Genomic DNA, 136,563 nt, shown 5'->3' with positions numbered 1-136,563 from the left:
AGGCTGCATGGATAGGCAGCACTGATGGGCACTGGTGGGCACAGGTGGGTGGCACTGCTGGGCACTGATAATCAGTGCCTGGATTATCGGTGCCGATCCGTACTCTGACAATTGTCAGTATTTTCCTCATGCTGCGATAACCGGCAACTGCATTTACCAGTGATCTGTGTATTGGACTGATTTGCCTTTTACCACATGTGATCAGCTGTGTTTGTAGGAGAGGGCGCTTTGGGAAGTGGTTGGCATGGGAGGGTGCATTCTGGGAGGACATCATGTGACTCCCTCCCAGAACTGGACAACCGTGCTGTAGCCGTCATGCGGCTATAGTGTGGTTGGTGAGTGGTTAAGGGAATCCTATGGGGGCCCCCAGGTCACAAGAACTAGTGTTTCCATTGGAAGATTTTTTTTTTTCAATTTACTTTCACTTTGATAATGTAAACAGGACAGGATTTTTTTTTTTTTTTTTTCTTCTGCTCACATATGTTTATGCATTGTTGCAATTGGGTTGGGAGGTATGATGGTTATAAGCTGACCTTGCTGTTTAGTGCAAGGTCTGCTTAAGGGTCCTTTCACACAGGGTGCACCTGTTTAGCAGATCTGCTTGTTCAGCAGGGGATCTCTCTGCTGATCTTTGCTGAGAAAACTGATGATAGCTGTGTGTTTGCTCCCCTGCTGCAGAACAGACACAGCTGCTTGCTCTCCTCAATGGATGGTTGGATGAAAATGGACATGTCCATTTACTCCCACTACTTAATAGATAAGAGAGGCAGTTCCAATCTGGTCCTCATGGAAAAATGGGCAAGGAAGTCCCGATTGGATCATCCGTGTGAAAACCCTTAAAGAGAACCTGTTTTTGTCCAAGCAGGACTTATGACAAAGCAATAGTATTTAAGATCAAAACCGCACATGGACATTTTTTCTTTTGTTATCAAGCAAGATCCAAACTTGAGATTGTTTTGCTATTCATAGGCAGAGCCAATTATCCCGATGCCCGCACATGCTGTGCTACAGCTGGAAGAAGAAACCTGCCACTAAACAAGACTTAATTCCTAAAACTGAAAGCCCGACTCAAGCTTTACCAGTTCCCAATTTTTTCTAATTCTATTTAGTTCTAGAAACTGCACACCACTCACTGGTATGGAGCTGTGCTCCACACCCTTAGCACCACTTCCTGAGTGGATAATCTCAAATGTGGTCAAACTATTTCCTTCTTCAAAGACAAGCATGGCTGCATTGGTTGTATTCCTCAAATGCAAGAAGCTGCAAAGTATTTTGGGGGGAAATCAGTAAAGCTGCTGTGGCCCTTTTTCTGTCTGTAATCTTTCTTGTTAATAGGTTGTGCCAAATGCATGAAGGATCTGTGATACTTTTGGTTCTGATATTTTTATGCACCAAATTCAGGTAGTTCTAAAATGTACCACCTTTATATTGTGACACAACCCTTCAAGCATGTCAAAATAAAATTTCAACAATTTGTAGCTTACAAAAGTAGAGGAAGAGAGAGAGAGAGGAAGAGGGGAAGAGAGAGAGGGGAAGAGAGAGAGGGGAAGGGAGAGAGGGGAAGGGAGAGAGGGGAAGGGAGAGAGGGGAAGGGAGAGAGGGGAAGGGAGAGAGGGGAAGGGAGAGAGGGGAAGGGAGAGAGGGGAAGGGAGAGAGGGGAAGGGAGAGAGGGGAAGGGAGAGAGGGGAAGGGAGAGAGGGGAAGGGAGAGAGGGGAAGGGAGAGAGGGGAAGGGAGAGAGGGGAAGGGAGAGAGGGGAAGGGAGAGAGGGGAAGGGAGAGAGGGGAAGGGAGAGAGGGGAAGGGAGAGGGGGGAAGGGAGAGGGGGGAAGGGAGAGGGGGGAAGGGAGAGAGGGGGGGGGGAAGGGAGAGAGGGGGGGGGGAAGGGAGAGAGGGGGGGGAAGAGAGAGGGGGGGGGGGGAAGAGAGAGGGGGGGGGGGGAAGAGAGAGGGGGGGGGGGGGGGAAGAGAGAGGGGGGGGGGGGGGGAAGAGGGGGGGGGGGGAAGAGAGAGGGGGGGGGGGGGGGGGAAGAGAGAGGGGGGGGGGGGGGGAAGAGAGAGGGGGGGGGGGGGGGAAGAGAGAGAGAGAGATCATGTTCATTCTAAAAGGGATTAGCAGGCATCAAGTTCTGGATGGCTGATGAGTTTCCCAGTAATGGCCACATCCTAAGAGTGATACTGGTCTCCTACCACCATATACGCAAAATGAATTCACCAACAATTTGGATTGGGACTTTAGGGGAACCCAGAACAAACAATGTGAAAGAACATCATGGTGTAACACACAACATTCATATAAAAACCTACAACCACCATCAAAAATGACTGGTGTATGTGTATATATATATATGTTTATTTTCTCGCCTTAAGCTGAGCTATAATGTTGCTGCTTCTCTTACAACTCAGGACAGTAAGGGGAGAGTAAGTGTCAGCACTGAAACTGACACATTTCAGAACATAACCATTTCTTCAAAGGTATGCTGAAGGAGAATATGGCCAGCAAAAACATTCTACAAAATGTACTGGATATACAGTGGATCAAAATCACAAACCATGACAATAAAATATATATAAACATTTACAGCCTACATCCCATCTAATGTTCTTCTGGAATGATCCAGTTGTCCAAAGAAGTGCAATAAACACTTTTGTTCCAAAATGCTCACTGGTGGTGCACCCAAGAATAGATGACAACAGAGGCTCACACGGGAGCAGAAAGGGGGAGAGACCAATAAATCCCCAAGAGGGGCACAATCCTCTCATACAGGGATCGCCTGGCACAAAGCAGACAGTAAAACGCAGGAGGTCAGTGCAAGCCTATTAAAAGTACAATATGACACCATTACCTTGTCTGCCCTTTAAGGACAACAGACAAAAAGAAGAAGGAAGTTGGAGTAGTCAACACTAACATTGTAACAGTATGTCAAATTAATCTGCTATACTCTGGGGGCCTGTTGTCATAGGAAAGCATGTGTGTCACATGCGATATATAGGGTAACGTGTCCTAGAACTATCTCTACTACTCAAATGAGCCAACAAGGTCCTAACAGAAGATTAAGAACAAGGACAAACACAGGACCTCTGTGAAAGACTACCATTATACATATATACAGCACACTAGCTGTGGATACTTTATAGTATGTGTTGTATAAGTAGTATAGATTCAATAGGAGTCCATATAATTAACTATGGAGACTGCATGTCACTTGACAGGTAACTGGGGAAATAAATCCTATCCCCACTATTGGGGATTTGTCCATAAGAATATATAATATAGGAAAATACAAAACCTAAAAAGTAAATAGCAAAGGTTTACCTGCACTCCCAGTATTTTTAGACAAGTGAGCACCTCCAATACATGGTTGTGTGGCTTTCAGAAGATCTCATAAAGATTGCAATGAATGGAATTTTAAAATGGTGCCGAGACGCCTGCGCATGCAAAGTACTAGAAGCAAACCGCGCAAGTCCACTGTCATGGCAACCCCCCAGGGCGCCTGCGATGGGGCGGGATGACGTCAGCCTGGCAGGAGCTCTGCCAACGCATTGATCCAGCGACTGGCAAGAAAGTGACAGGGCATGGAGGAAAAAGCCCAAGTGGAGGGAGAGAAGGGCCAGACAGCCCTAGCTTCCCTCCACATTGCTGGATAGTCAACCCAGGGCCGGCTGGATTGACTGGCCGGCCCTGGTGCGCTGGGTGGAAAGGAAAAACCCCACTCCTGGGATGCCGCCTCCCCCTCCACCTTAACACTAGTCATACATATAAAATAGGATGATCAATAGGTCACACCGGGGTGCCATCTAATGCTGAGAACACAGACAACGTATAAAGTGAACCAAGATATTGTATGTGGTACCACTAAATCTCAGCAAAATGGGTATGAATGGGAAGTAAAACAAAAAGCAACAATAATCGCTGGTATAGGAAACAATACTGGCAAACATGACCCCAGAACCACAAAATGTGGTAATAGACCCGGGATCTTAGATAATGATTGATATACAGTCTGACATGTCACAAGGAGGGCCAGATTACAATGGTCTAAAAAGCAGGGGAGGGGGAGGACAGAGAAGAGGGAGGAATTCTCCCCCCAAAAATTATCTTTCCCAACCACCCGAGACGAAACCATCCAAAAAGGGCTTAAAGCTATGTGTGTCATTTAGTCCTGGGGGGGTGGTCGCATCAAGCTACACAATCCACCTGGTTTCATTTTGGAGTAAGAGTTTGTTCCAGTCCTCCCTTCTACCCCATTTTGCTGAGATTTAGTTGCACCATGTACAATATTTTGGTTCACTTTATATGTTGTCTGTGTTCTCACCATTAGATGGCACCCCAGTGTGACCTATTGATCATCCTATTTAATATGTATAACTTGTGTTAAGGTGGAGGTGGAGGTGGAGGCGGAATCCCAGGGGTGGGGTTTTTCCTCTCGCGGCTGGCCCTGGATTGACTATCCAGCAAATGTGGATTGTAAGCTGCAAGGAGCAGGGCCCTCAAATCCCTCTTGAATTTAACTGTATTGTTAGTGTATTGTCTCCCGTTATATTGTAAAGCGCTGAGCAAACTGTTGGCGCTATATAAATCCTGTATAATAATAATAATAATGTGGAGGGATGCTAGGGTCATCTGGCCCTTCTCTCCCTCAACTTAGCCTTTTTCTTCCTTGCCCTGTCACTGGCTCACCAGTCGTTGGATCAATGCGCCGGCGGGGAGCCTAATTTTTCTATTGCTTGTTCTGGGTTGCCCTTAAAATCCCAATCCAAATTGTTGGGGAATTCATCTTTGAGTATATCACTTCTGGGCTGCTGGCAACCATGGAATGAATTCAGTGCTGGGCCCATCTGTCATTCCTACCAGCATATAGACACTGCTGGTCATCTAATCTTGTGCTTTACATCCTACTTGGCTTGGACTACAAGGTTCACTTCTGGGAAAAATAATCAGAACACTGGGGAAAAAAAATAGAAGCCTTCAGTAGTTTGGGAAGTGTACCTGCTTCAAAAGCTGAGGCTTGATATTCAACTTGACTGTACCTTGAAACCAACTCAATGGATTGGGCTCCTCTCAGGACTTTAAAAGAAAAGTTTGCAAACATTACGACCCTCTCCATGCTCCAGTGCTGTCCTCTTCCATTGTAAAGCGGAACTTCATGCTCTCAACATGAACTATTTTTAATCTTTACGCTGCTCGTATTAGTAAGTAGAAATATATATCATTTTACTTTTTTTTTTTTTTACATTTCCTCAGTTATTTCTTGGTTTCTGGCCTAGAAAAGTGCTGTGGGAGGGGAATGTTAGATATACTAGCAGATTTAAATACACTTAGCCCTGGTTCATACCGAATGTGACTTTAAAATCGCACAACTTCACTTGAAGCAGCACTATTTTTAAAGCCGCAGGTCAGTGCAGTTTCATGTGTGGCATCATGCACAGATGTCTATGCAAGTCGCACATGAGATCACCAAACTTAGTGCAGGAATCTTTTTTCAAAATCGGTGAGGCACCGCAAAGTTGGAGCCGCAACGATTTGAATGGTTCCATAGGCACAAATAGGGTGTGCATGACAAGTTGCACCAGTCTGAACCAGGGCTAAGACATTAAAGCCAAACTCCCAACTAACACTTTTTTAAACAATACAGCAAGCAGTTTTGTTCCTTTTGGAATAAAGGTTTTACATAAATAAATGCTGATCATTGTAAGCACCCTGTCAGTGGTAATTTTTTTTTCATACCTGTAACTGATATATCTGCAGGACAGCTTGTTGTTTTGGAAAACAACAGGCTTACTGGCCTGATCACCAGATGAAAATAAAGGAAATAGAGCCTAAAAACTAAAATGAATGCAGCCATCACATTTAAGAATTGGTAAGCTGTAATATAATAAATATTTGCTTTTGGGTTTAGTACTGCTTCAACATGTATTCCTATTTTTATGAAATTTAAGGAAAACAGGTACCACTTGAAAACATTAACATGAACAGTTACTGTAACCAGAATCTCTGTTATTGGACTATGCAGATTCCATAATGTATCATTTTTGTTAAAATTGCCTGAATGCTGTACTGTTCTCCTCATATTTGTTATTTAACTGTGCATTGTATCACCAATTCTTATTTCACCATGTTTGTTTCTGTTGCTGCCATCTGCTGGCCAGAATTTGCATGCTGCATGCCTCTGTTCTTTCTAGTAAAGTTTTTCCTCTGCTGGGCGTGGTTTTAGGCAAGCCTTGGTTCTGGTCACTTCCTGCAGCCATTTTATTTCCTTTATAGCTGTGTGACAGGACATTCAATACCCTGGGCTTGTGAAGGCATCCGTTTTTGACCAGCAGTTAGCCTCAGGAAAGATATCACAGGACAGCATCAATACCTCTACTACCTTACAGTATTGTATCACTGTTTGTCGCTGTATTTGGATCAAATAAACCCACGCTGATTTCATTCCCGTGTATACGTTTGGATCCATCTAACCTGAGCATCTGCCGTTCCGGTCTGCTCCACTGCTTGGATACGAAGGTAGGAAGTTACACAGCCATTATCAGTTATACCTTTATTTGCCTTCATGTGGGGACAGAACAAATGCAGTTCCTTTTTTGTGTCATAAGATGGCGTTTCAATGGACTTTGAGCTCCTGTCTTTTCAAACATGGAACGCTGAATGCTGGAAGATGTAGTTTGAGCTATGAGCAGTGCCATTACTATTGCAGGCAATAAAACTACAGGACCAAGTGTGCCTGGAGGCAGGAGAAGCCTAGCAGGAGTCATATAAATAGAAAAGTGCAGGAAAAGAGTGGGAACAGTTGGAAGATTGCCACCAGTGAGTGTGGAAGGGTAGGACCTGCTGCAGACAGAAAAAGAACTTAGGAAGCTGGTTAGTGATTCTATGCCATGTCAGCGGCAAGGCCTGTAACTTCCCTAGAGCCATTCGCTTAGCTTCAGATCACTGGACTAAGGCAGAGAGAGTGCACAGCTGGCTGCTGTCATCAAATTCTGCACAGAGGCCTGTCATTCATGCCACTACGGACCCAGAGCACAGAATCCAGATTAGCTGCTTGACACAGCTGTCACACAGGACTGGACCTGAAACATTGAAAGACAACTGTTGTGCCTCAGTGTTCACCATTCATCAGATCGTCACAGGAAGCCATCTGGAATCAACTCCACTTTAACAGGGGCCCTCTCCATCAGAAGAAGTTTGCTGCTGCAGATCAGTAGGAGTGGATGAGTGGGTCATTGAACCATTATTGACCTCTGTGATTTTGTGCATACTCCTTAGGAAGACTTATCCTTTGCCTTTACTGTTACTTCACAATTGTCCACTATTGAGCACTGCTGCTCCTGTTTGGCTAGAGTCTATACCACAGAACCTCAACTTTGGATGCCCTTCCCACTTCAGTGTTCCAGGGAACCAATTGCTTCCTAAGACTATTTCACTGAGTGCAGAAATATCCTACGCCATTCATTAGGAGCACCAACATCTTCAGGGGCACAAACATAGCTGGCAGAAGACTAATTTTCAGAACTGTACACGGTTCACTAACTGTTGAGCAAAATTCTCAGTATATCGCCCACTTTCTTTACAAAGACCTAGGCTTAGCTTTCTCGTTCCAAAAGCCCATTGGCAACTAGCTGTGATGGCACCTCTTTGGTTGCCTTTTTTCGGCTCACATAGTGAGCAGAGTTACAGTTTATGCTGCTCTAGTTTGAGTTTGCTGTGGTGTTTTAAAGTGAATCCTCAGCATTTTATTAATTTTGCCACATTTTCCACTATTATATCTTGTTTACCTGATAATTACTTGACAATATACTTTATTTGCTACAAGGTCCCGAATTTCATTTCAGGGTGACCCTAAAGTACGAAAAAAAAATCAATAGTTTATCTCTACTAATGTGTATACCCATGGTGTCAGTGGTGCTGAGGCACTTGCCAAGGTCAAGGTAAGAACAAAGGACCCAACATAAACAGTGGTTCCTTACACAAAAACCTCTTAAAGTGTACAACTCTTTTTAACATAAGAAAAAGACAATCCTAGGTAATCTTTTTCTCTGCTAGCTTCTATTTAGCCTGCCATGTCATTCATTTTTTTATTAATTGTGTGTACAAACTTCCTCCTCTCAATAGTTATTCTTCATATCTAGCATAATTATGAGGATTTCCTACCAAATGGAGCTTACATATGCAATTTTTTGGAAAGTAAAACAAACCGCAATTAAAACTGAATGTTCTTTCATTTTTTTCACTATATAAAGTAGACAAGTCTAAACACTTTCTATTAATAGGGGATGATTTGCCTTCTATCAACCACTCAGACCCTTAGAAACGTCTACTGGATTTTGATTGGCTAATTTTTTTGATGGGCAACTCAGTTATTAAGCCTTGTACCTATTAGCTGTCAAATGCCAGAGCCTCTACTGCCTATTAAAATTCTGGAATTTGTAGGCTGAATGACAGATTTGAGCCTTGGCAGCAGAAAGGGGAAGGTGTATGTGTATGTAAAGTGTATGTCAGGGCAAAATTAAAAAAAAAAAATAGTGCACTACATCTCTGTGACACATGTACCTTGAATGTTTTATCCCCTTAAAGACCTTCTAAGTACAGAAAAATACCAGTTAACATCAGATTAAATGGTGTCAGCCCTACCCAGCTGTCTTTTGATAAACTACTAAATCCCTTCCACTGTCCTTAGCTCCCCATCATAGGCAGCAGTCTGAAATAAGAACTGGGAGGGCTAATTAGGTGCTTTGAAATAACACAGGAGAACTCTGAATTTCTGACATGAGTAACACCGGGCAGTTGCAGCATGGCCCCCACTCACTTGAATGAGTCTACCTGCCCAATGCAAAATGCTGCAGTCCCAAAGTATTGTGGCTGTTGCATATGTACAGCCCTGAGTGGCTGCATTTCTGTGTTTGCTTTCAATGGTATAAATAACAGACCAAAAAGAAGTTTATTAATATGGCTTACATACACTTAACATACCATACACTAATCTTAACTTGGGAAGAAGTAGGGTTGTACTTTAACATTCATTCCATATTGCCCCCATGCGCTCCCTACTCTCCACTAATTACATCTCAGCACCTCACAACAACTGGTAAAATAGTGACCATGGGCTTGGCTTTTAGTAATGATTTGGACATTACTAATTGCAAAAAAAACATTCAGTCCCTTTTTTAAATTCCATTATTGCTTTCCCCATTATTACCTCATGTTGTAAAATGTTCCACAACTTACTGCTCTTACGGCAAAGAATCTACGCCTCTACCAAATCTGATGCAACTCATGTCACATTGTCCATTGTGCTTTGTGCCTTTCAGCTTATAGCAGCAGAGGCATAACTAGAACCTTGGTGCAAGAAACCATAAAAAGCCCCCCTGACCCTCAGCCAGGACCCCCCCCCCATGTTGGGCGAATTCCAGGATCCAGTTGCAAGTGCAACCTTTGCGACCCTGGTAATTCCACCACTGGTGTCATTATTTTTATATTTTTGTTATTTACATTTATTTATTATTGTTTACCATTTTTTTTACAACTTTTTCTTTTTATTATATTTTTACAATTTTTTTAGGAGCCCCGTTGGGGGGCTTTGGTGAGATATCAAGGGATTAAACAGACCTCTGATGTTTTACCTTTGAGACAGAGAAAGCAGATTAAGGAAACAGTCCTCAATCTCCTTCTCTGAAGCCTCAGCTGCACAGAATGAATGGACAGGAAAAGCTCTGTACAGAGCTTCCTGTTCTTTCATAAACTGAAGCATAGTAGATGAAGGTTACTACACCTCAGTTATGAATGAACAGAGTCAGTGATCAGTACGGATCACTGACTCTTCATTAAGACAAGGAAGGGGCTGGTAAATTACACATTCACCAGCCCCTTCCCTTCTCTCAATCCTGACAGATACCCTGCAGCAGCTGGCAGAAGAGGGGAACCCGGAAGCACTGTGGGGGGTGGAAGAGGAGTACACAGGAGCCCAGGGCAGCAGGATAGGAGGGGCATGTAGGGGAACCGATCTGCTCCCCTTCTTGCAGACACTGAAAGGCTGCAGGAGAAAAATGGAGGGCATCATTTCCTCTATATGCTTCCTCCACCACCCCTCCTATCCAACTGTACAGGGGACTGCAAGGGCACCCTGGAGCATGGGGCCGGGTCACAATTACGACCCCTGTACATATTACGCACATGTATAGCAGCATATAATGAACCCTACTAAGTGAAGTGACATTTGTCATGTATATTCAGACCCCATGCCTGTCTAGACTTCACAGATATCTTCTTTCTTCACAGATCAGCTAAAATAAGAATTTACAGACCAACTCCTCCTTCCTTTTTTCTGTCCTTATAACCATCCAAAGTCATATACATTTAACCAGGTTTCCATTACTCACATTATTTCATAAACCTGATCACTTATCTTGTTATGCTTTGAACTTGTGAGCATTAGTCTAAACTTTTTGTTACCTCCTTACTCTGAATACTATCTCATCTCCATGATATCCCAATTTTTTTACATACGTATGTGCGTTTATCCTCTGTGAGTCTTGGAAAAAAGTGCAGATGCTTTTTTTTGGTGTTTGGCTGCATGGGCTTCAATAGGAGCGCATGAAAAATGCATGAAAATGCAGACACACAAGTTTGAACCTAGCCTAGCAGCTCATTGACACCAGCATGCTAAAATGATCCATTTAAGTGTGAGGGCGGGTGTCCATTCTGTACAAGTGGTTGGGGGGGACAGTGCCTTGCATTTTTACAACACAAGGCACGTTTTACCTTTTTTTTTTTTTTTTACTTTTTTTAACTTCACTTCACAAAGAGACATTTCAATAAAGAGGAAGTCCACCTATCCCAACTACATTTTCATTTGTCATCCCTAGTTATTGTTCTTATATGTAAATTAAAGGCTAAGCTTACCTTTGAAATATGTTACACGTGTATTATATGAATTCATTTTATCTCTTTATCATTACATTATGTTGTAAGCTATTCAGCTACAACTATATGTTTTTTATTGGACACCATATGGGGTTTGTAGAGTAGATGGCACAGTTGAACACACTAAGCACCTTTGGGATTATCCATGGGGATGTTAGAAGCCTCTGTTGGTTTACCCTTCTTGCTGTATGCTAGGTGTGGATGTGCGTTGATCCCTGGGGTGTGTTCTCACCTTAGCACAGGGTGGATAAGCAGTTTCTTGGCAGTCATTTTCTGTATTCACTTTTATCTACAACTATTGCTTTATGTGGTTGGTAATATATTTTGTAATATATTTTGTAAGTATGGCATGGACTATGTGATTGATACTTTGTGATCTACTGTTTATACAATGTATTGTGATTACATATTTAAAATGTAATTGTGTTTTATACATGGCATACCCCTATTCTATCCCCTGAGGAAGGAGTGTTCTCCAAAACTCATTGGGTCTTGTCCTGATGTCCTATCTTGAGTGATCAAGCCATTGGAAAGGCATATAATATCAACACATCATGGACAAATGGGGCATCTCCAAGTACCTAGTGTACGAAACCATGTTTATTTAACAATATCAACACAATGCTTTTCCTTTTTTTTGTTTGTAATTTTATGGTGTATCTTTTAGACGTTTTTGTAATAAAGCTTGGTTTATTAGCCTTTGATTGAAAAACATACATATTTGTTGTATCTGCTTACAAAGTCCCATAGTGTAACATGTAACATGTAACATGTTCCAGCACATGATCCCTCACCCTCGGAAGCACTTTCCCCCTCCCCATGACAGTGGGTAGGGGTTCCTCACCCTCACAGCCGCTGTCACATTTTAAAATCAGCACAGCTGTGTGGCACAGCCACAGCAATTATTCATGGTGATCTGTGATCCCCCCACCGGGGCAGACAGATTTGTAGTTTCAGTGGATTGCGATCAGCAAGCTCGAAGTCCATTCAAATAGAAGAAATGTAAAGAGGTATGGGCAAAAAGGACTTGTCTAGAGGAGCCTGAAATTTCACCCATGAGCCACTGATCACAGGTGCAATGCTTTGCAGGCTGCTGGGGGGAAAAAATAATAAATGCACATTTTTTTTCCTGCAAAATAATGTGTATTTAATATTTTTTTCCCCAAAGTTGAACTTAGCCCTTAAAAAATACACACTTACTCGTCCAGCATTGTCTTTCTTCCAGCTCAAAGTTCCTACTACTTTAGTTCCTGTAACTTTGCACAAATACGCAGCGGGTCTCCTGCTAGGTCTATTGGACTTAGCAGAGACCCTGGCCATGTCTGCGCATTCCTGAATTCCAGAAAATTCCCCTTGCATATGCAAAAAGCAGCAAGTTTCTATTGGACTGAGACTATGTCTGAGCATATGCGGGGCATCTCAGGATTTCACACATGGGCAGACAGGCCAAGGGTCTCTGTCAGCTCCTATAGACCCTTGGTGTATTTGCACACATGCTGGGTATCAAGCTGGATACATCATTGTTTCCCAGGCAGCGATGTAGGAAGCTAAAGCTAAAAAAAAGGGTATTTTTCCATTTGTGGGATGGGGGGGGCAAGCCAAAGGAAAATAAGTCTTGTTCATGGATGAAGGTCTGTTTTAATTTCTATGCACTGCATGGAGAGGGACTTCAGGTCAACTCTGGTGTGGAAAAGTGGACTGCAGGAATGCATGGGGGGGTAGAAGGTTGTTGAAAGTGTGCAATAAAAAGGTGAACTAACCGTTTAATTATACTTATCCTTTAATTGAATAGCTTTCATTTAGTGCCTTTCTTTGTTAGACTTGGTTCCTGTACATAGAGAATAATCTGCACAGAAAGATGAGGTCTACTATAGGTCTTCCCTGTCACCTTTTGGCTTAGTGCAGAAGGCGTGAGTGTGGATGGAAAAACCTGAGGTGAGCGTAATAGGCAGTCAGTGATGCAAGACGTCTTGTCATAATCGCTGCAGGTTACAACTTATGAAGTGGCTCTGCTTTCTCTTGACCTTTATCTAACCAATGAAGAAAAAGAAATGTGAGCTAAAAGTGAAACCTGAGAATTAAAAAGAATGCACTGCATCTAATACTTTTCTACAATTCATCAGACCAGTGCAATGCTGTGTACTGTATGTCAAATTCTTGGAAATGCTATTATGTGTTTGGCATGTAGCTTTTATTGTCTCTTTTAAAATAAATATTAAAATGTAGTGCTAGCATATTTAAAATACAGGCATTTGACAAAAAATATGGAAACACTACATGATTTGCAGGTGTGAAAGTGACAGCATGTATCCCATTGTAAGCAGAAGTGATGTAACACTCTTCTGCTTCCGCTGTGTGATGAGACACCTAGCTAACAGGCGGGAAGCCTTGCTTTCATCATTCACTGCGTGGACTACTAGTAATACGGAGTCATATCAGAGCTTACTGAGCTTCACAGACGGCAAATTATTGGTGCCGCTTAGCTTGAGCCTCTGTAACTGAAGTTGCCAATTTATTTACCGTGTCGCGAGGTATGGTATCAAAGGTTATGATGGCATATACCATTTCTGGGAAAACGTTGTCTGATAAGCATAAGTGCGATCGATGAGGTCAACCAACTGAATGAGACTAAAGGACATTGCGCAGGATTGTGACCTGGATTTTTGCATGAAGAGTGGTATCAGATTCCATTATACACCATCCAAGATTTATATTTGTCAATTCCCAGGAGAATCCAGGATGTCTTGGATGCCAAAGGTGGTCCAACAGAATATTAGGTAATGATTTTTTTCTTTTACCATACTCGTTTCCATAATTTTGTCCAACCCATGTATATATTATTAATTGGTAGCAGTATTATGAATTATGAAGAGTAGTGGTGTACCATATGTATAACATGACGCTGATTATTAGTTGTTGGTCTGTGCAACATTTTGATATATATACACAGCAGAATCCTATGAAAATGTGGATTGGATGAGGGACTCTTAATCCCCATCCCACCCAAACCCAGCATCCCTTTGACAGGGTCTTTAAGGGGAAAAAGGACTGCCCAATCATGTGATCGGCTCTCGCAGTGGTCACATGATTAGGAGCCGGTCCCAAAAGCTCCTTAATAATACTAGAGGCTGTGAGATGCCTATGACAACTTAGTCACTGTGCCATGAGCGGGATGTCAGCACAAAAACCTCGGTCATCCATGGACACAGATCTACGGGGTGTGGGTGTTAAAGTTCACCCTCTTTACCGCAGCATACTGTATATGTGATTTGGGTGGCAAAAGGTTATAGCTGAACTCTGGCCAAAACCTATGTTTACACATTTGTACTTTAAAGCCTAGGTTTAGCTAAAATGAAACAATAAAAATCAAGCACAAGGAACAGAACAGTATGATGTGTCTCTTTTTGCCGATTCTTCTCCTATTCCGCTTCCCCCACTGCAAACATACTCTTCAGTTGTGGTGGGAGTTGATACAACTAAGGAGCTTCCAGGAGTTCTCATCAAGAGAACCTGACTATAACCACTCTTTCCTGTACTACAGCTTTTATAAATGGAAAGCGGGTGGATGATTGATAGCGTGGCCCCCTCCATTCATAGATCTTGTGGTGTTCAGTAAAGCTGAAGCTCCACCTACACACACACCCTCTGTTTTGCCCTCATCTCTGCTCACACATGTGCCCCCCCACATCCTGCATTGCCCTTAGCATTGTGGGAAATGTAGTTCTCTTTCCTTGTAAAAAATCCAGAGCCCTGAAGCAGAACGATTTTCAGAGGGCAACATAAACATCATCATGCTATCACTGTTATCTCAAAATGTAAGCCCCTTTCTCTTACAACTTGGTAGCAGTTTAACTGAACCAAGGTACAGAATCTTGAAAAATGAAGTTTCCAGAATCCCAGCGTTCAGCTTTTCACTCTTCTCTGTGAAGACCAGAAGTTCAGGGAAGCAGGACTGAAAGAGTAGGAGCAGGCAACATTTAAAGTTTTAAACTGCAAGTGCTGAGGTAGGAATTTTATTTTATCATAGTTTCCTGGGGAATGTATACTGTATTGTGTTCAATGGGTTAGGCTAAGAAATGCTGAGGGTTTAATACTTCTTCAATCTGAGGGAGTAGGGTTGATTTAGTAAACTTTTTCTTACTTTGAAAATGTGCGGGTATACTCAGTCATCCATGTAGCTGTAGGTTCTGCTTTTTTAGTTTTGTCTTCTTTTCATAACAGCCAGGGGAAGGAGGTGGATACATCTGCTTACTAATGATTGCAAAAGTGAAAGAACACATATCTGGACACCCTTTAGGGCCCTTTCACACATCTGTTCATTGATCCCCACTGAGCAGGTGGATGACAGGGCCGCATGTGCAGAGTGGACACGGACACAGCCCACTGTTCTCTATAGGGTGGTCGGATGTAAACGGACCTCAACAAAACAAAAGAGAAAAGAGAAAAAAGGCTACACACCTAATAGGCTAATCTCATATGAATTTTATTGCACATCATAAACAATAATTAACCATCGGAGGTACGACAAACAATCCTACATACCAGAGGACAGTGGAAGTGTCAGTATTTAGAAGTACTGTGGCAGTATATACTTATAATCAGGAAGCTGTTTGATACCACAATATGGCTGTATATACATCGTCAGGACCAGGAAGCTGTTTTTATCAGTTTACAATGTAAGTGGCTACAATAAAATTTGTATGTTATTTGATTCATACGCTGATCCCTGGTCTGTTTGTGAGGTCTAAGGGAAGTGTCTGGAGAAGAGGATGTCAATCTGAGGATATTCCATGCCTAAAATTTTGGATTATATGTTGATTATATTGAATTTAGGGTAATTATGCATTCTTACTATATGGTTTGCAGTGGTGTATATTGAGTATGTTTACACGATTGCTGTGGCACTGTAGTGTTTGCATGCTGCACGTGTGGCACTGTCTTTAAGACCTAAGATAATACACTATGTCTAGATTTTTCTTTTTTTGAGGTATTTGAAAAGCATCTGGGATTCATCTTCATTGTGTATGAGTGGGTACCTATTTGTCAAGATCTGGATGTAATTTGGACAATTTTTCACAGTTTTTCATGATTTGGGACATTTATTTGGACTTTGGGTGTATTTTAAGTCGGTTGATATATGATATTGGTACTTCAGGGGAAAGATTGTGATACGACTTTAATGGGTATTGTATTTTTGATGTGTGCTGACTTATAGTTATTTTATACCAGAGGACACTACCCCCCCCAGGGGATACGAGAGGGGGAGCCTTCAAAAACGGACCAAGGATGGATACGAGAGGATGGCTGCTATTTAGTAGTGTTATTATTATTGTTGTGCATTGTATTTCATCCAGGAGCTCTGGTGTGTGTAGTTGTTGTAGATTTCCAACTTGCTGGTGTTGGGGGTGTCAGTGGGCTGGTGTTATTCCCCTCAGGTCCTCTCTCTTCTATCTGTGAGGGGGGTGATGGGGCGGGTGGGTCTCTCCATCTAGGGGAGGGGTGTATCGTGGGTTCTTTTAGGGGGGTTTTGTGTTGGGGGGTTGTGAGTTATCAGTGGGGTGGGTAGTGTCAGGGGTTGGATTTTGGAGGGTTATCTCCAGGGTAGGTTAGTCCTAGTGGCCAATTTTCCATTCTTGGTCCGTTTTTGAGGGCTCCCCCCTCTCATATCCCCTGGGGGGGTGTCCTCTGGTATGTAGGATTGTTTGTCGTACCTCTGATGGTTAATTTCTGTTTATGATGTGCAATAAAATTCATATGAGGTTAACCTATTAGGCGTGCAGCCTTTTTTCTCTTTTCGTTTGTTGGCAGTTGATTAGGTAGCACCCTTCCAGATATCCTGCTGGCAACTCATTTTCAGATATTGTGTGTAGACTCCCCAGCGTTTCCCCTTTCCCTGATTTGTTATTGTAAACGGACTTCCCATCTGTTTACATCCGATGGTCATTCAATCTGCTAGACGTCTGTTTTTTAGCAGATCGGATGCAGGCGGGTGTAAACAGACACAAATCATTGTTCCAGTGAGGGGGTAGGCCATTGAATGGTGTAGAAATTATCTAAGTAGTCTTCCCATCAGCTTACTGATTATCAGACCCACCTCTGAAACAGGTAATCAAGCAACTGATCAGCACTGCATCATCCAGTGGCCTGCACTGAGAAAAAAAAATGCTTTTCCATAGGGATGCTGGGGATGTGTTCTTCCACTTGGACTCATCACCTGTTTTCACTTACACTCTCTGCTTTCAGGGCATCTGAATAGATGGCTACAAAGGGGGATATTGAGAAAGCAGAATGATTTCCTGACATGGACCTAAAGGAAATTACGGTAATGCAAATAGGGATTCTAAGGTATATATGTGGACTAAATGTACACCAAATTGTACACAAACAGGATGAAACAATTGAGAGTTGAAAGTATATATATGTAATTTTTTTTTCACTTTAGTTACACTTTAAAGTTTCATAGCTGTATGTGTGCAGTGTGAGATCTAAGGCACTATTACCTCTGATTCACTAGTCTCAGGAGATTTGGATTAAAATTTGGTGATGTAACTGTTATGCTGCTCAATGTTCCCATTGCTAGAGGCTATGACATGAGTCAAAGCCCTTCCACACGAAGACACAGCACAGAACCTACATCTGAAGTGATCAGGATCCCTTCAATTTTATATTAAAATCTTTTTATTGAAAAGAACAAATGTACAAAGATGAAGTACATAAAGATGAGAGGTATTGAACATTCACATGTAATCATAGGTAGCATTGACAGTGTTTGGAAAAATTGACTAAACGAACATTGCATATATATGTGGGGACCAAAAGTCCTTCTTCTGTAACCCACAGATAAAGAGGATAAACAGCAACAATGCTAGATAAACAGCAACGTATAGTATTGAAGCCCCTAGGAGCATGACCACGACAGTAGTCAGGTACTAAAGTCAGATACATCAAAAGATAATCATAGAATCAATAAGTAAGAAGAAAGAACAAGGGAAGGAAAGAAAAAGAAAGAGGAGAATAAGAGAGAGAGATTGAAGTAAAAGAGGATCCCGCTAAGGGACAGAAAGATAGGATCCCTCCAATTTTAAAGGATGATTTTTTAAAGTTCACTTTTTCCAAAAAAAAAAAATAAATTCACATATTTTTGCAGGCAGAGAAATGTGCATTTTTAATTTTTTTTTTTTTACATTACAGTCTGTAAGGCATTGCATCTGCGATTAGCCGATGACAGGTGCAATGCCTAGATCCTGCAGACACTCAGTAAGTACCCCGTATGGACAGGCAGTAAGTACCCTGCAGACACTCAGTAAGTACCCCGTACGGACAGGCAGTAAGTACCCTGTAGACACTCAGTAAGTACCCCGTACGGACAGGCAGTAAGTACCCTGCAGACACTCGGTAAGTACCCCGTATGGACAGGCAGTAAGTACCCTGCAGACACTCGGTAAGTACCCCGTACGGACAGGCAGTAAGTACCCTGCAGACACTCAGTAAGTACCCCGTACAGACAGGCAGTAAGTACCCTGCAGACACTCAGTAAATACCCCATACGGACAGGCAGTAAGTACCCTGCAGACACTCAGTAAGTACCCCATACGGACAGGCAGTAAGTACCCTGCAGACACTCAGTAAGTACCCCGTACGGACAGGCAGTAAGTACCCTGCAGACACTCAGTAAGTACCCCGTACGGACAGGCAGTAAGTACCCTGCAGACACTCAGTAAGTACCCCGTACGGACAGGCAGTTACTGAATGGCAGGAAGAATCAATGGACTATGAGAGCGCTCACCAGCACCCTTACAGTATATTGAGAAGTACAAGCCATCAGCCATTGTAGGCATTTATTTACAAGAAACTTTGAATGAATGACACGGCCATGTGGCCAATTCCCCAGACGGCTGGGTTTTTTTTAATTGTGACAGTGGCTGCAGGGAGAGGATCCCCCCCACCTGCTGTCACAGGGAGGGGGCGAGCCAAGAGCTGGAACATATCATCTGTTCCATCCATAAATAAGGAGGACCCTTTGAACTGCCAAAGCACATTTGGATTCTTATGATACCTTTAAACACCACTCCCTGGAGAACTGCCTAAAGATAATCATCCTTTCTACAATGCAAAAGACCTTACTGAGGACACCTGCTGTTTATAAAAACTCCCTACAGCTTGAATCACATGACTTACCTGTAATGAAGTCCCACATTGTAGAGGCAAATGGATCTCGGAGAAACCCCTAAACGTAACTCTCCTGGCAACGCTAAACACGGCCAAAAAGCGGTGCAGCATTTTTGTCACATTTTTGCCACGTTTAGCTCTTGGTGTTTATTAATCTCATTGGCCAGTGTACGTGCCATTGAAATGAATAAATGTCCAAGTGCTAAATGTGGCTAGACAAGTTTACACACGTTTTTGCCATATTTAGAGTTTTTTTGCCGAAACGTTCCTCTCTTGAAAGCGATATTTCTGCGTTCAGGAGAGGGATGTTATACTACCCTTAAATTCTGATAAAAGCCTATGTATACATGGACACATGGGCTATTTCATGAGTTGAGTTCAGGGACTTTAGCAAAAAACGCCAAAAGCTCCCAAACTCATGTATAGGAGCAGCAGTATACATGAGGCTTTAAAGTGGAACTCTAGGAATTATATTTTCAGCAAACGTTCAATAGTCCAGTTTGGCTTTATGTTGCTATGCATGTCTGATATCCGGGGGGGTTGCTGAAAATCACTGTAGTGGTCCTCACTAATTACAATGACACCTGTGATCTCTCGGGAGCTGCACCAGGGCTTCCTCATAGTCATAGGGTGTCGCTCACTTGGCAGTGCTACCATTCAGAGAATTTGTATGAATTTAAGGCGTTCTCTGATTGGACGAGGAGGAGAAGAGGGGCGAATGATGTCACAATCTCCTCATTCAATCAGAGAAAGCCTTGTATTTACAGAAAAAATTCAAGGCTTTTTCTATTTTATTTTTTTTATTTCATACTTATACAAACAACATTAAAACATTCCATCTTCCAAAATAAACTTTTTTCTTTTCCCCCCTAAATGAATAAATACATTCTATAACCCCTTTATCTCCCATCCCCGCCCATCCCCCCATCATTGTCTTATCTTTCTCTATCTGTATCCATTTCTCCATAACTTGTTATTCTGACCAATCTCATCGTGATTTCTTAGGCTACCTCCTTTACTTTAATTAGTTCTGTATAAGATTCTGCGGTTTTAAAATATAACCAAACACTCCGTATTCTTTTAAATATTCCCATCTTATCCTCTTCTAAACTCAGTTCTTCCATTCTGAAAATGCCTTCCACTCTATCTATCCAATCCACCACCCTCGGAACCTCTGCCACTAACCAAAATTTTGGTATCAAACCCTTTGCTGCACTGATTAAATGGTAGAATAATTTATTCCTATTTACTTCCACCATGGGCTCAGAATAGTAGAATAAGCATTTCAGTGGGTCCCATTGAATATCTACCCCATATATTTCCTTGATATAATACACTATTTCCCTCCAATAAACCTGTATCCTCGGGCAACTCCACCAGATGTGCTCCATATTGCCCTTTTCTCCACGTCCTCTCCAGCACCATGGGGAGCTTTCCCCTTGCTGCTTATGGGTTATACTGGGTGTTAAATACCATCTCATCTCGCCAAGCATTTGTAGTTCATCTCTACTGTACACATGTCTATTACCTTGTGTGTTAGGTTAAAAATACCTTCCCTTTGCTGAGGGTTGATCTTTATTCCTAGTTCCCTTTCCCATTTACTTAAATATCCAGGGAGCTCTACATCATCTAAGTCCACAAGGATATTATATATCCTAGAGGTGATGTGTTTTGGGCTTAATTCAGCATTCTTTAGTTTTTCAAACGGGTTTATTTCTCCTACCATTCAAGGCTTTTTCTGAATGGTGAATTTGTGAAAAAGCAATATTGTGGCGCCTGAATGAGTGAATGAATCAAAAATTAGCGGATAATACCACCACTAAGCCAGCAACGGTAACAGCTGCCCCTAAATAGTGAAATACACTTACAAATAGTAAATTCGTGAATAGGTAGCCGCTAATTCATTAAATCAAATAATAACAAAATGATCTAACAGCAACATAAAGTGACTAAAGCTCCCAAACTGAATAAATTATAAAAGATAATGAGTGACAGTCCCATGAAAATATAATCCAGTAGGTCAAAGGATTTTCTTTTTCACCATGTGTAAACAATAAGTGAATTCCTCACTCACCAGTAATTATTGGTCAGGCTGACAGTCAGTGTATGACTACTAGAGTAGAATGCCCAGATCTGAGACTGGAGGCTCCAGGGTGTGTTCAGTGCAGATTTATCTAAGGAAGGATCTGGTGAATGGTGGACTCTATATTCTGAAGTTGAAACAGAAGGAGGTGAAGTGTGTGGAATCAGATCCCCAACCTCCCATGAAATATTATTGGATCTGTTCTTTGCAGAGCCATATGATGCTGCAATTGAAGATCAGGACACAAATCACGAAACTGAACATTATGCCTCTTCAGACAGTTTAGACTCAGAGATTTGCCCTTCATCACAAAAATGTATTCTCAGCACCATCAGAAATGAATCAAGCTGCTTGGAGCAATATCTTTATCCTGAGGAGAGTCTGGGAATAGGAATCCATCCAATATCTCTGCACCCAGAGTTTCGCGACCATTTATCTTAGGGCCGCCATCTTTGGTGCTTTGGATCCATATTCCATACTAGAAGACCAGGATGCTTGACCCATGAGAGCTTGCTTCTGGTTGTCAACATATTACATGATCGTAAAGCGCTTTTTGACCACCTTAATTGGGTTCAATCATTTCTGGTTTGTGAGGAATTCACTTATTGTTTACATGTGGTGAAAAAGAAAATCCTTTCACCTACGGGATTATGTTTTCATGGGACTGTCACTCATTATATGTCCAGTATTTATTTTATTATAATTTATTCTGTTTGGGACTATTGGTCACTTTATGTTGCTGTTAGATCATTTTGTTATTATTTATCATATGATTTATTTGATTTAATGAATTAGCACCTACTTATTCATGAATGTACTTTCTCTGAATGGTGGCAATGTCGAGGGAGTGACTCCCTACACAGAGGAGAATCTGCTGAAGTGTCACCTAGAAGATCACAGCTTTTACTGTATATAGCAGTGGCCTCCAAACTGCAGCCCTTTGCTTGCCTTTATCTGGCCCTTGGGCACTATTTCATCCACTGACACCAACAATGGGACATAATTCATGTCACTGACACCAATAATGGGTCACTATGCCTCCCACAGACACCTACAAAAGAGCATAATGTCTTCCACTGATACCAATGATAGGGCACAATTCCTTCCCTTGACAACAATGATTGGGCAGAATTATTTCCATTGATAAAAATGATTGGCTACTATTCCTTTCACTGACACCAGCAATGGGGCACTATTCCTCTCATTGACACCAATGAAAGGGCACAATTCCTTCTACTGACACTAAGGATATGGCACTATTCCTCCCACTGATACCAATGATGGGGCACTATTCCTCCCACTGACACCAAGGATAGGGCACTATTCCTTCCACTGATGCCAATGATGGATCACTATTCCTCCCACTGACACCAATGATGGGGCACTATTCCTTCCACTGATGCCAATGATGGGTCACTATTCCTCCCACTGACACCAATGATGGAGCACTATTCCTTCCACTGATGCTAATGATGGGTCACTATTCCTCCCACTGACACCAATGATGGAGCACTATTGCTTCCAATGATACTAATGATGGGGCACTATTCCTTGCACTGACACCAAAGATAGGGCATTGTATACTCTCACTAGATGCCAGGCCAATTTCTACTCCCACTGGCCATAGGCCGGCCCCCCTAAAGTCTCCAGGACAGTCAACCGGTCCTTTGTTTAAAAACATTGGAGACCCCTGGTATATAGCACAGACTACTATAGTGATTTACAGCATCCCCGGTGGACCTTCTGATACCAGATACAGATTGTAAAATATCGTATTGTCTCGATATTTTATTAACTTGTATTGATGAGAAATGTTCAGATAGAAAGTCCTTCCACTTCTTGCATAAACTCAAAAAGATGATTTAATAATAATGTTGCATAAAATTAGAAATAAAATATTGGCATACAGAATGTTTAAATAAAGTCCAAAAAAATATAGTTAAGTTCTTGATAATAAGATTGTATATATGTATATGTGTGTGTATGTGTGAGTATGTCTTTCACATAAAGGCTTCTATATAGAGTGAGTGAAACTCAAACCTTTGTTCTGCTCTTGAAAGAGCAATCCAGCCCCCACCATCTCCTAAAAGTGGGTTGGTATTCTCTTGTAGTCCCACTAAGACAATTGACACCAACAGAGGTATTAAAACAAAACATCCAATCTACTTCTCTCAAAGTCTGAGTGTAACTTTATCTCTTACATAGATGGGGGAGGATGGGGGAAGGTATAGCTAATTACTCTCATATGTGGCTTGAATGTAAAGGAAAAACCCAAGATATATGTTCATATGTATATTCACAGACTATGAAGTCTAATTACTTACTTTTCCCAATCTAGAACAAATATAAATATAATAACTCAATTATTCTATTAAGATCCAACTCATTCATACTTATGTTAGTACTGTTAATAAGAAGATATTAGATATTAGGTTAAGGAAAGCTTCTAACATTTCCCTCTCAAAATGATCGATTTTATCGAATCTTAATCATTTTCCTTATCTTAATCCATTTATACACATTCTCGTCACTTTCGTATCCATTCATGCGTTTTTGGATCTTAAGATAATTGATCTGAACATATCTTCAATTTGATTCTATAATGGGAAAACAAATTCTTTGATAAACCTTTTGTTATGTATCACATAAAAATATTTTTACCCTTATTATTTTCCTTTCCTTTCACCAAATAATTCATCCCCTTAATAAATGTATAACTGTAACATTATAGTACAATACTTTAAAATATGTCACTTAAAAAATAGATGTTTCATATTTTCCCTCCAAAATGTGTGTAGCACACAGTTCTATAATCCACTACATCTTTTCAAAATACCTTATCAACATTTAACCATAACATATGTTCTCTAACTTCAATCCATACATGTATATCAAATGATTTTTTTAAAACATACATATAACAATGTAAAGCTTGCCTAAGTTTTTCTATATGTACCTTAGAAAAACTTATCTCTAGCTTAATTAACAGCAGATATTCTAACTAAGTAGAGTGACTCTGTTGTAACAAAAGTTTAACCCTTTCACTTCTGAAAATACATAGTGTGTGATTGCAAATGTTCATGTGAAAACTGATCTCATCTTGATATGGTAAACATATCATGTCAAAATAAAATGTACACACAAAAAAAACAATATATCTGATGAATGAATTATTTCATCAGTAGTCAAAAGTCAATTGTTTTATAAGTTCTTCCTCTATGAGATGCCTTGAGATGTCTTGTCTTCTTCTAGCGCTCTGTAAAGTTAAAATAACTTTATTGAACATAAAAAGAACAACAAAAACTATGATGAATGAAATTCTTGTTGCAAAGCTTCTTCCAGAATAAATTTCCTTCTTGGAAAATGTATTATCATCGGAAAGGTTTAGAAATATTTGAGTTTTCTTCCTTTAACAGTTACTCTTAGGTCATTTCCTGTAACAGAAATGCAGTATCATTATTTTGGCATTGATAACTTTACATGGATTAATCCTCTTACATTTATCTGTTAATATTACATATCATAATCACAAACATTTCTAGTCATGACATGGAAGACATATTTTCATTATAACATTTCTTATTGACTTGTAGTGTTCTATTTTAGAATGCGGGCACTTCCGCCTAACAGTACTAGGGTCGCTGATTCAAATCCCAACCATGGCATCACCTGCCTGGAGTTTGTATGTTCTCCCTGTGCTTGCGTGGGTTTCCTCCGGGTACTCCGGTTTCCTCCCACACTCCAAAGTCATGTTGGTAGGAGAATTGGCTCCTATCTAAATTGGCCTTAGTATGTGTATGTATGACTGTGAGTTAGAGACCTTAGATTATACACCCCTTGAGGGTTAGGGACTTATGTGAATGTACTATATATGTAAAAAGCACTACATATAAAATAGTAAAATTGACGACGCTATATAAGTACCTGAAATAGACAAAAATAAATATAACAGGATGCTACATCTCCATTATTGGTCATGATTCAAAACCTTGGTTTCAAAACCAAAGAAAGGTTTTGTATCAACCCAGAGACGACAAAGGATTATGCCTTTGATCTTATCTCTATAAAATTGGAAATATGCGTAACTGTTTTCTGTGTTGGCTTACTTCTTGTAGTGTAAGACTGATCTGCAGTAATACATACTGGTTTCAAACTTTTCTCAGTTCCTATGTTGAAAACATGAGGTACAAACTTCTCACCTACAGCTGTACAAACATGTGTTGGTATGTTTTCCTGAAAATGTCTTTTTGTTACATCTATCTGAATATGTTTGGATGACAGTGTTTTGTACCATATAGGATAATTTTCACGATAATTTTCTGTTGAACCATCTTCCTTTAGGAGTTTCAGTGATGAATCAGGTGTCTGTAATATGATATTACTTGATCTAACAATGTGTTCAGTTACCTTGACTGCAAAGAAAACACTTAACAATTTTTTCATATGTGCATCAAAGTGTTTCTCCATATTTGTCAAAGTTCTTGAGAAGAAACCTATTATTTTCTGATTACCTTCTTTTAATTGTGACAAAGTTGCTGAGATTGCATTATTGGAAACATTGGTTTCTAATACAAATGGAATTTTACTACAAAACTCAACAGTATTTAATGTAGTAGCATTCTGCAAATCCCATTTCAATAGTTCAAAAGCTTCTTTCTCAGTTTGATCCCATTGATCAAATACTCCATCTTTTTGTCTCAAACGATCAAATAATGATCTAGACTTCTCTGCAAAATTGGGTATAAAATCTTTACAATGATTTACTTCGCTCAAAAACTGATGCAAAGCCTTGCGATTTGTTGGAATTGGATAAGCAGAAATAGTTCTAACTTTTTCTTGCAACAACTGTCTCTGTCCATGACTAATTTGCATATGAAGGAATTCCACCTGTCTCTTAATCAACTGAACTTTCTCTGTATTCAATTTCAATCCTGCTGTTTGTAACAACATAAATATTTCAGACAAAAGAGTGATATGTTCAGTTATATTTTGTGTAGCCAAGAGAAGCTTGTCTACATGCTGGACAATACATTCTGGACTAGAGAATTTAGATAATTTTTTTCCCAAATACTCATGAACAATTCCATCACTTATATCCAAGCCTGGGGCTAATCTTGTGAATGTATATGTTTCTTTGTTGAAGCTAAAAGCAAGTTTATATTGACAACTCTTAGCTAAGGGTACTGACAAATGGCTATTGGCGATTTCAAGTACAGAGAATATTTTGGCCTTGGCATCCAGATGTGACATTATGTTACAATCAGGAACAATAGATTTGTTATTTGTGATGCATTTGTTCAATGTCCTGAAATCAACTGATAAAGAATATGAATTATCAGCTTTGATAGGCCAAATACAATTATTCACCACTGATTGTACTTTCTTTAAAATTCCTTGCTGTAAAAACTCATCTACAATGGAAGAAATTGGATTAATTGATTCTAATGGCAATTTGTATTGAGGTTGAGGCTTAGGGTCTCTACCTTCAATGTCAACTTCAAAATCTGTAAATAAACCTGCATCATTTTTGCTTTGACTTGAAAGATCTTTATGTGATCTAACCAATTGTCCCAATTCAAGATTGGTTCCTGTATGTGGCCATTTATGATCTGAAGACATGTCAGCAGTTGCTGTACAAATACTTCCAACATTACAGTACATGGAAGAATCAATTAATGTTGATTTGGGCCTTCCACTTTCATCCAATAAAATTGGAGCAACATATTCCAACGGTAAGGAAGAAGAATCTCGATTTGATCCTGATTTAAATTTCGGCAATGGCAATAAACCACTCCTATTAATGACAACAGCGCTGTTTACCATATTGTTTAAGCTGTTGTTAACTCTCAGTGAACTGATCTTTTTAACTTCTGAGGCATAAGGCAATTCAGACAGACTATTGTTGGAACATGGAGGAGCAGATTGTTCAGAAATTATATTTTGGTCTTCTAATTCCAAAGCATTTCTTTGTAAATCTAATTTATAATGAATACAATCTCTTTTCAAATGACCAAATCGTTTACAATAGAAACAAATAGTATTTCCTGTCTGCTCTGAGACTCTCGTCCTGCCTGTGACGTGTTCATAATCATAATTGGGTGTGGCTAAGCACATGGTCTCTCTCTGTTCTCCATTTTGAACAATTAAACTTTCCTTCTTCTGATTGTTTAATTTAAGTTGTCTCCTAACTGTATCAATAACTTTGGCTGCGTGATCTAAATCATTTTTTCCAGTAGCAATAATAAAAGATGCTGGATCAAGGATTTTAAGATTAAGTTCTGCAGCTTTATCCCTTAATTTTCTCTTACACATTTCTTCCTGATCTATAGGGTCTCCTTCTATAGACTGGATCTCTGGTACAAAAGATTTTTGTTTCTCTGCCTTAGTATTCACACAAATTCTTTTTACATCATTCTGCAGGTCAGATAACTGAATGTCTTTTGTTTGAATTGCACTTTGCAGATCATCAATTTGCTCAGTCAAAATCTGGCAATTAGCACTTACACTGCTCTGATCTTGCTTCATTACACAAGCAGCAGTCTTAGGAACATCAAAAATCATGGCGTTAAAAACATTAACTAACTTCATTACATTTCTAACTTGTTTGCTCAGTTTCTTAAAAGAAAACTTAGATTTTTCTATCTTAATATTAGCCTGTAAGCATTCATTATACATGTACCGCCAAAGTTCATCATCTTTAACAAATGTAGACAGATTCTTGAATTCTAACTTACTCTCTCTAGATAATTCATCAATAAAATCCATTACTTACCAATTAGGAAGGTCTTTCTTTACATAACGCGTCTTTTCTCTCTTGGCGGGAAATGACATCACCAAGGAACAGCGTTTCTTGCAATTGCGCAAAATTCTCACCAATTCTGCTTTTAGGTTCTCGATTATGCCGACGATTCATCTGTTGCAGACTTTTACTTCTCCTGAAAGCTTGATTTCATATTTTGTTGACTTACAAACATCTTCCCTCTCATCAAGGTGAAAGAGAAAAAAAGTCAAAAACAATCGATCCGCGGAAACTAATCGAACTGGAGGCTCGCCACTGTAAAATATCGTATTGTCTCGATATTTTATTAACTTGTATTGATGAGAAATGTTCAGATAGAAAGTCCTTCCACTTCTTGCATAAACTCAAAAAGATGATTTAATAATAATGTTGCATAAAATTAGAAATAAAATATTGGCATACAGAATGTTTAAATAAAGTCCAAAAAAATATAGTTAAGTTCTTGATAATAAGATTGTATATATGTATATGTGTGTGTATGTGTGAGTATGTCTGTCGCATAAAGGCTTCTATATAGAGTGAGTGAAACTCAAACCTTTGTTCTGCTCTTGAAAGAGCAATCCAGCACCCACCATTACATTACATTACATTACATTGAGTTTATATAGCGCCAAAGGGTTTGCTCAGCGCTGTACAATAGAGGGGGGGGGACAATACATGAAACATTACAGCAACTACAAACAGCACACGAGGGGTTATAGGGCCCTACTCTTTCGAGCTTACAATCTAGGAGGGAGGGGGTAGTGGTACAGGAGGAAGTGGCTGTGGGGGATGGAGTGGTAGGAGGAATGAAGGAGAGCAGCAGTTAGGTGAGGGTGGGGTAGGCTTCCCTGAAGAGGTGGGTTTTCAGGGAGCGCCTGAAGGTGAGGAGGGAAGGTGACAGTCTGATGGATTGGGGTAGTGAGTTCCAGAGGATGGGGGAGGACCTGGAGAAGTCTTGCAGACGTGCGTGTGAGGAGGAGACCAGGGAGCAAGATAGAAGGAGGTCCTGTGAAGAGCGAAGGGTACGGGTAGGGTGATACCTGGGAATCAGGTTGGTGAGGTAGTTAGGGGCAGTGTTGTGAATGGCTTTGTAGGTCAGAGTGAGTAGTTTGAATTTGATGCGTTGGGCGATAGGGAGCCAGTGGAGGGAGAGGCAGAGGGGGGTGGCAGAGGTGGAGCGGGTGGTGAGGTGGATGAGTCTAGCCGCTGAGTTGAGGATGGTCTGAAGCGGGGAGAGCCTGCACTGGGGTAGGCCGGAGGGAGTTGCAGTAGTCAAGGCGTGAGATAATCAGGGAGTGCACAAGTAGTTTAGTGGTGTCTGGGGTAAGGAAGGAGCGTATTTTGGCAATATTGCGGAGGTGGAGTCTGCATGTGTTTGTAAGTGATTTGACATGAGGTTGGAAGGAGAGGTTAGAGTCCAGAATGACTTCAAGGACTTTGGCTTGCGGGGCGGGATTGATGGTGGTGATGTTAGTAGTGATGGATAGGATGGGGGGGGGGCGCGGGCAGGAGGGAAGACGAGAAGCTCGGTTTTGGAGAGGTTGAGTTTGAGGAAATGGAGCGACATCCAGTCAGAGATGTCGTTTAGGAGGTGAGTGATGCGGGCGGAGAAAGTGGAGGTGAGGTGAGGGGTGGAGAGGTAAATTTGAGTGTCATCAGCATAGAGATGGTAGTTGAAGCCGTGGGAGTGTATGAGTTTGCCAAGGGAGGAGGTGTAGATGGAGAAGAGAAGGGGTCCAAGGACAGAGCCCTGGGGGACCCCAACAGAGAGGGGGAGTGAGGGGGAGGTGGCACCATTGTAGGTGACACTGAAGGAGCGTCGGGATAGGTACGAGGAGAACCAGGAGAGAGCGGTGTCTCTGCTCACCATCTCCCACCATCTCCTAAAAGTGGGTTGGTATTCTCTTGTAGTCCCACTAAGATAATTGACACCAACAGAGGTATTAAAACAAAACATCCAATCTACTTCTCTCAAAGTCTGAGTGTAACTTTATCTCTTACATAGATGGGGGAGGATGGGGGAAGGTATAGCTAATTACTCTCATATGTGGCTTGAATGTAAAGGAAAAACCCAAGATATATGTTCATATGTATATTCACAGACTATGAAGTCTAATTACTTACTTTTCCCAATCTAGAACAAATATAAATATAATAACTCAATTATTCTATTAAGATCCAACTCATTCATACTTATGTTAGTACTGTTAATAAGAAGATATTAGATATTAGGTTAAGGAAAGCTTCTAACACAGATACTTACATCAAGCCAAGCTGGACCAACGTAAGAATGGCCCTGACTTCTCCCCCCTGCCGAACAGCCCCAATAGCAAGCCTCTTGCTATGGGGGCTTCTGAGCCATGCTCCTGTAAAAGGACATTGTCCATTCACACAGTAGTTCAGTCCCTCCGCACTCTCTCCCTATTGGCTCACTGGCTGTGATTGACAAGAGCAGGAGCCAATGGCTCCTGCTGCTGTGAGAGCCAATAAGGAGGGAGAGACCCGGGAGAGCCGTGGCTCTCATGCACATCGCTTGATTGAGATCGGGCTTAGGTAAGTATAAGGGGGGGGGGGGCTGAGGGGGGAGCTGCACCTAAGTTTTTTACCTTCTGCTTTTAGAACCACTTTAAAGCAACAATGCAAATAATGATCAAATACATAAAGAAAAGAAAAACAAAGTCAAAAGTACACAAAAGAAGCTGCAGTATAACGTGGCTGTTGGTGTGCACTGTGGAAGGAACAGTGGCAATGCATCAGAAATTAGACATAGCATTGTTTATTTTTTTTAACTTTATTGAAATTCATATTTATTCATGCAGTGGGTTGGAATGAGGATTACTGCGTCACGACACGCTGTGCTGAAAAAAGTGCTGCATTTGCTACGTTTTTCAGTGCAGCACAATGGTATGAATTGAACTCCTGGGACTCAAGGCTAGAGCAGGCCATACATGGGTCGAATTCCATATGATTTTTCAATCAAAAATCGAAAACATTGTTCATTCTGTAATCCGATGGTGCCACCAATGATTTAGAAAATCAGTCGTTTTTCACGAATTTTTCAGCATGCCCGATAAACGAAATGGGGAGGAACCACAAAAATCGGCTGGTGTCATTGCCCCACTAACAGAGCAAAAATCGTCCGATTATTCTTAAGTTCGAACGAAAAATCGTTTGGAAATCAACCCATGTATGGCCGGCCTAATTGCCTTGTCTATGTGTTGTGAATATGATGGGCAAGGCTGCTCAGTGCAGCCCAATGCATATCATGTGAACAGGCCTAGGTTTACACCTATACGTTTTCCACTGCATTTTTCATTTTGCGGAAACGTAGTACAGTCTATTTAACATGATTTCCTATGGGACATGTTCACATCTCCGCATTTTCACCCGGTGCATTTTTTGGAAAGGTTCAGGGACTTTTTTAAATGCAAAACATTGCCTTTTTGGTTCTATAGACTTCAATGGAGATGCTGCAGAAAAGCATGTAATGCATTTTTGATGCATTTTTTGTTTTATTCTGCCCAGTAAGCAGTTGAAAAAAAAAAGAAACAGCAAAACGTAGCAAAATGCATCAAAAACGCATGTGCAAAAGCACAAAATGCACAGCAAAAAAGCACTGCAGAAATGGATCAAACGCAAACTTCATAGGTGTGAACCTAGCCTTAAAGTGGATCTTCACCTCACAAGGGACATTTCGCTGATCCTCTTGCATTGGGAATTTTTTTTTTCCCCGGGTACAGGTATCTATTTCTGGCCCTGTACCCGCTCCCTCTAGGCAAGCCTAGCAGAGGTTTGGCTTCCCCCAACCTGCAACCTCCTGGGATACATCACATTTCCCTGGAGACTGCGGGACCATTCACAAAGCGCAGCACGTACCGCAAATACACAATGGGAAGCTGACTGTAAGCGTGCAGGAAGGAAGTCACGGCCAGCTTCCCACACTCAAGGTGCCAGTGCTGGAGACCCGAAGACCGGCAAAGAACTGGTCTGGGTGATGACAACGCTGGATCCCTGGACTGCTAAGTGTAGCTGCTGGCTTTGGATTTTTTTCACAATACCTGGAGCTCCTCTTTAATGAAATACTGTGAACTACAAGAATCTAAAAATAAATAATATTAAAAGTATATCATGTTTTTCTCAAACAAATGTTGTTCAGTGTGCAAAAATTATTATTTTTTCCATAGGTGACACTTTAAAAGCCCCTACAGGTCATCAGTTAAAGTGTTACTAAACCCACAATAGTAAAGTCAGTGTGTATATACAGTAAAGCATGCTTGTTATACTCACTGTGAAACCTAAGGGGTTAATCCTCTGTCATTGTGTAAAAAGGTTGTTTGATCCTGTCTTCTCTGTTCCTCCCCTTTTTCAAGTGACCACCTCTTATCTCCTGATAAGACAGACTGAACCGTAGGCATTTTGCACATGCTCAGTTTGGTGTGTATTGCTAGAGAGGTTTTTTTTTTTTTTTTCTTGGGAGAGTGCATGTGATCAGCACAGGGCCAATCAGCAGTGATCAGAGGTCAGGGGTTTTGCATCCTCCTAGAGCAGAACGAAAACTCCTACAAGCTTTAGCTAGTGCTCTGCTGAACACTGATAGAAGTCACATGACTGCTCTAACTGCTGATGGGAAAAAGTATTTAGCAGTTTATATTTACCAAAATAATTACACTTCCATGTTGTGTGTACTGTGGGAGACCAGATATAGTGAATGCAGGGTCCTGGGTTTAGTAACACTTTCATTGTGAATAATGGCCATGGAATTATTGCTCTCACTTCAGCATGTACAGCATTATGCAACATGTGTGACGCAGAGGCGCCTATGTTTACATTCATATGTGCGTTACATGGGGGTAGTGTGTACTGAAAGTGTTTTGCTTTTTTTTTTAAGCTCTTGGGTGTAATTTTAAGTTTTTACGTGTGACAGCATTTTGTCCTAAAATGTTCTCTTGAATGAGGCATCAGGGTCTATGGTCACCTGCCTTCCACTGTAGCTAATGGTGCACAGGTTAGGCTCCATTAGCTTCTTCTGCAGCCACAGTGACCAGGAAAACTGACAGCCGAACCCAAAAGTGATGTAGTTCATGTTGCTGCAGTGTGCATTCTGGCTAAGATCAGTAAAGGATGCTCACTGGTCCCCATCCCATCTACCCAACAATGCCCAAAATGAGAAGTTCGAGTCCACACGTTGGGGAGCAGAGCCTGTGTAACATGGTGAAGGAAGGAGTGGTCCACTACAGGGGATTCATGGAACCAATCAGGTGGCTGTACTGCCACAAGATCGATTCCACCTGTTAGCTAAAAGTCAGCTTGTCAGATTTACAACTGGGAGTCTTTGTAAAACTCTCCGCTGCTGTTGACGGATGACATATGTCAGTGGCAGCAAAAGGGTTAAACAAAGGAGATCCAAACACAAGAATGAAAATGTGTTATATTGAACCTCACCAGTCTACTAGATGTGGTGGCTGCATTTGTGTTCTGTTTTCAGTCTGAGTAAATGTTCTCCAAGTACAGAAAAATACCTGTTGATCCTGCCAGAAATGTTGTGTCCTTGTAAATTCCTGTACATCAAACCAAAAGCTGAAACTATGTTGTCATCTTTCCAAGCTATCATCTGTGGACTGCAGAATGCCCCTTCTGTAATGGAGATAAGAAGAAGGGGAGGTGTTTGTAGTCCAAGTCAGAAGAGCAGCCTAGAGTGACAATGCCTCTCTTTCACAGATACAGTGCAGTCACCCTAGGACAGCAAGTGTGGTACTAGTAGGATGTCCAGATTAAAAAAAAAGTTTGGAAAATAAAAACTAATGCAGCCACCTCATCTAAGGAGTGGAAGGCTGCAATCTATTACATTGTTGTTTTGGGGTTTGGATGTCCTTTATTTAAGCTGAATTTAGGGAATTAACAAAATCTACCCTTGCAGTAGGCCCCCTTCCTCACACGGCAAGGGTTAAATGTTTGTAAATTATTCAACCAGATTCTATAGTGTATGGCCAGCCTAACCTCCCTAGCGATCTGATTATGTCCATATTTCTGTGCTGAAAGCGGTACATTTTTTTGCATGGAAATATGTAGTTTTTTTATTGTAGGCCTTTAATTTTTAGGAATAACTCACTGAAATCTGTCCGAACAAGAGTCTAGTAAACATTCCGGGTATGATAAAATTTTAAACACGAAATCATAAATTACAATTTAATAAATAATCATAAAAATAATAAGAATAAATTTAATTCAATCATATAATCAAACCAAAAACACTGAAATTTGAAATAGAGCGCCAAGTTCGCACATAACTGAACAAAGTCGCAAAATCGTTTTCAGTGTCTGATGAGGAATTTCCCCACAAATCACACACCTACTGAGCGACATATCAGACTGGATGTCGCGCCACTTCCTTAAACTGAACCTCTCCAAAACCGAGTTTCTTGTCTTCCCCCCAGCCCGGACACCACCCCCCATTGACTTCTCCGTCACATCCAACAACGCCACCATCAAACCCGCCCCGCAGGCCAGAGTACTTGGTGTCATTCTGGACTCCAACCTATCCTTCCAGCCCCAAGTCCAATCTTTAACTCATGCAGACTCCACCTCCGCAACATCCCCAAAATACGCCCATTGCTAACCCCAGAAACCACTAAGCAGCTCATCCACTCCCTCATCATATCACGACTCGACTACTGCAACTCCCTCCTCACTGGCCTGCCTCGCCGCTGGCTATCCCCACTTCAGTCGATCCTGAATACGGCAGCCAGACTCATTCACCTTTCCAACCGCTCCATCTCCGCCACCCCCCTCTGCCAATCCCTCCACTGGCTTCCGATTGCGCAACGGATCAAATTCAAAATCCTAACACTGACGTACAAAGCTGTCCACCATACTGCCCCAAACTACATCACTGACCTAATATCCAAGTACCGCCCAGCACGCACACTCCGCTCCTCACAAGACCTCCTTCTCTCTAGTTTCCTGGTCTCCTCCTCCCATGCCCGCCTCCAGGACTTCTCCAGGGTGTCACCCATCCTCTGGAACTCCCTGCCCCAACCCATCAGATTATCACCTACTCTCCTCTCCTTTAGGTGCACCCTGAAAACCCATCTCTTCAGGGAAGCCTACCCCACCCCCTGCTAACCTGCCGACCTCCTCCACTCTTCCTACCACTCCATCCCCCACAGCTATCTCCTCCTGTACCACCATCCCCTCCCTCCTAAATTGTAAGCTTGAAAGAGCAGGGCCCTCGATCCCCTCATGTTTTGCATTGTATTGGTATTGTTCTGTCACATGTTCTGTCCCCCTTTGTAATGTACAGCGCTGAGCGAACTATTGGCGCTTTATAAATACTGTATAATAATAATAATCACTCAATTCTGCAAGTAGTTCTAATTTACTATCGCTGTTCTCTAGCTGGTCTAAAACCGCTTTTGACATAAAGGGACGCTTTTTGGACGCCATGGACGTTTCTCAGTTTCCAGGCAGAAAGAACAGTAAAAATGCAGGCAGGGCACAGGACAAAGCACTCGGGACAAAATGTATGTGAAATGGTTTGATACAGTAATGTTTTACTATGTGATTTTAGTGAATTTAGTGAATGTCACTTTTTGTCATTTTCAAATTTCCCGCCGTTCCATCCCCCGTACGTCCCGACGCTCGCAGAGGACGGAACCAAGATGACAGATGCGGGCATTGGCAGGAGGACATTGCCGGGGACACTGCAGGGGGGACATCGCGGGAGCGCAGGACAAGGTAATTGAAGAAGAGATCCTGGAGCAGCGCTGCAAGGTATTCCAGAGTGTAGCTCGGGGTTACCGCTTGTGGTACTGAAACTTTACCCCGAGCTACACTCGGGAATACAACCAGGGAGGTTAAAGTAGATTGTACAGTGTATGGCCAGCTTTAATCTAGGGGAGTCTGGCAACCAGCCCACTGTTCTCCCCTGTGCTCCAGCTGTGGACTGTTGGTCCCTCCCCTCCAATGCAAGGATATGGGCTCTGCATTGGACTTGACGATCAGAGACATCAGCGGACCAGTGACTGGCAGAGTGTAGGAGAGAAGAGATTGCAGAGTATGGTCTAACCAAGGGAGAGCCTGCAGGAGTGGAGGATCGGGTAAGTTAACCCCTTGGTGCCGGCGCTTCCCAGCCCTTTAAGGGGTTTGTGACGCTGGGTGAAGGGGTGGGGTTTAGGGTCATGTGACCACCGTGATTGGCTGTCACATGACCAGAAAGCTCCTGACCACAAGTAGCGATTGGGACCTTTCCGTGAAGTGCCAGTAAATGTGCCGGGAGCGTGCAGGACGTGTGCTCTCGGCATTTCTTATGTTTACATTGGGTATGCAAATATGTGGCCCCTTGGCACCAAGGTCCAACCCCCGAGAAGCCGCATATTTGTGTGCACTTGGCGCCAAGGAGTTAAACTAATTTTTTTCAGCCCTAGACCTAAACAAGCATTTATCCCTTGCAGTGCTGAGGCAAATGTTGTCTAACTGCAAGATACATGTGTATTCTTCCTTGCATCTTGGTGTGCTTTGTGTATTTCTTCCAGATCTGTGCAATCTATTGTGAAACTTTGCCTCTGTGCAGGAGCTTCCTGTAATAAAGACCAGTCACTGCTGCTCTCTCTCCTTGTGCAGGGTGACTGGTCTTGTCTCCTCCCCCCCTCCTGCAGTTTTCTGCAGGCAGCCTTTGGTGGGTGGGGCCTGCTGGGTCCCCCCACAGTCCTGTCTCCTCCCCCTTCTGTAGTTTTCTGCTGGCAACCTTTGGTGGGTGGGTGGGGCCTGCTGGATCCCTCCCACAGTCTTGTCCCCTCCCCCTCCTGTAGTTTTCTGCAGGCAGCCTTTGGTGGGTGGGGCCTGCTGGGTCCCTCCCACAGTCTTGTCTCCTCCCCCCTCCTGTAGGCAACCTTTGGTGGGTGGGGCCTGCTGGGTCCCTCCCACAGTCTTGTCTCCTCCCTTTTGTAGTTTTCATCAGGCGGCCTTTGGTGGGTGGGGCCTGCTGGATCCCTCCCACAGCTTTGCTGTCTGCACAGGTTATGTACGATACTTCTACAAAGTAATATCTGGGTTTGCAAAGGCCTTTGCTGCGCACACAGTGGATTTATATCCTTTATTGCTTTGGAGGAATATATTTAAATGAAATTATTTTCATTCAGCTATACATAATGTTTCACTTTAAAGGCTAAGTCCACCTTTTACAATAAAATTCTAAATACTTAGGTATTTGCTAATAAAAAAATGCACATTGATTGTTTTTTGCAAATGGGCCTGAATAGTATTGTCATGGTGAAGAGTAGATTGTGGTGCAATGCTGACTCCTGCAGACTCTTCCTCCAAGTCCCTGTCCATACCGAGGTACAGGCTTACAATTGCTGTGCTGGAGGATGTGTCCATAGACTGTGAGTATTGGGATTACCACACTAAGAACTGCAAGTCTGTCTGCTGCATTGGCGGAGGGGATTTGTAGTTCATTCATTTACATATTTCTGTGATTGAAAGACGTGGCTGTGTGGACTGAGCTGATTTGACAAGGAGATGCGGCTGTGGGGGAGAACCCCTGAGAACTGTCACAAGAAGAGATGGTGTGGGGGTTGGGGGGGGGGGGTCCCATTTGAACCATGTTACACCTTAAAGGGTTACTTCGCCATTTCAGAAAAAATCAAAAGGTGAACTTACACCCCACGCTCCTGGTCCCCACTGTACTTACCTTTGTGGGTGATGAGCTGTCAGTCCCATACAGTGAGTTAAGCAGTCAGGAAACTGAAATCCCTATTCCTCTCCCAGGGGCGGACTGACCATTTGGAAACTCGGGCACTGCCCGAGGGCCCAGGGTCAGTAGGGGGCCCCATGAGATGCTCCTGGTACCTTTTTCATAGGCTTTTTTGAGTTTGGGCAAGGACACAGGGGCCCCAAGATCCCCTATTGCCCGGGGGCCCCATGAGTTGTCAGTCCGCCCCTTCTCTCCACTTTCTCTCTGTAGGGCTTCCAGGACAAATCAGAGCAATTCTTTGTGTCAGCATTGACCAATCAAAATCGTTCTGATCCATCTGAGAAGCCCTCCAGAAAGAAGGGGGAGAAGAGCGGAGATTTCAAATCCCCAGATCACTACACTGGCTGCAGGGATACTGACAGCTGATCACCAACAGTTGCAAGTACAACTGGGGGGGACTGTGTTAGTTCACCTTTTAAATTTTCTTTGAGAAGGCAAACTTGCACTTTTAAATACAGGTGTAATCTGCAAGGTCTCTTTCAGACAGGTGCTCAAGGTGTGCTAAACATGGACAGCTGAGCTGTGATTTTACCACCCTCCACCCCCTGGCCTCCCACCTAAATTGCTTGTCAAACTGAGTTCAATGGGGCTGCGCCAAAACCACATGTGATGCATGTGATTGCAGCGTGTTAGTGTGGCATTAATCAGGCAGTGAAGAGGCGATATAACACCACTCCACTGCCTGTACAATGACATCTGAAAAGCGATCTGACTGTGGATTGCTCTTCAGAGGGCATCATACTCCACTGCGAATGTGAAACAGCCCTGACATGTTGCAAAAGGTGGAGTTAGCCTTTGAATCGTGTCAAGTGTTGATTGCAGGCGCCTTTGTTCTGTTCATTTGCTTTTCCTTTCAAAAGATTTGAAAATTGTCCTATTTATTGTCAGAATTTGTTTGATTTCAAGAGATCTTTATTCTAGCTTTTTAGATCTAAACACATGTGGGAAGGTTGGGGGGGGGGGGGTACAAAATGGGGCTCTCCCTCCCTAAGGAGGACAGCTGAGGGCTGCTTTCTACAACGTCACTTGACATTGAATATCACAGTGGGCACTGAGGTGTACAGCGAGTGACCACTCTACCTCAGAGACGTCAATATGTGTGTCACTGCGCTCTGCCCTCCACACTACACAGGAGGAGGAGGTTGTGATGTCAGAGCTGTGTATGGAGGGACTTTCCAGTTCATACACACTGGGTGAACTCCTCCCTGCAATTCTCTGCCTGTATGTCACTACAAGAAGAAGGCTGAGCACTTGGACTTTCCTCTTCCTCTATGGAGAAGTGACAGTGCTGACAAGGACTCCTGTACCTCTAGGACTATTCCAGGTCAGTGCTGGATAGGTCTTCCTTCTGCAGTGTGGACACATCCCTCTAAGGACTACAGTGGTCAGGATCCCTCTACAGGACCCCTCACATCCATACCAGTTCCCGTCATAGGGAGACTGTCCCATCACGTCGTACAGAAAACATGGCAGGTAAGTGCCCAGCGTACACCTATTCTTCAAGTATATGTAAGGGCTCATTCACACAGTGGCTCAGCCCTGTCCACCATCTAGAGCCCTTTGTTTACTTCTTATACTAACGTATGCAGACAGCCTATATAAAGCTGGCCATACAAAATACAATCTGATTGTACAATCTCCTTTAGATCAATGTGCAATTCGAACAAAAACATCAAGTGATCAAAAAGCCAGAACTTCCCTTCTAATTGATTTAGATTCAAACAAACTGAATCGATCAGTCAAGGTGGAAAATTACCAGTCGATGTGTAGCACTGCTTAGGTCATGCATCTGAATGTATTTCAGAAGGTCAGATTGTGAGACTTCATAGCGAAAACAGAAATGTGATTAATGTATAATCCTATCTGCCAACAAACAAATGGAATCCACCTCCCTCTGTATGGCACATTGATCAATTGTGTTGTCGACTATAGATCGATTGTACCCATAGATCAATTATTCCTATAGGGAGTGCAAGATCAGAAAAGAAATCAATAATTTATCAAAGTGTGCATGGCCACCATGAGGGACAACATGACTGAATACAAATGATTAGTTAGATAACATAGAACCTCATTTTTGTCAGTGTAGTGCAGGGATGGACTGACAACTCATGGGGCCCCCGTGCAATAGGGGATCATGGGGCCCCTGTGTCCTAGCCCAAACTCAAAAAAACCTATGAAAAAGGTACCAGGGGCATCTCATGGGGCCCCCTACTGACTCGGGCCCTCGGGCAGTGCCCGAGTTTCCAAATGGTCAGTCTGCCCCTGGTGTAGTGACAATCAGTGTGAATGCAGTGTAACAATCAGTGTGACAGTCAATGTGAATGCAGTGTGGCAGTCAGTGTGAATGCAGTGTGACAGTCAATGTGAATGCAGTGTGACAGTCAGTGTGAATGCAGTGCGACAATCAGTGTGATGACAGTCAGTGTGATTGCAGTGTGACAGTATGATGACAGTCAATGTGAATGCAGTGTGGCTGTCAGTGTGAATGCAGTGTGACAGTCAATGTGAATGCAGTGTGACAGTCAGTGTGAATGCAGTGTGACAGTGTGATGACAGTATGATGACAATGTGAATGCAGTGTGACAGTCAGTGTGAATGCAGTGTGACAGTCAGTGTGAATGCAGTGTGACAGTGTGATGACAGTATGATGACAATGTGAATGCAGTGTGACAGTCAGTATGATGACAGTCAGTGTGAATTCAGTGTGGCAGTCAGTGTGAATGCAGTGTGACAGTGTGATGACAGTTAGTATGATGACAGTCAGTGTGAATGCAGAGTGACAGTCAGTATTATGACAGTCAATGTGAATGCAGTGTGGCAGTCAGTGTGAATACAGTTTGACAGTTCAATGATAGTTAGTATGATGACAGTGTGAATGCAGTGTGACAATCAGTGTGATGACAGTCAGTGTGAATGCAGTGTGACAGTCAGTGTGGATGCAGTGTGGCAGTCTGTGTGAATGTGACAGTGTGATGACAGTTAGTATGATGACAGTCAGTGTGAATGCAGTGTGGCAGTGTGATGACAGTCAGTGTGAATGCAGTGTGGCAGCGTGATAACAGTCAGTATGATGACAGTCAGTGTGAATGCAGTGTGACAATCAGTGTGAATGCAGTGTGGCAGAGTGATGACAGTCAGTGTGAATGCAGTGTGACAATCAGTGTGATGACAGTCAGTGTGAATGCAGTGACAATCAGTGTGATGACAGTCAGTGTGAATGTAGTGTGGCAGTGTGATGACAGTATGATGACAATCAGTGTGAATGCAGTGACAATCAGTGTGATGACAGTCAGTGTGAATGTAGTGTGGCAGTGTGATGACAGTTAGTATGATGACAATCAGTGTGAATGCAGTGACAATCAGTGTGATGACAGTCAGTGTGAATGTAGTGTGACAGTGTGATGACAGTATGATGACAATCAGTGTGAATGCAGTGACAATCAGTGTGATGACAGTCAGTGTGAATGTAGTGTGGCAGTGTGATGACAGTTAGTATGATGACAGTGTGAATGCAGTGCGACAATCAGTGTGATGACAGTCAGTGTGAATGCAGTGTGACAGTGTGATGACAGTATGTGTTAGGACAGTCAGCGTGAGTGCAGTGGGACAGTTGGTGTGAATGCAGTGCAACAGTCAGTGTAACAGAAGTATGACAGTCTGTGTGACAGTGAGAGTGTAGTAGGAGAGTCAGGGGGAATGCATTGTGACAGTGTGAGTATTTCTCAGTGAAATAAACAGATTTGTCATTATTTATTAATTAATATAAAAAATATAATTAATTAAAAAAAAAGGATTTTACTATGACATTCGCTGTCAAAGAAAGAGGTGACTTTATTGGGAATTGCCATTATACTGGATATACTGGATATACTGTGTATGTCGTGAATTATTAACAGTAAAAACTAAGACACTGGTTTAATAATGAACTGCGTTTTACACAAGCAGATTGTGGTGAGCGCTGGTTTCACTGATCCAGCACAGAAACAAATCTCCACCTTCTTTTTTATATTTCAATTCATTTTAAAAGTATTCTTTGCAGTGTATTTTTTTTTTCGACGCAAGGTATTTTCTAGCATTTGGCCGAAACCAAAAAATAAATAAGTAATGAAAACTAAAAAGGAGAAGTTCTCTTTGCTCACTGTTTGTCACGAGAAATGAGAGGAACACTTCCCCAACAGATACGAAAAAAAAAAAACCTTGTGAGTCACATAGCGGTCAGATATATTCTTGGAGTAATGCCATTCTAGAGTAAGAAGTTGCCTTACATGAGTGATAGCTGCATATTACAGAGGTGGGCAGGCTGAATTCTGATCCCGGGGTCCTATCATCGACTGTGACGTGTGATAGCCGCATATTACAGAGGTGGGCAGGCTGAATTCTGATCCCGGGGTCCTATCATCGACTGTGACGTGTGATAGATGCACATTACAGAGGAGGGCAGGCTGAATTCTGATCCCGGGGTCCTATCATCGACTGTGACGTGTGATAGATGCACATTACAGAGGAGGGCAGGCTGAATTCTGATCCCGGGGTCCTATCATCGACTGTGACGTGTGATAGATGCACATTACAGAGGAGGGCAGGCTGAATTCTGATCCCGGGGTCCTATCATCGACTGTGACGTGTGATAGATGCACATTACAGAGGAGGGCAGGCTGAATTCTGATCCCGGGGTCCTATCATCGACTGTGACGTGTGATAGATGCACATTACAGAGGAGGGCAGGCTGAATTCTGATCCCAGGGTCCTATCATCGACTGTGATGTGTGATAGCTGCATATTACAGAGGTAGGCAGGCTGAATTCTGATCCCAGGGTCCTATCATTACCTATGAAATGCTTATATTCATTGCCCCCCATTCACACCATTATCCTCAATGGGCCTGTTCACACTTGAGTGTTGTGTCGTTTCTCCTGTTAAGGTCGAAAAGGTACATGGGCTTCTTTGGGGCACAATCGTGGTTTTGGCCCCATAGACTTTAATAGGAGCAGGTCAAAAAGCAGGATTTTACTTTCGTTCTAGATGAAGTGCAGAAAAAAAAAACCTTACCTGGCTATACTCACACTAAATTTGAATGGGTGATTAAAGTAGACCTTACCTTATTACAGGGACACCAGCTTCATACTACAGGTGGCTGCTTACTTTATCTTCATAGTGCACAGGCACCTCCAAAACTGTGGAACACTACTATGCAAGCATTGACCACAATTTTTATGTATAATATTTGGATCCCACCCATGTCTTCCTGTTGATCATCGAGGCCACCCATTGCATTCTTACATTGGTAGTTAGAGGAAAATGACTCCTTAACCACTTCAATATCAGGCACTTATACCCCCTTCCTGCCCAGGCCAAATGTCAGCTTTCAGAGCTGTAGCACTTTGAATGACAATTGCGTGGTCATGCAACACTGTACCCATATGACATTTTTATAATTTTTTTCACACAAATAGAGCTTTCTTTTGGTGGTATTTAATCACCACTGAGTTTTTTTTTTTGCTAAATAAGACAAAAAACACCTGAAACTTTTGAAAAAAAAAATGCACTTTTCTTTGTTTCTGTTATAAAATTTTGCAAATAAATAACATTTCTTCATAAGTTTAGGTCAAAATGTATTCTGCAATATTTATTTGGCGAAAATAATAATAATAATTGAATTTGTATTTTTTTTCAAATGTTTCTATTATTTTTTTCTTTTCATAAAATTTTTAATTTTTTTTACTATTTTATTTTTCAGCACACTGTGACCAAAACAATACAATGTTATCATAGTAACATTGAACTACTCTGGGCAAGTGATCTGGATATTTTTTTTAAAACATTATGATTGCTAATACCAATGTATTCCATTGATATTTGCAATCATTGTTACTGAATGAAACTGATTCATTCAGTCTTTTGTTGTGATTAGCTGTGATTGGGCAAAGCTGATCACATGATACAGGTGGGCTGTGGATAGCCCTGTCTGTATCATGTGACTGCCTTAACCAGTCACAGCTAACAACATAATTGTATACAATGGATGGCATGGCAGGAAGCCATCCATTGTATACAATTGACATGTGATCTGTTGTGATTGGTCAAAGCGGTCACATGACACTGGCAACGGGCCGGTGTAGTGATATGTCTTCGGCTGTGTCCTGCGCTGTTTTTAAAAAGTGACAGCTAGTACGGCAAACTTCTCCACGTACTTCTGTCACAGGGAGGGGTGTAACATGTTCCCAAAGGTGAACTTATCCTTTAAATTGGTGGAAAATTGCCCACAATACCCCTTACAATGGTGGTCAGATGAAAACTGTCCATATTACTGCAGCACAGTGGCTAAGTGGTTAGCACTTCCACCTGGCTAGTACTAGGGTCATTGGTTCGAATTCCAGCCACGGCACCACCTGCCTGGAGTTTGCATGTTCTCCCTGTGCCTGCATGGGTTTCCTCCGGGTACTCCAGTTTCCTCCCACACTCCAAAGACATTCTGGTAGGTTAATTGGATCCTGTTGAAATTGTCCCTAGTATGTGTATGTATGAATGTAAGTTAGGGACCTTAGATTGTATGGTCCTTGAGGGTTAGGGACTGATGTGAATGTACAATGTATATGTGAAGCACTGCGTAAATTGACTGCGCTATATAAGTACCTATAATAAATAAATATTACTCCTTGCTAACCCCCTCCCCTGAGACGAGTTCATCAGTTGGTGTCTTATTGTATACATGCATCCAAGGTCAACATGTATTACTACAGTCCTTTTGGGAGTATAAAGCGGGTGGCTACACATGCAAGTAAAACAAATGTGGCCACCCTCCTTTATGAAGTTACACATGTGAACATTTTGCATTTACTTTTAAGGATGTGCTGACATGGTGACTTTATGGAAAGCTACCAATAAAGGTATTGATTATAAAAAAAAATTTTTGGGTTTAGTTTCACTGTTAATGACAAATACTGCAGAAAAAAGCACATGTGTGTTTAACCAATCAAGCAGATATTTTTGTCTATGAATTCTTTATGATGCAGGTAACTATAAGCAGGCCAGGGGTGTTACATTACCTACATACCTTATAGTAAATGGTGTCCCTCTTTATCATCTCAGAAAGTTGAGAGATGGAGAACATATCCGAGGTATCAAAAATATTTGATGTCACCAAGGTCCAGTATTTGGGCCAATCCCATTGACCTTTTTCAGAGCCTTGGTCCGAACATTATTAGATGATGGTAGGTTGGTGATTTAGAGATATTTTTATGGGGCATTTTACATACAGTATAACTATAAACTGTATGTCTGATAAATTCACTTTTAATTCTGCTACCAGGGGCGGACTGACAACTCATGGGGCCCCCGGGCAATAGGGGATCATGGGGCCCCTGTGTCCTTGCCCAAACACAAAAAAGCCTATGAAAAAGGTACCAGGGGCATCTCATGGGGCCCCCTACTGACACTGGGCCCTCGGGCTATGCCGAGTTTCCAAATGGTCAGTCTGCCCCTGTCTGCTACTTATTCAGTATGTATTGCTATTACTCTTAGCTTTGGACTCGTGTTCTCTATAAAGGGGAATTTTTCTGAGGAAGTTTGGTTATTTCCTGGTTGGTGTATGCATTTAGTTAAACTGCCAGCACAATGGAAGGAGGAAGTATGAAGCCTTTTTGCTGTACGAGAAGGTGAAATGAAGTCTAGACCCACATATCATGTTATTCTGAGAGTATGACATGAAATTGTTACAAAATGTTTTTCTCGAGTGCCTATTCCATCATCCCTTTATTCTACCCAGTTGTACTAGGTGCCAAATAGATAATCAGTAGGATTCCAAAGTCTTTTGTTTAACTGGTTATAACAAGCAGGGTAAAATACAGCCAAGGCATTTTGGTGGCCACGGAATCCCCCTTCATCAAGGCTGGCACATGCCAAATGAGATGTTTGAGAGTATCAATGGGACTGTATTAACTTCAGCTGGCCACTTTTAATAACTGTTGTTACTAATGTTTCTCCATCTCTTAAAGCCCAACTCTGGGCTGTGCCTGCACTGCAGCGGTCAATTTTGTCTATGGGTTAGGAAAAGCTTCTACTCATCTGATCCTTCATTCCATTGGAAAACTGAGCTCCCCCACGGTTTAGCAGTGGACCGTTCCTGGTCTATGGAGCCTGCTCTAGGCTTGATGAAGTCAGGAACAGTCCACAACTCAAGACCGCCGAACTGGTCTTCTGCTGGAAGGATCGGAGGATTTTGTATATATATCTCCTTTCTTCTCTCCTCTAGATAAAAACAAGCAGTTAACGTGCTGTGCAGGCACAGCCCCACTGAATGTGAATATTTTTTTATTGGCCTAAGATGGGCTTTAAATTGTATGTTTATATGAGCAGGGCCCTGTTCATTTTCTGATTCATGTATTTACGGTTAAATCATTAAGATTTAGAAGTCATTTTACCCAAGGTCACTGTGTAAATTCATTTTTTCAACAATGTTCAGTACATAAATTGATTTTTGACGTAGGCTTGGAATCATTCTTTTTTCACCATAAAAAAGTGTATTCAAACAAATTTGTATTATTTAACATTTTTTCACAGCCTATAGAGTGAATATTGTATGTTCATTCTATCATATTAGCCAAGGTAACATTTTCTTGTCTATCTGTATGAACAGAAGATTTTGAGACACTGGAGCAGTGCATCATTGGCATGTATCTCTAACCAAGAGTACCCTACAGTACTCAAAGTTGAACCATTACTCCTCCCTGCCTGTATGCATGAAAACATCTGAAACAAAAAAAGTAGCCGAGTCATTGTGGATATATTCCATACTGTCAACACAAGATGCTCAGCCATAGACCAGTGGTCAATGCTCAAAGGTGTTATGGTGTAACCAGTCTCAGATTCCTGTGCAGTGGTATGTAACTGGAAATACAGGGGCCACATGCAGCCTTCTTGTATTTTTTAGTCATCCTCCTGTCCATGAAGTTAGATTTCTCAGATAGTGAAAAGAGAATAAAATCTCTTAAAAGAGAAATTCGGGATTAAAAAAAAAACAAAAAGCAGTCATACTCACCTAGGTGGATGCAACATCAGTCCCCTGCCACTTCTACGATCGAGAATTGAACAATCAAAGATCGCTGATCACTTAGTTCTCGGTCTTCAGTGAGCAAAGAGCCGGTGACTGTCAGTCTCCGGCTCTTTGCTCTGCCCTTCCAGCACTCACTGGACCAGGCTGGTGCGGCTGGCTGATCAGGCTTCTGTGCGGATCCCGACAATATGGTCGGGATCCTTGCAGAGCCTGGAGTGGATCTGTGACATCAGCCGACAGTGGGCTTTAGGCCAATGGCGGCTGAAAATGGGTCAGAGGAGTGCAGTGCGCTCCTGTGATCCATAGAAATAGGGCCAAAAGAGATTCGGCCCAATTTCTACTTTAATGCGTGTCATTATTGTATTTAGTATATTAATTATTTTTTAAATTTATATTTACTATATATATATATATATATATATACCATCAGGCCAACAGTCAAGCAAATATGAAAGTGACAGGGGTTTGAACAAACTATAATACTGCCAGGGGTGCTTGACCAGTTGCAACTACATATAGCATAGAGGATATGAAAGGTTCTAGCTTGCCCCCAAATTCTGGACAGCTTGACAGCTATGCCCCTTACATTGGTGGTCAGTGGAAGGAATGGGTCTCCTTGCAATCGTGATCAAACAGATAAAAAGATAATTGTTGTCATGAGATTGACTGTGCAAAATAGTGTTGGCCCTGGGACTAGACAAGTGCCATCAGATGGGAGGTCAGTGAGCCACAGCTCAAGGAACCCAAAGCAACCTCTGGAGAATCCCCACAAAACCCTGGTAGAGAATGACTGGTCTAAAATGCTTTATTGGATCCTTTGCCACAACCAACAAAAGATCCATAACAACAGCCAGTTTTAGAGATGAATATTTTTTAGCAGTCTTCCACCTGGTCACTTGTCAAAATGGAGAAATTAAAACATTACTATAAAGTCTTTATTCTGTAGTTCCCCAGCTGGATCATCAGCTAATTCCAATGTTCTCATCATGATCAATATCTAGCTAGCACATTAGAAATATCTTTAGACTGATGACTCGGAAAAAATCTAAGGTTATTTTATTACCTTCAATTAAAACAGGGTTAATCCCAGACAAGATGTAAGCAATCTTTTTTTAAATTGCTGATGATACCTTTGTCTTGTTACTGTAACCATACGTCAGTGCTTATGTTTACATGATAGAAATTTTTATGACTTCACTTTTCTCAGGCAAATGGCATGTAAATGTCAGAGGTGTTTAATAAGCACCAGCATTCAGACAACAGTTTTGTGTACTATATTTGACTTTTACTCATTGTGGTTCACAGTTCTCATTGACTAATGTTTGACCATAGAAGGGCTGGTGGTTTTTTATGACCCTTTCATGTATGTATATATTTCTTTGTATTTTAAAGGTTACAAACAAATGATAAATCAAGGCCATGTGAAGACAGTTAGTGACCTGTGAAAGATTTCCAGTACTACAGCAGTACTAAAGTTAAAAAGTATGGTCAAATTTCCTTGGGCTGGACATTCCAGTGATCTTGGACATCCCCAATACATTTTTGGTCATAGGAGTTTGCTGAACATGAAGAGTTGTGTGCAGCGCTGCTGCCCCCCCCCCCCTCCAAAAAACAAATCTGTGATATTTTGCTAAAAATTGGTCAGATGAAAACTGTCCATATTACTCCTTGCCAACCCCCTCCCCCAAGGCAAGTTCATCAGTTGGTGTCTTATTGTATACATGCATCCAAGGTCAACATAACTTACACAACATAACTTACATCATTCCTGCTAAATCTAAAAGATATATCTGTATTGAGTTAATAAATAAAGCTCCTTGTGGATGAGGTCTGGGACTCATTCACATGGGTGCTGTGGACTGTACATTGTAAATCAGTGGTTTGTTTATGTGGCTGGAGCCACCTGGAACTGTCAGGCAGGTCTTAATTTGTCAGGCATGTGGATGCAGGTGTATGGCTTTGAACACAAACAGTGTGCATTTGGGGCTACTCACCCACACCTGCACACCTGTCAAATTTTGGCCAGGGCCAGTGCTTCCATTAGGCAAACTAGGAGGCTGCCTATGGCATACTGCCACCTAGGGGCACCTGGGCGCAGCCCAGGCTGGCACTCTCTCTGTGTGGAATGTTGCCATGTCATGAATGATCCTTCAGCTGAGGGGAGGGGCGACAGTGGGGGAGTAACAATGCTGGGTGTCTGGGGCTAGTGTAGCAGCTGAGATGCTGTTCCTTCCAGTGTTTCTCTCAGACTCAGTCCCTTTTGCAAGCCAGCTGGTGGCTGCTGATGGTCACTGTGGAGTCCCAGCCCTTCCCTTCCCATTCATCAGTGGAGCCGGTGTGCCTGCAGAGGAAGGTAATGTCTGACTCTGATGTCTTGTGTCTGTGTGAGTGTGGGCCGGCCGGACATCCATCACATGTTCAATGTGTCAGTGAGTGATGACATCATCATGATCCCACAGCCTACTCTTCTAGTGTCTGCTGGGCCTACTGATATGTGTCAGTGTTGGTGGTGGTGGTGTGTTGTGTCGGATCTGTCACTGTGTGGGATCGCTCAGTTCAGGTGTTCTCCGTATGGGTGGGGCAGCCTGCTGGCACAGCATTTTATCTCCCCCCATTGCCTGGGAAATTCCAGCCTGGGATCTGTCAAAAAGTGGATCCATCATCCTCCACTCAGTGCAACTGTCACCCTGCCACTGCCAACCACAGATATAGTCCATCCGTGAGACTGATTTTGTCTTAAATATTGGTGCTGGTGGCATCTTATGACAGTTTCATGTTTTGTTGATTTAATATTTTCTACTGTTTAAAATGTTTTTATTTATTTTTGAGGGGGGGGGGAGGGCGCAAGTAGCCGGTCTTGCTAGGGTGCAAATTAGTCTAGCAACTGCCCTGCCTTTGGCTGTGTTCATACAGTCACTACATCTCCACAGAATGCCTGGCAGCTCCAGCCCAAACTTCTCCTTCACACAGCCTGTATGAATGAGCACTTAATTATATTTTCTTAAACAATTTCTTTTAACAGCCCTGTTGGGAAGGGGGGGACAGGCTTTGGTGAAAAATCATTATGACAGACTTACCTAAAAAATATCTCTCTCCAGTGGGGCGTTGTCACCAATGACAGGGATTCCATCTTTGCCTTCCTTCTGGGTTCTTGGGCTCCGGCCAATTGAATGGCCAAGCCTCGATGATGTCACTCCCATGCATGCATGTGGGAGTCATGGTCGCAGTACAGCTTTCTCAGTGGACGGCATGCTGTCCATTGATGGCGCAGTGCACATGTGCCAGTGACATCATCGGCTGCTACACGTGCATGTTTAGGAAATATTTGCTGTACCTACAGGTAAGTCCTACTGTAGGCTGATCTGTAGGTACAAGAAAAAAGCAGAGCTTACTACTGCTTTACATAGATAGGTTGTAAATAGTTAAATCTGGGGAGGAGTGGGAAGCCATGTGGGTCTAGGATGCCAGGTAGTGGTCTGGGAGCTCTATGGGAGAGAAGGGCTGTAAGTAGTTGGGGTTAAAGGAAAGCAATCTTGCCAATAATTTAAAAAAATTGAACTCTGATTCAAAGTGTATATATGAAATACATGACGTACTATTGAGGTGCCACAGCTGATGTTCTGGAATACCTCCCCACACATTGCTGTATTGGTTATACGCACTAATACTTTTCCAGCAAACGTTGTATTATGGGATTCTTGCATGACACATATTTCAATCCCCTATTAGTCAACTGCATCAACATGAACCCTCTGTGGCCATCATGATAAATAAAGTGCTAGAGAGGCATGAAAGTGAAAAGATGTAGGGGAAGGTGATGTTAGCATGGTGACGTTCTCCCTGAATTTTTCATTGACTAGTGTGGGGGTAGATTTCAGAATTTTCTACAACAGAAAAAAATGTTGTCTCCAAAAAGCCAGATGATTGGCTAATGCTGGGATTTCAGCAGTGATGTAATTTGGTGTGCCCCCAACAATACCTGAATAAAAACATTACCCTAAGAAAGTGAGCTGTGTCCCTTGCATGTATTGAAAGGGATCATTTACAAATTTTACTACAGTGTACCTTTAAAGCTAAAAACTCCAAGCTCTTTATTTTGGAAAGGACATCAAAGGGATAGGACCTGCATTAGTTTTTATTGCTGTCTGTGACCCATTCTTTATTGCCTTTATCTTCCCAAGGACGGAAAGTTGAGCAGATTCCCCTTCCTTACTGTGTCGTCACAAAACAGGAAGGGCAGGAAAATATCTCCACTTGGGACATCAGGTGCATTTCTTGTCTACAACAGGCTAAAGTGATGTATTAATTTAACTTTAGTATTTTTGACTTCTTGTTATAATTGAGGTGTAAAGGGAAGGGGAGGGGGGAAATTACTCAGCATACTCTCACTGCTACTATTTTCGGTAGACACTCTATTTTATCACTTAGGGCAGGGGTCTCCAAACTTTCTAATCAAAGGGCCAATTTACTATCCTTCAGATCTTAGGGGGCTATGGCCAGTGGGAGTAGAAAATTTCCTGGCATTGGTGAGAGTGAGCAATGCCCCATCATTGGTGTCAGTGGGAAGAATAGTGCCCTATCGTTGGTGCCATTGAGAGGAATAGTGCTCCATCATTGGTATCTGTGTGAGGAATAGTGTCCCATCATTGGTATCAGTGGGAGAAATAATGCCCCATCATTGGTGTCAGTGAGAGGAATAATGCCACATCATTGGTATCAGTGTGAGGAATAGTGCCCCATCATTGGTATTAGTGAAAGGAATAGTGCTCCATCATTGGTATCAGTGGGAGGAATAGTGCCCCATCATTGGTATTAGTGGGAGGAATAGTGCCCCATCATTGGTAGCAGTTGGAAGAATAGTGCCCCATCATTGGTGTCAGTGTAAGGAATAGTGTCCCACCATTGGTATCAGTGTGAGGAATAGCGTCCCATCATTGATATTAGTGAACGGAATAGTGCCCCATCATTGGTATCAGTGGGAGGAATAGTGCCCCATCAATGGTATTAGTGAAAGGAATAATGCCCCATCATTGGTATCTGTGTGAGGAATAGTGCCCCATCATTGGTATCAGTTGGAAGAATAGTGCCCCATCATTGGTATTAGTGGGAGGAATAGTGCCCCATCATTGGTGTCAGTGTGAGGAATAATGCCCCATCATTGGTATCAGTTGGAAGAATAGTGCCCCATCATTGTTATTAGTGGGAGGAATACTGCCCCATCATTGGTGTCAGTGTGAGGAATAGTGTCCCATCATTGGTATCAGTTGGAAGAATAGTGCCCCATCATTGGTGTCAGTGTGAGGAATAGTGTCCCATCATTGGTGTCAGTGTGAGGAATAGTGCCACATCATTGGTATCAGTGGGAGGAATAAAACCCCAATGTTAATTTCAGTGGTAGGAATAGTGCCCCAAGGACCAGAAAAAGGCAAGCAAAGGGCCACATCCGGCCCCAGTTAGGAGACCATTGACCTAGGGGTATTCTACTGATGTAGTGCAGCTTGTTAAAACCAAATCCAATTTGCTGAAACTTATAGAACAAGGAAACAGATGTCCTAACATAGTTTGGTATATTTATATTTATTGATAATTTGAAAAGTAGTATATTTCTCTCATCTACAGTAACTGTAAATGTAAAAACACCCATAGCTAATGCAAGGAAAACTAGGAGCTCACAGGGTGTGTGAGCTTTGATCTTCAAGAGCCACATAGGAGCATGAAAAGAAAGATTCTGTGAGTTCCTAGTTGTCCTGTATGGACTATGGGTGCTTGTCCATTTACAGCTCTGTTTGGGCAATATTCTACTGTTTTAATTACTGTATCAATAAAATTGAATATACTAGACCAGGGGTCTCCAAACTTTCTGAGCAAAGGGCCAGTTTACTGTCCTTCAGGCTTTAGGGGGGCCAGTGGGAGTAGAAAATACCCCATCATCAGTGACCCATCATTGGTTTTAATGGCAGGAATGGTGGCCCATTGTTGGTAACAGTGGGAGGAATAGTGCCCCATTAATTGTGTCAGTTGGGGGAATGGTGCCCCATCATTGGTATCAGTTGGCAGAATAGTGCCTGAAGGGCCATATAAAGACAAGCAAAGGTCCAAATCTGGCCCCCAGGCCACAGTTTGGAGACCAATGTACTAGACTATGCTAGGGCACTTTTTTTCTTTTTATAACCATTTAAAAATTATGCCTATTGGAAAATTCATAGGTCACTATGGGGTCAATCCACTAAGAGATAAATACAGTATACAGCTTTGAGTTAAAATAAATATTTATCTCAAAAGTAGTCAATTCACTAAAATGTGTTATTTACCAAATGCGATACATATTTGTTTTGCAATATTTATCACTTAAAGAAGAGGTTCACTCTGTAAAAAAAAAGTCAGCAGGTTCGAATCCTGTAGCTGCTGACTTTTAGTAAAAAAACACCTGTCCAGGGATCCAACACCGTCCTCACTCAGGCTAGTTCTTCACAAGCCTTTGGCTTCCCAGTGCCGACATCCTAACTGTGGACAGCCGGCTATGCGGCTTTCAGCTTCACAGCTGGCTGACCACTGCGCATGCGCGAGCCGTGTTGCACTTTGTGAATGGTCCCGCAGTCTTCTGGGACCTGTCACATGTTCCAGAAGACTGCTGCAATTGAGAGAAAACTTCCATTCAGATCATCTAGACAAGTGGAAGTGAGTACCTGTCTAAACTAGGTACCTTCCCCACCACCACCAAAAAAAAAAAAAAAATGACATGCCAAAAGTGGCAGGGGAGGAGGACTTAAACCCATCCATCTCTTTCTAGCGGATTGGATCGAATCAGATATAGGCAGGTATAAACAGACACATGGCTGTTTACACCTACCTCCCCATAGAGAACACTGGGTGGTCCAATTGGCTCTGCCTGTGAAAAATGAACCCCCCCAAAAGTCAGTTGTGGCTCCCTAGGCTGGCCTTCTTACAGACATTGTGCCTGGCTGATGAGCCCCTCTCCCCATCCCCACACTCAGGGCCAGGAGAAGCGAAGGGCAGCATGGTACAGTGTAGTGAAGGTGACAGGACAGATGACAGCGGCAAAGAGCGGGGAGGAGGTGCGAGCCATGCAGTGCTCTCCCATCCTGTCATAGGAGCGCTCCTTTATACAGCAGATGAGTAGGGATCACTCATACATCGGGCTATACACTGACTGTACCCATGCCCTACCCACGTGTTCTACTGCTGGGGGATAGTTTGCATGTAAGGAAAGAATGTATGAACGATCCTTTGTAAGAACGATCTCTTCTTATCTGCTGTATAGAGGAGCGCTCTTATGACAGGATGGGAGAGCACAACATGGCTCGCACCTCCTCACAGCACCTGGAGGGTTGGGGAGTGGACCTCATGGCAGGGGGATTGTATACAATGGGGGGGATTTATGCTAGAAGGGCAGATTGGGGGATTTAGGCAAAGAGGGGTATTTGAGATTTGAGGGGGAATTTGTGCTAGAAGTTGGTATGGGGGGTTTGGTTTCTGCTAGGAGGTGGGATTGTAGGGATTTATACTAGGAGGGGGGATTTGTGGGAGAGGATTTGTTCTGGGAGGGGGATGATTTTGAGAGAGGATTTGTGTTGTGAGGGCCATTGATTTGGGGGTGAGGATTTTTTGCTGGGAGGGGGGATGAGGGGGAATTGGTCTAAGAGGGGGAATGGGGGAGTTGAGCTAGGAAGGGGTGGGGGATTTGGGCTAAGAGGGGGAATTTTAACTAGAAGGGGGAATTTGTGGGGGAGGATTTGTGCTGGGAAGAGGGATATGCGGGTAAGGATTTATGCTAGGATGGGAAATTTGAGGAAAAAAGGATGTGTGTGGGGAGTGATTTATTTTATTTGGGTGGGGTAGATTAGTGCTGGGGGAAATTGGCGGGATTTGAGCTAAGAGGTGGGATTGGGGGCAAAGATTTGTGCTGACGGGGGTTGTATAGTGGGTGGATGAATTTTTGTTTGGGGAGAATTATAGCTTGCAGAGGGAATTTTTGTTTAGGGGGTGAGCGTGCTGTTTTTTTTTTTATGCTGAGACATGATGCTCACACATGGGAGGGGGGCGCAGTTTGTCACCTTCACCTTAAGCTCTAGATAACCTTTACAGACACTAACCTAACCTATGAAATTCCCTGATTTGAATGGCAGTGTAGCTGTAATAGCAAGAATGCTGCTTGTGTCCCAATGGGGAGATCTCTCTTAATTTCCTGTCAAGGAGATGCAACTTATAAAAAAGAGTAAATATTTCCAAAGTGAAGAGAAATACCCTCTTCGACTGTAGACACCAAGACTGGGGTACCCATTGGAAGATTTCCCTTACTTTTTTATTTCTGTGACAACTGAAAAACTTTAGATTTTACCATCACTTTCCATACCAGAGACAGTGGTTACCAGGACAAATTGAGAGTGTGAATTTCCCCAGCGGGGACACAGATAGTAATAAAAACCTGGCTAAGTTTCTGAACCTTCAACTTTCTATCCGGAACTAACAGCATGGATGGAGGAATCTCCTCTGCTGGCTCTTGTATTCAGACAGCCACAGAACAGTGACTGCATAGCATGCAATCGATTGATAATTTTCCACCGGGCTCATTCAATTTCATTCTTACAATGCCACCCATGGCTTGAATTTTAGCCAATATGAGCTGTCCATGGCCAACCAGTCACCAGCATGTACACACTATAATGGAGGTGATGTGAACAGCACCAGGACTCAGTGACTAATGTAAGCAGTGACTATTTGCAGCTTTAATTAAATATGTCAATGATAAGTGAATAACACAACATGCCGAATGTGTATGACAAACCATGAAACCTATTTACTATTCAAGCTGACTAGTAAGGGACCTCGTCAGGGCAGCTGCTCTTTAAGTCAGAATTACTGGTCCACCTTTCCTAACGAGTGGAAAACCCCTTTAAGTCAGCACATACCAATTTTATTGACACAAAGACCCATTGTGTTATTTTATATTACTATGTGGTATACTTTTGTTTCAACAGCATATTTGAACAGACGTTGGGTATAGCTTTAGGTGTCATCTGTAATAACTGTTAGCTCCTTTTTATTCATGGGATTCCCCAACTTCCCTCTTTGAAGTTACAAAGAATAATCCATAGAAGTTGTACAAGTCAACACAGCTGTTTTGGCATTACTGGTAGTTTCCTTATATGAGAAGACTGTAAGCCTTGACTGTCACTTGAGAATGGTTTCCTGATGTAAGATTCATATATCTTCTATCTGTGATGTTGTAGTTCATTTCCATATGCCTTCAAGAGGACATGTCATCACAGAGATAACTGCTTTTAATTGTAACCACAAGATAACTAAATGAATACATTTCCCCATCACTTGTGTACAGTGCTAAACGATAATCTGAAGCAGCTGACTGGTAAAAACCAATGTGTTAGCTTTTAGTAGCTGTCGGTAAGCTGATTCATCATCCAGCTTTGTAGACCTGCGAGGTCTTTGGTAGTTGTTCCTACTGTTGTCCTCCTTTCTATTACAGGCAAAGCAAAGGTGTGTTTTTCCATTCCATGTTGGATATTTAACATTTAGGATGTTGTGGTATTCTGATTGCAGCAAGACTAATCCCGATAAAGTGTTTATAGTGAGGCTTCATGGCAAGGGGGCAAAGAGGAATAGTCCAACAAAGTTATCTTGCAGCTAGAATTGCCAAGACATGTAACAATCCACAAACAATGAAATCAGCCCAAAGATGTCCACTAGGAGCTGAAACAAATGTTTTTGGCAGAAACTTTCAAAAAATCAAATCAAAGAATCTACTTTTGGCTTTTTTAGAGATATAAACACATCTGCCTTTAGAAAAAAAAAATTTTTTCATCGAAATTCTTAAAAAACGTTTTTAAAATTTATTTAAAGTGACTCTGTCACCCAAAACAAAGATAAAATGCACCCTGTGAAGAAAATAATTATTTTTACCGTTCTACAGCACCGATCTTCACTCTTTAAATAGCTAAATGGCTTCACCGATTGAAACCAGTACAGAAGAGAACCAACGCTCCCAAAAATGTTGATTGCTGAAGATCGTTACTACGCGTGATACTGTAACGCACATTATGCCTGTTAGTGTGCTGCAGTGCCATTTATTCTTAAAGCGGAGTTCCAGCCCTTTTTGTGTTTATTAAAAGTCAGCAGCTACAAAAACTGTAGCTCCTGACTTTTAATAAACACACACTTACCTGTCCCAGGGTCCAGCGATGTACTCACCCACACCGTCCCTTCTCTCCTCTACGGCGCCGGCATCTCAACTTTGGGCACCAGGCTGTGACAGCTTGTGGCTTCACGGCCTGGTGCCCACTGCGCATGCGCGAGTCGCGCTGTGCCTCATGATTGGTCCGACAGTCTTCTGGGACCTGTGAAAGTTCCCAGGAGACTGTGGGAGGAAGGAGGGAGGCCGAACTTCCGGCACAGTTTGGCACTGCTAAAACCAGATACCCGCTCCCCCCCAAAAAGTGCCAAATATGGCAGTGGAGGTTGGGAGGAACCAAACAAGCGAAGCTTCCACTTTTGGGTGGAACTCCTTTTTAATGGCACCCCAGTAAACCTTGCTAATGCACCTGCATTCCAGCACACCACAATGCACAGTCACACACTATGGCACATTGGGTGCAGCATTTGATGCATTAGACAGCCAATTTAAATAAATAGGCTACCTTGTGTGTCATGCATGAACGGTATGGCAACAGTGTGAATCCAGCCTCAATCCCTTCCACTATTTTGGGGGTTTTAAGTTTTAAAAGCTATTAATAATGTACAGCAATATATCTAAATATGATTGCAGTAGGATGAGGAGATATTAGGGAGAGAAATAATTTGCTACAAAGATTTCATTTTCCTTTACTGCTGTTGACATCGCACCTGCAACCCCCAAACCATACTTTTGTTAGTAATTATACTAAATATAAACCTGGACAAAAGAAGAAGTAAAGTGATGTCTTTAACTGATATCCTGTCCACTAATTAATTTATCTTAGTTTTATGTTAACAGAGTTATACAACTAACAAAGCTTGTAGTCAGTCAAAACTATTATTATTATAATACAGGATTTATATAGCGCCAACAGTTTGCGCAGCGCATTACAATTTAAAGGGAGACAGTACAATTACAATACATTTCAGTACAGAAGGAATATGAGGGCCCTGCTCATGGAGCTTACAATCTAAAGGAAGGGGGAGGTGATACAAAAGGTGATAGCTGTGGGGGATGATCTGGTGGAGGTGGTTTAAGTACAGTTCCTAGGTGGAGGTGAATAAGTGAGTTTTCAAAGATCACCTAAAGGCAGACAGGGTGAGGGCTGACCAGACATACTGTGGTAGGGAGTTTCAGAGGATGAGAGAGGCTCTGGAGAAGTCCTGGAGGCGAGCGTGAGAGGAGGTGATGAGGGAGCTGGAGAGGAAGATGTCTTGGGAGGAGCGGAGCTGGCTATTTGGGCGATATCTGCTGATGAGGTTGATAATGTAGCTAGGGGCAGTGTTGTGGATGGCTTTGTCTACTGTATGCTCCTGGTGTCTATACTGGTGCACTAATACAATATTTTCTATATATAAACGCCAATTCCACTGTCATGTAATTCATGTTCTGATAAAAGAAATTCCTGCTATTGATGCTAATCTGAATTTTGTGACTTTCATTTTCCCCCCTCACTCACATTTCCTCTTTTTGCCTTCCACCCTCCAACTTTGCTACAAGTAATAGTGTGTAGTCTTAAACCCAACCTACAAGAAGGAAGACAAATGTGTCAGAGACTTTTATGAAACTTGATAAATTACAACCACTTATAGTACACGTTTACCTAAATATCTTAGCTTTTTAAAATCATATATAAGAATTTTTTTTTTATCCGCAGTACTGGATTCTTTACAATCATGAAGTTGCAGTTTTTGGTAGTTTGTACATCCTGGTCTATAATGGTGTGACAACTACTGAACCTCAGAGTAAAATACAATAAAAGCCCCAATGTTGAAATATGTATAGTATATGGAAACGGTTTTACTTGAAAAGTTATTTGTAGTTTTGTTCAGCTGGCCAGTTCTGAGATTCACACAACTAGACAGAAGAGCCAGGTTGGTGACCTGTTGGCTGCAGCTAAGAAATTCAGTCACTCACTCTGTGACAATGAAGGAGAAGTAGAAGGCTGATGAGGTCACCCTTCTCTTCTCTCCATCTGTCAGCATGGCAAGGCAATGCGACATGTTTACTTCAATGCATAGCCCCACACCTGCACGGTCTCACCTTTCCTTGTCTATCCAATTGCTCTGTTCACCACCAAGAGCAAAGAGAAATACATTCTGTTTACAGGTTTATGGGGATCATGTGACTCACGCCACTTCTCTCATTCTGGTACTTGGTGAATGACCCAGCTCGGGGGAGATGGGAGAGGGGAAATAGTCCATAGTTCTGTGTAAACTCCAAGTAGGATAGACTCTGAGATTACATGGAGGTTCTTCCCCATGCTTCTGGTGGTGAACAGAGCAGCAGGAGAGTGAATGGAAGGTAAGTAGTAAGATGAATCTTTTGCTCAGCACAGGTTCCTTTTGCACATGTCTAATGTGTGCTTGTACATTTTATTTTCCTATGGTAAATACTTTGTTTTAAAGTGGAAGGTCACCTTTAAATTACTTTATGAACAGTAAAAAGCTGTATAACCCATGTGCTTTGACAAATTCATTGCGCTATGTTTGATGCGCCATGCTCTAGTTGTCTAGCAATCAGCTTTGGAAATTGCCATTTACCAGTGACACTGTGCAACTCATTGAGGTTGATTTACTAAAGGAAAAGAGACTTTGCAAGTGCATTTCCACTCTGCAAGGGCATTTGCTCCAGAGCTTAGTAAATGAGAGGAAGCTCTGCTGGATTCTATAATGCAAGAAAAAATGCTGTTTTTTTTTTTATTTTATTTTCCTTGCATGTGATTGGGTATTCTTTGTAAAGGGAAGCTTTTGCTCATTTACTAAGCTCTGGAGCAAATACCCTTGCAGAATGCACAGTCTATTTGCCTTTAGTAAATCAACCCCATTGCTTCTCTGTTTCTCAGTTCTCCCAATCCTATCTACAGCGGGGCAAAAAAGTATTTAGTCAGCCACCAATTGTGCAAGTTCTCCCACTTAAAAAGATGAGAGAGGCCTGTAATTGGCATCATAGGTAGACCTCAACTATGAGACACAAAATGAGAAAAAAAATCCAGACAATCACATTGGCTGATTTGGAAAGAATTTATTTGCAAATTATGGTGGAAAATAAGTATTTGGTCACCTACAAACAAGCAAGATTTCTGGCTCTCACAGACCTGTACCTTCTTCTTTAAGAGGCTCCTCTGTCCTGCACTCAATGGCACCTGTTTGAACTTGTTATCAGTATAAAAGACACCTGTCCACAACCTCAAACAGTCACACTCCAAACTCCACTATGGTGAAGACCAAAGAGCTGTCGAAGGACACCAGAAACAAAATTGTAGACCTGCACCAGGCTGGGAAGACTGAATCTGCAATAGGCAAGCAGCTTGGTGTGAACAAATCAACTGTGGGAGCAATAATTAGAAAATGGAAGACATACAAGACCACTGATAATCTCCCTCGATCTGGGGCTCAAAATGTCAAAATGATCACAAGAACGGTGAGCAATAATCCCAGGACCACACGGGGGTACCTAGTGAATGACCTGCAGAGAGCTGGGACCAACATAACAAAGGCTACCATCAGTAACACACTACACTGCCAGGGACTCAGATCCTGCAGTGCCAGACGTGTCCCCCTGCTTAAGCCAGTACATGTCCGGGCCCGTCTGAAGTTTGCTAGAGAGCATTTGGAATATTCCAGAAGAGGATTGGGAGAATATCATATGGTCAGATGAAACCAAAATAGAACTGTTTGGTAGAAACACAACTCGTCATGTTTGGAGGAGAGAGCATACTGAGTTGCATCCAAAGAACACCATACCTACTGTGAAGCATGGGGGTGGCAACATCATGCTTTGGGGCTGTTTCTCCGCAAAGGGACCAGGACGACTGATCCATGTACAGGACAGAATGAATGGGGCCATGTATCGTGAGATTTTGAGTGCAAACCTCCTTCCATCAGCAAGGGCATTGAAGATGAAACATGGCTGGGTCTTCCAACATGACAATGATCCCAAACATACCACCCGGGCAATGAAGGAGTGGCTTCGTAAGAAGCATTTCAAGGTCCTGGAGTGGCCTAGCCAGTCTCCAGATCTCAACCCCATAGAAAACCTTTGGAGGGAGTTGTAAGTCCGTGTTGCCCAGCGACAGCCCCAAAACATCACTGCTCTAGAGGAGATCTGCATGGAGGAATGGGCCAACATACCAGCAACAGTGTGTGCCAACCTTGTGAAGACTTACAGGAAACGTTTGACCTCTGTCATTGCCAACAAAGGATATATAACAAAGTATTGAGATGAACTTTTGATATTGACCAAATACTTATTTTCCACCATAATTTGCAAATAAATTCTTTCCAAATCAGCCAATGTGATTGTCTGGATTTGTTTTCTCATTTTGTGTCTAATAGTTGAGGTCTACCTATGATGCCAATTACAGGCCTCTCTCATCTTTTTAAGTGGGAGAACTTGCACAATTGGTGGCTGACTAAATACTTTTTTGCCCCACTGTACATTTTGTGATTGCAGAGTAGGACAGTGAAATGTTTCTTGCCCTGAAGCTGGCAAAGACATTGATAAAACTAGCGGGGTTGAGGGACACCATGGTTGTGTGTAGCCACTGGTAAACGGCTGTCAGGTTCCAATGCTGATTGCTGGGCAACTGGTGTGTGGACGAAAGTCAAGCATTTGTTAAGGCGCATGTGTTATATGGCTGTCTCAGGTTCATAGAGTAATTAAAGGGCACACTTCCACTTTAAAATTACCTAAGATCCTTTATTTCTTTATATTATTTGGTATCTACAATAAGGCCTGCTGTTAGAAACCAAGGGACCCCATAGAGCCAACCTGACAGGCCCCCCCATGCTTCAGTATTTAATGAACACAGTGAGTGATCGGTACTGATCACTCATTGTGTTCATTCAGGAAAGGAAAGGGCTGGAAAATGTGACATATTTACTGGACCCTTCTCCCACTTTCCATCCTGAAGGATCCTATTGTGTGATTGCAGCTGGCGGTGGAAAGTAGAGGAGGAAAGCCAGCAGCACTGTGGAGGGGGCATACAGGAGGGCTTGGGCAGCAGGGGGAAATGTGTGGTGCACAGGGAGGAAGATGGGTGCGGCAGGGGGTGGTGTGGGGGGGGGGGGCAATTGCTGGAACTGATCCACTGTATGGCTCTCTCTACAGCAGCTGAAAGCCAGCAGGAGGGAGAGAAGAAGAAACTAGATTTAAGCAGCTGCAGAGAGAGCCATACAAGGGATCGGTTCCAGTAACTGCCCTTCATGCTGTACTGATCACCCTCCCTGCCCACATCCGATTCACCTAGTTGTCTGGGCCCCCCTGCTGTCCTGGGCCCCATACAGGAGGACTGGTGGTACCCCCCTATCCACGGCCCTGTTTACAATATTCTCCTCATCTTCATACTTCTCCGCTTTCCTGAGAGTGCTGAGACCTGCATAGTGACTAAACAGCAGCTGTAAAGAGGATAGGGTATATCCCTCACCTCTTTTTTTTGTACCTATATGGGCTACTGTGTATTGAGATTCCCATAGTATACAGTGCAATTTGACCAATTTAAAAAAAACCAAAGTGGCAAAGCAAAATTGTGAAGTCATAAAAATTGGGGTGAAAGTGCAATCAAATGCATAGGCCTTAGGCTAAAGCGGTATTAAACCGCAAACCAAAAATGCTATATATTGCCGCTTACCAATCATTAGATGTAGTTGCTGCATTTCTTTTCTTTTTTATGCTTTTTTCCCGTTTTCACCTGGTGATCTGGCCAGCTACACATCTCCTGTATTAGAGTACCCCCACTCTGGATAAAGGACCAACAGACACACGGTTGGACAGCAGTATTGTCAGTCTGGGGGGAGGGTAGTATTAGATGCACTAGCAGATTTAGGTGTTCTAACAATCCGAAGCCAAACTCCAGATCACTTTTAAGGCAGTAACAGTTTTATTCCTTTTGGGATAAAGATTTTATGTAAATACGAGGGGCGTTCAAGTCAAACTGGGACTTTTCATTTTACAGGTATAAAAAGAGATGCTAGTGTGGCGGAACTACACGCAGTAGTAAGTGGAAAGTGCGTCCTATTACTGATAAGTGCCGCACATCTCGCGGGCCAGTCCAGAGACTGTTAATCAAGATGGCAGACAACAGTGTTAGTGTGTGCATGGAGTAGGGTGTGGTGATGAAGTTTCTTGTGAATGAAGGCGTAAAACCCGTGGATATCTACAGAAGACTTTAAGCACAGTACGGCGATGAGACGCTCAGCATCAGTAAGACATTTGAATGGTGTAAACGTTTCAAAAATGGCCGTACGTTGGTCAGTGACGTTCCCGGCCATGGTGGTTCCAGCCCACAGCAATCATTCCTGTGAACATTCAGCACGTAGAACACCTGATCCTGGATAATCAACGCATAACCTGTTGTGAAATTGTTGTGGGAACAGTGAACACAATCATTCACCAACATTTGCATTTTCAAAAAGTTTGCCAATGTGGTGCCTCTATCAACAGTGAATATTACTGTCATGTTCTGAGTGATCTGCATATGTGTCTGTGGAAAAAATGACCTGTTTTGATATCTAAGGGCGTCCTGTTTCTCAAGGACAACACACAAGCTCATACTGCTGGGAGGTATTGCACATCCAGCAACATACAGCCCGGACCTCACTCCGACTGATTTCCACCTGTTTGAACTCCTTAAAAGAGGTCCTCGGAGGTCAGCATTTCAGCACTGATGACAAACTGTAGCAGGCTGTCCTAGGATGGTTCAGGCATTTCTGACAAATCTTTCTATGCTGGAGTTTTCCAGGCATTGGTTAAGCATTGGGATAAGTGTATAAATGTAGCAGGGGAGTACGTTGAAAAATTACTGCAGTTTCCACTCCATGAAATTTGTTCTTTTATTATATAATCTCAAAAGTCCCTGTTTGACTTGGACGCCCCTTGTAAATAAAATCTAACCATTGTAAGCACCCTTGTCAGTGGTAAATTGTTTTTCTCAACCCTCTAATTGCTACATTTGCAGGACATCTTGTTCTGTTAAAAAACAGCAGACTTTGGATTTAATACTCTTTAAAGTGGAGCTCCAGTCACAATATAACAAACACTACAAAAACTGTAACTGCTGACTTTAAAAAAACAGACACTTACCTGTCCCTCAATTCCACGGTGTCCTCACTGCAGCTGGTTTCACGGGCCATCCTCTCTCCCCGGCACCATCATCTTCAGTGTGGGCACCCGGCTGTGACAGATTGTTGCTTCACAGCCGGGTAACCCACTGCGCATGCGTGAGAAGCACTGCACTTTCTGAATGGTCCCGTAGTCTTGTGGAACCTGTCATGTGTCCCAGAAGACTACGGGGATGAAGGGGGGAGAGGGCAACTACCACTTCTGATGGCCTAGGCCATCGCAGCGAAAGTGGGAGCAGGTACCTATCAAAATCCGGTACCCCCTCGCTCTTCAAAGGTGCCAATCAACTTTTCCTTTTGGGTGGAGCTCCACTTTAAATTTCCATTATATGCATAGCATAGCGACATAGCATACATATGTCAATGCACATGTCTTTTATTGGATGACCTCTACCAAAGAGTACAGATCATCTGAGTATGTTTTCCTAGGTGTGTGCTCTGCTGCAAACCCTGAACTCTGCGCTTTCTGGGAATCCACCCCCTTCACAGTCAGAGTAGCTGGGGTTGACAGTTGAAGGGCCCAGGATGTTTGGTAGGATTCTAATCTCATGGTGTCCATGAGATAAGATTCTCACTATGACTAGTTTTAAGAAGGGCTCAGAATGGTCTTCAGTGATCATCCCTGGGAAGCAGATAGATACTGTGAAATGCACATAGTGAACCCCCACCAGTACAGAAATGATATGTGAGCACTAAGAAATACACAATTCATGCCGTGGAACTGGTAATACATAGTTTGCTTTCTGACATTGTGAAATGTGCCAATGCTAGTTTGACTGCATTCTTTGTACTTCGATTCCCGTAAGTACACAATAGAGTATCTTGGCCCTGATCCAAGTTTGCCTAATGACAAAACACCTTAACGCTTCCATACCTATCTATACATGTATATAGAAAGATGAAAGAAATACGCATCAAACAGGACTTTGCTTAGCATCTTTGTTGCAGGTAGGTAAACATTCTAGCCTCCTAGCCCTTGTACCAGTGGTGTATTTAGGTTTTGTGCTGACCTAGGCAAACAAAATCGGGCTCTGTATACACCATCAAGCAGCCCACAGTCTCTCTCAGATCCCACCTAGTCCCCATGCCGCATGTGTCCCTTCTTCTGTCCTTTCTTCTGGAGGGCAGTGCTGCCCCCCTGAAAAGTACCACCATAGGCAAATGCCTTGTTTGCCTTGTGGTAAATACACCCTTGCCAGTGGTGTATTTAGGTTTTGTGTGGCCCTAGAGAAAAAAAAATTGGACACCCCCCCTCCTGGTCAAGAGCCTGACATTGACCTACAATGCCCCTGCCCCCTCACCTGAGGGAGCCATTCACTAACATCCATCTCCCCCCCCCACCCCAGCGAGAGAGAGAGACACTCACCTTCACAGCTCTGGACATCCCTGGAAACGAGAGTCGAGCTCTGTATACACCATCAAGCAGCCCACAGTCTCTCTCAGATCCCATGCCGCATGTGTCCCTTCTTCTGTCCTGTGTTGCCCCCCTGAAAAGTGCTGCCATAGGCAAATGCCCTGTTTGCCTTGTGGTAACTACGCCCTTGCCTTGTACACAAACAGATAAAGCTCGTACTGGGGTTGTTAGGGGTCTCAACTCCATGTGATACAGCATTGTCTGACTGCCTCATGTCAAGAAAAGCATTGAATGATCATCAGTGATTATCTCATGTCTATGGGAAACAACTAGGCAAACATCATATTCATTGGCACCGTGTCAGATTTGTTTGTAAACCACATCATTAAGCCCTGGTTTACACAGATGTGGTGCGGAATTCACAGCGTTTTCAGTGCAAATTCTGCACTGCATCAGAATCGCACCCCATTCGTGCGAATCGCTGCGGTTGTGTATGTTAAGTTAACAACACCCCAAAAGCGGTCTGCAAAACGCAGTGCGATGTGCAGAATCAGATCACATAGGTGTGAATACCCATGCGATCCGATTGTTGTGCGGACCCAAAAAGGGTCCTGCATCTTTTTGGTGTGGGTGTGGTGCGATTAGATCCATAAAATGTATGGCTCCAATCTCACCGCACACAAATCGCATGTGATTCGCACAGGAATACGGTGAGGTTCCTGTGCGAATCACATGCGATATACCGGTCCGCATATATGTGAACCCAGGCTTAGAGTTTACAACTTACAGAGGTAAGATGGGGCCTGTGTAGGTTTAAGAATAATCAGTGCTTAAAGATGAACTTTCACCTGAATCCACCATTGTGGCTGTATTCTCCAACATCTGGTGGTTCTTTCTGAAAGCAATTGTATCTTTTTCATTTACTGATGCCATTTGGTGCTCCCCAATGCTGCTATATATGCACGCCCTGTGTTTACCTGGCTTTTCCCATGTAGGCCTGGTTCACACCTATGCATTATTTAGTCCTTTTTTTGTGTTTTGCAGAAACGTACTGCAGTCCACTTAACATGGTTTCCTAAGGGACACATTCACATCTATGTGTTTTCAGCATTTTTTTGTAAGGTTCAGGAACTTTGTTTTCCTGCAGCAGATTGTAACATGAATAGGTATGAACCAGGCCTAAAGGGATCACTGGAGCAAGATGTGGACACTTTTGGAGTGAATGTGCAGAATGGAGTGCAGCTGGGGTGTTAACACGAGTTATAGACCTAAGGCAAGTTTGTTCCTTGTCCTAAATGTTCTATGACAACCCCGTGCATTACTCTTGCATCAGAAGTGGCTTTTGTATTCTTTTTTTTTTTTTTTTTTTACCGTCGTTGTTTTTACTGCTGTTACTTTTGAGTTACAAATGCTAATAAGGTGTTTTTCGTAAAGGTTTTACAGTGGTATGAGCTGGCTATTCCATCCACATTTGTGTCCTTTGACTCAGGCCACAGTTTTGGTCATACAACTAACATTATTATCTCAACCCATCAGCCAAACAATCCCCCCCCTACATTGCTAATTAAAAAATTACAAAAATAATAGTATAACTTTTGTTAATGTGTATATATACCTTACAGTGACAAAAAATGTTGGCCTACTAGTCACGGCTATCAGGGCCGTGGATAAGGGGGTACCACCGTTCCTCTTGTATGGGGGGCCCAGGCAGCTGAGTGACTCGAATGTGGGCAGGGAGGGTGGGGAGGCAGTTACTGGAACCGACCCCCTGTATGGATCTCTGTGCAGCAGCTGAAAGTTAGCTTCTTCAGCTTTCCCTTCCCCTATTTCAACTGCTGCCCCATACAGGAGATCTGTTCCAGTAATTGCCCCTCTGCTTCCCAGGGACCCCCTGTGTGCCTCCACTCCAGCAGTGCATCCGGCTTCCCGTCTTGCCATTGGCAGTTGCAAACACACAATAGGATCCTTCAGGATGGAGAGTAGGGGAAGGTTCTCATTTACTAGCCCTTTCATTCCTGAATGAACACAATGAGTGATTGGTATCGATCACTCCTTGTGTTAACTCATAACTGAAGCATAGTAAACTTTTTTATTTTTTCTGGGGGGGGCTGTCAGGTTGGCTGTATGGGGCCCTGTGGTTTCTAACAGCAGCCCTGACGGCTATACCAGCAATGGCCTTAGTGTCTTAATAAAGCAGGTGTAAAAATTAACAAATACTCCCAAGTATGTTCTCCAACAGACTTCCATTCTGTCTATGCAGATTTGAATTAAACAATACATGCCACTCCAGTGATTCTACTCTGATATTGCTATTACAAGGCACACCTTACAAAGCAGGGCTGCACTTTTCTCCATGTTCAGGTCCATGCAGTTGTGACACAGTAAGAAGACGTTGCCACCCATAAGTCTGATTCTTTTAAGTCTTTATTATGTATATGATAGTTGGAGCAGTGGTGGCCAACAGCAATTCTCAAGGGCCACATACAGGTTGGATCTTGGTATAAACTTTAATTTACTGGCTCTATGTATACCATATCTTACTTCATTTACTGCTATCTGAGAGATAGAAAAAATGTATGCAGACCCTCAATCTCGAGGGTAGGAGTTGGACACCCCTGGGTTAGAGGAATAGAGGACCTATAAACAGTAGACTGTGTACATTGAAAGAGATTTCTTTATAGCATGTTGCCAGTTCTGGCACTAGGAGCACTTAGATGAACTTAGATGTAATTAATTTTAAAAATGAGCAAAATCAGTGGGGTAGGTTGTTGTGTTCTTGAATCTGCATTACCCTCCATCCACCCACCTACCATGTTAATCCATCTTTTTTTTTATGTCACAGAGCTAAAAAAAGATGCTGAGCACTTTCATCTGTGTTTAAATAGACTTGTTTTTATATGGTCTTTCTCATATCCTCCTACAATAAAACTTAGTCATGAAGTCAAAACCTGCTGAAGGTAGTTTTATGAAGGAGCTACATCTTAACCTTGAGTTCCCATACTTCTGCTACTGACAGAAAAAAACAACCCTGCTACATTCTTCTACATTTCTCCAAATATATCCTAATTGTGGATGTTCTTTACTGTTCTGTATTGGGACAGTCCACCCAGAAATGGTTTACTTTTCGAAAGGTACCAGCAGAATAACCAGCTGCTTACATCTCTTTGAGAAGTCAGAAGTACATTTCTTTGCCTGAGTTGCCAGTTCCATCCAATAAGAACCAATGAAATAGTCCCCTGGGAACTAGATTTTGTTATATATATCTAACAAAATGTAAACTTCTTGAGAAAGAGGTAGCGCTGCAAGCCCTGGTTGGGACATCCTGCTGTTGGACTAGCCAAAGATAAGTTGTTGACTGGTTCAAGGCACTATAATCCACCCATTGTGTGTTTCGGCTGTTCTAAGGACTTTGACTCGCTGATGGAACTTAAAGCAAGTGTGATGAGACCCCACGGCAAAACCAAAAAAGGGCTCACTGCTTCTCTAACGCCCTCTAAAAATAGAGAACTCCACCCCTAATAATAATTGCTTTCAAAGCTTTAGATACAGTACCGTCTTTATTAGCAAAATTGTATTTATACCTACATAAATCTCTATGTAGTCAGACACTGTGTGCTGGGCACCCTGCTATGGGGTCCATAGCAGTTCCATAGTTAGCTTTGGATGTAATTACACCTTTGCATGCAGGACCGCCGATAAGGGGGTATCTCTGGTCTTCCTGTAGGGGTCCCGGGCCCTTCGCTATGACAGGGGGGCCTAGCCAGCCAGCAACTTCAAGTTTGATCATAATACAGTAGCTACAGCCAGAACTTGACCTCTGGCAAGGCCACTTGCATTGCTGCTCACTACTGTCAGCTGTCACTTATAGGTTTCAGCAATCCTCTCCCAGCGGCGCACTCAACCCTCCCTGCTCTCCCTGCATATACAACGGAGGAGGGGTGGGGTATGCATAAAGCTCCAGCCTTGAACCCTGCACTTGGTGCATAGCGCACTCTGGAACCCTGCACTTGGTGCGTAGCGCACTCTGGAACCCTGCACTCTTTGCGTAGCGCACTCTGGAACCCTGTTCTCTGTGTGCAGCGCACGCCTGAACCCTGCACTCTGTGTGACGCACACACCTGAACCCTGCACTCTGTGTGCAGTGAACGCCTGAACCCTGTGAGCAGCGCATGCTGGAATCCTGCACTCTGTGCGCAGTGAATGCCTGAACCCTGCGAGCAGCGCATGCCTGAACCCTGTGCGCAGCGCACACCTGCATCCTGTACTCTGTGCGCAGTGCATACCTGCACCCTGCACTTTGTGCGCAGTGCACTCCTGCACCCTGCACTCTGTGTGCAGCGCACGCCTGAACTCTGCACTCTGTGCGCAGCGCACGCCTCAACTCTGCACTCTGCACTCTGTGCTCAGTGCACCCCTGAACCCTGCGCGCAGAGCATGCCTGAACACTGTGCACAGCGCACACCTGAACACTGCACTCTGTGCGCAGCGTATGCCTGCACTCTGTGCGCAGCGCAAACCTACACCCTTTACTCTGTGCGCAGCACACACCTGAACCCTACACTCTGTGTGCAGCGCACGCCTGAACCCTGCACTCTGTATGTAGCACACTGGTGGAGGGGTGGGGGTGCTATTGTGGATGATATTGATGGCCAGTGATGCAATGGGGGCATGATAGTTCCTGCACCTATTCTCGAGGATGGGGTCAAAGGGGCCCCGTCAGGTAGGCTGTACAGAGCCCCATGATTTCTAACAGCAGCCCTGCTTGCATGCCAGTGGTCACAATTCCTTACCTAATCAAATATATTTCTTTCCTTATAGGTCATCATATGATGATGCAAAATTCTCTTTTAGGTAAGCAGAATATGTTTCTTTTTCCTTTAAAGAATTTAATCTACCAAAAGTAGGAACATTGTACAAACCTTCCTACAGTGTTGGCTTTTGGCTTTCCCACACAACATATTTTTTTCTTGGGGTAGTCAACAATATCTGTTATTTGTTTTATTAAAATCTCAACTTTTTAGTGGAAATTTAACAGTTTGCCTCACTGACAACTGCTCAGACTGCTGACATGGCAGGTCGTGGAGGGACAGATAGGAAAACATTTGTTTTATAAACTAGAACATGGAAAGGGTTGCCTTAAAATGTTACTAAACCCAGGACCCTGCATTCACTATATCTGGTCTCCTACAGTACACAGAACATGGAAGTGCAATTATTTAGTAAATATAAACTGCTAAATACCTTTTCTCATCAGCAGTTAGAGGGTCAGAGTAGGATTAGTGTACAGCCAAGCACATCTTAAAGCTTGTAGGAGGAGTTTTAATTTTGCTCTAGGAGGATGCAGGACCCCTGACTTATGTCTGGACAGTGCTGATTGGCCCTCTGCTGATCACATGCACTCTCTCAAGGGAAAAAAAAACCCTCTAGCAATACACACCAAACGGAGCATGTACAGAGTGACTCCACACGACATCCGGAGATAAGAGGGGGACACTGGAAGAAGGGGAGGATCAGAGAAGACAGTATTTTTACACAATGCAGAGGATTAACCCCTTAGATTCCACAGTGAGTATAGCAAGCATTCTTTTCTGCATATACAGACTGATTTTACTGTTGTGGGTTTAGCAACACTTTAAAGAGCGATTAGACTGCAAGCAATCAGTGAATTGCTAAAGCAGTCCAGATCAGGATCTTTATAACTGTGCTGAATTCAGAATGTAGGTACTGTTAGTTACTGTTGCAGAATGATACAAACCTCAGCATGAGATAAAGAAGTTGGAAAGAATATACAGTATTGATACATTGATGAACAAATGTATAGCGTCTGGAGTATATGACCATGGTCACTTACTTGTATGAGTTGTTTTCATATCTGTTTATATTTCAATGTATTTACTATTGTGTGTGTGTTTTTTGTTTTATTTCAGGGGGACATGAACCCTACATAGAAATATTTGAACAACCCCGGCAAAGAGGGATGAGGTTCCGATATAAATGTGAAGGACGATCAGCTGGTAGCATCCTTGGTGAACGCAGCACAGAAAATAACCGCTCATACCCTTCCATCCAGGTAACAATATCAGTAAGGAATTTTCTTAGGTAAACAGAAGGGTTGGATTGTGTGTGCATTGGTCATTATGAAAAAAAAAAACACCAAAAAGTTTCTGCGGTTGACTTGGAAATGTTTGTTCATCCACTGTGTGATCACATCACAGCTACCATGGGTAGATCAAGGTACAAGGTATCATCAAGGGTACACAGGGGCTTCCAGTGGCCAAGTCATTTTTTTATATTCTATAGTAGCTTTTTTTATATTCTATAGTTAGCTTTTCAAGAATAGTTCAGGAGTTTAGGGCTCATTTTATTGGCAGGTGGTTTAACCCTACCAGTTCTGGGAGGGGACTGCTTGCCTATACGAATCTTGGTTATTTTATTTATTTATTTCAGGTACTTATATAGCACCATCCATTTACGCAGCGCTTTATATATATATTCACATCAGTTATGGATCAGATCCGTAACATTTATGGAGAAAGATTCATGATTTAGAAATACGTTTTTATTTTACTGTAATATTGACTGAAAGAGAATAAATGGGCAAAGTTACAGGTTCTCTTGCAAAGAAAAACCTCACCGACTCACCTTTGTTGTGCTCCCCTGTTCTAACAAAAGGAGGAAGTCGGTAATTGGTTCCTCTTTAGTCCTCATGCACACTGGACTTTTTATAGCTGCTATTTTTGGCTTTTGATGTTTTTTTCTACAGCCAGTAAACTCCCCAGCATGTTATCCTATGTGTCCATGCCAGACTGACAACTCATGGGGCCTCCGGGCAATAGGGGATCATGGGGCCCCTGTGTCCTTGCCCAAACAAGCCTATGAAAAAGGTACCAGGGTCATCTTATGGGGCCCCTACTGACCCCGGGCCCTCGGGCAGTGCCCGAGTTTCCAAATGGTCAGTCCACCCCTGGTCCATGCACACATAGACTGTAATCAAGGTTTTTTGACTGGAAAAAAAAACCAGGGCTAGAGGAGTTTTTCAGCTGTAAAAACTCTCTAATGCTGGAAAATGCAGCAAAACGCAGTAAAACGCTGCAAACCTTCATTCTTAGACTTTTTCTTGACCCTCAAAAATTTTTGGGTAAAAAAATGCAAACGCGGACAAACGTGGGAAAACGCTGCTAAAAGCGGGGAAACGCCGCTACACGCAGCAAAACGCTAATGCAAAAATGCTAAAAGAAAGCTGAAAACACGTTTTTTTAACGTGACTTTACACAGCTAATGTTACCAGCATTATCAAAACGTCCCGTGTGCATGAGGACTTATGTTTAATTTAGAATGTAACATAGGGTTGATTCAAAAATCAGTAGCACATAGCTGTGCCTGTTATACTCCCAGGTGAGACAAGCAGCCCCGCTAATTCTCTGTTTTCACAATTGAAGGAGGTGTTATGATTGAGACCCAACCACAGCAGAACAGAACACACACTTATAGTACTGAATGTGGGATGGAAAAAAACTGCAGTCTAATACAGCATATTATCAAGGTGAAAAGCTCAAATGTTCCGCCCCACTCTATTTCTCACAGGAAGCCATCTGTAGGAAGCCAACCATGTAGAGGTGGAATGTTCAGCCTGATTCTAGTTCCCCTTTATAGTCTATATGTCAACTTTAACTTTTTTATTTCCAATATTCAGTGGCCTGTACACCACACGTCCCCTATACTTTTTGCTTTTATGTCTGATTTGGCTTATTTATGAAGGTCAAAAAAGCATTATACAAAGTACAGAGACTCATAGCAACCAATCAGAAATCATTCTTCATTCATCTGATTTCGCTAAACTGCTGTAGGATGCTATGGGCTACTGCACATTATTGTTTTTTCATAAAATAACATTATTATTATTATTTATTATTATTATATTATTATTAATAGTAATAATAATGAAATTCAAAAAAGGGATTAAGTCCTCATGCACACAAGACATTTTGATAACGCTGGTAACATTAGCTATGTAAAGTCATGTTAAAAACATGAGTTTTTCAGCGTTTTTTTAAGCATTTTTGCATTGGCGCTTTGTCGCGTTTAGCAGCGTTTTCCCGCATTTGTGTATTTAGCGTTTTTTTAACCAAAAAACATCCAAAACGCCAGTTTGCGGTGTTTTACTGCGTTTTGCCGCATTTTTCAGCGTTAGAGTGTTTTTAGACACCCAGCAGTCCTGGGTTTTTTTTCCAGCCAAAATATGTCCCTACCAAAAAACGTTGATTCCAGTCTATGTGTGCATGGACACATAGGATAACATGCTGGGGGGTTTACTGGCTGTAGAAAAAAATGTCAATAGCCAAAAACAGCCGCTGTAAAAATGTCAAGTGTGCGTGAGGACTAAAACAACGAATAGACTCTGCAGCCTGGTAGGAGGCCAATACGGAGGAGAGATAGCAGAGTAGGGATTAGAAAATTCTAGACTGGAGTCCAAGCACACCTCTGAGAATACAGTGTTACAGACTTATTTGTGTTTGTTAAATTTGTAAACCTTCGCCTTGTGAAACAACCTATTCAGTTTAAAATAGAAATGAAAGGCAAAACATTTGTGTATAGAAATATAAAAAAGAAACTTTTTTATTCCTTTTTTTGAAGTGATCACATACCCTCTGTTCTCGGCTGCTTAGGGATCTCAGAGAGCTTGGGGGTAAAAGACAGCAGCACATTGATCTCCCCAGTGAATGGCTGTAAGGGGGGGGGTGTCAGCAGAAGTCTGATCATTGGAGGATCGCAGGCTGGGTTCTCAGTAAGCTGGAAAACTGACCACGCTGTGCTCTCATGCCTAGTGTAGTCAGTTTTTAATAGGAAAGCAGAGGGACTGGCAGGTGCACCAGAGATTTCACACAAAGGAAGCAAGACAAAGAGAACAGGATATTTGTCATACAAGTGCATGACACAGCAGCATGACACAGCAGGTACATATCAGGAATATGAAATGCTGGGTCTACATATTCTTTAAAGGTTTGCTGGGCATATTTATAAAGCAGAAAATCTGGCATTTACCAAACATTTACTGAAGGTGAATCTTCCATCCATGTGTTTTAAATGACAATGAGTGATTGACCACCCATGAATGTTTGTTGAATGTCACATTCACTGCTTTACAAAGCAGCAGAAATGCCAAAGTACTCTTTGGATGAAAGATCCAGTCCTGCGCTTCCCTGGGGAAGACAGCATGGGTTGGCAATATATCAGGCCAATATTATAGCTCATGTTCAGATTCATTCAACAAACTGTAGGGAAATCAGCTCAAAACTCTTTAGTGCTGATTCACATATGTTTGGTGCGGCTTGACAGCTTCGGTTTCAGTGCAAATTGAAAAGCAGTTGTTCAGCAGTGCAGGTCAGGATTTGAAAATAGAAAACTGGCCTGAAATCATGTTCACAAACTCATGACGTGTGATTTAGAAGCATTTCCCATAAAAGTCAATGAGCCTGTAATCCGCACCTGAACTGGACTGTACTGCTCAGAAATTGGACAGGACTCTTTTTCAATCCACACCACCAGTGCACCGGTCATATGTGAACAGGCTCCATAGGAAGCAATGCTATTTCACGTGTCATTTGGATTGGATGCAGTTCAAACCACATCCAATCCGCATATATTGTATGTGAATCGGCACAATTTGGCCAATACTTTGTTGCAATTGCTGGAATGTGCGTGGCGTAGTTTGAGACGTGCTGCATGCTCCCTTTTGGTGCTTGTGTATACAAAACTTCATTTTTTATATTTGTTTATCCTCTTTTTTTCATATTTCGTTCTTAAAATTTTGTGTCTTACCACCATTTAAATATCTCTGGTTTCTAAAGATGGCACCACCTATGCATACAAAAATGGCTGTAAATGAACACAGAAACCTAATAATGCAGGTCATCTATAGTGCAGTTCACAGCAGCCTCATGATAGAATCAGTATGGGCAGGAAGTGGAGAAGGGGAGTAGAGGGGTGGTGCTGGAGCCTTTAAAAAAAAAAAAAAGACTTAAAAAAATTAACCATTTATGCACCCTGACTTTGCTTTAGGTTTTAAACCTGAAGCTTTTACAGGAATCTTTGGGCATACTTTTAAATTAAGGAAGTTACTAAATAAAGTACCTGAATACATTTTGAGCATGTATGATATTTGTCTCCTGCAGTTATGAGATAGGGAGTTACTTTAACATGGTTGTTACTATGTTGTCATTTGAGTATGCACCAATGGTCACCAATTAACACAATGGATGTCCTAGAGCTAGAAACAGTCCAGCAAAGGGCAACGGAATTAATATGTAGAGCTGGAGGACCTATGAGGAACAATTAAAGTGGTTGTAAACCTCAGACATGAAATATGAGCAAGGGCAGCACAGTGGCTAAATGGTTAGCACTCCCACCTGGCAGCACTAGGGTCATTGATTCAAATCCCAACCATGGCACCACCTGCCTGGAGTTTGAATGTTCTCCCTGTGCCTGCGTGGATTTCCTCCTGGTGCTCCGGTTTCCTCACACACTCCAAAGGTAAGCTGGTAGTTAATTGGTTTCTGTCTAAATTAGCCCTAGTATGTATGAATGTGAGCTAGGGACCTTAGATTGTACAACCCTTAAGGGTTAGAGATTGATGTGAATGTTTGATGTGAATATGTAAAGCACTGCATAAATTAATGGATTGATGTGAATATGTAAAGCACTGCGTAAATTAATGGATTGATGTAATATGTAAAGCGCTGCGTAAATTGACAGCGCTATATAAGTACCATAAATAAACAAGGCATATCAATCTATAGTGTACTTGTCTCAATTATGAGCACTAAGTGTCATTTCTGTCGTCTGCTTCATTCCTCTATCAGCATAAATCCCTTCTGACACGTTTTCCTGACACCAAGAGAAAAATGGTGACAGGGGAGGGACCTCCAGCAGATTGACAGCCTCAGCTCTGTTCTTGTGAGCTTTGCGGAGGAAAGTGTGTCCCTGCCCTCCAATCAGCTCTCAGAGCTCTCCTCACTGAGCTCTACAGAATGGAAATTCAGCTCTCCATCCCATTTTCCCCTCTGTCTCCATTGTCTGAACTCTCAGACAAGCTTAATAAAGTAAACACTTTGAACAAATGTAAAGAAGAAAGACTGCAGAGAAACAGGTACAACTTATGTAGGAGGATTTGTTTAATCTCTGTATATCACTTCACTGGGTATATGTAAGGGTGTATAATTACTTTAATTAAAGGGGAGATGGTTAAAGTGGTAGTAAACCGCAGAAAAAAAGAGTCCCCTGCAAGGTAATGCCATAATGTGATAGTATGCATTGGATACTAGCACATTATGTAAAACGTACCTTATTGAAGCCCTCCAGCGGCATGCTGTCACCGCTGTGGAGGCTTCCATCTTCACCCGTATTCCTTACGGGTTCACAAGCTCCAGCATTCTGACAGGTCGGGCCGCGATGACATCACTCCCGCGTATACGTGCTGGAGTCCCTGGCCACGGCACACAGCTCTGAAGGAATGGCACGGGCATGCTGTTCCTGCAGAGTGCATGCGCTGGATTAAATGAAGAAATAATACCTCCTAAAATTAAAATAGTTTACAACCACTTTAAGAGGAGACATGATCACACTCTACAAATTAATCAATGGTGACTGTAAAGTCGGTAATAGGGGCGGACTGACCATTTGGGAACTCGGGCACTGCCTGAGGGCCCTGGGTCAGTACGGGGCTCCATGAGATGCCCCTGGTACCTTTTCATAGGCTTTTTTGGGTGTGGTTTGAGTGTGGGTGAGGACGTAGGGGCCCTATGATCCCCTATTGCCTGGGGGCCCCATGAGTTGTCAGTCCGCCCCTGGTCGGTAACAGCTTTTTTAATCCTAGGTCCCTGACGAGGACATGTGATCTCAATTTAACACTGGATGAAAACAGGTTTAAACTGAAATTGGAAAGTGGGTTCTTTACAGTCAGAGCAGCAAAAATGTGAACTCCCTACTCCTGAGTAGTGGTAGCAAATGGAGGTGATGACAAATTCAAAAAACTTCTAGATGCCTTCCTTGACATAACATACAGGGATATGTATACTCTTAGAAAACAAACTGACAGGCACACACTTAGATTGGGCTGGATGGACCAGTGTCTTGCCAACCTTATCTACTATGTAACTATGTACATTGTAACAGGACTGGTACTCTCAATGCCTAAAACGTATGCTAATGTTTTCCTCTGTCATCTTTTCAGTTGCAGAATTTAAGCTATTGTGTTAAAGGAAAAGTAAGAGTCACTTTGGTAACAAAAAATGAGCCATACAGACCACATCCACATGATCTGGTGGGCAAGGACTGCAGAGATGGGTATTATGAAACAGAGTTTGGAGTTGATCGTAGAGTGCTATGGTGAGTATGTCTCCTTCATTGCAATTACATTTCCTGCCAGTAACACTGCCTGTCTTGCAAAAGATTGCACAATCCATTTCCATTTTACTTAGTGTGGTGAAATCATCTCAACTTTTTAGCTACATACAGTGCATTTTGTTCACATTTAGTACTTATATGCGTTTGACAGATCATTATTCATTTGAAGGTCACATCTATCTAAAGGTGGCCACACAGGTATCAATAATGTCATTCAAGTGATCATTTGATGCAACTGAAATTATCAAATTGAAAAGGAATTGTAAACCACAGACTCATCATTTGGGTGATTTAGTAAGGTTTTGATCAACTGCGATTCTGGCAATTTGATCAGTGGAGCCAGAATTTAGTTGATCATTTGTAATAAATTGAACAGATATCTCTGTATTGATCGTTATTCAGGTTGGTTAAGACTGGATTCACACTAATGCAGAGCAGGTAACGCTGCGAATCCTGTGCGTTTCCCGCACCGCATTGCAATCACGTGGCGTTCATACAATCTGGTGCGGGTATCAATGTTAAATTAATTACACCCTGAAATAGGAATGGTGCAATGCAATTCCTGTGTGAACTACATGCGCTGTCCCACACCGCATTAGTGTGAACCCAGTCTAAATGTTTATTTTTTTATGGATTTTTTAGTGGTAGAACTTAATTGCAATTGATGTCATATGGGTTGCATCGTTTGATAAAATTATCGATGAGGAATCGCTTGTATGCCATTGCTTGTGAATTAATGTATGGCCATCTGAAAAGGGTCTTCTCAGAATTGCCTGCCTTAAAGGAGAAGTACAGCCAAAGCTCTTTTGACTGTACCTCCCCTTTGGATCAAAGGAGTACAGTTCATTCTGCACTCCAGTGACCCGTTTTCAGCTGAAGTCGTCTCAGCCGGTCCAGGCTGGGGAAAGATCCCAACTTAAAGTTGGCATCCACCCCAGAGTTTGGAGTGGCAACTGGCTGAGCCTCTTAGCAAACCACTGAGAGCCAACTGCTTCCTCCCCCTCCACAGCCCAGCACTCTAGTGAGAACGGTGGTAAGAGCAGAGAGCGGCAGTGAGAACTCAGCAATAAAAGATCATGTGATCGCTGAGTTCTCATACTTAGAGCCGGTGGGGGACAGATGCTGCATCCACCTAGGTAAGTATGATTTGAAAAAAACAAAAAACAAAGCCATACTTCTCTTTTAAAGTGTAGGCATAGCCAAAACCTATCTAGTTCCTAGGCTAGAATACCTAGCAAGTGTTTTTTGCTAATGAGTACAGTTACCGTCTCTATTTGCCTTGATGGCAATATTAGAGGGACGGAAAGCGATGGTAAATCCATGATGCCATAGATGACACCAGAACAGGAGGTGAGGGGAAATCTTCCAATGGAGACACCTGTTCAAGTGACAACTATGAAAGAGGGAAATTCCCCTCAATTTTGAGAGATTTCCTGTTGCATCTCATGGACAAGAAGGAAGGGGAAAACTCTCCACCATTAAAATAGCGACGGCTCCACCATTAAAATAGTATATAGGAAAAGTGTAGGTTTTGCCAATATCATTCATTGTATTCTTTCTTCTTGCTGCTGGCACTAAAATACAGTATATTGCCAAAAGTATTGGGTTGCCTGCCTTTACACGCACATGAACTTTAATGGCATCCCAGTCTTAGTCCGTAGGGTTCAATATTGAGTTGGCCCACCCTTTGCAGCTATAACAGCCTCAACTCTTCTGGGAAGGCTGTCCACAAGGTTTAGGAGTGCGTCTATGGGAATGTTTGACCATTCTTCCAGAAGCACATTTGTGAGGTCAGGCACTGATATCAGACGAGAAGGCCTGGCTCGCAGTCTTCGTTTCAAAATAATCCCAAAGGTGTTCTATCAGGTTGAGGTCAGGACTTAGTGCAGGCCAGTCAAGTTCCTCAACCCCAAACTCACTCATCCATGTCTTTATGGACCTTGCTTTGTGCACTGGTACGCAGTCATGTTGGAACAAGAAGGGACCATCCTCAAACTGTTCCCACAAAGTTGGGAGCTTGAAATTGTCCAAAATGTCTTGGTATGCTGACGCCTTAAGAGTTCCCTTCACTGGAACCAAGGGTCCAAGCCCAACCCCTGGAAAACAACCCCACACCATAATCCCCCCTCCACCAAACTTTACACTTGGCACAATGCAGTCAGGCAAGTACCGTTCCCCTGAAAACTGCCAAACCCAGACATGTCCATCGGAATCGCCAGACAGAGAAGCGTGACTCGTCACTCCAGAGAACACGTCTCCACTGCTCTAGAGTCCAGTAGCGGCGTGCTTTACACCACTACATCTGACACTTTGCATTGCGCTTGGTGATGTAAGGCTAGGATACAGCTGCTTGGCCATGGAAACCCATTCCATGAAGCTCTCTAAGCACTGTTGTTGTACTAATCTGAAGGCCACATGAAGTTTGGAGGTCTTTAGCTATTGACTCTGCATACAGCTGGCTACTTTTGTGCACTGTGCGATTCAGCATGTGCTGACCCCGCTCTGTCTTTTACGTGACCTACCACTTTGTGACTGTGTTCCTGTTGTTCCCAGTTGCTTCCACTTTGTTATAATACAACTAACAGTTGACCATGGAATATTTAGTAGCAAGGAAATTTCATGGATGGACATATTGCACAGGTGGCAACCTATCACGGTACCATGCTTGAATTCACTGAGCTCCTGAGAATGACCCATTCTTTCACAAATGTTTGTAGAAGCAGTCTGCATGCCAAGGTGCTTGAATTTATACACCTGTGGCCATGGAGGTGATTGGAACACCTGAATCTAATGATCTGGAGGGGTGTCCCAATACATTTGGCAATATACTGTATGTCATCTGAAATCTAATTGCTTGCTGTATCTGTTCTGACATATTTATATATTAACAAAGGAATATGTTCATCAAAAATGATTTCAACAGTGATCAATGCTGTGTGAGCTGATTCACCCACTAGTTTTTATACCTTTTGAGGATTCCAACGATGAACCCCCTTCTCCCCCCATGAGATTTCACAGTAGGTATGATATGGGCTAGGCTACAGAGCCTCTGACCACAACATTGGTTCTCCCAGTCCTCTTGCTGTTGACTCCATTCTGCAAATCAAATAAAAACTATTCAACAAGATGAGTGAGATTTCTGCTTGATGAATGCAGGAGGAAGGAAAAGCTGGACACTTGAAGTTGAAATCTCTGTGTCATCTCCCTGATACGATAGTGTGAGATGGGAATGATATAGTGATTCAGCCCACAAGTATCCATCCAATACAGAAATACCATTTTGAGTGGACTTTTCATTAAATAGAATCCAGAGCAGTATTACAGTTTCTACCACTTGACTCTTGAATTTACAGGAGAGGTGCACTTTCAGAGATCAAGGTAAGTATTCATCTCTGGAAAAGGGAATGGGTTAGGTCATCTTAAAAGGGTAAACAGGATAAGTGCAGCAAGTTTTCATTCTGACCCATTTTATCTTATCAGCTTTCAAAATCTGGGCATTCAGTGTGTTCGCAGAAGAGAAGTGAGAGAGGCCATCCATGCCCGAAAACTTCGTAATATAAACCCCTTTGGAGGTAGGTTTTATTAATAATTTATTTGTATTTATTTTAAAGCTATATCCAAGAACTCCTCGCAGGTTCAATTCAAACAGGAACTGCACACCGATGTTAAGAAACAATTTTCATTCCCTTAGAGTAGCTGCAATTTCACATCAGGCTGATGATGGAAGTGCCTACTCTGCCTACTGAAAAAATGGAAAAGGGAGAGCACAGAAGTAATTGGCATGCAGTCCTGTGTCCAGTCTGTCCTATTTTCAGGTGTGACTGACTTTGTTCATGCATTGGCCTTCAAGTGATGCTGAAGTATGAATCAGGGAACTCTGGTGAGCCAAAGTTGAGATTCCTAGTGTTCAGGATATCGTCTCATATTGCCTCAGTCTAGATCCTTTTTTTAAACTGACTGCTGACTGCCTTCACTATAACCACTTGATCTGGCTCTGTGGCTCTGTGTTGTAATAAGAAAAGCTGCAGCCACAAGTTCCCTTTATACATTCGAGTCTTTGAAAGTCATAAAGGTATGCTTGTAATTTGACTTCACGCTCTGTGTAGACTTCTGGGAATGGCAGTGAGCCAAATCATGAAAAGGGGAATTGCAATTCTGGGTAGCTCTGTCCATAGCCAACTGCAGTTAAGGCTACTTTCACACTGTTCTGTAACAAAAATGCATTTAAAAAATGCATATGCATTTTTGTTGAGTTTTTTGATGCTTTCATGTCGCATTTTCCTATGTCACGTCCCATTTTTCGAATGCGATTTTAATAAGATTTCCAGTAGGACTATGCAATGCAACTTGCTTGCGATTTTGATCTGACTTTAGAAGTCGCATTACCATAAATAAGAAGCATTCCTATGACTTTGATGAATTAGTTTTTCTTAACCCTTACCTCTCCTCCTCGGTCATCCTTGCATTCACACTGAAGAGATTTTGACCCTTCCTTTGATCGAGGCCTTCTTCGATTGATCAAGCCTTCCTTCAATCGACTGATTAAATCTTCCTTCAATTGATCAAACCTTACTTCGATCGATTGATTGACCCTTCCTTCAATCGATCCTTCCATCAAAGGAAGGATTGATTGAAGGAACGGTCAATCAATTGACCGAAGGAAGTTGTGACGAACCGAAGGAAGGGTCAACCGATCTAAGGAATGGTCAATTGATCGAAGGAAGTATCCAAAGAAAGGCTCCAAAATTGCCGCTCTATCAAAGTAAAAGGATGAAGGATGACCAGCGAGGAGAGGTAAGGGTTAAATAACACTTGTCCATCAAAGTTGCATAGGAATGCTTCTTATCTGTGCTAAAGCAACTTCTGAGAGATGACATAGAAGTCTGTGGGGCTAAAAGTCCACCAGGAACCTTTTCCAAAATTCAGAGTTCCATTGATTTGAAGGGCACCATTAAATATAGTGGGATTTCCCTTGTCATACGATTCTGTGAACTCGGGTTTGAGTACTTCTCACACGTGTGCCGTGTTTTTGATGTTGTTTCTATTCATTTCAATGGAGGGTTGCGTCTTTGGTGCTTTTTTCTTTTTTTACAGGACCAAACATGGACCAAAAATGACCTCAACTGACCAGTGTAAAGAGTTCCATGGGATATAATGGCCATGCGTTTTTCTTCTGCTTTTTTAAACGCAAAAACGGATCAGTGTGAAAGTACCCTAAAAGTAGGAAGGCCATTTTTAATGACACCAAATTACAGAATGGCTTGTGTAGCTAGTATATATGTAGCTAGTATATATGACGCAACATTTAACAAGAGTGGAATTTTCCTTTAAAGTATTCTAGATCAGAAGGCAAAGGCTGATTATTTTGATCCAGTTTCCATGTCACTGGTTAGGTGATTTAGAATTTCATTGTTCATCAGACCATGGTCCAAACGAGTTGTAGTCATGAGTTGAGCCAGAGCTAAGTGTATGAATAGGCACTGCAGTTTTATTATACCATGGGGTAGATTGTGTTCCCTTTTATGTAGAGCCAGTAGTATTTGTTATTATTATGGTAGTGCTTGCAGTTTATGTTATTATGGTAGAGCCTCTATTTTTTGTTATAATTGTGGCAGGGCCAGTAGTAAATGTTATTATTATGGTAGAGCTTGTAGTATATGTTATTATTATGGTAGAGTCTCTATTATTTGTTATTACTATGGCAGGGCCAGTAGTATTTGTTATTATTATGGTAGAGTCTCTATTATTTGTTATTATTATGGTAGATTCTCTATTTGTTATCATTGTGGCAGGGCCAGTAGTAAATGTTATTATTATGGTAGAGCTTGTAGTATATGTTATTATTATGGTAGAGTCTCTATTATTTGTTATTACTATGGCAGGGCCAGTAGTATTTGTTATTATTATGGTAGAGTCTCTATTATTTGTTATTATTATGGTAGATTCTCTATTTGTTATCATTGTGGCAGGGCCAGTGGTATGTTATTATTATGGTAGAGTCTCTATTATTTGTTATCATTGTGGCAGGGCCAGTAGTATGTTATTATTATGGTAGAGTCTCTATTATTTGTTATCATTGTGGCAGGGCCAGTAGTATGTTATTATTATGGTAGAGTCTCTATTATTTGTTATTACTATGGCAGGGCCAGTAGTATTTGTTATTATTATGGTAGAGTCTCTATTATTTGTTATTATTATGGTACATTCTCTATTTGTTATCATTGTGGCAGGGCCAGTAGTATGTTATTATTATGGTAGAGTCTCTATTATTTGTTATCATTGTGGCAGGGCCAGTAGTATGTTATTATTATTATGGTAGAGTCTCTATTATTTGTTATTATTATGGCAGGGCCAGTAGTATTTGTTATTATTATGGTAGATTCTCTATTATTTGTTATCATTGTGGCAGGGCCAGTAGTATTTGTTATTATGGTAGAGTCTCTATTATTTGTTATAATTGTGGCAGGGCCAGTAGTATATGTTATTATTATGGTAGATTCTCTATTATTTGTTATTACTATGGCAGGGCCAGTAGTATTTGTTATTATTATGGTAGAGTCTCTATTATTTGTTATTATTATGGTACATTCTCTATTTGTTATCATTGTGGCAGGGCCAGTAGTATGTTATTATTATGGTAGAGTCTCTATTATTTGTTATCATTGTGGCAGGGCCAGTAGTATGTTATTATTATTATGGTAGAGTCTCTATTATTTGTTATTATTATGGCAGGGCCAGTAGTATTTGTTATTATTATGGTAGATTCTCTATTATTTGTTATCATTGTGGCAGGGCCAGTAGTATTTGTTATTATGGTAGAGTCTCTATTATTTGTTATAATTGTGGCAGGGCCAGTAGTATATGTTATTATTATGGTAGATTCTCTATTATTTGTTATTATTATGGCAGGGCCAGTAGTATATGTTATTATTATGGTAGATTCTCTATTATTTGTTATTATTATGGCAGGGCCAATAGTATTTGTTATTATTATGGTAGAGTCTCTATTACTTGTTATCATTGTGGCAGGGCCAGTAGTATTTGTTATTATTATGGTAGAGTCTCTATTTGTTATCATTGTGGCAGGGCCAGTAGTATTTGTTATTATGGTAGAGTCTCTATTATTTGTTATCATTATAGCAGGGCCAGTAGTATTTGTTATTATTATGGTAGAGCTTGTAGTATATGTTATTATTATGGTAGAGTCTCTATTATGTGTTATCATTGTGGCAGGGCCAGTAGTATTGTTATTATTATGGTAGAGTCTCTATTATTTGTTATCATTGTGGCAGGGCCAGTAGTATTTGTTATTATTATGGTAGGGCCAGTAGTATTTGTTATTATTATGGTACAGCCAGCAGTATTTGTTATTATTATGGTAGAGTCTCTATTATTTGTTATAATTGTGGCAGGGCCAGTAGTATTTATCATTATTATGGTAGGGCCAGCAGTATTTGTTATTATTATGGTAGGGCCAGCAGTATTTGTTATTATTATGGTAGGGCCAGCAGTATTTGTTATTATTATGGTAGGGCCAGCAGTATTTGTTATTATTATGGTAGGGCCAGCAGTATTTGTTATTATTATGGTAGGGCCAGCAGTATTTGTTATTATTATGGTAGGGCCAGTAGTATTTGTTATTATTATGGTAGGGCCAGCAGTATTTGTTATTATTATGGTAGGGCCAGTAGTATTTGATATTCTTATGGGGTTCACAAGTAAATAACCCTCCTTTTTGCTGCCTAATAAAAACCTGAGAGATAAAGTTTGATTGGATGCATTACCTAAAGCAAGTAAACTAGTCCCAATCAAATGTACAGTATGTGCGGCCAGGGGGAGAAAAAGCAGGCAGATGAGCTTTGGATTTACTGCCCTTCTGACCACCCACTCAAGCAAGGGCACACAGCCACTCAGGCTTGTATACATGCCACGGCAGAAGTGAAACCATATGTCGCAATCTGAAAACAATACTACCATCAAACACGACCCATTTAAATGTATGGAGCCGTGCTGCAACCACCTTGCAATTATGTGCAATGCATGAAGCCTTTTTAGAATGAAACATTCACAATCTATCAAAAGCTATAAATGGTAAATCTCTTTTCAGAGGGTTGTTAAGGGCTGTCTCATGTGAGAACAAGCCCTGACACAATGCATGTGCATTGTGTTGGGGTGTTGTATATTTTAAATGTCACCCCAACATACTCATAAACTAGTGGACAATGGCATGTGTTGTAGTGCATTAAATTAAAAAAAAGGATCCTGTCCAGTTTTAACTGCGTTGTGGTGCTCTGGCAGCCCAACAAAATAGTAGGGAACTCGTTGAAGTGTGACTGATCTATTCAGTAATGTATTATGCTCTGTCTGTAGGGCGAGAACAGGAAGCTTCCTCTGTGATGAAAAAGTATTCGACGTAAAATTAAAGTGTTATTGTGGCAACCAGACATAACAGCGTAGTTGGGGAGGAAAAGATGTGACTGGGTGTGCCTGTGGAATGCAAATTTTGATTATCATTGTGTAATGCCAACAATACTATTTTATACTTAACACATCATGTGCAAAAGAAACCATATACTATAGTTTATTGCAGTCTGTAGCCAATCATAATAATGGCTTACTTAATAACATAAAACAAAGAGCGGTGGTATGAAACAAAGTACAATAAAATATTATCTTCCATGTATCTGCCCTCGCTAACACTTGTACAACAGCACAGCATGCAGCAAGCTTTTAAAGAAGCATTTATAGCACTTTAGGGGATGTTAAACACAAGTCATAATGGGAGCGTAAACGGTAACTTAACCACTTGCCCTCCAGAGGATTTAACCCCCTTCCTGACTAGGCCAGTTTTTGCGCTGCATTACTTTAACTGAAAATTGCACAGTCATGCAACGCTGCACCCAAATTAAATATGTCCTTTTTTCCCCACAAATAGAGCTTTCTTTTTGTGATATTTGATCGCCTCTGCGTTTTTTATTTTTATTTTTTGCGCTATAAACAAAAAAAGGCCGACAATTTTGAGAGAAAAAAAAAATTTTTTACTGTTTGTTATTAAACATGTCCTGTAAAAAAAAAATTTAAATCAAATTTCATCATATATTTAGGGCAAAATGTATTCTGCTACATGTCTTTGTTAAAAAAATAAATCCCAGTACGTGTAGATTAATTGGTTTATGTGAGAGTTATAGCGTTTACAAGTGGCGGCATATATACTGGATTCTTTTTTTCACTAGTAATGGCGGCGATCAGCAACTTATAGCGGAACTGCTGCGGGCATTCTGACACTGGGGGGAACTGACTTGGTGTCACTGACATCTCCAGTGACACCAATACAGTGATCAGTGTTAATAAAAAGCACTGCAGAGCCATACAAAGCAGTGTGCAGGAGTTGACAGGGGAGAGATCTGTATTATTTATTTCAGGTACTTATATAGCACCATCAATTTACACAGCGCTTTACATATATATATTGTACATTCATATCAGTCCCTAACCCTCAAGGGACATACAATCTAAGGTCTCTAACTCACAATCGTACATACACATACACAGGCCAATTTAGACAGGATCCAATTAACCTACCAGCATGTCTTTGGAGTGTGGGAGGAAACTGGAGTACCCGAAGGAAACCCACACAGTCACAGGGAGAACATGCAAACTCCAGGCAGGTGGTGCTGAGGTTGGGATTCAAACCAACGACCCTAGTACTGCCAGGTGGAAGTGCTAACCTATTAGCCACTGTGCTGCCCATTTGTTTACATACAGGTCTCTCCCCCGTCGGAGATATTAGGCGATCACCGGATGTCAGCAAGAAATCACCGGCCGAGAACCAGTGATTGACAGCCAAGGTTGCGAATGGCTAGCGGCACATGCGCGCCCTCTAACCGGTGCTGGAAAATAAAGTATATATATATGTGATTTTGCGTAACCGTGTGTCGCCTTGTAGCAGTATTTCTGCTATAGGGCAGCACAGAAATGGTTAAACAAAATCCTAAAAGGCTTCAGAAGACGTTCAACAAGTTTAAGTAGTTCTGAAAGGGCCATTGTCATGAGAAAAGTATATGGTTGTCTTTGCTTTCCTAACTGTTTGTTACCTGGTTGTGTCTAACTTTAAAGTGGTTGTAAACCCTTACATATACCCAGTGAAGTGACTGGCCTGGGGTGATACACAGAGATGAAAAAAATCCTCCTACATAAGTTGTACCTGTTTATCTATAGCTATCTCTCCACTACAGCTGTTCAAAGTGCAGAATTTATGCCACTTGTGTGAGCATTCAGAAAGCAGGGGGCAGAGATGAAGCTGCAAAGCACAGTGAGAGCTGATTAGAGAAAAGAGACACTTCCCTTCACACACCACGCATGAACAGACCTGAGGCTGTCAATCACAGCTGGAGCTCCCTCCCCTGTCACCTTTTTATCTCTTGGTGTCAGGTGTTATCTCTTGCAAGAAGGGACTTAAGCACATAGCAGAAGAATGAAGCAGCAGCCAGAAATGACATTTAGTGCTCTGGATTGAGACAAGTACACACTCTAGAGGGATATGTTTTGTTCATATTTCATATCAGAGGTTTACAACCACTTTAAGACTAAACTCTAGACACAGAAACGTTCATGAAAATACATTTCTCAAAAACCACAAAGCATATAAATGAACTTGGTGTGCACCAAATTGCTTTGCAAACTCTTCACAACAATGTTTCTGTGGCTCAGTCAGGGTAACATGGCTGCATAGCATAACCTCCACAACAGTTTACAATTACAGAGTCTGGCTGAGAATCACTTCTTAAGCCACAGGTGTCAAACTGATGGCCCTCCAGCTGTTGCCAAACTACAAGTCCCATGAGGCATTGCAAGGTTGACAGTTACAAGCATGACTTCCAAAGGTAGAGGCATGATGGGACTTGTAGTTGCGCAACAGCTGGAGGGCCGCCAGTTTGATACATCTGACTTAAACCATTCAGAGCACAAACAGCTGCTTGTACTGTTCAGAACACAAACAGCTACTTGTGATTACTGTCATAAACAGCATCCCTCCCACTGAAGTCCAGGGTAGCTCTGACAATATGGGTGGAGGGATCCAAGGTGCAAGGACACCCCACTGGATCTGGAGTACTTTGGTAGCAATCAGGGAGAGGCTTCCCACAGTGGCTGAGTCTCCCAAAGAAGTTGTGTGCTGCCTGCACAGCGGTTCTGACAGTGGAGGGCCCCTCAGCTGGCTGCAGATCACTTGCCCAGCTACCTCTGCATCATCAAGTGTGGCCTTTCTGAGCTGCTAGGAAAGCTGAAGAATGTATACTCCCTGGGCATGTCCAAGACTCCAGAAAGTTGTAGAAAAGGGGGCTGTGCCTGCATCTGAGTATGGTGAGCACATGGGCAGTCCACCACACTTCTATATGTACTATGTACAGCTCATGATATCATGTTGTATACAAATGCTAAAAATAAACCGGTGGTTTGACTTAGAAAATCTAAAGGGGCCAATCACGAGTTACTGTCACCGAGGTGGAAGTATTTTTGTCTGTGTAGGAACATCCTGCCTGTAACCCATATACAAAAATACTATTTTGAAAACAGAGCAGATAGACAGCTATCTAGCAAAGTTTGTTTTAAAAATGTCAGAACCTTTAGTTAGTGGTGTAGGAGTAATAACCATTACCACGGTCAATGCTCATCCTCATCACACTTTTGAAGACATTGAGTAGGCAAGAGTGTTAAAATATTCTCTCCTGACATTATTAAAGGTTAAAGCTGAAATCCAAACAGATATGAAACACATATGTACAGTGGGGATCGAAAGTTTGGGCACCCCAGCTAAAAATTTGTATTAATGTGCATAAAGAAGCCAAGGAAAGATGGAAAAATCTCCAAAAGGCATCAAATTACAGATTAGACATTCTTATAATATGTCAACAAAAGTTAGATTTTATTTCCATCATTTACACTTTCAAAATAACAGAAAACAAAAAAATGGCATCTGCAAAAGTTTGGGCACCCTGCAGAATTTATAGCATGCACTGCCCCCTGGATTGTTCTCAATCATCGTCTGGGAAGACCAGATGATGTCAATCTCAAAGGTTTTAAATGCCCAGACTCATCTGACCTTGCCCCAACAATCAGCACCATGGGTTCTTCTAAGCAATTGTCTAGAAAACTGAAAATAGTTGACGCTCACAAAGCTGGAGAAGGCTATAAGAAGATAGCAAAGCGTTTTCAGATGTCAATATCCTCTGTTCGGAATGTAATTAAGAGATGGCAGTCATCAGGAACAGTGGAAGTTAAAGCAAGATCTGGAAGACCAAGAAAAATATCAGACAGAACAGCTCGCAGGATTGTGAGAAAAACAATTCAAAACCCACGTTTGACTGCACGATCACTCCAGAAAGATCTGGCAGACACTGGAGTTGTGGTATACTATTCCACTATAAAGAGATGCTTGTACAAATATGGTCTTCATGGAAGAGTCATCATCAAAAAACCCTCTTCTATGTCCTCACCACAAAAATCATCATTTGAACTTTGCAAATGAACATATAGACAAGCCTGATGCATTTTGGAAACAAGTTCTGTGGACCGATGAGGTTAAAATGGAACTTTTTGGCCGGAATGAGCAAAGGTACGTTTGGAGAAGAAGGGGCACAGAATTTAATGAAAAGAACCTCTGTCCAACTGTTAAGCATGGGGTTGGATCAATCATGCTTTGGGGTTGTGTTGCAGCCAGTGGCACAGGGAACATCTCACGAGTAGAAGGAAAAATGGATTCAATAAAATTTCAGCAAATTTTGGATGGTAACTTGATGCCATCTGTGAAAAAGCTGAAGTTAAAGAGAGGATGGCTTCTAGAAATGGATAATGATCCTAAACACACCGCAAAATCCACGGGGGATTACATCAAGAGGCCTAAACTGAAGGTTTTGCCATGGCCTTCACAATCTCCTGACCTCAACATAATTGAAAATCTATGAATAGACCTTAAAAGAGCAGTGCGTGATAGACAGCCCAGAAATCTCAAAGAACTGGAAGACTTTTGTAAGGAAGAATGGGCAAAGATACCTCAAACAAGAATTGAAAGACTCTTGGCTGGCTACAAAAAGCGTTTACAAGCTGTGATACTTGCCAAAGGGGGCAGTACAAGATATTAACTCTGCAGGGTGCCCAAACTTTTGTAGACGCCATTTTTTTGTTTTCTGTTATTTTGAAAGTGTAAATGATGGAAATAAAATCTAACTTATGTTGACATATTATAAGAATGTCTAATCTGTAATTTGATGCCTTTTGGAGATTTTTCCATCTTTCCTTGGCTTCTTTATGCACATTAATACAAATTTTTAGCTGGGGTGCCCAAACTTTTGATCCCCACTGTATGTGAATGCAGCGCTTTAATCGTTAATACATCCTTAAAGGGCCTATTCTCACCTCTTGTGTTTTGTTTTCTGATGTGTTTTCAAGCTTTTGAAAAACATAATCCACTTGTATTGATGTGCAGTTGAACGTGCATTGCCATGCTTTTGAGACCCCTTTATTATTATAATTATTATACAGGATTTATATAGCGCCAACAGTTTGCGCAGTGCTTTACAAAATGAAAGTAGACATTAGAGTTACAATATAATTTGGTACAAGAGGAAACAGAGGGCTTGACTCATTAGAGCTTACAATCTAGGAGGAAAGGTTGAGTGATACAAAAGGTAGTAGCTGTGGGGGATGAGCTGATGGAGGAAATAAAAGGCAGTTCCCTAGTTAGAAGCAGGATAGGATTCTTTAAAGAGAGAGATTTTCAGGAATTGTCTAAAGGTGGATAGATTAGGAGATAGCTGGACAGATGGGGGTAGGGAGTTCCATGGGATGCGAGAAGCTTGGGAGAAGTCCTGCAGGTGAGCATAGGAGGAGGTGACACGGGAAATAGAGAGCAGAAGGTCTTGGGAAGATCGAAGAGAGCGGTTTGGTTGATATTCTCTTAGATTGTAAGCTCTAAGGAGCAGGGCCCTCTGTTTCCTCTTGTACCAAATTGTATTGTAACTGTAATGTCTACCTTCATTTTGTAAATCTCTGCGCAAACTGTTGGCGCTATATAAATCCTGTATAATAATAATAATATTTTGAAACCAGGTTGGTGATGTAGCTGGGGGAAGAGTTGTGGATGGCTTTGTAAGTTGTTGTTAGTATTTTGAATTTAATTTGTTGGGCGAGTGGAAGCCAGTGGAGGGATTGGCAGAGAGGGGTAGCAGACACTGAGCGGTTGGTAAGGTGGATGAGCCTGGCAGCAGTATTCATGATGGACTGGAGGGGGGATAGAGAACAGCAGGATCAACCAAGTGTTTTTGCAGAATACAGAAAACGTATCCCATAGTGACTGAGTGCGTATGAACAGCATGTAATACAGCATTTATTGATAGTTTTTTTTTAAGATGTGGGTTTATTCACACTTTAAATAAATCTAAAATACACTCAAATTATTTTTAGTGCCACCTAAATCACTTCTAATACATAGTACTTTGAGACTCCAAAAGTGCCCTTGAAACAGGTTGTGTTCAGGCATCCAGAGGTGCCTTCTCAGTTTTGGGGACAGTTTTTAATTCCCACAAATGTACACTTTTGTACACATATAAATACTCAAAAGCAACAAGTAAAATCAGTCTGATCTACTAATGCTGTTCAAGAAACAGTACAAGTGAGTCAGAAAGTGCACTCAATATACCTTACAGTACTCGACGGTCAAACCAGAAAAGTTTGTTTTAAAATCACTCAGCATGATCAGCTTGTATGTTAATAAGATGCACTGCATATACCGCACCCCATCTTTGTTCCCAGCATGTGTAGACTGTAGTGCTGCTTATCTTTTGACACGTCAGGTTATTGTACTGGATGATACCCATGTGTACAGATACATTTATAATCTTTATATTCTAACGAGCAGGGCCCTCTGTTTCCTCTTGTACCAAAATTGTATTGTAACTGTAAAGTCTACCTTCATTTTGTAAAGCACTTCGCAAACTGTTGGCGCTATATAAATCCTGTATAATAATAATAATATTTTGATACCAGGTTGGTGATGTAGCTGGGGGCAGAGTTGTGGATGGTTTTGTAAGTTGTTGTTAGTATTTTGAATTTTATTCTTTGGGCGAGTTGAAGCCAGTGGAGGGATTGGCAGAGAGGGGTAGAGACGATTGGTAAGGTGGATGAGCCTGGCAGCAGTATTCATGATGGACTGGAGGGGGGATAGCCTATGTAAAGGTAGGCCAATGAGGAGGGAGTTGCAGTAGTCGAGGCGAGAGCTAACCAGGGAGTGAATTAGGAGCTTTGTGGTATCATTGGTTAAAAAGGGGCGTATTCTGGAAATGTTGTGGAGGTTGAGGCAGCATGATTTGGACAGGGACTGGATGTGGGCCTGAAAGGATAGTTCAGAATCCAGGGTTACTCCTAGCACCTTGGCATGCTGGGATGGGTTGATAATGGTGCTATTGATCCTGACAGAAATCAGGGGAAGAGGCACATGGGGGAGGAAATATTATGAGCTTAGTTTTGGATAGATTGAGTTTTAGGAAGTGGTGTGACATCCAGACTGATATGTCTGTTAGTAAATCGGTGATTATGTGAGGAAACTGATGGGGTGAGCTGAGAAGTAGAGAAATAGATTATGCATTGTGTTAGCACTATGCATTACCATGCATTATGGTGCATTGCGTTAATGCAGCCCATACATTTAAAATGGTTTGGCAGAACACTTTGATCCACACACAATCCTATCTAACCCCCTTTTTTTTAATTTAACACCAAGCCTTCCATGGTACATGTGGTGCACTGTCGGTGTGTTGCGTACTCCTGTAGCAGTGCATTTGGGTGCTATCCAAGATGAATGGCAGTACGTTGCGCAGTGAACATGCACTATACTGCATTCCTGTAACGCACAAATCTGAATAGGCCCTGAGGGTGAATTGCAGTACATTTTACATTGGACATTATAATGTGCTTTGACATGGTTCCATTGGCCTTTTATCTGATCACAGGTGTCCCTAAGGGAAATGCATTGTAATGGTGTAAACAGGATCCAGGACTAACTATGTATCACATTCAACAGATATTCTGTTCATTCCTGACATTCAACTCATACTCAATGTCATGTAAAACTACAAGTTAACATTATTTTTATAGATTAATAATGGAAGCTGTCAGCATAAACAAACTGCACCTGCATCCCATTTTCTTTAGGTAGACAAGTTAACATTGTGTTTTCAGTTTATTACAGCCCATTAAAAACTCCATACTAAGATTTGACCTACTACACTGTAAATACCAATCTCCTGGTAGTGCCACTTTCTTCTCATGCTAATACACTGTTCAGTTAGCAATCCAGTTTATATAAATTGATTTATGAAATCACTTCCTCTTTAGGAATCAAGTTCAGGTTGTGTAGATAGCACTGGTGGATTGGTTCTTTAATGTGGACCTTTCATCACAGAAAATACAATAAATCTCAAATTGTAAAGGTAGCTTAAAGTAATACTAAAGGTATTTGTTTTAAATTTCAAACATGTCATACTTATCTGCTCTGTGCAATGGTTTTGCACAGAGCAGCTCAGATCCTCCTCTTCTTGGGTCCCCTGCCACTGCTCTCAGCTCTTCCACCCTGCTGAGTGCCCCCATAGTGAGCTATGGGGACACTAGTGTGTGCTTGCTCCTGGGCCAGCTCTATGTGTCCATGAGCACAGCTCAGCCCCGTCCCTGATTCCTCCTCACTGGTGATTGATAGCAGTGGGAACCAATGGCTTCCGCAGCTGTCTCCGAGCCAATGAAGAGGGAGGGAGAAGCTGCTGTCTTGCACAGTGATGGTTTGAGATTGGGCTCAGGTAAGTATAAGGGAGGGTTGAGGGGAGCTGCAAAAAAAGTTCAGTCTATAGAACCACTTTAATAACAAGTACAGGTACCCCAAAGTTTAGCTTACAGGTCTTCAACTTTAACAGAGCAATGGCAAATCCCAGATAATGCCTTTGATAAGGTCCAATTTCTTTCACGTTCAAGCTTCCCTAGTGGCTGCTCACAGTTCTTCAGGAGTGGCTTCTCTTTGCAAAAGGGCTCTCAGGAAAGGGATCCTTTGCAACTCACTTTATTGGCAACAAACCTTACCAGCTGCTTTACCTACCTGGGGTCTTAGTTGCCAGACTGTATTTCTTGGTTCTTCTGTTCTACCTCCTGGGAGAGAATAGAACTGGGATCTTATCTGTCCCTACTATAATAAATTCATGTCCCTGTCTAGCACTTCCTGAAAACCAGGACCATTTGGTGATGCAGATACAGCTATGTATAGTACACCTGTGTCCCAAAATGACCATACCTACACTATTTAGGGTTAGTATCTACTTCTTGGATCAAAATGCTAGTTCAGAGCTGACAAAATCATGGAAGCCCCAAATCACACTGGTGCGACTTCTGATGCGACTTGCAAAACACAGAGACGCATGAAAAGTGAAATTACATTATGCTCAATGGTGGCCATTCCAATCAGTGCAACTCAAGATTTTGTGACTTCATTACACCAATGGTCATTTGGAGAGTCAGTTGGAAAAGAGCCTCATTATGCTGGCAGTTATTGGGAGAGTCAGTTGGAGAAGGACCTCATTATGCTGGTGGTCTTCAGGAGAGTCAGTGAGAGATGGGCCTCATTATACTGGTGATCGTTAGGGGGGTCAGTTAAAGAAGGACCTCATTACACCGGTGGTCATTGGGAGAGTCAGAGGGAGATGGGCACCATTACACTGGTGGTTTTTGGGAGAGTCAGTGAGAGAAGGGCCTCATTATACGATGGTCACTGGAAGAGTCAGTGAGAGATGGACCCCATTACACCAGTCATTAGGAGAGTCAGTCACAGAAGGGACACATTACACTAGTGGTTATTGGGAGAGTCAGTGAGAGAAGGGCATCGTGGGCAGCACAGTGGCTAAATGGTTAGCACTTCCGCCTGGCAGTACTAGGGTCGTTGGTTCGAATCTCAGCCACGGCACCTCCTGCCTGGAGTTTGCATGTTCTCCCTGTGCCTGCGAGGGTTTTCTCCGGGTACTCCAGTTTCCTCCCACCCTCCAAAGACATGCTGGTAGGTGAATTGGGTACTGTCTAAATTGTCCCTAGTATGTATGAATGTAAGCTAGGGACCTTAGATTGTACACCCCTTGAGGGTTAGGGACTGATGTGAATGTTTAATATGTATGTAAAGCGCTGCGTAAATTGACAGCGCTATATAAGTACCTTAAATAAAATTAAACTTGTGGTCATAGGGATAGTCAGTTGGAAAGGGGTGTCATTACACTGGTGGTCACTGGGAGAGTAAGTAAGAGAAGCTCCCCATTACATTGGTGGTCATTAGAAAGTATTCCCTCCTTACAGATAACTGAAAAGATAACAGGTGTCAATGGCTACTAATCTGAGAATCACAAATCTCACATTGCTCAAGGAACCCCTTGCAGCCTGGCTGGCTGGCTGGCTAGAGAAACCCGGGTTGAGAATAGCTGATTTAGAAGCATCAGCTTGCATTTGACACCTTTTCATATAGACAAAGTTCACAAGCAGTGTCCATACCCTCATGAATAACATGCCTTGTTAGCTTGCATGCAATAAAGCAAGTGATGACATTAGTTGTTAGTGCAGATACAAAATTTAAATTCTCAGTATAACAAGTGTTTTTTTTGCAAGGAAACATATTTCCATTTAAAAAAAGACAATGTAATGGGTGTTTGCTAACCACTGTTTATGTCTAAAAGGAAGTGAAAGTGCACATTAGTGTACTAAGAATGACTGATATATGATTAACCACTACACCAACAGCAGAAAAAAAGTGAACACTTTCCATGATGTACTGGGCTTGTTTTAGCCGTTTTCTTTTTTGGGGGCTGTGCATCCCAACACTGCCGATTTGTAGTGAGTGAGATAGGTGTGTTATAGGCTAGATAACATAAGAAGTGAGACCAGATTATTAACATGGCTGGGAGTATTGCACACAAGCTGACCATGAGATCTTTAAAGCCCATCTCTACCTTTTTTCAGCTACGGGGCGCAGTCCTATTAATATGTCCTGTCATCACTCTCCTGGATTTTCCTTTAATATCACATTGTAGAAGAGGATTGATAGTCTATTTGCAGCCACAGAATGAGTAAAGCTGAGCATACACCAATAGAAATTTGTTTTAAAAATTAGTTTTTGATACATTTGTTAGTTTTTCCAATAGGTAATGGAGTCAAACCAGCAATCAGTTTTCACCATAATAGGGAGGAAAAGTGAAGGAGAAGGATTAAAAATTTTTCCCAAACTACCAAAATTCTAACTGAGAATGTGGTTTTCATTCTGGAAAAATCTTCGTTATTGTAAGGCGCATACGCATTGTGAAATCAAACATAAATTTAATACATTGGCATGGCAATTCAACCAAATTTTTCATGGTCATCACAATAAATTTAACGATTCCATAATGGTACTATTGAATTGTCTGATTAAATTCTGCTTGTGTATGTCAAGTAGAGAGTTCCAGCGAATACCTCTCCCCTGGGATCATGCCCATAGTAGCTATTTATAAAAGAAGTACTCTGGCTTTTTTGTTGGTCCTGAGCACTTGTACTCGTTCGTGTCTTTGGACATTGATGTTTGACACCAAAATTACCTATAACTTTAGGCCTAATTCACAAGCTAAGACACCAGGATAAGGATACCTATTTTCAAATAGTGACAGTTATTCCGAGTTAGGTCCAATGAGATTTGAAAATGACAGTAATGTGGCTAAAATATACAATTGTGTTAAAATGTTGTGAATCGAGCCTTTGTTCAATCAGGGTTTAATTCACTCTGTATGCAGTGACTAGTGCTTTTCTGCATCTGATTGTGGCCAGTCCATACAATGTCACATAGAAAATACATTTAAAAAAAAAACCCAGAAAATACATTTTTAAAAAAAAAACCAGAAAATACATTTTAAAAAACTGGCACAAATCTGGTGGCAAATGTAATCGGGCCCACTGAATTTTTTTTCTGTTTAAATACTTTTCAAGCAACTCCTTTCTAATTGCTAAAGAAAACCAGGTAACACCTTTCCCTGCTTTATCTAGAAGGACACAGGTTGAATTTAATTGTTGAATTGTTGGTTGCTGTACAGGGGCGGACTGACAACTCATGGGGCCCCCGGGCAATAGGGGATCATGGGGTCCCTGTGTCCTCGCCCACACCCAAAAAAGCCTATGAAAAAGACAATGAAAGGTACCAGGGGCATCTCATGAGGCCCTCTAATGACCCCGGGCCCTCGGGCAGTGCCCGAGTGCTCAAATGGTCAGTCTGCCCCTGCTGTACTTATTGTACTTATGCTGAACACCAGTCCAGCTAACACTGAAGTAGATCAAGAGATTCTATAGTTGCAATTTCAGGGTGAGCTCTTTTTTTCCTGAACCAGAAAGACACAGATTATAATATAGTGATGTGGAGTAGCTTTTGCACAGAAAGGTTTGTATATTTTTTTTAAATTATAGTATATATTTAAAATAATATTGGCTGTCTAACAAGCAATTTCACTTATAAACCATTTATAAGTATAGTTCCTTTACCACATGATCTGGACACGTATTGTCCCATGCAGTTTGAAGTTGAATTGCTAACACCTGCACTGTTTATATTTGTTCATTTTAATGGAATGTTACTTTCTGTAGAAATGCAGAGCAATTCAATTAACTGCAGGCTAGAAATACTTCCATCTACTCGCTGTACCTTTCCTTTTTAAACTTGAAACTTCCTGTTTCACTACAAATGTGTTACAAAGGTATCTATTTTCAGATGTTCAAGATCTCATTTATTTGATTTTTCCTTTCAGTGGTTGACAGTGAGTTTTGTACAAAACACTTATTTGACAGGATATACATTTACTTTAATCTCCCATTCAGATGTCAAGAATCTAGAATAAGACCATTGAATATAGGTGGAGCCAGCCTCAGAATTCTTATATGCCTTGGATACTTCAACAAAGAGCTCTGTCTACCATAGTTTTCTGCCTTTGTTCCTGACCACTTGGGAGCATTGGGTTTACCCTCCTTATGAGTTGTTTTATTTTAACTCCTATGTTTTCCATCATATAAGGCTGGTGCCCTCTGGCCTATCCAATTTCCGTTTTGCACATTGGTAGCATTGTGGTGTGCCCTTACTTTGATGGTCAGTGGAAGAAGGGCCTCACATACAATGGTGACCAAATGGAGATGGGTGCTCTTACATTGGTAGTCTGCTGGAGGAAAAATATGTTATGTTGGTGTTCAGTGGAAGAAGGGCCTCCATTAGTTGGTGGTCATTGGTTACGTTAGTGGCCAGTTGGTGAAAGAATGTTCCTTACCCTGATAGTCAGAAAATAATGCCCTCTTCCATATGTAGTCAGTAGCAAAATATCCTTTCCGCTAGTGATCAGTGGGATAGACAGTTGAAGCGGTAGTAAAGTCTCTTAAATAAAAAAAAAATGTTTTGCATCACATACTAGCACATTATGAAATACCTACCTTAAAACAAAGCCCTCCAGCAGTGCACTGTCACCACTGACAGGGCTTCCATCATTACCCACCCTTCTTTTGGGGTTTGCGGGCTCCGGCCCTCCTACTGGCCAAGCCGTGATGATGTCACTTCCATGCATGCTCATGGGAGCCCTGGGCATGGCACACAGCTCTAAAGAAATGGCACGGGTATGCCGTTTCTTTAGAGTGCATGCGCCGGAGGTGTCTCCGGCTCCTGTTTTCTGGAATATCGCTAAATAGGTGCACGTTTAGGAAATATTCATTTTACCTACATGTAAGCTTTACTATAAGCCAGTGGAATGAGGCATTCTTTTGCAGACTATCAGTGTAAGGGGCATTCTTTCACCAACTAGCCACTACGTAATGGGGCACTCCTTTATTATAAGCTTACCTGTAGGTCAAAATAAAAATACAGACTTTACTACCAATTTAAATAGATGATCAGTGTCAGTATTTACTAACGAGAGGAGAGTCTCCACTGGTCCTGCACTGCTGGCTCAGCCAAGTGACGATGGTGCCTAAACTATACAGGTACTGCCAGGAGAGAGATCAATCTGAACTGGTCCCCTAATTATCACTATTTCTTGCACACCTCCTAGTGACCTCTCACAGAACACTGGGGGGGGGTTGATTTACTAAAACTGGAGAGTTCAACATCTGATGCAGCTCTACACAGAAACCAATCAGCTTTCAGGTTTAGCAAGTTGATTGGCTACCATGTACAGCTACACCAGATTCTGCACCACTTTTGGTAAATCTCCCCTTTCAACAGACCCCTGTTTTAGAAGGGCTGCCCTATATGAATCAGTTCCTGCTGAAATCTGCAAGAGATCCTCAAAGTGGAGATTCTGCCTTCAAAGACTAGACTGTGTATGGGTGTCCAGTATGGAGTGGCATGTGGTATATCTTCTGCAGAATATACAGTATATTCTGATTAGTTGCTCAAGGTCACTGCAGTTTGCACACCTTTCTAATATTATGTAATATTATGATTAACTCATAATGCAGTAATGATATCACATAATGCATTATTTCAAGATTCAGAAGTGGAAAAGTAATGCTTTAAAGTAAATATATTTCCTTATCTCCAACTCCAAACACTTACCACCGTGCCCCACACAAGTGTGAGCAATGGGTCTCGATGCATTTGTGGGTTCACAGGAAATTATTATAACATAAGCTCTTTAACCTTATGGGTATTATGTGTAGACATGAATTTGGTATACTACATTAGTTGATGGGGCGAGCAGTTCTGAAGGAGGAACATTTAGTGGGCTGCATCAACCTACAGCGTAATGCCTACACATAACACTGTGGTGAGATTACCTTTGTTGCAAACCACAGTATCTACTCTTGCTGCAGTGGTACTGAATTGCTCAGAGGTAAACAACTAACTGAAACTATTCTGTTCGAATACACCTACGGCTTTAAGTTATTAGGCTACAAAGGTTCAAGTGGCTTTTGTGTAAAAGTATAGAAGTTGAATGTATATAAATAGAATCATGCTCTTTTTTAAGCAAATTGGTCGGAAATATAAAAGCAAAGCTGGTTACGATCAAGTTTTTCACAAAGCAAAATGTCATATGAGAGATTTATACACCATGACTGACACCTGGGAAGCTCTTGAAATATTTCAGCAGATCCCTACTAGTTGTTGCTACCAATGAATTCTATAGCTAGGTTTTCACACAAACGTGGGAAACTATGTGCGTATAAAGTTTCATATATGCAGTGCCGGGAAAAGATTATTTAGTGCCCAGGGCAAAGATACCAAATGGCACCCCCCTCCCAAAAGTCCCCACTGTGCCCAGGGCAGCCACCTCTCCTGCCCACCCCTTGTCCTGGCCCTGCATGCGTGTAATCCACCGAAACATTCAAGTGCTGGCCTCTTGGTAGATCATCTAGTTGTCATTAGACCCCATTGTTATGAAACTATAAAACAAGTTGCAATGCTAGGCAACTGTAGGCAACAAATTATAAATTATGGATAGCCACAATTTCTTTTTTTTCAATAGCATAGGGAAGGGTTAGAACACTGGCCATTGTTTAATTGCTCTCTATATCCCTGCTAGGTAGATTCATCCTCTCTAACTATCCTGGTGGCTAGTGATGAGCTGGGGTTCAGTCCAAACCCAAGTTGGTTGGAACCCTGAAGTTAGCTATCATTGCTGGACCAATGTGCTGTGGGCAGGAGAGTCCCTGCCCTGCAGCTGACGTGTGCATTGGGGCGGGGATGATTGTGATATCATTGACCTAATATGGGTACGTGGTTATATTAGGTCAATGTCATTAACCTAAGAAGGCCATATGGACATATTAGGTTAATGATTTCATTCTTTTTAAATTCAGGGTGGGAAATCTCCTGCATGAAACTCAGCACTGACTGCATCTTTTCAAGTTTTGATTAAATCCAAGCTCATCCCCACTGGTGGTCATTGTGTGGAAGTGGCCCTTGTCCCGGCCCTGCATGCATGTAATCCACTGACACATTCCCTGTGGTGGTCATTTTGTGGAAGTGGTGATAAATCCAAAATTTTCAGTTGACACCAAAACAGGAACATGTTTCAAAGGGGACAGTTGTTCCGGTGACAGCTGTCTAAGGCAGGCTGTAGATTATGCACCATGAGTGGAAGGAAAGAAAATTGCCTGATTACCCTATCAACACTAACTGAATCTCTGGTGAAAACCACATTATAGCTGACCGTACACTGCTACATTTCAGCCGGTGCATCAGGAACTGTCAAAAATTCACTTCATTGGAGCCCTTGTCATTACCCTATCACCTGGCATTCCTTGAAAAACGGAAGGAGCTGGGAGGAAAATTGACAGCTTAATAATGACTTCATTCAATCAGATTCATGCAGTTGGTACAGGCTGCCAGAATACAATAGATAGGACTGTGGATTCATCCAGCCACGTTGCAGGCTGAACAAAAAAGAGAAAAAAAGTGCATAGCCAGCTGAAAGAATACTTAATCCCAACATTTCATATTCCTGATATGTCCCTGCTGTACCATGTACTTGTATAAAAAAAAGGTACCTGTTCTTTTTGTATTGTTTCCTTTGTGTGAAATCCCTGGTGTTCCTGCCAGTCCCTCCACTTTTCTATTAAATACTGACCACACTATGCATGAAAGCACAGCATGGTCAGTTCTCTAGCTGTGCTGGGAACTCAGCCTGCTCTCCTCCAATGATCAGAAGTGCCCTGACACACCCCACACACACAGACATTCACTGGGAAGTTCAGTGTCCTGCTGTTGCTCCTCCCTCACCTTTCTTTGCAGTGGAGAACAGAGGGTATGTGATCACTTATAAAGAAGGGAAACATTTATTTATAATGCTTTTTTATATCTCTACACAAATGTTTTGCTTTTCATTTCTATTTTAATCTGAATGGGTTGTTTTTTAAGGTGAGGGTTTACATAAACTTTAACTTCCATAGCTTGATCCTCTAATCTGCATTCAGAAACCCAATGGGTTTACAGGAGCAGGATCAGGCTTCAAGTCTTGGAAATTATTTCATTTTGGGATTGTGGGAACCTTTATTACATCCAGATGCTTAGGTTTTGCACATTTGATCCTAATTATTCAAGCACTGAACTGGATGGACTTTTGTCTTTTTTCAGCCAGAATAACTATGTAAGCACTGTAGGTAGTTTATTTAAATTAAAATGATATCCTAGCTTTGATCTCACATATTACACCTCAGTTTACCCATCATGATGGTGGCTGTTTTCCAGCATGCTACTCTGCAGGACAAAATTCTTTGATAAAGAGGATGAGAAATTATTATTATTATACAGGATTTATATAGCGCCAATAGTTTGCGCAGTGCTTTACAAAATGAAGGTAGACATTACAGTTACAATACAATTTTGGTACAAGAGGAAACAGAGGGCCCTGCTCATTACAATATAAAGATTATAAATGTATCTGTACACATGGGTATCATCCAGTACAATAACCTGACGTGTCAAAAGATAAGCAGCACTACAGTCTACACATGCTGGGAACAAAGATGGGGTGCAGTATATGCAGTGCATCTTATTAACATACAAGCTGATCATGCTGAGTGATTTTAAAACACACTTTTCTGGTTTGACTGTCGAGTACTGTAAGGTATATTGAGTGCACTTTCTGACTCACTTGTACTGTTTCTTGAACAGCATTAGTAGATCAGACTGATTTTACTTGTTGCTTTTGAGTATTTATATAAGCGTACAAAAGTGTACATTTGTGGGAATTAAAAACTGTCCCCAAAACTGAGAAGGCACCTCTGGATGCCTGAACACAACCTGTTTCAAGGGCACTTTTGGAGTCTCAAAGTACTATGTATTAGAAGTGATTTAGGTGGCACTAAAAATAATTTGAGTGTATTTTAGATTTAATTAAAGTGTCAATAAACCCACATCTTAAAAGAAACTATCAATAAATGCTGTATTACATGCTGCACTCAGTCACTATGGGATACGTTTTCTGTATTCTGCAAAAAACCTGGTTGATCCTGCTGTTCTCTATCTCCCCATCCTTTTCATGTCCCCAAATCAGCTAGGGATTTTGCAGCTGAAGTGGCAATTCTGCACTTGCTCAGTTTTCAGTAAATTTCTAAGCTGAGCATTTCCTCCCTATCACATCTGAGCAGCCCATGTGACTATAGAATCACACATGTGGGCATATACACAGTGGTAAATGACAGCCCTGTCCCTCCCTCCTCCTCCATCTCCACTAACCAGCTAAACACAATGGGGGTGGGATATCACATGTAGATTAATGGTTTCTTCACCTCCCTGTTATTCTAAGACACAGGTTGGAGGGGCAGGATACAGCATGCCATTGGTATAAATCTACCCACACCATGCTATTTCCACAAAATAAAAAAGATTTGATTTCAAATGTATAATTGTGTGCCAATTTAAAACAATTTATTGGCATGAATTATTTATTTTTATTCTGTATTCAAAAGGCTGTTTTTTTTTGTTTTTTGTTTTTTATTTTGAACATGTGACCAGCAGCAGAGGACTAGAGGCTCCTCCTGCTTATGTTTCCCTGCAGACCGACTGGGAAAGAGCTGGGTCATGTGACAGCTGTATATCGATTAGAAAAAAGGTTCTTAGAATTTTTTTTTTATTAAACTAATTGCAGTGCCATCATCCACATACAGAAACAGAACCGCGTGTGTTTAGTATTACTTTTACAATAGTGCAAATATTGTGTGACCTAACCTTTGCAACTACTGCCATTGAATTTCATGTACATGCTAAACATACTAAAACAAACACATATTTTAGTATGTGTGATCAAAATTTTAAAATTAGCTCTGGCAGTGAGAGGGTTAAATGACAACAGACTTGGCGCACTCAGATTTTATATTTATTCATGCTTGCATCAAGTTGAATTATCCCGTTACTGTTCTAGCCCTAAATTAGGAAGTGGAATTTGGGAGCACTCTGCACCCAGAAGGAATGGAATATATTACCTCACACAGAACTGAAAACCTGCAGCACAGAAACCAACCTGAAACTGATATCACAGATCCTGACTATGAGCGTGATAATATATTAAATCTTTAGTACCCATTTTCTATCAATCTTGAGTCGTAGCCAATCCCAGTGCAGCACAAATAACTCCAAACCTGATACCATGTGGGAGTCAATCATAGATCATATATAAAACCTCAATGGAAAAGGTGCTTTTCTCAGTTCTACCTATGAGAACTGCCACCTAGTGCTATTCACAGAGAATTCAGTAAGTCCTGTTATTGTCACAAATGACTCAGTATTGTTTTCCCTTCTGTACATTTTCCATTGACTTTGTTGTATACTTGTGTACTTGTGGGTATAGAAAGGACCAATATGCCCAGTTGGCTTATGGGAAAGGCCATTGATGATAGAGTATTTATATAAAACATGTTCAGATGTGTTCCTGCCTACATCTGTCTGTGTATGGGTGTATGGATGTATAGGTGCAGATGTAAAAATGTCATTTTCTCAAACCTGAGGATATCTGAGATCAGGTTGTACTTGTAGGTGGAGAGTAGTGGACCCCATGGCAAGTATTCAGAATACTTAAATAATATTTAAATGGAGATGCTTTATTACCAATAGGTAATTGTATAAATTATGTTATAATCAGAAGGCTAAACGCATGGAAAACTGCATTTCACCTCCAGATGCATTTTGACCATGAGACAGGCCTAACTTAGATTTGAAGATCTCACACTGCAATCCAGACAGTTAAACAGTAAGCAAATAGCAAATCAGCTTTGTTGGCTTTCAGACCTGGGTTCTTGGGTTCATAGAAATGCTAACTGCATTTGGGATTAGAGTCACCACTAGATATTAATGGGATAGAGAAAGGTCCCTTGCCTCCTCTTCTGGCAGTCCCCCACCAGCACAATCAGCTCCTCCCTCCTTGGGGTGCCTCCTTAGCAAGCCCATGCTAAGGAGGCCAGGCTGTGTACACCTGTAGACACGCACAGTGGCAGTAACCTACACCACCGCCCCCACAGAATTTTGACTGACAGCAGCAGGAGCCTAAGACTCCTGCTTTCCTCAGCATATCCTGTGAGACAAAGAAGTGTAGGAAATGGTGCTGCAGAACTTACAGTCCTGGAACAGTGACAGAAGTCAGATAAGTGTTTAGGGATGGGTGTGAGTAAGACAGGTAATGGGGTGTTCTTACCCTAAAGCAGAGAATGCATTAAGGTAAAAAGCTTTGAGTTTTGAGTTCAGAACCACTTTAAGGCTGCCATAAATGGCTTGAATTTTGGCAGATTCATGCTAAATCGTCCAAAACTCAAGCCATGGATGCCCCTGTTGGCACTTCCACTTTCCCAATTTGATTTGATTGTTCAGTTGACTTTTGTTGAAGAAACCAGGTGGAAAATTGTTGGCTCAAAAGTAATTGCATCAGCTTGAATTATTCTGACAGCCATGAGCACCAGCAGGGGAGATTCATCTATCTGGAGGTTGCACAAAGGAAATCCATGAGTGTATGGCTGGCTTTACCCTTTCAGAGCTCACCCAAAACTGAGATATCTGACTTTTAATGGATGATGTTTCAGAATTACATGATAGTTTTGTACTACATCTACAATACATGCTCTTAACCTTTGTTTCCCTGCAGTACGAGAAGAGCAACTACTTACAATCGAAGACTATGACCTCAATGTTGTACGATTATGCTTCCAAGTCTTTCTGGCTGATGAACAAGGGAAATATACCAGAGCTCTGACACCTGTTGTCTCCAACCCAATTTATGATAACCGTAAGTTTCATCATTTCTTATAACCAGGTCTGGGTTCCAGTTATGTCCCTCTTAGGCTACTCTGTGATTGGATGTTAATTGCTTGATATGTATTTAACTAATAAAATGAATAACTTATAGGTTATGAGATCCTGAAGGAGAGGCAAAGTATCTCCATCCTCCATATTTGCCTTTATGGCCCTTCCTTTAAGCCTTCTCTTAACTGATTTTATGTTTAGAGGGAATGCCTAATTGCATGAATCTACGGACTTACTCTCTGCAGCATTTTATCAACACCCAATTGGAGTATTATGTTATAAAAAATAGAGGGTGCAGGGAAGTGTAAATTGTAACATTTCTTATTTATTTTCAGGTACTTATATAGTGCCGTCAATTTACGCTGCGCTTCACACATATATTGTACATTCACATCAGTCCCTAACCTTCAAGGGGTGTACAATCTAAGGTCCCTAACTTACATTCATACATACACATACTAGGGCCGATTTAGACAGGAGCCAATTAACCTACCAGCATGTCTTTGGAGTGTGGGAGGAAACCCACGAAAGCACAGGGAGAGCATGTAAACTCCAGGCAGGTGGTGTTGTGGTTGAGATTTGAACCAACGACCCTAGTACTGCCAGGTGGAAGTGCTAACCATTTAGCCACTTTGCTTATATTATATTCATAATATTGTTACCTGCCACAAGAGCATGCAAACTTCAGACACGGCTCCAAAGAGGACCTGTGCTTTCTGCATTAGACTACTGCTTACACACAAGGAGTAGCAGTCCCTTCTGCAGCCTGGTGCCGGGGGCAACACTGGGGTTGGAGGGTCCATACCATGCACTCCATCCTCAGTTCATGTTTAGGCCCCTGGGCCGCATAACATCATTGTTTGTTATGGTGCAAACAGCCATGTGTATCATAACAACCACTAACACTGTGCAACCAATCCATCTGCGTCCTAGCAACCAGTGGAGCTGTGTGGCCTGACCATGAATGTTCTAGCAACTAATGATACTTTGTGGCACCTCCTCATACTGTCCCTTGTTGTTAGGACATAAGCAGACAACTGTGTTGTGCTTCCCCAGCACAACCCTGGTAATGCCACACTGGTAGTTTGGTGGCGAGAGAATTAATGCATGTATTGCTATATATAAGGCTCTTAATAATAATTAAGGACTTTGTGTATGTGTGTATACATTATATATATATATAATTGTATTTTTAACAATATTAATCCTTTCCATTTTGTGTGGTAAGAAAGATAAGTAGATTCGTAGTTTTTCTTCATCGTTTTACTATTTTATCATTTTAGGAGCTCCCAACACTGCTGAGTTACGGATCTGTCGTGTGAATAAAAATTGTGGGAGTGCAGCTGGAGGTGATGAGATATTCCTGCTATGTGACAAAGTTCAGAAAGGTACAGCTTTTACTTCTATTCTAGGCAATATACTAATGTACTGTATATACTAGTATTAGGTGCCTAAAGGAAGAAAAATGTAAAACCACAACTATATCTAAAATAGGCCAAAACACTTAATATGGCATTTTTCCTAATATTTAATTAATCTTTAAAACCCCTTCATCATAAACGTTCATTTCTTACTGTAGGGGTAGTAGACAGGGCTGCTGTTAGAAACCATGGGGCCCCATACTGCCAACCGGAAAGGGCCCCCTAAAAAAAAATCCAAAAAACAGTTTATTATGCTTCAATTATGAATGAACACAATGTGTGATTGGTACCAATCACCAGGGCTGCTGTTAGAAACCATGGGACCTCATACAGCCAACCTGACAGGGCCCCCTAAAAAAAAACACAGTTCACTATGCTGCAGTTATGAATGAACAGTGAGTGATTGGTACCAGTTACTCATGGTGTTCATTCAGGAAAGGAAGGGGCTGGTAAATGTGACATATTTACCGGACCCTTCTCTCAGTCTCCATCCCTGATGATGGCAACCCTCACTACACAAGTGGGCCCTAATGCATTATAAAACTGTACCAGAGTAATCAGTCACTGTGCAGGCAGCTACAGATGAGGACTACTGTCCAATGTTAAAATGTACCTAAACCCTGGAATAAAAATATAATATATTGCAGCTTATCAGTCCTGAATTGTGGCATCTGCGTTAGTTTGTGTTTTTCAGGCTTTGTTATTTTTCACCTGATGATCCTGCCAGTAACATATTCCTGTCCTAGGGTAATAATGCTCACTTACTGTACTGTATCTGTGTAGGATCAGCGTTGTCACTGTAGGGCAGAAATTGTGGTAGGACTGCAGAGCGTCTCCCCTAACCTCATCTCCATAACAAAGGGGACGGTGTATTTTGTAGTTTAGAGTGGAAACCAAAGCAGAATTATAACAATGCTTGAGATAACACTGCCAAGTGCACAGGAAAGCACTGGATTTCTGGCAGGATCAAGCAGCATATTTTTTTTTTTAACAAACAGATATAACAAAACAGTTTCAAGCAAATAAAAGAAGTTCATTTTTAAGGTTTATGTACACTTTTTAAATACCTGTATAAATCAGTGAGCCATAGTTTAATGGTTCCTTTTATTTTTTTTTGTGTAATTTCAAATATTGTTAAATCTACAACTTTTATAACTGACGATCCTGACATTTGGGTCTTGGTTCAGGCTCTTCCTCTTATAGGGTGATCTTTGCTTTGTCCCTGCCTCCCAATTGCACTCCTTTGTTGTCACCCTGGCTTTTGATAGAGACTACAGGTGATTGCTTAAAGTGGAGTTCCACTCACACTGCAGAAAAATAAAAGTCAGCAGTTACAAAAACTGTGGCTGCTGACTTTTAAAAAACAGCCACTCACCTGTCCCATGATCCCACGGTGTCCTCCCCGCAGCCTGTTTCACCGGCTGTCTTGTGTTCCAAGCGCCAGCATCTTCAGTGTGGGCACCCGGCTGTGACAGCTTGCGGCTTCACAGCCGGGTGCCCACTGTGCATGCACGAGTAGCGCTGTGCTTCCTGAATGGCCCCGTCGTGTTCTGGGACCTGTCATGTGTCCCAGAAGACTACAGGGAGGGAGGGTAGGAGGACAACTTCTGCTTCCGATTGCGTAGGCGATCGCAGTGGAAGTGAGAGCGGGTACCTGTCAATTTTGGGTACCCAATCCCCAAAGGTGCCAATCCTTAATGGGGAGCGTGGGACCAATCTTTAAAGCGGAACTTCCCCTTTTGGGTGGAACACCGCTTTAAGTCCACATTTTACAAGCATGATCCACTGTTATCACCGTCAACCCTAAGACATGCCACACAGCGATCACTGGTTGCATGCAGACAGGAAGAGGTTGCATGGAGATGTAACAGATCGGTGTTTCTCAACCTTTTTTCAGTCGCGGCACCCCATTCTAAAATGTACAAAACTCAACTAATAGTTTTATATAATACAGCAGCATTCACACATGTAGGACACCCAAAGTTAGAAATGATTTATTCTTCCATAGCAAATATGCCTTGGCATCCTGCTACTGACTAGCATTCCAATGTTTCTCTTCTCCCTCAGTTTCTCTCCCTCAAACAGATAATGTGACCCCAGTGGTGATAGTAAGGGGCAGGGGAGGGGCAAACAAGGATACTGTGCAGGAACCCGATATCCGCCTTATCAACCGATTACTTCATTGGTTGTTAGGGCGCAAGCAGCTAGAACAGGGGTGGGCAAACTTTTTGACTTGAGGGTCCCAATGGGTTCATATATTGGACCCGGGGGCCGGACCAAGAGTAGATGAATGATGTGTATGTGTCATCCATAGTAAGTATAGTAATATTCCCCCATAGTAAGCATAGTAATTAATCCCCCATATAGTAATTCATCCCCCATAGTAATTCATCCCCCATAGTAATTCATCCCCCATATAGTAATTCATCCCCCATAGTAATTCATCCCCCATATAGTAATTCATCCCCCATATAGTAATTCATCCCCCATAGTAATTCATCCCCCATAGTAATTCATCCCCCATATAGTAATTTGTCCCCCATATAGTAATTCATCCCCCATAGTAATTCATCCCCCATAGTAATTCATCCCCCATAGTAATTCATCCCCCATATAGTAATTCATCCCCCATAGTAATTCATCCCCCATATAGTAATTCATCCCATATAGTAATTCATCCCCCATAGTAATTCATCCCCCATAGTAATTCATCCCCCATATAGTAATTAATCCCCCATAGTAATTCATCCCCCATATAGTAATTCATCCCCCATAGTAATTCATCCCCCATATAGTAATTCATCCCCCCTATAGTAATTCATTCCCCATATTAATTCATCCCCCATATTAAGTCCCCAAGTCCCCCCTGTGTCAATTCACTTACCTTTGCTCCGCTCGTTCCTCTCGCCGTGTTCCCGCGCCATTCCGGTGTAGCATGAAAATCTGTCTCCTATGAGGATCTGTCCCCCTCGACGTATCTGCGCATGTGCCAGTTTCAGGCATTAGCAGCCGATCGGCGATCTCCGGCACATGCGCAGATACGTCGAGGGGGACAGATCCTCATAGGAGACAGATTTTCATGCTACACCGGTCTTCAGGGCGGACTGTGAGAGGAGCCTAGTGGGAGCCTAGCTCCGCGGGCCGGATTAAAAGGTCCGCCGGGCCGGATTAAAAGGTCCGCCGGGCCGTATACGGCCCGCGGGCCGTAGTTTGCCCATTGCTGAGCTAGAAGGTTGTATTGGTGCACAATAAAAACTTGTGGCGTTGTGCAACTAAAAGGCAGGCTTCATCCACCCGCTGGCTTGTATACAATTTTTGGGCATTTTTTTACATTGAAAAAGGCTGCTGTAGATCACCTGTGCTTAGTTGTAATGAAGGATAAAGAAAAAGTATCTTACTTAAAAAAAGCAGTTTGATATGATATGCTGTAGTTAAATAAATGTCATTCAGCTACTTTAAGTGGAGCATTTAGGTTCAACCTACCTATTATACCAATTTATTCTGCATAGCAAGCTTTCCTTACAACTTTTCCAATACACTAGTTTGCCATTATTATCTGGTGACAGCTTTCTCTGAACATAATTAAAGTGTTATTAAAGTCAAATTTTTTTAAAATTAAAATAACAAACATGTTAAACTCATCTGCTCTGTGTAGTGGTATTGCACAGAACGGCCCTGATCCTCTTCTCAGGTCCTCCGCCGGTGATCTTGTCTTCTCTTTATCGTGTGTCCCCATATCAAGACGTTTGCTATGGGGGCACACAGTGTCTCTCAAGCTGTTTTTCTATGGAGCCGTGCTTCATAAGCTCACACTGCGGAACTTAGCCCCGCTCCCACTTCATCCTCACTGCATTTGATTGAGCTAATGGCTCCTGCTGCTCCTCAAGTCCCTGTGTGAAGAGGAAGAGAGTGGAGAAGAGATGCAGCCATGCACAGTGCAGGATTTATTCTCCCCTCTCTTCCCCTTCACAAATAAAGGCAAATAAAGCTTTAGTATCAATTCAATGTAATACAGATGGCATGGTTCTTGCATACAGAGTCCAGAGGAAACCTTGGAACACAAAGCTATATTGGGAACTTAAACATGATAATAGGGTTATACAAACACATTTCCTTCGACTATTTCACTTGACTAACTATGCTTCTTCAAGGCAGTTTTGGGTCTCACTATATTTAAATTTTATTTTATGTAGATGACATAGAAGTCCGCTTTTTTACTGACACCTGGGAAAGCAAAGGGATCTTTGGACAAGCTGATGTGCATCGTCAAGTAGCCATTGTTTTCAAGACTCCTCCATTCCCCTTTCCTATCACTGAAGTTACACCAGTGAAAATGCAGTTGAAAAGACCATCTGACCAAGAAGTCAGCGAACCTATGGATTTCAGATACATACCTTGTGAAAAAGGTGAGAATGTTTCACCTGATAATTGAACCTATGGATTTCAGATACATACCTTGTGAAAAAGGTGAGAATGTTTCACCTGATAAATATAGAGCAGAATTGATATACTTTTATTGCATTCTATGCTAAAGCCAGCATGTCGTCTTCCTAGCTTCTGAGCAATGACTCTCTTACATGTGCATCTCCATGTTATAGCACAATCAATTTCTATGAGTTTCTCTACAAAATGCGGAGCTTTGGTGTCTTTTAATGTCATCATGTCAGAATGTTGTCAATTGTAAAAGAACATGGTAATGTGTTATTAGCTGAAATAAAAGAGTATTATATCTAAATTGGCCCTAATATGTGTATGTATGAATGTGAGTTAGGGACCTTAGATTGTACGCCCCTTGAGGGTTAGGGACTGATGTGAATGTTCAATATATATATATAAATGTGTAAAGTGCTGAGTAAATTGACAGCGCTATATAAGTACCTGAAATAAATAAATATATAGTAATTCAATTAGTATAGTTTGTGTTATAGCATGCTGGATATATGTAATAACTATAACTTTTTTTTCTTTTTACAACCTATGTAGATCACTATGCAAAGAAGAAAAAAAAAAATGAAGACATATTACGTTTATTTTGGGGTGAGAAACAATATAACTTTTTTTCTTTTCATATATACAGGGTTATTCAAAATGATGGAGCAGATTTCAACTTTTTATTTCAAACAAACTGTAAGGGATTATTCAGGGTTATTCAAAATGATGGAGCAGATTTGAACCTTCCTCTATCCAGTGATGAGCACATTCTGCTCATCACTGGATAGAGGAAGGTTCAAAGTTTTTATGATCCTTGAGGTTGTATGCACCCAACATGAGTTATGCGACATGTGTTACTTAACAAACATCAAACTGGTAGACCATCTCTTGCCTCTTGCCACACACGAATCAACTGGTCGCTAGTTATTGAATTCACAGCTTCAACAATTCAATGTCTCAAATCTTGAAGAGTAGCAGGCATAGGCGGAACAAACACCATTTCTTTTATGTATCCCCACAGATAAAAATCTCAGGGGTAAGGTCAGGTTATCTGTTGTTGGAAGTTAGGTGGGACACCATCTTGCATGAAAATAAGTCATTCGAATCTTGAAGTTGGGGAGGCAACCAGTTTTATAGCATGTCCACATATGAAAATCCTGTCACAGTTTGCTCTACAAAAAAGAAAAGTCCATAAACTGTACTAACAGAAATGGCACCAAACACATTCCACTTCAAAATCCTGCAGAAATGCAGTGCAAAATGTAACCTTCTGTTATGGTCGCCAGGATGTAATACCTGCAGTAACTGCAACTTGTACAACTTCATATGCAGACAGTTTTTTCAAGTGTTACTAAACCCAGGACCCTGAATTCACTATACCTGGTCTCCCACAGTACACAGAACATGGAAGTGCAATTATTTAGTAAATATAAACTGCTAAATACCTTTTCTCATCAGCAGTATATAGCAGTCTTGTGTCTTCTATCAGTGTCAAGCAGAGAACATGTTAAAGCTTGTAGGAGGATTTTTCCACTACTTCTACTCTAGGAGAATGCAGGACCCCTGACCTCTGTCTGGACAGTGCTGATTGGCCCTGTGCTGATCACATGTACTCTCCCAAGAAATAAACCTCTCTAACAATACACACCAAACTGAACCTGTGCAGAGTGACTCAACACAATATGTCTTATCAGGTGATAAGAGGGGGACACTGGAAGAAGGGGAGATTAGAGAAGTCAGGATCAAACAGCGTTTTTATACAAGGCAGAGGATTAACCTCTTAGGTTCCACAGTGAGTATAACAAGCATGCTTTACTGCATATACAGACCGATTTTACTGTTGTGGGTTAAGTAACACTTTAAAAACATGACGTACAGTTGGCAGGGACAGGCAGGATTTTAAATTGAACCTTCCTCCGTCCAGTGATGTGAGGAATGTGCTTCTATCCCTTACAGGTTGTTTGAAAAAAAATATTTCTGCTGCATCTTTTTCAACAACCCTGTACTTTAATAGTGAATGATTTGAGCTACTAGACATCATCTAGACAGAATTAGGATATTATCATCATTATCATAATTATGTATTCATTTTTAATTGGCTTTGTTCACAATTTCTAAAAAAGCAAAAGCCCATTTGAAAATCTAGCATATAAAGAAGCACCGTGTGTGCGCACGTGCGCGCTTGTATGTGTGTGTAGCCACCCCTGTCCTAAACAAGGGCTACCAGTTATTTTGCCTTGGTGAGTGGTAGGTAACCTGGCTAATTTGTAGATTTGTAGTCTGTTTGACCATTTGGGTTACCCCTAAATTCAGTGTAGCTGTAGTTCCTCCCTTTTGCCAGTAGGTGTCACTGATACCTTTGGCATTAGTATGATGAGCTGCAGTGAAGCTGGGTTATGAATATGCATTCTTCTCCCAGTCAACCAATAGGAGTTTTCTGGCCAATGGTGCATGCTGGGAGAGAGTATGAATAGCCAGAGAGGTCAAGTGATCAGGGTCCTCCTACCTAGATCCTGGTCTGGTGTGGGTGTGTTAGAAACTTCTATGCTCGGTAGGCCTGAAGCCTAAGGCCTAACCATGTGTTCTAGGCTCTGTAATTGAGGACCTGTCTGTGTGCATGAAGGGAAGGATAGACACCTGACATGAAGTACCAGAAGTCACTCTGCCATAGACCAGGGATCTGTGTTGAGCCTGGGAAAGCATCAAGATGGACTCATCCAGTCAATTCTTGCACAAGACTGTGAGTTGTGATTGCTAATGGAGACAGCTGTTGCTATGAAAGTACAGAGTACTGGTCACAGCTTAAAGACTCTTTTGTCCTGTGCCCTTACCCCTCTCTCCCTGAATTATCATTGTGTAAGCAATAAACTCACTTTTGTTCAACATTAAAAGTGACTGGTGACCATTTTACTACATTTGTCCACAATCCACCATGCCTACCAACTTGCACCCTGAGGTGACGTTAGCCCACCCTGCCCCTGGGGTTCGCCACGATGCCTCTGAAGGTCAGGGTGATGCTACGTGTTCGTGTGTGTGCGCAGTATAGTACCATACAGTGTACTAACTGCACAACTTGTGCTTGGTGCTTCAGAGCCATGCTAGTAGACAGTGGGCAGACTTAGACCTCCTAATAAACCCTGAAGTGTCAGAATGGGAAAAGTATAGTGGCATCTTTCCCTACCTACATGTCCGGCTGGTAATCTCAGCAAAAGCAAGGTTAACAACCCTCCTCCTCCCTCTCTCTGCTGTGTCTGTGCTAGACACAGCATAGAAAATTGAGCAGATTGTGCCTGATTAATGAAGGGGCTTGCTCCTTTTTTGATTAGCAGCAGCATCTGCTCTGATTTCTCAGTTTACAGTAGAAGAGTGATGTAGACTTTATGTCTGTGTCACTTTTTTTTTTTAAAACCCTCAATGTGTCTTGCCAATGTCACCCTTGATAATGTTTGCTCGTAAAGAATGGTAATAGTAACATTACTAACCTGTGGTGTGTTTCTTTGGTAGATTCTCAAAAACCTCAACAAATGGAGAAAGCAGAAAGCTTGTTAGCATCCATGCCAAGATTTAGTGGCAGAGAGCGAATTATTAAACCAGGTAAAAATTGTTTTTATTTTAGATTTTAATTTCACCCAGCTATCAGTCTTTATAACTTCACTGAGTAATCTATAAATATTAGAAAAGACTCTTTCTCTTTTTTATCTTACAGAACCTTTATTTAATGTTGAAAGTTGTGCACAACCTTCAGTAGAGCCCATGACACAGACAAGTACCCCTCGATTTTCTTTCACCATGCCTTCGTCAACAGAAACCAGAACCCATGCTGTACAAATAGGTGCATCAGCTATTCATCCTAGTTTTTGGCCAGTATTGGCAAGCCAACCATCAAGCTCAAACAATCTTCAGGATTTCTCTTACAACACCTTGCCAACAACCACAGTTCACCAACCACATACAGGGGGCCATGTAAAAAAACTTCAGCAAGTTTCCACCAGCCACTTGGAGTATAATACCCTGCTGCAAACAAACAGTTCCCTAAATCAACACAGGTTTAATACTTCTGAGAAGACATATAACGATTCCGTGTGTATACAGGATAACTCCCAGCCAAGTTATCCTTCTGTATCTATTGGAAGTACCTCGTATGCTCATTCCTACACTCTAAGAGATACCAGTCACATGCTACCAAGTAGAACCAATGAAATGCCTTTGCCAGGGATGACTGTGACCAATTTACCTCAAGCAAATTATTTTGAGTCAACATGTTCTAGCATGCCACCTGACAGTATGGTGAATCAGCCAGGTGCTGAACTTATGGATACCATGTGTATAAGCATTGATTCTGATATTGTAAGCTTTTTCGATAATCTTTAATAAAGCATGTCAAATCCATAGAAGGAACGGTCACCTATCAATAATGCACTTGCTTGTTGCAAAGTTGAACTGTTCAGGAAACTGTGGATTCAGGGACAAATTAGCTAGATTGGCTGTTTCTCCTGAAAGGGCTTCTTAGTTTGTCCATCCATGTAAACCTCCTTCTTTGTCTTAGATCGGGATCTAGAATTCAAGGATTGTTTTGATTTTTTTTGTCTGTGATATTTAGAGAAAAAAAACGCCAAAGAAATTTAATGGGTACCATTTTATTATTTTGGATTGATTATTTGGAAGAAATGGTTTGTTTATGTTGTATTTCTTCTTCCATATCACGTACCTTCACTGTGTAGCAGTTCTGGTCTCTGCATTCAAATTACATTAATACCGACAAAATAATAATATGGACATGATTAGTTATGTAATAGTTTAAACGTTTCTTACACTAGGCTCTTTTTGTGGTTTAAAACATGGACTCCACTGCAGGAAAAAACAGGCAGGGCAGTACAAATGATGCGTGATGTGGTCATATTGAGAAAAACTCTTGTTTCTCCAATAATCGCACAATAATCAGATAATCACACAATAAGGTCATGTGAGCAAATGCGGATCAGCGTGCTTTATTGCCAATGGTGGCATGTACTGGAGCCTTCAGCATCCTATCTGTAGATGTTAAAGAACTACAAATCATAGTTTGACCTTTGGCTCAATATTCTTCACAGCTCTATAATAAGACTTTTCCTGTCTCTACTGCATTGAAATGATATGGCATCATACTTCCTTTACTCAGAAGGAGGATGCTCTGTGTTTTTTAGTTGTAAACAGTAAAATAAAATCCATTGTAAATATAGGGAGTGATAGAGTAAACCAGATAGTTGCTGCAATATTCAGCAATTAATAGCTTTTTTTATTGTTTTGCATACTTATATTGTATTTTCTAAATGACTATACTTATTGCTTGTGGCACGTTTTTACACATTTTTTCAGAATCTTTTATGTTATTTGCCAGTGTGCAAATATTGATGAATAAATGTAATGACTGTGTCATTGTAACTAGGTCTTAGCTAAATGAGCTGTATGAATTATCACTTGTAAACAACTTTTGTTGAAGATGGGCTTAGATTACTTTGGTTAGTATACTCATGCATTTGGAATGAAACTCAATCAATATCTGCAATATCTGTTCTTATATGTGTGCATGATAACTGTACAAAGTGTTGGTGCAGCAGCAAATAACATCAGAACACCAACGTGGAAAGGATTTTTTATTGGCTATATTTCAAATTTGCAAGTTGTCCTCCACTGAGCTTGCAGAGGTATGTGTGCATGCACTTGTGCATTGTATTTTGACTTGATATTTAGCTGGAAGTGGATGGAATAGAAACAAGCCATAGATTGGACGTCAAAGGGTGGTGGCTTCTGCACTCATTGATGTGGCCCTTCTCTGCCCAGTATATCCACATGCAGTCTGTCTAACAGCTAGGTAAATGCCTGGGATAAACATTAAGGTTCTCTCCAGAACTCATCGTATTCGGACTGAAAGAGCACAGCCTACCAGTGGAGTGACTCCAATCTTCGTCCTGGAATTTACCTTGTGCATGTGGCTTCCCTGTTAATGAAATCAATGATCCCTTAACTTTCCTCTAGCCCAAGAACATTACCAACTTTTCTCTACTGCTTCTCACCCATATACACTGATACTCCCATACCACAATGCATACAGAACTGTGCTCTTCAATGGCTCCTGTTATCATGCACAGGGGCGGACTGACAACTCATGGGGCCCCCAGGCAATAAGGGATCATGGGGCCCCTGTGTCCTTGCCCACTCCCAAAAAAGCCTATAAAAAAGCCAATGAAAGGTACCAGGGGCATCTCATGGGGCCCCCTACTGACCACGGGCCCTTGGGCAGTGCCCGAGTGCTCGAATGGTCAGTCTGCCACTGATCATGCATTTATAATTTGACTTGAACAGGACACGCAGGGCAGCATATTCAAATAATGCAGCTTTTTCGGATGCTGCAATGTACGATGTGTATTAAAACATGCTCTATATGAAAGCAAAGCTATGTTGCAATACAGGGTAATATCAGTGTAAAAAAAACTTCAATCAGGGGAGGTAGGTTGGAAAGCACAGAATCATGAGACTGTGGTCAAATCCAAAGCACACCATCTGGGTATAACACTGGCACAGTTTTACTGGTGCCTGGAAGTCAGTTCATTGACCGACTGTGCATATTGCACTGGTATTGGTTTTAAAGCCAACCTGCAGTTTGCCCTTTCAGCCAATGGGAGCAAAGAAAATGCCCAGTATATCCAGGTATGGAAGAGCATGTGGCCTAGGGCTGTTACAAAGGGACAAGGAAAGTTCACACAATTCGCTGGAGCACTCCAGAATTTACAAAGGGCTCTTTTCCTTACTTCTGGGGGCTGAAAAGAGTGGAAGAGGAGAAAAGAAGAGTAGCACTTTGATAGTCGGTACGATTGGAAACTGTTATAGGTTCTTGAAACGTTTTTGTGATCAAAGACGTTTCAACTAGAATCAAAACAGTCTGAAATTGGAAATACTAAGACCAGTGTAAGAAAATATTGTCAGGTCAGGGACATTATATCTGCACTAAGGAACAGCAGTAAGCTCTTGCTGGTAGTTTACCTACCGTATATCTCTAAAAATAGCAGTGCCTGGTGCGTGTAGAATGCGGTTCAGAAAGTATTCTCTTGTGTTTAGTTATTCTAAAAAAAAAAGCTCCTGTTTTTTTTTTGTTCAACTTTTCTGATATAAATTACTTTTGAACGTTGACTCAATGTTTATGGAACGGTTTCAACTTTGAAACACTAATATAGTTTTAGAGATGTGGTGAGATAGCTTTTAAATTCTTGCTACAGTATTTATGGCTGTTCCTTTAAGCCCAATACATATATGTTACTTGGGATGCATAGTGGTAAGATTTCTGAAAAGGTGTTTCCATCTCTAACAACCTACCAAGATCATTGCAATAGAGTACCATGCATCCCTTTTCTATATTTACCTTGGGAACTATAGTGGAGACGTTTATTGAAAGGAGTTCCCATCTCCACCCACCTTCCACGATCGTAGCAGTAGATCGCTTCCTTTTTAATTCATTTTATATGATGGGAAAAGCATCAGGACAAGTGAGGTGGGAGTGGAGATCAGGGAGATCTGGTGCCTGGAGGACCAAAGAGTTATTAAAGCCCAGAGGACAATTTTTTCACCAGCATCAATCCATAACTAAAATATCGATTTTGGCAAATTGTCTCATGAAGCTCGTTACCTACTTTTATACCAAATAACCAAACTACGTCTGTCATGACTGGAATGTTCTGTTGTGAACTGTTATTGAATCAGATTCTGTAATATATTTATACTTTAGCACAGAAAGTAACATTTGCTGTTTCAAGCAAATTCTTTTATTGTACCACTAAGTGGATTACGTTATACTTGCTAAGCAATATTCATGTATTGCCAGTGTCCCTAATGAATGGGGTCTTATATGTAATGCTTTCCAAACTGGAAAATGTTCTATAAAGTGATCTGTGCTGAAGTTCCTTTTCTTTAGATTAGATGGGGAAGACTTGTCGCAAAAATCCCAGTTAAAATGGATCAGATATAATTATACACAAAATTTAAATTAAATATGATGTCGAGTTCTAAATACTATTTAGTCATCTAAATTGTCCACTGCACAACAGTCATGTCAGCTCAAAGGGATAGAAATTGTTGATATCCGTTAATTGTCTTTTGATTTTGGTCTGATTCTCCTTTAATAGAAATTAATGTAAATGTGTTAGATTTAGATACGTGTTCATTATTGTGTGTGTTTTTTTTTAAGATAACTAATTTTTTCTTTGTTTTTCATCAAGTTTTTACAATGTAGCTGTTTGGTTAAAATTGCAGCATTTGGTAGGCAGAAGATAGCCTGGTATTCCTCCTTACGCCAGTAGTATCTCTTGTTTGTTCTCTATCCCAGAGGCACTATAAACTTACCCAGTACATGTGAAGGCACATGTGAATAGAAAAGAGAATGCAATGCTTGGCACATAATTAACAAAGGATTAAAAGAAAACAATGCCCTCTTACCATGACCCATGATAAATGCTTAGTGGCCCCCGCTCAGGCTAACAAGGTCTGATGAATTGGATGCCACTGACTAGTGAGGGTGCAGGCTGGCAAGAGGTTTGGCCAGACCCAAAGCACGCTGTATAAGTAGGAAGAGATAGCCCATCCGCCGCACAGGCCTGATTGGTTAGCAGGTAAAAGCTAACCCAGGGCTTAATAATGGAGATCCATAATTAAGCCATGGGGGCAGGACGAAACATGTTGGGGGCATGGCTTGGATGAACTAAGCTGAGGCTGCTTATACCTGCTAAGCACTTGAGTCTGGCGAGATGTGTGGTGGTAGGGCTATCTCTTCCTACTTCCACAATGTCCTCTTACCATTCTATACTCACCAGCCACTTTATTAGGTACACCTGTTTAATTGCTTGGTAACACAAATGGCTAATCAGCCAATCACATGGCAGCAACTAAATGCATTTAGGCATCTAGACATGGTGCAGATGATGCTGAAATTTAAATCGAGCATCAGAATGAGAAAGAAAGGGGATTCAGTTGTTGGTGCCAGACAGGCTGGTCTGAGTATTTAAAAAACTGCTGATCTACTGGAATTTTCACACACACCATCTCTAGGGTTTACAGAGAATGGTCCAAAAATTATAAAATATCTAGTGAGCGGCAGCTGTGTGGACGAAAATGCCTTCTTGATGTCAGAAGTCAGAGGAGAATGGGCAGACTGGTTCGAGATTATAGAAAGGCAACAATAACTCATGTCAATATGGACCAAAATCTCTGAGGAATGTTTCCAACACCTTGTTGAATCTTTGCCATGAAGAATTAAGGCAGTTCTGAAGGCAAAAGGGGGTGCAACCCGGTACTAGCAAGGTGTACCTAATAAAGTGGCCAGTGAGTGTATGGCTACAGTGCAGGCAGGTAGGGTTTATTGCTTCTCATGCTTGCTTAGATTGCTTGGGCTTCACCACTCCATCAAAAGTGATTGTTCCAACAGTAAAAGAGCCCATGTCAATGGCATCAGTTTTAAAAAAAAGTTGCTTCATAGAACATTCAGAATTTATTGACCAGTGCATTGGACCTGTAGTTTGCCTCCTTCTACCCTGCATTTTACCTGCTTCAAGTGGGTTTTGCCATTCCATGGACGTGTATGAGAAACCAACTTGAAGTGAACAAAAGCCCGTCACATTGCAGTCATGAATATTTTTATTCTTGGGTTTAGATTAAGACTTTAAATCAAAGCCAGATATTGTGATTATGCAAGGTTGCCTTCAAATTCATGACCAGAACCCAGAATAACTTGCATGGATCTGAGCTACACAAGGTCCTTGTAAAGAAGCATCAATTCCATGCTAATACAAATAAATATTAGGAAAGTCTACACCCTAATCTGTCCAAGTTAACCTGCCAACAAATGCTGTCTTTTATAAGCCACACACCCCATTGCCATATAGTCTTAGGACCATGACTGTGTCTGGGAATTATTATTCATTCATTCATTCACTCACTATGCTTTCACAGAAGTCTTTAAAGGCCATGGAGGATAATTGTTAAGTATATTTCCTGTAAAGAAAACCTGGACTTTTGCTCAGGTCTCTTGTGTATCCATATAGATGTCATTGATAATTATTTATGATTTATTTTCATTCTGATAAAGTTCTCAGCTCTATTTCTGTGTCACATTTATATTGTATATTAATACCAATAATCAGTTATATGGTTCTCATTTTTTGAGAACAAGATGCATTGATATATTTTAGTTTGTTTTAATTTGTTTATTTTGTTTTGATGGTGAATTGTCATAAAGTACTTTTTTTAATACACCAATAAATTAATCTGAAGAATAACCTTCACCCAATTTTCATTATTGCAACAAGCTGAAAAAAATGTAGGGAATTCTGGTTCTTAACCTCTGAAAATACTAGTTACCTGGCTTTCTCTGAGCTTCCTGAGACACTGACTTGGAAAAAGTATTCAGAAAAAAAGTTGTAACAACACAATAGCTACACAAGTATGATTTTCAAATCGGAAATGCAAACTTCGATATTTTCTTAGCACTAGTTTCCTTTAAAGTTGAACTTCAGGCAGAGCTGCAAAACATATGTATTTATTAATTGAATTACTAGATGTATTTTTAAATTCCACTAACATAAGCACCTAAATATGACTTGGTATCAGCCTCTGGTATTCCATTATATAGCAGAATATGGAGAAGGAGGGACAGCACTAGAAGGAGTTCCGCAGTGCTCAAGTGCTGACAATGAACAGGCTGACAGGAGTAGAGAACGGAAGGATAACTTCAACAGTCTGTTTCTTCTCCTTCACTGCCCAGTCCCCAGCTGAAGGCAGGGATGTGACCTAATTGTATTTAATAAAGTGTATGTAAACTCTAAATCTACTTTTCACTATGTCTAACATTGTGTCTCACTACATACAGCACTCCCTATTGCAGGCAAACACTAAGCCACTGTCTCACAATTTTCACCAGTGTTGTCAGCCTACCATGCAAACTCCTTTAGTTGGTCAGTGGTCTGCCTATCTGATAGACCTGATAGGAAGCCCAATGACCAAATGAAATATTGCTCACAACAGGCTAACAATGCTGCTGCAAGTTCAAAGGTAGTAGTTTAGCATTGTCAGCCTGCAACAGAAAGTATTGTTATATGTAAGATCTCCAAGTAAGAGACTACAACAGGCTAACCAAAAATTATTTGTTTAAAAAAAAATTTTTTTTGGCAACAGACTGTAAGCCTGCCATCATACCAGGGTTGACCTACACGTTGCTATGCTAACCTACCTAAATGACGCTACCTATAATATACATCAGTCCACTTTTGCATACCTACAGGTGAAACTCAAAAAATTTGAATATTGTGCAAAAGTTCATTTATTTCAGTAATGCAACTTAAAAGGTGAAACTAATATATGAGATAGACTCATTACATGCAAAGCAAGATAGTTCAAGCCGTGATTTGCCATAATTGTGATGATTATGGCTTACAGCTCATGAAAACCCCAAATCCACAATCTCAGAAAATTAGAATATTGTGAAAAGGTGCAATATTCTCGGCTCAAAGTGTCCCACTCTAATCAGCTAATTAAGCCATAACACCTGCAAAGGGTTCCTGAGCCTTTAAATGGTCTCTCAGTCTGGTTCAGTAGGAATCACTGTCGCAAATGTGCGCAACAGAGACTGACGCAGACTCCATCTTGCTAAGGGTATCCATTTCTCCCTCATCCTTTTCCTTCCCCCTCCCTTCCTGAGAGGCACAGTGACAGATGTGTGTGTGTTAAAAGTGTCACAGGCCAGATCCCAGCAGGGAGCCACGTGGTGTAGCACTGTCCAAAGAACCTGCGTAATTTCACGCCTCATAAAAACATAACGAAGCCTTCCCAGGAGTTCAAGACATTCCCAAGAAGCCCACACCAGATAACATTTTTAAGAAATCAATTTTTCCCCTATGTCTCATATCTTGGAATATGAGAGACCGATATAAAAGCTGGACATCTCATCGGATGGATAATGAGCAGGCGAACAGTTTGATGGGTCACTTGCCTTAACTCCGGCGCACGGGAAGGCAGAGAAATAGATCTCACGAACCGTGTACCATACAATTTCATAATTCATATCTAAATAATCCGCAGGCTTGTCTGCATAATAATATACCCATGGGTGGACTGTCGCTTGTGCAGATGGGACGTTATGAACCAGAAAATGAATTATGAAAGATGTGGGCTCCAGTTTAGGGTTTCGCCCGACGATCCCTCCCTAAACAGAGGATTGGTCTCTTACTTCAGAACCACCCCCTGCTGGGAAACTTTAAAGCAGGCTGTCAATCCTAAGAGAAGTCTAAGTTGAAAACATCTCCCAATTTTAACATCAATATACCACCTGGGGAGACCTGTGCCTTTCGCTCTGAAACGTGAAACATGATCTGCTTACATCCAAGGCTTAATGGCAAGTAACTTAACCTTTTAACTTCTCCCTGTTATCTCTTTGCTGTGCTGTGTTGTTTTCTGTACATGTATATATATATATATCTTAGTTACATCTTCTCTGTAAATATTTTTTTTGCACCTGTTTGACCCTTTTAGTAATAAATCTTTCTTTCTGAAAGTGTTGAACTGTCTCTATAGCTCTTAATTGCAATTTATGAATCCCTGCCTTTTAAGAGACGCTACTGTTTGTTTTAACCCTCTGTATAACAGGCCTGTGTGATGACCGTGTTATGCAGTCGATTATATCAACCATTATAGTGTTATAGCGGAACGCCGCGTTTCCTCTTTCTCTGATTAAAAAGGAGGTGGTGGCAGTGTGAATGGTTAATTGCCTAATTAATCTGACCCAGTAACAATCGATCCAGGCTGTAGGCACGTCGATCTGTATCCATTAGCTGGAAAGTCGTTGTGCGGGGTGCAGCTGGGTGTGGCATTGTTACGCACGTCACATCGCAGTTTTAGGTCGGCTAGCCCTTCGGTCACGAGTTTTGGTGAGAAGGTCTGGGGTCTGACGGCGCGATCATGACATATTGGTGGCAGCAGTGGGATAATATGTCACGATTGCGTGACAGTCCACCCGCGGGTATATTATTATACAGACAAGCCTGGGGATTATTTAGATATGAATTATGAAATTGTATGCTACACGGTTCGTGAGATCTATTTCTCTGCCTTCCCGTACGCCCGAGATAAGGGAGTAAGATAAGAGAGTGACCCAACTGTTCGCCTGCTCATCGTCCATCCGATGAGATGTCCAACTTTTATGTCGGTCTCTCATATTCCAAGATATGAGACATAGGGGAAAAATTGATTTCTTAAAAATGTTATCTGGTGTGGGCTTCTTGGGAATGCCTTGAACTCCAGGGAAGGCTCCGTTATCTTTTTACGAGGCGTGAAACTACACAGGTTCTTTGGACAGTGCTACACCACGTGGCTTCCTGCTGGGATCTGGCCTGTGACACTTTTAACACACACACATCTGTCGCTGTGCCTCTCAGGAAGGGAGGGGGAAGGAGAAGGATGAGGGAGAAATAGATACCCTTAGCAAGATAGAGTCCGCGTCAGTCTCTGTTGCGTATATTTGCGACAATCACAATCATGGGAAAGACTGCTGACCTGACAGTTGTGCAGAAAATCATCATTGACACCCTCCATAAGGAGGGATAGCCTCAAAAGGTAATTGCAAAAGAAGTTGGATGCTCCAAAAGTGCTGCATCAAAGCACATTAATAGAAAGTTATGTGGAAGGGAAAAGTGTGGAAGAAAAAGTTGCACAAGCAGCAGGGATGACCACAGCCTGGAGAGGATTGTCACGAAAAGGCCATTCAAAAGTGTTGGGGACTTTCACAAGGAGTGGACTGAGGCTGGAGTCAGTGCATCAAGAGCCACCACACACAGACGGATCCTGGACATGGGCTTCAAATGTCGTATTCCTCTTGGCAAGCCGCTCCTGAACAACAAACAACGTCAGAAGCGTCTTACCTGGGCTAAAGAAAAACAGACCTGGTCTGTTGCTCAGTGGTCCAAAGTCCTCTTTTCTGATGAGAGCAACTTTTGCATCTCATTTGGAAACCAAGGACCCAGAGTATGGAGGAAGAATGGAGAGGCACACACTGCAAGATGCTTGAAGTCCAGTGTGACGTTTCCACAGTCTGTGTTGATTTGGGGAGCCATGTCATCTGCTGGTGTTGGTCCACTGTGCTTCATTAAGTCCAGGGTCAACACAGCCGTCTAGCAGGAGATTTTGGAGCATTTCATGCTTCCTTCCGCAGACAAGCTTTATGGGGATGCTGACTTCATTTTCCAGCAGGACTCGGCCCCTGCCCACACTGCCAAAAGTAACAAAACCTGGTTCAATGACCGTGGGATTACTGTGCTCGATTGGCCAGCAAACTCACCTGACCTGAACCCCAAAGAGAATCTATGGGGCATTGCCAAGAGAAAGATGAGAGATATGAGACTGAACAATGCAGAAGAGCTGAAGGCCACTATTGAAGCATCCTGGTCTTCCATAACACCTCAGCAGTGCCACAGGCTGATAGCTTCCATGCCACGCCACATTGAGGCAGTAATTACTGCAAAAGGGGCCCAAACCAAGTACTGAGTACATATGCACGCTTATACTTTTCAGAGGTCCGATATTGTTCTATGTAGAATCCTTGTTTTATTGATTTTCTGAGATTGTGGATTTCGGGTTTTCATGAGCTGTATGCCATAATCATCACAATTATGACAAATCACGACTTGAACTATCTTGCTTTTCATGTAATGAGTCAATCTCATATATTAGTTTCACCTTTTAAGTTGCATTACTGAAATAAATGAACTTTTGCACGATATTCTAATTTTTCGAGTTTCACCTTTATATAATCCTCCATCTATGAAACTGTGTGATGCATGTACCCTAAATCTACAGTTAACTCATCATAATGTGCTTCAGAATGAATGTAGTGCTGAAGCCGGTGCTGCAGTAAGGTTTCTGCTACAGCCTGCACCCCCGGGACTGTGACTTTGGTGCTGCCTGTGGTGTGGATTAAAACTTGAAGTTGATCAGCCTTGTGGGAGAATACAGAGAAACATGGCTCACTCACACTGCCACTAAGTGAGAGAGCCAGCAATCAGCCAACTAGACAGTGCAGAGCATTGGCTATGGATGCACAAGGGCATGCTCTGAATTAGGTGAACTTTTGCCATTCTCTGGCTAAACGTTGAAGGGGGTTGGTTGCAGCACAAAGCAAGAAAGCATTAGATGTGAAGAAAAAAAATGGCAGTTGCCAATGGAAATCACTAGTCCTAAAACTGGACGTGAGTGCTATAATAAATGAGCAGTGCTTGGCAAAACCAGTGAGGTGGCAAGCTTTTGGATTAGAATGAAAGGCTGGAAACCAGTGGTGTTCTCCATATTTCTTCAATTCAGTTCAGGCTGTGAAGGCTTTGTTTCAGCATAGACTTGATTGACAGAAGATTCATCCAGTAGTGTCACCAGTAAAAACTCCTGTGTGTACACAATGAAAATGCTTGACAAACCATGACAGGTCTTCTGGAAGCCAAGATACTTAGCACTGACTCGCTAGGAAAGCACACTAGCAGATAGTTTGGTTCGATTCATTGCAAGAGGTGGATAAATCCAAGTTTCAGCCATTTTTTTTTTAGTTTGTGAAAGAGCAGGAGTTAAATTAAAATGTCTCTCTAATTTTTATTTCTGTGAGCCCATTGCTTAAGTTTTACCCCAATTTCTGCTCTGTGACACCCATTTTTTTTATACCACTGTCTTGGTTACAGCATTATCACTGTGTTGGTGTGAGAGTCTCCATTGTGGACACTGACAAAAATAAAAAGGTTAATTAAATTCTAGCCTTCCTCTAACTACTTGATAACATCCTTCATCTCTCAATATATTTTAAATTTATATATGGTATAACATTATGAAAAATGCAACAAGTGTTGGAACAGGCAGCAATGGGAGGAAACACCCAAACTCTTGAATGGACTGGTACAGATCTTTCAACTATACCAGGAAGATCTCTATTTAGAGAATTCAAAACATAAAAAGCCTGACAGCAAATAAAACATAAAATAACATTTTTGGGTGGACTGATCCTGAAAGTCAGCAGCAGTTCTCATCATTTCCCAGACTTTAGACATGAAATACCAGCCCACACCCTGGCAACTTCTGAGTAAAGTTCTAGTGTCCTCTTCTTCTTCAAAAGATGACCACGTATGACTGGCATTTGTTTCAGCTCACAATGGTGTAATGCACGTGAGAAGTTTCATATGACGACTGACACCCACATCTGATGCTCAAGCTCACAATGGAAAATGTGACAAGATAGAAGGATGTGACACTATATGGTTGGAGGATTTACATTTTTTAGTTTACCAACTTTCTATGGCTTTGCAGATAAATATCTAGTAACATATATGTCCTAATTATTGATATAAAGTACATAAATTAAGGAAATCGGAGGAAAGCACAATGCTTTGCATGTGAACAAGTTATATATATCAGCCTCCTACTCAGAGATCACTGCAGAGATAATAGTTTAATGTCTCTTCTACAGAAATCAAAACGGAAGTTTCCACTTAAATTATTAAAGCGTATTTAACCCAAAAACAAAATTGTAATATATTGCAATTGACCATCCTTTAGATGTGAAGACTGCATTCAGTTTCTTTTTTCAGGCCAAATACATTTTCTGCCACAGAATCTCTTCTCTAGGCTACCTTTTATATTATAGGGATGAGAAGAGTGGGGGAGGTATTCTGTTGTCCAATTCAAGAAAGCAGCCAAGGTTGACCATTCTACTCGTTTATAGATACAGTATACATGATCGACCATAGGAGGAAAAAAAAAAGAAACATTGACTGGGGATTGATGTCTCAGTGATGGACAATGTTGTGCTAAAGAACGGTTAGGATACAAAATGGTAAATTTCACAGCTTTTCACACTTGATCATGGCTCACAAGGTCGTATGCTTGTAATTTGTGATATATGCCTATGGGAGTGGAGTAAAAAAAAATCAGCCATTCTCAACCAGTGTTTTGTGAACCCCTGGGGTTGCTCCAATGGTTGCCAGGGATTCCTTGAGTTATAGCAGCCTGGCCATCCATTTTATTGTGCCTGCATAGTTCCAGGTCCAATGCTAGTTAAAGCCAGCTGCATGACACCAATACCATTTTACTGTCTGTAAAGAGGGCAATCTACCACTGTATGGGAGGCATTCTGTTCATTGGTCACCAATGTAAGGAGTAATTTTTTCATTGACCCCCGATATACTGGTTTTTGCAAGGGATCTCTGAGACCTGAAAATTATTGCAGGGGTTCCTCTGGGGCGAGGGTCAGCAACCAGTAGATCTTGGCCAGGTGACTGGTAGATCTCGGTCTGTGCTTGCTGGCACACCATCCCAGAGCATCAGAGTGCAATGCAGAGAAACCACTTGTAAAGTTGGAGCTGTAGTACAGATCAAGAGCTGCATAAGTTGATGTCTCCTCTGTAGTGCTGCTCCTACACCCTGTCATGGTTGGTGGGTGTAGCACCAGCAATGTATGACCCATTCAAGTGAATGAGGCCGCTATACAACTGCCCTGAAACCTTGTGCAGTACAGAAAATAAGGGGTTAAACAGGCAGCAATGTGTTGCTTTCTCACCACCTGCTTTAAGCCCTTGGACCATGCAGAAGCATGCAGTTGCGGGGCATTTGCAGAGTGGCCTAATTACTTGAATGGGTCAAGGATGACAGGTGGTAGCACCCACCAAAAGCAACGGGGTGTAATTCCTGCTGTGGCATGTATATACATTTGGATGCTGCCTCAGCAGCTAAAGGAGATAGGGATATTGGGGGACGATAAAACCCTAATTCAACCACAGGGCTTTACCTCCCCTCCCATCTTTCATGTGAACAAGCCCTTAGGGTGCCACTGCCATTAGTGATCCCAGTGCATTTGATATGCGGTGAGGAGTCGATATGTTGCCTCCTCATCACCTGATTTAAACCCATGATTGCTGTGCAATGCATGCACTTGTGACAAAGTAGTACACCAATTAGAGGTTTAAATCAGCTGTGAGAAGGCAACACCGTGCCCGGTGATCTTTGACTTCTTCCATGTTGTTCAGGTAGATCTCCAATTCTTTAACTTCTTCACGGCTAAGGGTAGAACAAATCTTAAAGCCTAAGTAAAATTTTACAACTTTGACGTGTTAGTAAAACTCTACATATCAATCAAAACTACTTTGTACATCCAAGTGAATTATACCTTGTTTTTTTCAGAACAAATTGGGCTTTCATTTGGTGATAAATGGTAATGGATATATCCTGATTGTTTTCTATTATCAAAGGAAAACTGGAAAAATATATATATTTTTTATTTAGCTGTGTGTTTCTTGTTACTACCATAACCCACCACCAAAGAACAACCCAAAATAAATATTCCAGCTCTTGACGATTGCAGCAATACCATATGTGTATGTTATTTGTTGTCTGTACCTGTACTACAGCCCAAAAACAATAGTGAGCATTTTTATTTATTTATTTTTTTACCTAAAACACGGACACTGACACCAATTTAAAAAAAACAAAACAAAAACCTGACCTTTGACCCAAACACTAACCCTAGCACTGAACTAGATCAGACCTTGATCTAGGCATTTTTTCTTTAATTTTATTTTTTAATATTTATTTTTACAAACAGTTGTTTTTTTTCTTTCTGCAAGGAGAGAGAGAGAGATACAATGTATCTCTCTCCTCCATTCAGAGAGAAAAAAAACCAAGGGGGGGAGCTTCACAGTGACTGAACACTGTGATAACCAATCAGAGGCTATCACAGCGATCATGTGACCCGGAATCGGGAGTTTCGGGTCCAGATTGTTAGAACGGGCTCTCAGTGACACCCCAGTCTTTGTGCTGGGAGTGCTCTGTGCGGCGCGCTCCCAGCACAAAGACAGGTATGCAAATATGCGGCCCCAGTAGAGTGAACAAGTGATGTTACCCTAGTGCAGGAAGTGTGTTATTGACAGGATAAGCAGGCAGAAAAAAGTATTAAAGTAAAAATACACTGCAATGTATAATTTTTTTGTTCTTGGGATCATACTACCATATATATATATATATATATATATATTTTTTTTTTTTTTTAATTTTTTTTTTTTTTATTTAGACTGAAGAATTTTTGCAAAACAAACAATGGTACTTTCTACAATGGTACCTCCTGTAATTGTTTGTCTTAACAAGTCCCTGACAGTCTGGATCAAAGTATTTAAATCAATGTCCCTAAGAACAAAGTAGACAAGAGATTTAAATCTCTTTAAATCTGAACTCCAGGAATTTTGCTACTTTTCAAAATGTGCTGGATTAGCAGGGGTTAAGTCTGTCAAGGTGCATGCCACCGCATGGACCTATCACTTGAGTGCCAGGAGCATACTGTAACTATCTCTATGCTTCTGGCACTTTGATGCCAGACCTTCTGGTGTCAGCTGCTAAGGCTGCAGAGTCACATCCCTCTGCGGTGCCCGTCCCTCCCTTCCTCCTGCCGAATCACAGAGCACTTTGCATTACAAAGGCTTCTGTGAATGAACCATGGAGTGGAAGGGTGGGCAGAGCTGCTGCTGTGTGTGAGAATAGATTCTCACCCAGTTTCCCTGAAGCTCTGGAATTCCAAGCCAGCTAAGCCTGGCTACAAAACAACCTATGGTGACCCCAAACTGAAAATGTTGATGCCGCTCAAGTTGTAAGGATCCCAATCAATAACGTCAACCAATGTGAGTGCAGGCTAATATGGAGCTCGTCCTGGCTCCCGACAGCAATGTACAGGAAAACAAATGTCCATATAAAATTGCACATCTCTGAAAATCTCAGGTTAGAAAAAGTGCAATAGCCTCAGCCCAGGGTTGTACTGTCCTTGCAGCTTTTGTTTGCCAATGCCAGCAGCATAACTCAATGTACCTGAATATATTATCATGAGACCCTCAATGTAGGATTAAGGGCAGGGCTTTACATATTTAAGCTCTGTATAGAGTAGGGAGAAGTTTTTTTTCATTGGAGTCTAAATCTTTGATAGGGAAAATGCAATAAAGATCAGACAAGGTACCAAATCATCTTCATTCTATGAAAACACTGCCTAGTTCGCTAATGGTCACACTTTAGAGATCTCCCTAGAGATCGCTTTAGAGATCATCAGTTGTCGACTGATGACATAAGAAATGGGGGAGGTGATCTCCCTAACAGAGTTAAGCTCCATGCAGATGATAGACTCACATTTAGGAGCTTTTCTGCATTTTTTTCAGCAGCCCCTGAACTCACCCTAATGTTTTCCTATGTGTCCATGTACATATAGTCATTTACAGGCAGTTGAGTTTACAGTCGTTTTTTTTTTAACGCACCAAACTTGCGTTCAGGAGTAGATTTTATCAGCATTTTAAACGCCAAACGCGTGTGAATGCGGCTAACCGCATTTATAAGCATTTGGAATTTTTTTTCAACTCTTTCATTTCCAGATGCTATCCAGAGCCTTTTTTCATCATGAAAAATGCATGCAAAGTGTTTTCTCGGTACTCAAATGGACCTGGTACACCATACTTTGAGGTTTTGCATGAAAGAAAATATGTTAGACACTGCTGCAATAATTTCTGCACAGAAATGAGCTGGAACACATCCAAACACCACACACACACAAAAAAAAAAAAAAAAAAAGACAGGTCATCTCAACAAATACTGCTCTCTCTGCTTCTGCTCTATTTCTCTCAAAATTTCTGAATTAGTTAATTTTTTACTATTTCTCAGTGCATTCTGGGCATTTTGGAAGGTCTCCTGAGATTATCTTTAAAAAACGCTTCTAAACGCAAACGCTTATAAACGCGGTATGCAAACACATCTAAACAGACATTTTTTTAACCTACATTTTCCAGAAGATTCCATCGTTCAGAAGTGTCCCGTGCAGGGGCGGACTGACCATTTGGAAACTCGGGCACTGCCCAAGGGCCCGGGGTCAGTAGGGGACCCCATGAGATGCCCCTGGTACCTTTTTCATAGGCTTTTTTGAGTTTGGGCAAGGACACAGGGGCCCCATGATCCCCTATTGCCCGGGGGCCCCATGAGTTGTCAGTCCGCCCCTGGTCCCGTGTACATGGAGCCTTACAGACAGCAATAAAAATCTGACAGACTCTAACCCTTCTCGCTCAACTGATAATAAAAAAAAATGGCTGAGGTTGAAATTGCAGTTACAGAGCTTTAGCTAACTTTTTAATCACAAAACAGCATATTTAAATACTACATCCCTGTGGTGGACTCTGCTTCTCCAAAGAGAGTTCACTTTTTAAATAAGAGAGGTTTATATGCTGAGAGAACAAAACCTCTTTACATAGAAACAAGGAGAGAGTCATATACATACATAGAGCAGATTGCCCACAATGTGGTCTCAACCTGTTCAAGTAGCATTAAGCATTTTCAGTAACATCAACCATGAGTGTTGTTATTGGCACTGAAGGTATAAAAAAACCAGATACCTGAAAACAGACGATGAGAGTTTAAAAAGTTTCACTTGGATTTAATTCTGCAAGGAATCTACAGTACGTGGAGCATTTCAGAAAAAGAAAACAGCAGGGGCTTTACAACATACAGCCATAGATAATGTTATCTGAAATTATAGCAAAAATGTGACTATGACACTGGATTTTCCACTGCAGTAAAAGTGTTTTTCCTTGTTCATGATTATCAGAGGCTAAAAAGATAAAATTACTAGTAAAACGGCATCAATGTGAAAATAAAAAGCAGATCAACATGATCCAAATAATGTTGCAGTGTCCAAAGTATGCCCGTGCACATAGAATTTGGTCTTGAAGGCAATCTTCCATCAAACCTAGTATTCAATCGTCCAAAGAAGGAGGCCAGTCCACGTCCACAGACTGAAGAAAGAATCCAAGAGAAAATACAATTAGGAGAGGCTGCCACATGCTATTTGGTATAACACACTACTGACTGATAGCTACTTCTCACTACTAGCAATTTTTGTAGTATGACTAAGCAACTAAAAATTACGTGTGTGCTTAAGCTACTGCTAAACAATTGACCTTTGGTAGCTTAAAGTGTTACTAAACCCCGGACCCTGCATTCACTATATCTGGTCTCCCACAGTACACACAACATGGAAATGCAATTACTTTAGTAAATATAAACTGCTAAATACCTTTTCTCACCAGCAGTTAGAGCAGTTTTGTGACTTCTATCACTGTCCAACCGAGCACATGTTAAAGCTTGTAGGAGGAGTTTTAATTCTGCTCTAGGAAGATGCAGAACCCCTGACCTCTGTCTGGACAGTGCTGCTTGGCCCTGTGCTTATCACATGCACTCTCCCAAGAAATAAAAAACTCTAGCAATACACACCAAACTGATCATGTGCAGAGTGACTGCACATGATATGTCTTATCAGGAGATAAGAGAGGGACACTGGAAAAAGGGGAGGATCAGAGAAGTCAGGATCAAACAGCCTTTTTACACAATGCAAAGGATTAACCCCTCAGGTTCCACAGTGAGTATAACAAGCATGCTTTACTGCATATACAGATTGATTTTACTGTTGTGGGTTGAATAGCACTTTAAGCCAGTCATAGATGGATTGAAATCTGGCCTGTTCAGCAAGAATCGTCAGAATTTCGATCCATGCATGGGCTAGCTGGTTGATCTCTCGTTCAATTTGTGTACAACCGGTCTGTCTGTTTTTTTCTCAAACAATCAGTGCCACCAGTTATAGCCAGCAACATTAATCACTGTATTCAGCAGGCGGGAGGGGGGGGGCGGGCTTTCCGCAGGCAGAATCCAATAGCTCAGTGGGAGTGATTCTCCTATCCACATCAAATATGTGGATGCAGAATCGATTTTTTTTTGTTCAAATCAGCCGGTAAATCCTGTTTTCAATACTACAGCTCAGTTCCACATAGGCTGTTATGTGAACTATCAGCTCCTGCACACTTTGCCAAACAATCTGTGCATCAAAAGGTAAGGTACAAAAAGATTGATCAGCAGAGGAAAGAACTGAGTATATATTCAGGGAGAACAGTGCCCACTAACAGCGCTGCAATCTCCGGCAATCTCCTGGAGGGAGAGGGCAGGTGCAGGGCGTGTGTTAAAGCAGAGTTCCACTCACCCTGTCAAAAAATATAAGTCAGCGGCTACAAAAACTGACTTTTAAAAAACAGCCACTTACTTGTCCCTCTGCGTGTGTCCCCCGCAGCCCATTTCACTGGCCGTCCTGTATTCCAGGAGGCTGGCATCTTCAGTGTGGGCACCCGGCTGTGACAGCTTGGGGCTTCACAGCCGGGTACCCACTGCGCAGGCGCGAGTAGCGCTGCACTTCATGAATGGTCCTGTAGTTTTCTGGGACCTGTCACGTGTCCCAAAAGACTACAGGGAGGGAGTGAGGGAGGACACCTTCCGCTTCCAGTCACCTAGGCGATCAGACCGGAAGAGGGAACGGGTACCTGTCAAATTCAGGTACCCGCTCCCCCTCCCCCCCAAAGGTGCTAATCCTTACTGGGGAGCAGTCCTTAAAGTGGAACTTCCCCTTTTGGGTGGAGCTCCACTTTTACGAGGCCAGCTGGTGAACTTCTTCCTAACAGTTTTCGTGTCCTAAGGAATGGATAGCAGAAAGTCATGGAGGAATTTTTTATGAACACTGAAGGCTGAGGTAAAGCCTGCTCTAGAATATAGGGAAAACCTTTTCTTTTCTGCAACAGACATACATTAATGGTATACGGGTACACAGGGAAGCTGGAATTTACAAAGGAAAAAAAAAAGGGTTAACTTAGCCTTTAACAAAGAAAAAGCTTGCCTTGTATGATCCAAATTAACCTTCTCCTTTTCATTTCTTTCATCAAACAATCTTAGGGACCCTGATGTCAGACCATTAATTTTTGTTTTCTTGCATATTTTACAAAAGGAAGGCTAAATGTGATAACCAGTTGGAGATCACTGTCATTTCCAGATGCTTTCATTTTACAGTTTTGCCTGCCTTGGGTTTATCAAATTTTAATGCCAGGCTCTGATGTGCCCAAACTACCATGTTAGTCTTTTCATGGCCATAACATACACACCACTATCTACCTGCCTAGTAATGTCAGAACA

At 41.8% G+C, this 136,563-nt stretch overlaps 2 protein-coding genes across 3 annotated transcripts in view; one reads left to right on the top strand and one right to left on the bottom strand.

Moving 5' to 3' along the window:
- Positions 1 to 38,940: 38,940 nt before the first annotated feature.
- REL (REL proto-oncogene, NF-kB subunit) lies at positions 38,941 to 122,804 on the top strand. Its single transcript, XM_089669208.1, has 11 exons — positions 38,941 to 39,175; positions 70,261 to 70,293; positions 71,370 to 71,512; positions 77,672 to 77,826; positions 81,325 to 81,416; positions 106,488 to 106,628; positions 107,929 to 108,033; positions 112,260 to 112,472; positions 113,050 to 113,103; positions 116,002 to 116,091; positions 116,204 to 122,804. Exons 1-11 carry the CDS (start codon positions 39,169 to 39,171, stop codon positions 116,866 to 116,868), a joined length of 1,698 nt encoding a protein of 565 aa, XP_089525334.1. The 5' UTR covers positions 38,941 to 39,168; the 3' UTR covers positions 116,869 to 122,804.
- An 11,159-nt stretch (positions 122,805 to 133,963) lies between these two features.
- PUS10 (pseudouridine synthase 10) overlaps positions 133,964 to 136,563 on the bottom strand; it is a 105,908-nt gene continuing 103,308 nt past the window's right edge. For both annotated transcript variants that reach the window (XM_089669205.1, XM_089669206.1), the window contains one exon: positions 133,964 to 134,348. In XM_089669205.1, coding sequence (XP_089525331.1) covers positions 134,310 to 134,348 — 39 coding nt within the window. In that variant the 3' untranslated portion in view covers positions 133,964 to 134,309. The remainder of the gene's footprint in view (positions 134,349 to 136,563) is intronic.

The sequence above is a fragment of the Staurois parvus genome, unplaced genomic scaffold (genome assembly GCF_062004578.1).
Source record: "Staurois parvus isolate SC_StPar_1 unplaced genomic scaffold, SC_StPar_1.0 ptg000070l, whole genome shotgun sequence".
In the NCBI taxonomy this organism is placed as follows: Eukaryota; Metazoa; Chordata; class Amphibia; order Anura; family Ranidae; genus Staurois; species Staurois parvus.
This window is presented reverse-complemented; position numbering and strand designations above follow the sequence as displayed.

Coding starts and splice junctions, on each gene's coding strand:
- REL (XM_089669208.1), top strand. Junction 113,104..116,001: donor CATATTACGTTTATTTTGGG/GTGAGAAACAAT, acceptor TTTCTTTGGTAG/ATTCTCAAAAACCTCAACAA. Junction 116,092..116,203: donor AGAGCGAATTATTAAACCAG/GTAAAAATTGTT, acceptor TTTATCTTACAG/AACCTTTATTTAATGTTGAA.